Source organism: Nyctereutes procyonoides, unplaced genomic scaffold, assembly GCF_905146905.1.
Source record: "Nyctereutes procyonoides isolate TBG_1078 unplaced genomic scaffold, NYPRO_anot_genome, whole genome shotgun sequence".
In the NCBI taxonomy this organism is placed as follows: Eukaryota; Metazoa; Chordata; class Mammalia; order Carnivora; family Canidae; genus Nyctereutes; species Nyctereutes procyonoides.
This window is the reverse complement of record NW_026575125.1, coordinates 108,557,434-108,701,612: the sequence shown is the minus strand read 5'-3', so window position 1 is coordinate 108,701,612 and position 144,179 is coordinate 108,557,434. Positions and strand designations below refer to the sequence as shown.

The 144,179-nt window shown below is 38.3% G+C and overlaps 1 non-coding gene across 1 annotated transcript; it reads left to right on the top strand.

Moving 5' to 3' along the window:
• The first annotated feature begins 127,128 nt into the window (after positions 1-127,128).
• Positions 127,129-127,235, top strand: LOC129519030 (U6 spliceosomal RNA). Its single transcript, XR_008666327.1, has one exon. It is a non-coding gene; the product is annotated as a U6 spliceosomal RNA (small nuclear RNA).
• The last annotated feature ends 16,944 nt before the right edge of the window (positions 127,236-144,179 follow it).

Here is a 144,179-nt window from a genome sequence, read left to right as displayed (position 1 = left end):
TTGTCTACCTCTGCCAGCTTCCAGACACATCTATTTGTCCATTTTTTGAACAACACATTTGTGATTCATTTCCTTATCTCCTATCTAGACCCAATTGTGCCTTTTTTCACAAAAGCTTGCATGAATCATTGAAAAATAAGTTCATGATATAAATGTATTGGGCTGAATTATTGATGAGTCATGCAAAATTATTGTGTCTTGCTGTAATACGGAGCACTTGGATGAACTAGCAAAATTTTAAGAAGTTCAGTTTTCACATATTCTTTTGATGCCTTATATAGCTAACACACAAAACATGGCCCAGCCATCAGCTTATTTAGCTACATATTTCTTTAATATGCAGTGTGCTTCAGCTATATTGAGTTAAAAATAAATGCCACTATTTTGAGTTCTATATAAATTTCTTTTTGATGTTCACATCTTACAGTTTCACCAAATAATTTTGTTTTGGTAATGACAAACCAATACTGTCAGCCATATTCCACCCATTGTTTTAGAAATCTGCTTTACTTGTTCAATTTACTTTTAATCATAGACTGTTTGCTTACCTTATACTTACTACTAAGGTTGAGAGCCTCTCATCATGCCACAGCTTTCTCTTTTTAATAACTCTTATATTTTTAAATGTCAATTAAAATTTAATAAAACACCTTCAATTCACACTGCATTGCAGATGTTAGCAAATGATTGTTTTCAATGTCCCTGATTTGGGATAAAAATATTTTGGGTGGTGTTTTTTTCCTTGATTTCTATCTTGAAGTACCAGAGTATATTGAAAACATTTGTTGTATTGTGAATACCTTGTCATTTCTCCACGTATTACTAGAAATCAGTTTTTATTTGACATTTCTGTTAAATCCTTTTCATATTGCTAGTAAAGATGTGGTTCCATTTCTTAAGTATCATGTACAAGGTACAATGTAACATATAAATCAATATGAAATATGATCCTTACTTTATAATAGCTAGCTTAGTCTAATTGAGATAAAACAGGGGTGCTTGTGTATGTGTAAATACACATGCATGGAATTAAGTGGCAAACCAAAGCATGATAACCAGTAGCAAAATATAGAACTTGAAGTTGGAAGACTTGACACTTGGATCTGCCTCTTGCTGTGTGACTGAGCAAATCACTTAACCTTGTCAAGTTCTGTTGGTTCATCTCAAAGATAGGAGTAATAATGCAAAGTGATAATGTCAAGATTATACTGAATAACGTATATGAAAGTGTACAGAGTCTCATACCCAAATCAATAAAGTCCTTTTGTTTTATGCAAATATAGCACCAGGGCAATGACTACAGCCATTACTTAGATCTCCAGTTCAGATACTCTTTTTTTTAAAAAAGATTTTATTTATTTTTATTAATGAGAGATACAGAGAGAGAGGCAGAGACACAGGCAGAGAGAGAAGCAGAGAGTGAGAAGCAGGCTCCATGCAGGGAGCCTGACATGGGACTCGATCTCGGGTCTCCAGGATCACGCCCTGGGTCGAAGGCAGGTGCCAAACCACTGAACCACCCAGGCGTCCCCAGTTCACATACTCTTATGGTACTAAAAGGCACCCTGCCATTCAGAAAAAGATATGGGCTTTAGAGTCAGACCTGGATTTTGAGTCAGGGTATTATTATCCACTTACTAAGGAATTACTGTGAAGATTAAAATAATAATATTATTATTTAAGTTAACACCTAATGCCCAATAGATAACAGAACATATATTTACTAAAGTGGACCATCCTCTCGGCACTTTACAAGGACCACAGTGGGTTCAGCTGAGAAGTATGAAACCTATACTCTGAAAAAGATTATGAAACATTAATGAGTTTCTCTGTATGTTAGAGTTATGTGCAGATATAGATTGGTCTACGGAAAATCATGAGAACACAAAAGCATAACTAGGATGCCTTAGTGTTATGAACGGGATTGTATATGTTTGGGTATGAGACCCTGTATACTTTCATATACATTACTCAATATAATCTTCACAGTATCACTGTGCATTATTACTCCTGTTTTAAACATGAGACAAAGGGTGCCCTTTTGTTGTCAGTCAACCACCCTACTCATTAGGGAAGAGAGGGTGTGGGTATAGTGGTACTTGTCCCTATCCAGATCTCATCATTCCATCATACTGGCAGCTGCTGTGGCAGATGGACTCATGGGGGAAAGAGCAAGTCACCTGTGAAAAGGAGCCATTTAATGCTCTTTTTTGTCCACTCCCAAATCAAGGTTTTCCCTGTAATCTGTTCTCAAGAATATTTAAAACTCAATGGCTTCTTGTAATTCTGATTCATTACTTTGTCATTTTGAGCTGAGTTCCAGTAACTTGCTACTGTTTTTGATTATATCTTTCCTGCTGCTGTTTACAGATTATAAATATTTCTAAATCTTTCCTGCAAGAAAAAGGACAAAATACCAATGACTAAGGGTGTACTGCATTTGTTATGTAAGCCCTTTGACAGGTACTTGCTAGTGAAAGAGGAAGGCAGAGCCAAGCACTTTATTAGGCTTATTAATGTTAGAGTTTCCATGGTTTTAATTTGATTGCTATTTATTGAGCAGTCAAAATGTGTTAGGCAGCATCAAGAACACATCAAAACCATGATCTGGATATTAAGGACTTTATACCCTAAAAAAGGAAGTCTATTAACTCAACTACAGAATGTATCCATTTCTGTAATCACTTGTGAAATCTTGATTGGGGAACTCATTTAGCTAGCCTTATACTTAGAGGGTATTTTTATGTCTTTCCAGTTAAAAATTGTGTTGCTTCAAATAACACTTTAAGATACTGTAATGTGATAGCACTCACATATATGAAATTGTTCCTCCTCAATTATAAGTTAATTAACAAATGTCTCATCAAGTACAAGAACCTTGGCAGATACAGAAGACCCTGAGCAAACTGACTTCTCAAAGAATAAAGCTGTATTCATTTGGGGCTAGTTCTGGGAAAGTGATCATATAGGGAGAATGGATACCCTCGGAATAACAAAGCAGTTGCTCAGTGGGAAATTGATGGAAGAGAGGAAAATTTGAGGTTGGCAGGACAAAGAGTTTAAAGATATCCTGCAGCTTGATCCATAGAAATGGGACAGACTGGCCACTTCTCACTCTACCATTCCCTAGTTAGCACCTGGGTCCTATGTCCTCTGCATAGTGTCCTAGGTCCTCTGCAAAGAACTGGGGATGTAAGGATGAAGACATGTTGTTTTTGCCTTTTGAGATATTTGCAGTCTAGCTACACAGACAAGGAAACATAATTTCCATTTGTTCAACAAATATTTATTGAGTGCTTTCTTTAGGCCAGACACTAGTCCTGAGGCTGGAGAGACAGACTAAAGGAAAGAGACAAAAGTTTCTGTCCTTGTGACCATATTACAATCGGAATAGACTGATGGCAAATGAGTGTGTGTGTGCACGTGCGTGTTGTTTGTAGATGTGTCTATCTCTATATCTCTATATCTGTATCTATATCTACATCTATACTCAGATAGTGACAGATGTTGTGTGTAGAGCTATAAAGCATGGAAAGGGGGAGGACATGCTAGGTAGGAAAGAAAAGTATGGGAAAACCTCACAAGGTAAGGTGATATTTCAGTAGAGACCTAGTGACATGAAGGAGTAAACCATGTGGATATGGGAATGGTGTGGGACAGCTTTCCAAAGGGAACAGAAAGTTCAAAGACCTAAAAAACATAGGTGTCTAGTGTCGTATGCAGATGTAGGAAAGAGTCAGTGGGTCTGACTGGAGCATTCCGCGGCCTGGTTAATATTTGTAAATGCCAACATTTCTGAATCAATTAACTCCATCCACACTTTACCTTTACTCATTAATCCAGGATCTCAACTTCCTTGGTCTGTGTCCTCCCTATCCTCTTCTGTCACCTCGGCACTTGGTCATATGATTTAGCCTCTCATGACTTGTGGCCTTGACTTTCTTCCAGTCCCACTTGGAATGTCTGCTTTGATTGGCATGTTCCCAGAGGATGTTTGGTGTAATAATCCTTCATGGCCACTAGCCCCTGCCTACCCACCATGAACCATGCTAGAGGGTCCCAGACAGTATTTGCCTCAAATATATTGTAAGACCCAAAGGAGATACTATTTGAGTTAGCACTTTATGAGCTCTTAAGTGTTTTATTCTTGTAATGAAATCTTTCATTCTGAGGCCATGAATTCCCTGACAAAAAGATTGCACCAGCAGTAATGTCATTTTACAATACCAAACATAGTAAAAGCAGGGAACAGGGAAGAGAGCAGCGAGGCAGGAGGTCTATCTCTGTCAAGGGGAAGATGAATCACCAGCAAGAAATAGAGTGGCCTTTGGAAGAGTCAGGGCAGCTGGGTTGGGTCCTCCCCATCAGTCTGGGAAAGAGTGCTACATAACTCGTCTTCCTCTCTGCCCCTCTATTTCAAACAATCTGTGGATTCTTCTTCATTTTTTGTCATGCCAGCTGTCTTTCTTCTTCATTTTTCCCCATGCTAGATCTTTTTCCCCCAGTGTTTGTTTGCTCAGGACTTTGTATCTTCCCGTTTCTCCCCTGTATCACTGTCCTGCTTCCTCTGCCTTAGTATTGTTTTCCAGTCCTTGCTCCTTAACCAGGACTGGATTTCACAATGGTCCCTGGGAAAGTTGCTCCAGAAGCTTGCAGGACAGATGTCAGGAGTCCACATGACCATGTGGCCTGCTCTGAGAAGACGATGGCTCTGGTAAAGTGACCCCTTGGGAGAGGAGAACATGTTGACAATGGTGAACAGAGTGATGCATGAGGAGTCAGCTAAGCCTGGGTCAAATCTGGCACATCTCTACCCTCATGTAGGTCTCAGTTTCCCCAATATATACAATAAAGTTGCTAAACTAGATAAATCTAAAAGTTCTGATATGCTAGATTCTGAAAAGACTATGTCAGGAAACACAAAAAGAATTGCTGTTTGGTTTTGGCAATAGAGAACAGGACTGGAGCTGGTGACGGCACCACTGGAATCATAGCTCTCTTATTTCCTAGCACATTGCATCATGTGACAAGCCTCGGGGTCTCTAATAAATGCCTGAAAATATAGACTGGAGACCTTGCTTTCCTAGAAAACTTTCCACAGAGCTCTGCATATAGCATCTGCTCACTGAAAATAACTGAATATATTATGGGCTGACAAACTCCGAATAAACCCTCTTTGTTTCTAAAAGATGGTATTGGCAGATCGCCTAGGATGTAATGAAAGGGGGTAAAGCAACATTGGAGGAAGCCCCTAGAAAGAGTTCTTACAGAAGGGAAGTGATGAAGTCAATAAAGCTTTCAGGTTGCTAAGCTAAATGGCCTAAAAGCTCTACAGTCCACTAAGCCCTAGATTGGTCAGAATCAAACAACATCGATCCCACCTTCAACTTCACCAAGAATCAAGGGACAAATGCTTCTGAAGCAAACAATTTGTTAGCCACCAGGCTAAAAATAAAATCTAGAAAATTTGGAATTGCTTTTGTGAAATTAGAAGAATCCTCTTTCTGACTTAATTTCCCTAATACCCACTGGGATTAACCCACATTTGGAAATCTATGAGGAATAAACTATCTAGGAGTATAATTCAACAGTGATAGGATTCACAACTGAATTATAACCATGAAGTCTGGGTACAGGGAATGTTTGGATTTGTAGAACTGATCGCAAGTATCCTCCATAATCCTAAATCCATTTTCTTGGTGCAGCTAAATTCAGAAAGTTCAACATCTTTCCAAACCTAAACTCCCAGCCTCCCTGCATCTGCATCCACACTCCTTTACTTTCCTTATGCTACTGTGGAAGCAGCACCTCAATTGCTATCTGAGCCCAACCCCACAACTGTGCTTCTGGTGTCATCCCCTCACCTTCTTGAGGTCATCACTCCAGCAATGGATGTTCCCTTCTCTTCCTAGTGAAGCATTACTCTTTCTACTATGTCATTCCCATCAAATGGAAAGACCAAAAAATAAGGAAGGGGATTGAGAGGTACCAACTTCCAATTGTAAAATAGATAAGTCACGGGGATGAAAGGTACAGCATAGGTCATATAGTCAGTAATATTGTTAATAACTTTGTATGGCGACAGATGGTAACTACACTTTTTGTGGTGAGCATTTCGTAATTATAGAATTGATAAATCCCTATGTTGTGCACCTGAAACTAACGTGATGTTGTATGCCAACTATGCTTCAATTCGGAGTAGAAATAAAATTTTAAGCCCTTAGTGTTTCTTATGTCAGAGGCAAGAATAAACATTTTTTCTTTAGCTACAGCCCCATTTCTCAGTTCCTTTTCTCAAAGAGCAATACTCTTTGGAAGAGATATCTTTTCATTCTCAAATCCCTCAGCACCTCTTAGAAGGCTCATTTAATTCTTCTTAAAACATTTTTCCTTTCTCTTGGCTTCCAAGATGCCACATTCTCCTATTTATTTCCTATATTACTGGGTGCTCTGTCTCAGTCTCCTTTGATTGTCTGCTTGCTTCTTCTCTGCATTAGCTGAATCCTGGAGTACAGGTCTCCTCCACTATCCAAAAGTAGAGCGTCCCTAGGAAACCTGTCATTGGCCAAAAAATGGTGTGAAGTGAAGAAGCAATTACCATGAATTTATATGGAAAATTTTCTGAGTGTTCCTGGACCCCAAAAGATAGCCTCTCTTAGGCTTTTCTGATCCCTTATGACACATCTCGCTAACAGATGCACAAAATAATTCAGAATAAAGCACAGATAGATGCTCTCAGATACAGTTCAGGGAATGGCACTGTGATGCTGAGATGCCGAGTTAGTTCCTGGGTAAGAGGCTGGGTGATGCCACTGTCACAACTCCAGGTTATATGCTGCCTGTGTAAAACAGCTCACAGCAAAACACACTGCACACTCTTCTCACCTGCCACCTTTTTTTCAAAAAAGCGAAAATCCTCTTTGGATTTCTTTCAGTTATCCAAAATAGGTACTAATGTAAGTCTTTCAGAGAAGTTAAGAGGCATACCCTGAACTTTCAAAAAGCAGGAAATTCCTGTATCTGCAAGCTTGCCACTGGTCCTCTACCCACCTACATTCTCCCTGGAGAATTATATTTTAGTTTTCTAATAATAGATAATAAGATATAATATAGATATAGTTATAATATATAATAATTATATATAATATATAATTATTAATATGCTATAATAATTATATCTTAGTTTTCTATCTTGTAATTATCTTAGAAAGGAATTATATACGATAATTAAGAACATGGTAAAGATCATACTATTTGTAGAAATAATTTCCCTGCATTACACACTTAGATTGGCTTTTATTCAACAGAAATGCTATAATATAATTGATGTTTTGTTTGATCCTTGATTCCTTAAGTTAAAATGAAAAAACTATATCAAATAAGGAAGTAAATAGAATAAGGAAGTTATGTATCCATGACTTTTGGAAAATTTTATTGTATAAAACTTTTTGCCAAATATTTCTGGGTTAGAATTGATAATCAGGAAAACTGATTTGATTGCTTCACAAAACCCCATTTACCAAGAATGACCTCTTTTGTTCTTTCTCTGTTTCTTTTCTTTCTTCCCTTCTTTCTTTCTCTCTGCTATTAGAATTGATTAAGTCAAACACATTCATTTGGGATGGCTCTGTTAGGCAAGGAATGAACCCATTTGTGTGACTAAATTGGGACCACCACAATCAATACATTCAGTGACCTTTTTTAATTCTTTTACTCTGAATAATTGCCTCAATAGAATTACAGCAGGAACTTAAAATCCCAAGATCAATTGTTTTTAAAGTACCCTTTACAAAAGCTCCAACATCAGTTGACATTGGGTCCTCTGGTATTACCCAGTGATAACCAGTCAGATATCTTAAGATGAGTTTACACAAGGAACTTTGGGGAACTATATTTAGAATCTGAAATAAAAGTTGACTCGTAAGCATATGGGTCATACATTATTGATTTTTGTTTAGAAAAAATCAACAAAAAAAAGAAAAAAATCAACAGTTGTAATGCCAGTTTATTCCATTATTCTAAATATAATTTCCCTTTTTTTTTTGAAAGAAGGGAAATTTCCCAAAGCACTTATACACCTCTTGTCCTTTATAAATGCATTTCACATACTAAGGCAAACCATCTGTTACCCTGCTAATTTTGCCATGATGAAAATGGCTATTATAACGAGACTAGCTTTTTTAAGCATATATGTTTATGTATATGAATACAAATGTGCACAGCAAGATAAACTTTTAGAATTTTTTCTAGCTTTTGAGGTTGGAGTGGGTATTCTGAAACACAGACCTTTTTCTACTCATTGCCATCAAGGTGTAAGGTTGGTAGGTGGAGGTCCTGGTAACTACTGGGTTTAAGGCAGCATTATCATCGAAACAAAACAAAAAGCTGAACTTTGCACTGTGAAGCCTAGGTTGGAATGGAAAGAACACAACACCTCAGGAAGCTACATACACTTTTTTCATCCAAACAACTCTTGTAACCAGAACTTATGAAGTGAGGCCAGTCTTGAGAAAGCAAAAATAGAACAAAAATAAGTCAAATAGAGTGTGAGTTTAAAGAAAGACTGAAACTATACCATGCTGTCTCAAATGCAAAAAAAAAAAAGAAAAAGAAAAAGTAATGAGAATAAGGAAAATATTCTTGAAAGTGCAGTTATCTCCTAACAATATTTTAAAACTGAATCTCCATTTTCATTAAAAGTTTCTCTGAGCAATGTGATCATTTGGGCAAGGAAGAAGTCTGAGACATATTTATTTTTGTAAATCACACAGGGAAGAAACAAGAAACTAGGTGCACCAAAAATAGCTGTATTTGATTAAAACTTTAAAAACTTTTTACTATTACTTTTTCTTTTTTCTTGTCCACCCTCTAGCAGTCCTTGAACCTACCCCCTTTTATTTAAGAATACCATGAAAATAACAATGTCGGGTCTGCTTCCCCTTGGTTCTGTTTTCAGTTATGTTAGCACCTACAGGACTGAGAGGTACTATGGTAGGTACTTAGAGAGCCAGTGTGAAATCGAAATCAAATCTAGGTTCAGATCCCATCTTTATAGCACTGGGCATCGTACCTAATTTCTTTGAGTCCCCATTTTTCTCATCAATGGAAAGGGGGCAGTAAATTCTACTTCCCAGAACTGTTGACGGTTGAATGAGAAAAATGCATGGGAGGTGCTTACTTCATAGTGAGCAATTAACAGATGGTCCTTCCCTCACATTTGTATGCTGAACAGTGAAATAGTCATAATCAGTGTGTAGTTCTGTTGGGCACTCTGTGCATGAGACCTCCTATCAACGCACTGCTTTTTATGCCCCAAACCACACCTTGCCGCAAATATTTATATAGAACTGACAAATAACTAATTTAATAATCACATCATTCCTGTTTCCAATTGCCTTAACTATCCTAGTCTTCTTAAACATATTTTTAATGTTTTTATTTTGATGTTGCTGGGTGGGTAAGCTAAATTCTAATTAGTCTTTTGAATATATTAGGTTTTTTTTTTTTTTCCTAAGCAATAGGATGCACAGGCCTGGAAGAGGTAATGTACTGTTATCAGAAGAAGTTTCTAAAAGGGAGAACATGGGGATCCCTGGGTGGCTCAGCGGTTTAGAGCCTGCCTTTGGCCTAGGGCGTGATCTTGGAGACCGGGGATCGAGTCCCACATTGGGCTCCCTGCATGGAGCCTGCTTCTCCCTCTGCCTGTGTCTCTGCCTCCCTCTCTCTCTCTCTCTCTGTGACTATCATAAGTAAATAAAAATTTAAAAAAAATTTTTTTAAAGATTTTTAAAAAAGGGCAGCCCCGGTGGCGCAGCGGTCTAGCGCCGCCTGCAGCCTGCGATGTGATCCTGGAGACCCAGGATCGAGTCCCACATCGGGCTCCCTGCATGGAGCCTGCTTCTCCCTCCGCCTGTGTCTCTGCCTCTCCCTTCGCTCTCTCTGAATAAATGTACAAATAAATCTTAAAAAAATATTAAAAAAAAAATAAAAGGGAGAACATATATTTGGAATGTGCCACTTCTATACCAAAGCAGTCCTTCCCCAGCAAGCCAGTTCTTTAGGGTGAGGGCCGAGCAGTGTGATCATTTTGACTGGCATGTTAATTTGATGACTTCTTGATGAGAACACCTGCTGTCCAACTTCTGATTATTCTGCTTACTCCAGCTTTTAGGGATATTAAATAACATGAATGGTAGAGTTTTTAAAAAGTATTTCTTTTTAAATTATGATCATATTCAAATTTAATAACTCTTTAGGTTAAAACTTTTTTTTCTTTCCTAGATGATACAGAGATCAACCATATACTCATTTTTTAAATTTTTTATATGTATTCAGTAAAACTTACTCTTTCTGCTGTAGAGTTCTCTGAATTTTGACAAATGCAGAGTCATGTGAAAATCATCATAATTAAGATACAGAGTTCTGTTGTCCTAAAATATTCCCTTGTGCTGCCCTGTTGGAATAAAACCTCTTTCCTAAACTCTAGTAATCATTAATCTGTTCTCCATCTATATAATTTCCTTTTTCCAGAATGTCATATAAGTGGGATTATACGGTATGCAACCTTTTGTTTTTTTTTTAACAATAAATTTATTTTTTATTGGTGTTCAATTTGCCAACATATAGCATAACACCCAGTGCTCATCCCATCAAGTGCCCCCCTCAGTGCCCATCACCCTTTCACTCCCACCCCCTGCCCTCCTCCCCTTCCACCACCCCTAGTTCGTTTCCCAGAGTTAGGAGTCTTTATGTTCTGTCTCCCTTTCTGATATTTCCCACTCATTTTTGCCCCTTTCCCCTTTATTCCTTTTCACTATTTTTTATATTCCCCAAATGAATGAGACCATATAATGTTTGTTCTTCTCCGATTGACTTATTCCACTCAGCATAATACCCTCCAGTTCCATCCACGATGATGCAAATGGTGGGTATTTGTCGTTTCTAATGGCTGAGGAATATTCCATTGTATACATAAACCACATCTTCTTTATCCATTCATCTTTCGATGGACACCGAGGCTCCTTCCACAGTTTGGCTATTGTGGACATGGCTGCTAGAAACATCGGGGTGCAGGTGTCCCGGCGTTTCATTGCATCTGAATCTTTGGGGTAAATCCCCAGCAGTGCAATTGCTGGGTCGTAGGGCAGGTCTATTTTTAACTCTTTGAGGAACCTCCACACAGTTTTCCAGAGTGGCTGCACCAGGTCACATTCCCACCAACAGTGTAAGAGGGTTCCCTTTTCTCCGTATCCTCTCCAACATTTGTGGTTTCCTGCCTTGTTAATTTTGAATTTGGCATATTTCACTTTGCATACTCCTTTGGGGTTTCCTTCATGTTGTCCCATATATCAGTAGTTCATGCCTTTTTCCTGCTGAATGGTAGTCAATAGTATGGATGTAGCACACGTTGTTCTTTCATCAGTTAATGGATATTTAGATTGTTTCCACTTTCTGGCTATTGTGAATAGTGCTGCCATAAATATTCATACACAAGGTTTTTTTCCATGGACATATGTTTTTGGTTATCTAGGGTAAATACTTCAGAATAGGATTGCTAGGTTACATGGTAACTCTATGTTTAGCATTACCAAATCCTTTTCCAGAATGGCCATCCCATTTTGCATTCCCATCAGAATTGTATGACAGTTCCAGTTCCTCCACATCCTTGACAATATTTGAATAATTTTACACACACATGTATGTATATACGTATAGAATTCTATATGTGTGTGTATGTGTGTATATATATTCTAATTCATCTGTTTACTTTTTGATTGTATCTCTTTTGTTTAGCGTTTGTTCAAGAGGTTTCAACAATGTATGTCTAACCACTCACAGTCAAGTTAGAGTCAACATTTTACCCCCTCAGGTGCAATGCAGAAGTCTTACAGCCACACAGGTCTATTTACATGATCCCCTCTGTGTTATAGTTATCATATGTGTCACACCTACATACATTGAAAATGCCACCAGATAATGTATTTTTTGCTTTCAACAGTGATAAATATTTTAAAGAACTTAGGAGAAAAATAGTCTTATTATATTTATGCAGACATTGGCCAATTCTTTTGTTCTTCCTTCATTCCTTCATTCCAGAAGTTCCTTCTGTTATCATTTTCCTCAAATCTATACAACTTTTTAACATTTCCTTTAGAGAAAATCTGCTGGCAATGAATTCTCTTAGTTTTTCTTCATCTATAAATGTCTATTTTGCTTTCATTTTGAAAGGATATTTTCTTTGGATATAGAATTCTAGTTTGTTTTCTTCTTTTTTTTTTCCGTATAGCATTTAAAGATGTTTAATGTCTACTGGCCATCATGGATTCTGATGAAGAATGTTCAGTCATTTGAATTGTTCTTACTTGAGTATTGTGTCATTTTTATTTGGCTGCTTTCAAGATTTTTTTGAAAATTACCATTCGTATTCAGCACCTTAATGATGCTGGATCTGTTTTTGGTTTTCGTTGAATTTATTTTATTTTTATTTTGCTGAGTTTCTTGAATGTAAATTTATGTCTCCAAACAAATTTGATAAATTATTAGCCATTTTCTTCAAAATTTAGAGGTATCAATATCTTTCTCAATCAGTATCTTTTTGAGACTCTAATGACATGAACATATACCTTATGTTTTTATCTTACAGATCCCTGAAGGTCTTTTCAGTCTTTCATTCCTTTTTTCTCTGTTCTTCAAATTGGATGATTCTTAGTGATCGTTCTTCAAGCTATCTGAATCTTTCCTCTGCCGTTTTAATTCTATTAAGCACATCCAATGAGGTTTTTGTAATTTCAGATATTTTATATTTCAGTTCTAAAATTTCCACTGGGTTTCTTTTTTATAATTTCTTTCTCTTCTGAGGACTTTTATCTTTCCACTAATTTCAAGGGTTCGCCTTCATCTTACATAACATGTATTTAATAATTGCTTTAAAACCGTTGATAATTTCAACATCTGTGCCTTCTCAGTGTTGGCATCTGTTGATTATCATTTTCTTTTAAAATTGGCCCGATTTTCCTAGTTCTTTATATTTTGAATAATTTTGGATTGTATTCTGAACATTGTGAATACTATGTTGAAGACTCTGGGATAGTAGAATGTAGACTTTTGTTTATTTGCTTTAGGAGGCAATCACCTAGGCTCAAATCACAAGTTCCACCTCACCTTCTGTGGGCAGTGGTTACAAGGTCAATTCAGGTTTCAAAACCTTTACTGTGGTATTTGGGTCTGCCTCATGTATATGCCACTCAGGAGTTAGTCTGAAACTCATGTAGTGGTTTATATCATAGTTCAATTCTAAAACTATGCCTCTTTTCTTCTGCTTTATGTGTGTTGCTCAGGGGCAAGTCTAAGACATGTATTACTTCATACGCAGAATTAGGAGAAACCTTTCTCTAGCACTCGTACCTCCAGGATTTCCCTCGACACTTTATAGCTCTCAGGGGCCCCTTTTTTCTATTTTCTTTGGTCAGAATGTTGGGTTTCTCTTAGAGTCATAGTCCCCTTCAAGCTCTCTTGCAGTTCCATATCACCAGGTCTTCCCTCAAGGCAAGAAAGTGAGAAAAAATAGTTTCTCTCAGAATTTTTCCTATTCATTCTCACTGTGTACCTCTGCAACATGTCCTACCCTTGGGTTAAAACCTATTATAAAGGAAGAAAATAAAACCAAGCAGTTCACTACCATTGTAGTTATTCTTCAACATTTTCTTTTATATATATATATATATATATATATATATATATATATATATAAAAGAAGAAAATAAAACCAAGTACTTCACTACCATTTTAGTCATTCTTCAAGTTTTGACTTTTCTATCTAGTCTTCCTGCTATTATTTACTTTACTTTTAGAGTACTCAGGCAATTCTTGTTTTTTCTCTTCACAATTTTTAGCCACAATTAATGGGAGAAACAGGATATAGTGAGCTTACTCCATTGTGGCCAGCATCAGAAGTTCTATCCATTTTCCAGAAGCATTTCAACTTTTGATTATCTGAATCACTGAATTTATGGCTATACCTCTGTCCTTTATATACATAGCCTGTACTGGGTATTTTCCTGAGGATGGATAAGGGAGCATCATTCAGGTGTCAGAATAATTTCTGCCATAAGCAACTGCAAATAAATCATAATAGTCATACAGCTACTTTCTGTCTTTTCATAAAAAGGAGTTCTGCCCACAGGATGGTCTCTTGTGACAAAGATTCACTGTAACTATCCATCATGGTCATTGGCACTGACCAGTCTGTGACAGTTACATGTTATCAATATAGTGTATGTTAGGTGCCAGCTTAAGTAGCATAAGAAGCACAACCTTTCCTTGAAAGGACAAATAATTTATAAGGCTACTCCACTAAAGGTATGGGTTAGCACTAACCATCATTTCTCCTACCACTATTACATTTTGGTTGGAGTTGGAAATAGACTTTATGGCTATCCATCTAGACATATGTATGCATGTGGCTATATGTACATCTATTGATTGGCCTTCATAAAGTTTTTTGTTCAACACAGTTTTCTGCAAAGTTTCTGACTTTGATAGTTTTTTTGTTATGGTTTCTTTATACTTACTTGACTGAGGAAAACAAATAAGTACTGTGTGGGATACTAAAGGCAAAGTTATTCATTCAACAAATATTTCTTGAATTCTTATTATGTTTACAAATTGTTTTAGATACATACTGGGTATGGAGTTCAGTACAAAACAATCAAGATCTTTTTAGCAAAGCATACATTCTGGTAAGTACAACAGATAGGAATCACACAAACAAACAAATATAGTCAAGTAGATTATCAACTAGTATTAAGTACTACATAGAGAATTTAAATTTGGTGGCGTGAGAGTAAGTGTAGATGATTACTTTAGAATGAGTGGTCATGGAAGGCCTCTCTGAACAATGATAAGAAAGAGTCAGCCATGAAAACATCAGGAGTAAGACCATTGCAGGCAGAGAGATAAAATAAATGCAAATAACCTAATATGAAACTGAATTTGGCATGCATGAATAACAGAAAGAAGGATAGTATAGTTAGGTAAAAGGCAAAAGGTTAGAAATGAAGTCAAAGAGAGGGACATGGGGGGATCCCTGGGTGGCGCAGCGGTTTGGCGCCTGCCTTTGGCCCAGGGCGCGATCCTGGAGACCCGGGATCGAATCCCACATCGGGCTCCCGGTGCATGGAGCCTGCTTCTCCCTCTGCCTATGTCTCTGCCTCTCTCTCTATCTCTCTGTGACTATCATAAATAAATAAAAATTTAAAAAAAAAAAGAGAGGGACATGGGCTAGATCACATAGGGCCTTTATAGGCCATTGGATGAGTTTGGATTTCCCTGCAGATGTGATATGAAGTCTTGGGAGAGTATGATTAGGAGGCAGATTTGTTATTATTTCCATATTAAAATCTTCCTTATAGTTCTGTGAGGAAGCAGGGTGACTGGAAACTGTTGCAAGATCAGCGATTTTGGTGACTTAAACAAGGTGTGTAGCAGAGAAAACAGTGAGAAATAGTTGAATTTTATAAGTTTTGGAGATAGAGCTGGCTATATTTGCTGATGGCTTGGATGTAGAGAGTAAGAGAAATAGAGAAAATGAAGTCTGGATTCTAGGTGCCTGACCTAAGCAATTGGATGAATGGTAGTTTAATTTATTAAAATGGAGAACACCACAGGAGGAGCAAATTAAGCTGAGAGCATGGATTTAAAGATATATTTTTGTCTTGCTAAGTTTGAGATGCCAATTAGATACTTAAGTGGAGATGTTGAGAATGCTGTTGAATACTTGAGACTGAAGTTAAGGAGAGATCTATTTTGTAGACATAAATAGTCATCAGGTACTTAAAGACATGAGATTAAATGGCATCCTCTATGAATATTGAAGAGGCCTAAGGACTGAACCCTAGGCACTCTACCATTTAGAAGTGAAGTAGAAGAGGGGCAGCCAAGCAAAGGAAACTGAAAAGGAGTGGCCTGTAACATAGAAGGAAAATCAGAAAACTGGGATTTAGTGAAAGGTAAAAATTTTATACACACACACACACACACACACACACACACACATATACGTATATATGTACATATGAAGCACAATGACTTAATGTTTTGTATCCTTACACAAATTTCTTATTGCAAACAATGCATCATAAGAAGAAAGAGAAAACTCTTCTGGGTAGAGGGGTATTAACAGGAAAGCCCTAACAGTGGTAGAAGTATTTTGGCTGAGCTCTGAAAGATTAACAGAATTTTGATAGCAACAAGAAATGGAATAATTTCCCACACTAAGGAAACAGAAGATCAAAAGTAATGAGTTATCAGAATTTGATAGGAACAGGAATGGAATAATTTCCCACACTAAGGAAACAAAAGATCAAAAGTAATGAGTTATCAGAATTTGCTAACATTTATGTTTAGTGTTTGTCAGATTCTGAGGAAAGTACTTTTTGATCCTAAAAACATATCTACAATGTAGGTACAGTTTTTATTCCCATTTTTTAAGATAAAGAATTGATGCTTATAGTAGTTAAGTGACTTACCTTCTAACTAATTAAACACTAGAAAGTGGTTGGAGTCTCGATGTGAACCTTTGAGATGATTTTAGAGTCTGTGCTCCAGACGGCTATGCTAAGAAAATAACATAAGGAATGTACCTAAATAATGGAAGCTCCAAGTGAAGGCCTCATGCTGTAAAATCAAGTGTGGAAACCTGAAAAAGCATAGGCTTTGTACTAAGGGTCATGGTTGTATTTTCCAAAGTCTTGTAGAAAATTCATAGAAATCCATCAAATCAATAGATTTGTAAGATCCTTAGAGACTATTCAGAATATTCTTTTCTTCTTATTTGGTGAATATATTAGTATAACAGCTAACAAAAAAGAGTTCCTCAAATACATTGAAATGATACAGAAATTTTTCTTTTTCATGCAACAGGATGAATAGCCTAAGGTGGTAGAGCAGTTCTACTACACAAGGTCATTCAGGGATACAGGAACTTTCTACCTCATTATATTACCAGGTGTTGTCTGCATGGTTAAAGTAGGTAGGGGAGGTAGGTGGAGGGATGAGTGAAATAGGTGATGGGAATTAAAGAGTACACTGATCATAATAAGCACTAAAAAATATATATGCATATATATTTTATACATTTGTTGAATTATATATATAATGATATGCATATATATATTTGTTGAATTACTATATTTTATGTCTGAAACTAATATAACGCTGTATATTAGCTATACTAGAGTTAAAAAAATAGAATTACTATATGATCCAATAATTCTACCACTGGGTATTTACCCAAAGAAGAAAAAACATTAACTTAAGATAATATATGCACCCCTGTGTTTATTTCAGCATTTTTTAAAATAGCCAAATTATGGAAGCAGTCCAAGTGTCCATAGATAGATGAATGGATAAAGAAGATGTACACACACACACACACACACGCTGAAATATTACTCAGCCATGTAAAAGAATGAAATCTTGCCATTTGCATCATGGATCTAGAGAATATTATGCTAAGTAAGTCAGTCAGAGAAAGACAAATACCACAGGATTTCACTCATATGTGGAATTGAAGAAACAAAACAAATGAACAAAAAGAAAAAACAAATTTGTACTTGTGTTCTCCTCTAGGATTTTGATGGTTACCTGTCTCACATTTAGGCCTTTCATCCGTTTTGAATTTATTTTTTTTGCATTTGGTGTAAGACAGTGGTCCAAGTTCATTCTTCTGCATATTGTTCTCTAGTTTTCCCAACACCATGTGTTGAAGAGAGTGTCTTTTTTCTATTGGATGTGCTTTCCTGTTTTGTTGAAGATTAGTTTACCATAATGTTGAGGGTCCATTTCTGGGTTCTCTAATCTGATCCACTGATCTATATGTCTGTTTTTGTGCCAATGCCATACTGTCTTGATGACTACAGCTTTGGAATATAGTTTGAAATCAAAAGTTGTGATGCTTCCAGTTTTGAAACAACAGGTGTTGGTGGTGATGAAGAGAAAGAAGAATTCTGCACTGTTGCTAGGAATGCAAACTGGTGCAGCCACTCTGGAGAACAGTTTGGAGGTTCCTCAGGAAGTTAAAAATAGAACTACCCTACAATCCAACAATTTTACTACTAGGTATTTACCCAAAGGATACACGGATTCAAAGGGGTACATGTACTCTGTTGTTTATAGCAGCATTATCAACAATAGCCAAACTATGGAGAGAGCCCAAATGTCCATGGACTGATGAATGGATATATATATATATATATATATATATATATATATATATCAAAAAGAATGAAATCCTGACATTTGCAACAACGTGGATGGAGCTAGAGTGTATTATGCTAGGCAATATAAGTCAATCAGAGAAAGACAAATACCATGTGACCTCACTCATATGTGGAATTTAAAAAAGAAAACAGATGAACATATGGGAAAGGGGAAAAGAAAAAAAGCAGAGAGGGAAACAAGCCATCAGTAACACTTAATGATAGAGAACAATCTGAGGGTTGATGGAGGGAGGTGGGTGGGGGATGGGCAACATGGGGGATGAGGTATTAAAGAGGACACTTGTTGTGATGAGCACTAGATGTTGTATGTAAGTTATGAATCACAGAATTCTACTCCAGAAACCAATATTATACTGTATGTTAACTAAAATTTAAATTAAAAAATGAATAAGGCACTAGAATCAATGAGTACAGAGTGTTATATACAACTTATGAATCACTAAACTCTACCTCTGAAACTAATAATACACTATATGTTAATTAATTGAATTTGAATTTTAAAAAAACAGGCAAAAATGATCATTTCAACAGATATAAAAAAGCACTTGACAAAAGTTAACAATCATCCATGTTAAAAACTCACAGCAACCTGGAAATGGAATGGAAAGGAAAGAAAATATCATAACCTGACAAAGAACACCTAGTGAATCTTACAGCTAATAGTATACTCAAAAAGATTGAATGCTTTCCCCCTAAAATAGTGCATTAAGGCAAAAAAATGGCACACAGATTGGTAAGAAGATATAAAACTGTCTTCATTCATAGATAACATGATCACACGTGTAGAAAATTGTAAGGAATCTATCACAAAAAAGCTTCCAGAACAAATAAACAAGTATAGCAAGGTTGGAAAATACAAGGTCCATATATTGTATTTCTAAATGGTAAATATAAAATTAGAAATTGAAATGTAAATATTAGTTAGAAATGCATCAAAAAATATGAACTGCTTTTAAATAAATTTAACAATATATGTTCAAAACCTGTATACTAAATCCCACAAAACACAGCTAAGACAAATTAAAGATCTAACTAAAAGAAGTTGTATAACAGGTTCATGATTTGGAAGACTAAATGTTAGGATGTCCATTCTTTCCTAATTGATCTATAGATTCAATAAATCTCAGTTGAAATTCCAGAAGGCATTTTGAAGAAATTAACAAACTATTTATGTAATTCATATGAAAAATGAAAGGACCTGCAGTAGCTAAAAGTTTTTTTTAAAAAAAGTTTTAAACAGAACAAAGTTGGAGCATTTACACTGATTATAAGGCTGGTCATCAGTATAGAGAAGCATTTGTGCAACTATAGATCTGATTTTTTTTTTAGATCTGAATTATTATATAGATAAGTGAAACAAAATGAAAGAGGTAGTCTTTTCAATAAACGGTGCTGGAAAATGGACTATAAGCAAAAATAAAAAAGAATCTAGAGCCACTCTTAATCATTTCCACTAGTGTAATCTATCATCTATTTGAGTTAATTTTTATATACCATCATCTATGTAAAGCTAGCACCTAAGTCATTAATGGTGAAAAATTGAACACTTTCTCTTTAAGACTGGAAACAAAGTATATCTTCTCTCACTACTTCTAATCATAAATGTACTGGCCATTCTAGCTAATAAATAATGTAGGGGGGAAAAGTCATTCAAATAGGCAAGGAATGAGTAGAACTCTACTTGAAAATTGCATGACCATATACAAAGAAAATTCCAGAAGAATACTAGAAGTAATAATCAAATTTAGCAAGGTTGCAGTATCCAAGGACAATATAAAAACTTTTTTAAAAAGACTTGATTTAGGGACGCCTGGGTGGCTTATTGGTTGGGTGCCTGCCTTTGGCTCAGGTGGTGATCCCGGGATCCAGGATCGAGTCCTGCTTCTCCTCTGCCTGTGTCTCTGCCTCTCTCTCTCTCTCTGTGTCTCTCACATTTATTTTATTTATAAATAAATAAAATCTTTTAAAAAACATGTTTAAATATAACATTTTTAAAATATATTTTATATATAATCTTTAAAAAAAGACTATTTATTTATGAGAGACACAGAGAAAGAGGCAGGGAGCCTGATTTGTACATACTAGCAATGGAAAACTAGAAAAGGAAATTCAGGCTTACTATTTATAATAGCTTTACAAATAGGAAATATTTAGAAATAAATTTACAAACATGGATGTAGGAACTATGCACTGGCAAATATAATACACGCCTGAGAGAAATAAGATAGACCTAAATAAACGGAGAAATATGTCATGCTCATAGATTATTAGTTTGAATACTGTTAAGATGTGCATTTCCCCAAACTGATCTATAGATTCAATGCAATTCTAAGATGGCAGAAGCCTTGTTTTGTAGAAATTGACAAGTTGATCCTAAAATTTTTATTGGAAATCCAAAGGACTTGGTAGAGTCAAAAATTATGAAAGGGAAGAGCAGAGTGTGAGGACTTACAATATTTGACTTCAAGAGACAGTGTGATATTCTAGGGGAGACATATAAATAAATTGAAATGAATAGAGTCAGAAAATGGACCCACACATATATGGTAGCTAATTTTTGACAAAAGTCCCATGGTGAGTCAATGGAAGGAAAGGATAGTCTTTTTCACAAATGCTGCTGAAATAACTTGGTTTGAATATGGAAAAAATATCATCTTCAACTCTTCCTTCACACTACACGTAAAATTTAACTCAAAATATATCATATACCTGAATGTATAAGTTAAGGTTCTAAAACTTCTAGAAGATCTTGGGATACCAAAATTTTTATTTGAGTTAAACAAAGAATGACTCCTACAGAAAGTTCATAAGTTGGGTTTCACCAAACTAAAATAAATTGCTCTCGAAACATATACTGTTAAGAATATGAAAATGCAAGCTACAGACAGAAAGAAAATTTCTTTCTAATCTCTGCAAAAGAATTTATGTCCAGGGGATCCCTGGGTGGCTCAGCGGTTTAGCTCCTGCCTTTGGTCCAGGGAGTGATCTTGGAGTCCTGGGATCGAGTCCCACGTCAGACTCCCTGCATGGAGCCTGCTTCTCCCTCTGCCTGTGTCTCCTCTACCTCTCTCTCTCTCTCTCTCTCTCTTTCTGTCTTTCATGAATAAATAAATAAAATCTTAAAAGAAAGAATTTATGTCCAGAATGTATAAAGAACTCTTACAACACAATAAAAAGACAAACAACCCAATAAAAATATGCAAACGATTTGGACACTTTACAAAGGCTGACATGTGAATGGCTGGTAAGTACATGAACATACGGTAAAATAATTAGTCATCAGTAAGAATAAAATAAAACCATAATGAGATACCACTATACACCTACTAGAATGGATAAATTTAAAAATAAAGACTAATACCAACTGTTGGCTGGGTTGTTCAGCAATGGGAACACTCATCGTTGTTTGTGGGAATGTAAATGTAAAACTACTTTGGAAAACAATTTAATAATCTCTTGTAAAGTAGACTTGAACTTACACTCTAAGCCAGCAAGTTTACTCTTAGATATTTACCCAATAAGAAATAAAAAATATATGTCCTCACAAAGGACTGGCACACAAACATCAATAGCAGCTGTATGCATAGAAGCCCCAAAGTGAAAACAATGCAAATATTCACCAGCTGATGAATAAACGAATTGAAGTATATTCATACAATGGAAGACTAGCAGCAATAAAAATGAATAAACCCGATACATGCAAAAATAGGGATGAATCTCAAAAACAAAAACCATTATACTGAGCAATAGAACCCAGAAACAAAAGAACACTCCTGTGTGATCCTGTTTATATGAAATTCTTGAACAACAACCAAAAAAACTAGTCAGTTTTGTCAGACAGTAGAACAGTGATTGCCTCCATCTATATGGGGTGGTGGTAGTGACTGACTTCAAAGTGGAGTAGGGGAGCCTTGAGGGGGTGATGGAGCTGTTCTTTATTTTTTTTAAGATTTTATTTATTTACTCATGAGAGACAGAGACAGAGAGAGAGAGAGGCAGAGGGAGAAGCAGGCTCCCCGCAGGGAGCCCGATGTGCGACTCGATACCAGGACCCCAAGGTCATGCCTGGGCCAAAGGCAGGTACTAAACTATTGTGCCACCCGGGGATCCCCAGAGCTGTTCTTTAATTGTGGTGTTAGTTCATCAGTGTATGTATTTTTCAAATCACATCAAACTGGTCACTTAAAAATGAATATATTGTATCATATGCAAATTATATTTCTTTAACGTTAAATATTTTTAAAAGATTTTTATTTATTTATTTATTCATAGAGACACAGAGAGACAGAGAGACAGGCAGAGGGAGAAGCAGGCTCCATGCAAGGAGCCCGAAGTGGGACTCGATCCCGGGTCTCCAGGATCACACCCCGGGCTGCAGGCGGCGCTAAACCACAGGGCCACTGGGGCTGCCCCAAAGTTAAATATTTTTTTTATATTTTTATATAATATTTTAAATATTTCTTTAAATATTTCCACTCATATGTGGAATTTGAGACACAAAACAAAACAGATGAACATAGGGAAAGGGAAGGAAAAATAAAATTAGAAGTAAAAAGAGAGGGAAGCAAATCATAAGAGACTCTCATCTCTAGAAAACACTGAGGGTTGCTGGAGGGGAGGTAGCTGGGGGGATGGGGTAATTGGGTGATGGGTATTAAGGAGGGCACGAGATGTGATGAGCACTAAGTGTTACATGCAACTGATGGATCACTAAATTCTACCCCTGAAACTAATAATACAGTACTCGGGGATCCCTGGGTGGCGCAGCAGTTTGGCGCCTGCCTTTGGCCCAGGGCGCGATCCTGGAGACCCAGAATCGAATCCCACGTCGGGCTCCCGGCATGGAGCCTGCTTCTCCCTCTGCCTGTGTCTCTGCCTCTCTCTCTCTCTCTCTCTCTATCATAAATAAAAAAATAAAAATAAATAAATTTAATAATACAGTACTCTTAATCCCATTCACTTTTCACTCACCACCCCACCAACCTCCCCTCTGGTTGTCACGCATTTCAAGATTATTTTTCTATTCAAGTTCCTCTGTTTATCCAAATAAATTTTAGAATGAGTTTGTCAATCTCTATTTTAAAAACCCTACCACGATTTTGATTGGATTTACATTTAACCTATAGATAATTCAGGGGAGATTTCAACTTCTAGCAATTAGTCTTCCAGTCCATGGATATGTTTCACTAATTTAGATTTGTTCTCTGTAACTAAGTCTTATTTCTGTGGGGTTTTTTTTTTAACATTTTTTACAGTTCAATTTCTTTTTTTTTTACTTATATTCAGCTTGCCAACATAAAGTACATACTTCATTTCAGATGTAGTGTTCAATGATGTATTAGTTGTGCATCACATTACACGCCCTCCTTAATCCCCCACCCAACTCCCCTCCAGCAACTCTCAGTTTCTTTCCTATAGTTAAGAGTCTTTTATGGTTTGTCTCCCTCTTTCTTTTTTTTAAGATTTTATTTATTTATTCATGAGAGAGAGACAGAGACAGAGACACAGGCAGAGGGAGAAGCAGGCTCCACGCAGGGAGCCTGATGCAGGACTTGATCCCGGGCCTCCAGGACCATGCCCTGGATGGAAGGCAGGCGCTAAACCTCTGAGCCACCCAGGGATCCCCTCTTTATTTTCATCTTATTTTATTTTTCCTTCCCTTCCCCTGTGATCCTCTGTTTTGTTTCTTAAATTCCACATGTGAGTGAAATCATGTAATAATTGTCTTTCTCTCATTGACTTATTTTGCTTAGCGTAACATCCTCTAGTTCCATCTATGTCTTTACAAATGGCAAGATCTTGCTTTCTGATGGCTGGGTAATAATCCAGTGTGTGTGTGTGTGTGTGTGTGTGTGTGTGTGTGTGACATATTCTTTATCCATTCATCTATGGTATTTTGCCTGTTAACATGGAAAATTACATCACTTAATTTTCAAATAAAAAACAATATTAGGGCATCTGGGTGGCTCAGTCGGTTGAACATCTGCCTTTGGCTCGGGTCATGATCCCAGAGTCCGGGGATCGAGTCCTGCATTGGGCTCCTTGCGGGACTCGAGGGAGTCTGCTTCTCCCTTTCCCTCTACCACTGCCCCCTGCTTATGCTATCTATCTTGCTTGCCTGCATGCATGTGTGCACTTTCTCTCTCCCAAATAAATAAAATCTTAAAAAGTAAATAATAAAAATACTTTTTAAAAAACCTTTAAATTCTTGAAATAAATCCCATTTGATCATGATGTGATTTTTTTTAATATTGTGGAATTACCTTTGCTAAAATTTTGTTAAGGTGTTAGTGTCTATGTTCATGAGGGATATGTGTCTAGTTTTCTATGGCTGTCATGCCTTTGTATGGTTTTCATATTCTGGTAATGTTGCCCTCATAGATTCAGAGATTGGTTCCTCCTCTCTTATTTTCTGTAATAACATATGTTTAATTGGCATGGTTTCTTCCTTAAATATTTGGAGGAATTCACCAGCATAGCCATATAAGCCTACAGTTTTCTTTGTGGCCAGATTTAATTTCCAAATATTTGGGAGATTTTCTAGATATCTTTTTCTTATTGATTTTTATGCAGTCCTGTGTGGTCGCACAGCATATGGTTCATGATATTATTCTTTAAAATATGCTGAGTCTTGTTTATGGTCTATCTAGTTTAATGTTGCAATGTGTCTTTGAAATGAATCCATGTTCTTTCTTGGCGGTGGAATGTTCTATATATGTCAATTAGGTCAAGTTGGTTGATAGTGCTTTTCCAGTCTTCTATATCTTTACTGATTCTGTGTCTTTCTCTTCTATCAATTAGTAAAGTACGAGTGGTGACATCTGCAACTATTATTGTGGTTTTGTCTGTTTCTTTTTTCAGTTCTGTCAGTTTTTGCTTAGTCTATTTTGAGGTGCATAAACATTTTGAATTTTATGTCATTTCAATAAATCAGTATCATCAAGAACACTTTTTTTTAAGTTTTTATTCAAATTCCAGTTAGCTAACATACAGTGTAATATTAGTTTCAGGTGTATAATATGGTGATTCCAGTCTTCCACATAACACTCTGGTACTCATCACAAGCGCACTCCTTAATCCCATCACCTATTTCACCCACCCCCCCACCCATCTCCCCTCTGGTAACTATCAGTTTGTTCTCTATAGTTAGAGTCTGTTTCTTGGTTTGCTTCCTCTCTTTTATATCCTCACGCCAATTTGTTTTGTTTCTTAGATTCTACATATGAGTGAAATCGTATGGTATTTGTCTTTCTCTGACTTTTTTCACTTAGCATAATACTCTCTAGCTCCATCTATTAAGTATAAAGATATAAATATGTTAAAACTGAAAGAATAGAAATATATATCATACAGAAACAAATCATAAGAAAACTAAAATGCCTATATTAATAACAGAGAAATAGACTTCAGAATAATAAATGCTATTACAGATAAAAAAGATAGTTCTTCGCATTGCCTCTCATGATTAATTTTTGTATGATATATATATTGCTATTCTTTCAGTTTTAACATACTTTTATCTTTATATTTAATGTCTGAATTTTAGTTCATGTCCTCTGAGAATGAGATGCCAAGGCAGGATTAGACATGCAGAAAAATGTATTAGGTGAAACACCTGTGAGGGAAAATTTTAAGACCGTGGTGCAGATCTGATCCTTGTACTCAGAAAGTCAAATGGAGGAAAAACAATAACACTTCTTATTTTTTAAACATTTATTTGAGAGACAGAGAGAGATAGAGAGAAAGAGATACAAAATGTGCATGAGCAGGGGGAGGGGTACAGGGAGAGGGGAAACAGACCACCCACTGAGCAGGGAGCCTGGCACCAGGCTCCATCCCAGGACCTCAAGATCATGACCTGAGCTGAAGTAGGGTACATAACCTACTGAGCCTCCCAGGCATGGCCTCCCACAATAATATTTTTTTTAATTACGACTTCAGTTATATTTATAATCTTCCCATTATCCATAAATATTATATTTATTTAGTAATTCTCTTTATAATCCCTCTCCCCCTTTTTATGGATTTTTAAAAAGATTTTATCTACCCATTTGAGAGTGTGAGAGAGAAATCATGAGCAGGGGAGGGGAGAGGCTGAAGGAGAAGCAGGCTCGCTACTGACCAGGGAGCCCTATGCAGGGCTTGATCCCAGAACCCTGAGACCATGACTTGAGCCAAAGGCAGATGCTTAACTGACTGAGCCACCCAGGTACCCCTAATCTCCCCCCTTTAAAATGTATTTTAAAAAGAAACATATCAAACATAGGCAAAAGTGCTTGCCCTAGTTGTTTCCCAAGACAATTTTATCCATAACTACATTTAAGCGGGCTGAATGCTAGGGCTCCTGAGAACACAGGAACGGGCAGCAGGAACTGTCCATCTTGGAAGACATATGGGCCTACTCACCGATCTACTCATCAGCACTTACTAGTCCCTCTGTCTACCTGTTTCTTCCTTCCTTCCTCCTTTCCTATGCCAAGCCCAAGGGCTATGGATGCCCCTGTCCCAGGTTTAAACCCTGGCACTGGCCAAGAACTAACTGCCCCTGGATTGTGCTGCCTGGCCTGTTTGGGTAAGGAAGGATTATGTTCATAATACTGAAATAATTTCACATATGACAAATAATAATTTTTCCACACTCGTGTCACCTCTCTCATTTTTCTTTTTCATGAATGCTCTCCTGGTAAGTAGTACAAAACATCATGCATGAAGGGAAGACCTTTTCATCATTGGATTCTAATCTTGATTCTCACCCAACCTAAACCATCTTCACCACATTATTTTTATAAACTTGTGTTTACCCTGTCCATCATCTATGCTTGCCATGTTGGCATATACACATCTGAAGCCCTAAATCCCTTCAGGATTTTTTTCTTATGTTAATCTCTAATATCCCTCATATTATTTTTTTTAAATGCTGCCTTGCATTCCCTTTAGTAACTGGTTTCAGAAGTTTATCAGGCCATATTTTCTACTCTTGCATCATGTTCAATATAAGCAAATGTATTTACCCCTATACTGAGATGCCTTCTAACTTGAACAAAGAACACAATTCATCTGATATCTAAAGCTACGGTTTAGAAATTCATACCCTATTTCCTCAATAGGCAAACATCATTGACTATCCACTAAGCTTTCCAGGTACTCTTCTGGGCCCTGAGGACACAGTGGTAAATAGGACATGTGATGTCCTTGATCTCACAAAGCTTACATTCTACATGGAAGAGGGCAACATATAAACAAATAAATGTCACAAAGTAATAAATGCCAGACACAGAGTGAAACAGATGATATTGTAGTCTGACAGGGCTATTTTGTTTCTGGTCAAGAAAATGATCTCTGAGAAGGTGACACTGGAGCTGGACCTAAATAATAAGGAGCTGGTCACATGAAGTTCTGAGAGAAGAGCCTTCCACAGAGAGTGACCATCTAGTGCAAATGCCCTCAGGTGGGAATGAGCTTGAACTTGCTTGAGAAACAGGAAGGACAGTGAAGCAGGAGCAGAGTGGGCAATGGGAGAAAGACAGAAGACGAGTTTCAAGAGGTCAACAGTACACAGAGCAGAAGCGAGCCATAGCAATCATTGGTAAAGACTATATATTTCATGAGAAGGCATTGGAGAATTTTAAGTAGAAGTTTGATGTGATCTGATTAAGATTTTACAAAGGTCGATTCCCTTGGGATCCCTTTACCAACCAGAGCTGCCTTTCTCCCCCCAGGCCTCAAACAGCAGGAGGGAGGGAAGAAAATACTACCTGGGTTACCAACTCTTTCAGTTTCTTGTCTAAGTCATATGTCACCTTGGTCTTTGCTGACAATCATTGGACGCCATGGGAATAAGCAGAAGAGAACATTGGGCAGAGTGTTTGGCAAAGCACCCTGTGCCCTTCATCTAGGATATCTGCTCCCAAATGATCTCACGGCTTTCTGCAAGAAGGCAGATCTATCTTGGTTCTTTTTTTAAATTTTATTTATTTATTCATGAGAGAGAGAGAGAGGCAGAGACACAGGCAGAGGGAGAAGCAGGCTCCATGCAGGGAGCCTGATGCGGGACTTGATCCCAGGACTCCAGGATCACGCCCTGGGCTGAAGGCAGGTGCTAAACCTCTGAGCCACCCAGGGATCCCCTCTATCTTGGTTCTGATCTGAAGAGGTGTGTTCTGAGAAATGCTAGGCAGATTTGCAGCAGAACAACGCCTGGGTGGCTCAGCGGTTTAGTGCCTGCCTTTGGCCCATGGCATGATCCTGGAGACCCAGGATCAAGTCCTACATCAGGCTGCCTGCGTGGAGCCTGCTTCTCCCTCTTCCTGTGTCTCTGCCCCGCCCCCTCTTTCTCTCATGAATAAATAAATAAAATCTTTAAAAAAATTAAAAAGGAGAATTATTAACCGCAGGGTCTAAAAAAAAAAAACAACTGAGTACAGAGTTACAGAGATTTAGTGGGGGAAGATGGTTTATTCAAGAAAAGAGAATTAAAATGTAGATCTAAATGTCACCTCCAATTTGTTTGGCAGCTGTGTCACCAACTGCTGTTGTTTTCTGCTATTTCTCTTTGGTTCTGAAGTTTGTGTTTCTAAAATGGCGACCCGAGTTTCACACAACCTGTAATTTAGAAATGTTCTATGCTGTAAATTGTACTTTGCTTTCAGTAAAAGCATTTACGTGTCAAGTGGCAAAACAAGAATGTCATGAAAGAAGGTGAAGTTCTCCATTGAAGAAAGAGAAATTGGGTAAAGACCTGCTAATATATACCACAGAAAAATCAAAGAGATGGTGATATGAACATGCCGATCAATTTAGCTTTATAATACAGTGATTTTCAAATGTTAGAGGAGCATTGGTGAGCCTGTGTTGTCATAGTGGCATAGTGCCAGAGGATGCTGTTTTCAGAAGGTCAGAGTTCCACAGCTGCTCAATCAGTATGTTGAGAATTGGTCTTTAATCTTCTGGCTTCTTTGTAGTTCTGACATCATGTCCTTTCTGTTTTTGCTATTATGGAAACATGCCTGCAGCTAATACTGTTACTTGTTGTACTGTGACATTTAGTCTCTCTTCTTCAGAACAACAACAGCGACAATAAGAACGATAATAATATCAGGAGCTACTATTTAGAGAGCGCTAGGCACTTCGCATCATGATTTTACTGAATTTTCAAGAGGCCTGGATGGCAGGTGTTGAACCCAATTTCCAGATGAAGAAAACAGGGCTACTTCTGTGGAACTGACAGTAGGGCCGTATTCAGGGAGAGGTCAGGAGATGGGAGCCTTAAGGACAGTACCATTGCCCCTTTTTCAGCACCATAGAGCCCGCCCGGTGAGTACAGCTTGGCAGCTTCCACAAGAGCTTTGCTAGTATTAAACAGAAAATTCAATTCTCGCCATCATTTGAAGTAGGGACCTTTAAACTTTCTGATCCTGTTTAGCTTGCCAGAGACTGCCTGTCTAATAAGAAATAGACTTCCAAGTTTCAAATAGTCCGTATATAAAAGCGGCTCTATGAACAGAAGATGTATAACACCTAATTATTGCCCAACAACTATAATTTGCATAGGGTAATATAGTATATTAAGTTCTTCTCTGTTGCCTTCCAACTAGATTAAATTCCGCTCGAAAGTTGCACTTCTGGTAAAAATTACAGCTTTTCTTTCAGTGAAAATGCTTGGTGCCCAAGCACTTATTAAAACTAGAATTCCTAAGAGGCAAATTTGAAAAGAGGGAAGTGCAGTTGTTGGCACTAATGGGGAGGAAGCTGTGCTTTCATCTCCACATTCTTTTCATTTGAAAAAAGGACTGAGAGGATGGGAAGGGTACAAGGCTTTTTTTAATTTCTGTGACATTAGAAGATGCGAGAAACACCATGACTGGCTCTCTGAACCCAGTTGCGATTGCATCCCGTTACGGATGCATGTGACTACGTCAAAAATACCAATACCTTCCTCTCAAGATAAGATCACATTACTTTCAATTTAATCCTGACTATTTAATCTAAGGAGGCTTCAAAAAATCAATTTATCTCTATTCTGTGCGAGAAAAAAAAATGTGCATGCTAGCAGCGGGAGTTCTGATTATACTATTTATTTGAAAACCACCAGCCTTAGCACAGCCTCTGCTGTCAGTGGAACCCGTTTCTTCATCCTTGTTGACACAAAATATTCCCTTTGATCTCACTAGATCACAGCTGTTTATTACAATGTCTGCATCTTGTCTACGTGTCTTACTGTTTACATACTATTTTTTGCAAAGCAACTATGGAGCTTTATAGTTCTGTTCCAAACTCTGCCTCCGGTCCGGGAGTGTTCAGCAACATTACAGCGTGGAATGAATAGTATTCATTATGAGACACTCCTCAGGATTCATTCATCTGATAGACATTACAGTCATTACATAGAACTAATTTGACACTATATCCCAAAAAAGAAACGTGTTAAGACTCTTTGATCCTGAAAATTGCATTTGCAGAACTGATTGTTGAAAGTCGCCGCATTGCTCCCAGATGATGCAGTGTCCACTTCTCAAAGGACATGCAGTGCAACACCTCAGGGTCATTACTCAGGCCTCCCTGCCCATGGCTTATTTCTGCCTCAAAGACAGCAAGTCCAGGCTCCTGGGCTCCCGGCTTCTATCTGCTCCACTCAGTAACTTCCTGGCTTTCTATTGGTTCCCTGAGGTATCAGGATGGGCTGGTGGCTAAGAGTCTAAGCAGAAAGCACCCAGTAGATTATACAGCCAGGTGTCTGCTGGGGAGCAATGGTAGGCTTATCTGATGGGGAGCCATATGGTATTATGGAGAGGACATGTGCTTTATTAACAGGCCAGGGTTCAAATCTCAGCTCTGCCACATATTGATTGGATTTATCTGTTAACTTACCTGCCCCTCAATGTCCCATTTATTACAAGCAGATAATTACACATGCCTGTGGAGTTGTACGAATTAAATGCTATAACGTGTGAAAACACTTCACACAAGTGCTTCACACAAGTGGAATATAATAGGCACTTAATATATGCTCATCTATTCTTCCCACCCAAGAATTAGAAAGAATACAATTTTCCCTGCTTATCTCAAACCAAACAACACAATGGCTTTTAAACTTTTGTTTGGAGTAGAGCCCTTTATCTTTCCCAAGAGGAGAACTTACATGGAACCTCACACAATAAAACAAATTAAAGTAGGGCTCTGGAGCCCACCCAGTTGGTCTTTCACTCATTGCCCTCAGCGGCCTCTGAGACATTTCCAGGTAACCCAGTTGGAAACTCACTGAGGTAGTGTATTACTGTGAAATGAGTGTGTTATGAGTCTCCCCACCCCAACCTCCAAAATCAAACATTGACACCCTAATCCCTGAAGAGATGGTGTTCGGAGGTATTTGACCTGGGAAGTAATTGGGTTTGAACAGGGTCTTAGGGGAGAGCACCCATAATGGGATTGTGCCTCTGTAAGGTGATGAAGAGAACAGAAATCTGTCTCCCTTGGGAGGATACATCAAGTAGGCAGTCATCTGCAAGCCAAGAAGAGGGCTCTCGACAGAATATAGCCGTGCTGGCACTCAGCCTCTAGTATTGGTTACAGGTGCTTAAACTGTGGAATATGGGAAAGTGCTATTATGTCAAGTACAAAGTGACACAAACGTGTCAGTAACTTTTACTAGAGGTTAATGTGAGTTTGGGAAGGGAGTTGGAAGAGTGGTGGAGTAGGGAGGTGCTCTGAGGGAAAACCTGCCCTGATCTGAGCCAGCAAGGCCCACTTTGCTGGTACTTACGTCATCGCACAGGGCATGGCACTTAGAAGGGTCCTTCATTCTGCTCCATGTTGCTGTTACCATCTTGAAATTTTAGTAATATGTGAACAAGGTGCCCTGCATTTCACTTAGGACTGGCCCCACAAATTCTGTAGCTGGGCCCCATCTATGGGGACATAAGTTTTATAGAATTCTGACTACTTGTTCTTGTTTCGCTCTCTGATGGGAGTAAGACATTATATGGTAGCTAGATCGTACCTCGAGTTCACTCCCTTTCTTCCCTATTGAAACAGATGGCCTTTGTGAGCCCTGACTTCCTCCTGCCATTTGTCCTACTTGTGCTCATTCTGGACCTAAGCCTAAGCTTCACCAAAATCATTTTATTGCTAAATATGAACAGAATTAGTAGTACTTGGGGACATTAGAATAGACACACTGATTGTATTCATCAGCATTTTCCTCTGTGCAATCAGGCAAGTTTTCTCTAATCTAGGGCACAGGACCATCAGGCGACAATGTGATATCTCTAAGATTGTTCATGCTTCTGTTATAGCCATGAAATTGCAAAAATGCCTCCTTCAGGTTTGAGAAAGGTCTTTTATTTCCTGTATCTTGATCATTGGGAGTGATCATCCAAGTAATCATCTGAGCCAGGTCACTTTTAAGATTGAAAAGAGGTGCCATTATTATTAATAATTATGTAATTTTCCACAGTTGTAAACCTGGACTGTCCTGGGCAGTCTAAGATTATGATCACTCCACCAATATCTTCAATTGTCATTTTTTCTCTCCAGGTTCTCTCAGAGAGAAAATGATGTGGTTAGTTTAAAAATGTCCTTATGAATCTGGACTTGACCATCAAAGCAAAAAAGAGTAGCAGTCATTTAAGGAGAGGTAGATGGTGAACACAGCCTAAAACCTATTCACTTCCTTACCGCTTTTCTTACAGTACTCTAGGTAGGACATGTGGCACAGTTTTTTCCTAGAGACATTGATACACATGGGCCCCAATGAATCAGTGCTCCCATCTGTCAGGAATAGTGACTTTACATGTGACAACAGGCGTTGATCCGTATGACCCCTCTTCTACAATATGGATCATATAGTGTGGCGCTGTTTTACTATAATGCTGTTTCTTTCAATGCTGTCAGCTATGAGTACGACAAGTGTGAAGATTTCTTTCATCCTCTGCACCCTGCCCTGCCTCAGTATCTGCTGCCATGTGGGGCAGGCTCTCTTCATGCCTTGCCTGAAATCCTGCAGTCCTGGCTGGCTTTCTCTGCACTCCCGCTTCTCTCCATCCACCCCATCCATCTGAAACTGTGGCCTTTGGGACGTTTGTGGAACAAAACCACATTGAGTCTTAGCTATTAATCCTTCATCGATGTTCCATTGTCCTTAGGGTGAAGCCTAAGCTTCTTAGCCTGGCTGGTAAGGATGTTTCTGATCAGACAGGAATCCAGGCCCACTATAGATGTATCAGGGTGGACAGAGATGAGGGTGATGGAGTGGAAGAGAGAGGAACAGGGTGAGATTTTTCTCTGGATTATGGGTGTTTTTGCAGTGCCCATGTGTCCTCCTCCTCCTTTTGGCAGGGGTCTCTTTTTAGGCTCACTTGCCCTTCCTGCTACCAATTGCACTGTCCTTGAGTTTTCTTTTGAAAACTTGTAAGAGCTGGGCATGTTCAGTAGCCACAGGTAGGTTTTGTTTCTGAATTTACTGTCTGATTTTAAAACAACTCTGAGGCTTTGGTATGAGGGATGGACAGTCCCATCTTCACAATGTGGATCAATGAGATCCATCAGACAACCAAGAAAGAATCACAACCTTATCACAACTATACAGATATTACTTTGAAAGAGATTTCCTAAACAGTAAAAAATATAGAATAAGTTGGATCATGTCACTGGATTTCCCATTTTATTCAGAGAAATAGACTAACGGTTAGTGGTGGCCTACAGTCCCTCCATGACCTGCTTGCTGGCTGTATCTCTGACCTCATTCCTACTCTTTCACTCTTCCCTTCAGTGGTAGGCTGAAAACGTCCTCCCTTAGGGGAAAAAGAAGGAAAAAATGAAATGTCCCCTGATGATACCTTCATCAAATCCCTGGAAGGTACCTGTGAATGGTACCTACTATAGCAAAAGATGTGATTAAATTAAGGGTCTTGAAAGGAGGAGCTTACCCTGCATCATCCCAATGGGTCCAACATAATCACAGGGTTCCTTATAGGGGAGAAGCACAGAGACATATGGAGAAGTCACAAAGAATAGAAGATGTAAAAAAGGGGGCAGAGGTCAGAGTGATGTGGCCACATGGCAAGGAATGCAGTCCCAAGAAGCTCAAAGAGCAAGGAATAATAGATCCTCCTCTGGAGCCTCTGCAGGGAGCATGGCACCACCACCCCCTTGATTTTGGACTTCTAGCCTCCAGAGCTGTGAGAGAGTGAGATTTTTTTTTAAGCCACCTAGTTTGTGGTACTGTGTCACAGTAGTCCTGGCAAAATGATCTACCTTCCTTCTAATAGCCCTGGCTTCCTTGCCATTCCTCACATAGGCCAAGAGAGGGCCACATTAGGATTCCTGTGCTCCCTACTCTTTTGGACTAGGAAGTTCTCCGGCCATATGGCTCCCTACTGACAGCTCCATGGCTTTCTCCTTTGCTTCCTTCAGGTGTCTGCTCAGATATTGCTTTTTCAGTAATGCCATCCATGACCACACTATCTAAAATAGGCCCCTTGGCACTCCTTAACATTCTTGCCCTGACATACTATCTGTTTTACGTATTTACTCTTTTATTATTGTCTGCATCGGGTTGTCTATATACCCAGTAGGACATAAGCTCCACACTGTCAGGGCTCTTTGCCTATATCGTTTATTGCTGAGCTCCCAGCACATAAGACAGTGCCTCAACACCCAGGACAGGGCCCAGTACCTATTAGCATTCAGTGAACATTTGTTAAATGAAGAATCGTGTGACATCAGAGACAGAAAGAGGTAGCAATAGAAGAAGCATTTTATGACTTACCAGTTATGCTCCTCAAACTGTCCTTACCATTAACCATGCAATCTCCCTCCCTGCAAGAAATCACTTAATTTCCTTTTTACAGATTGTGGAGTTTTAGGAAAGACTTGGAGGCACATTTCATGACTGTAGCTATGTTCTCAGTCATATATTTAAGTTTTTAAAAATCAAAGGGCAGTTATCAAGTATTTTCTTCTGTAGCATGCTGAAATCCTCAGCACAGGGCTTCCTAATTAAGCAAATACTCTGCAGATACGAAAAAAAAAAAAAACCATGAGTGTATTTATTTTGAAAAAACTGTACCTTTTTTTCTGTTTCAACAGATGTCGGTACAAAGAAATCCCCCAGGTGCCCCCCATGTGCTTCTAAGCTGCTGAGTACATGGGACACAGGTTAATTTCTGGGCTGTTTACAGTTCAGGTGGATAAAGAGAAAAGATGCAAAGACACAGTATCTACACTGCAGCCGGCAAGTTATGCATGCCAAGGTTAGCCAGAGGCAGATTTCCTGAGTCTGTTGGATGAGGAGTCCAACAGACTCTTTTGTTTCTATCTGAAAGTAAAGCACAGTATTGTTTGAGTTCCTCAGTTCCATTTTGTGGAGGAAATTTGTGCCAGTTACCAAAAGGAGTTGGAGGACATCCGAGAAAGGATTCCAAGATTGTAAACTACACTCCAGCCCAAGCCTGTATTGCTGCCAATACTAAGAATTTCTTGATGAAGATCAGTCACAGTACTTAATGTTGCTATTATACAATGTCAAATGGAAGGGTCAGACAGGCTCTCGATGACTTTGAAGCTTGCTTTGTTGAAATAAAGCCTGTCTTAAACTGAAAAGCTGAATCTACTCAAAAGTGAAAAGGGACGGAATAATATGTGAAAGTCTTGTGTGTGTGTGTTTTTTTTTTAAGTCTTGTGTTTTGATTGTTGCAGAAGTCTACATAAATTTTTGCCTTAAGCATTAGAAGAGTACTTGGAATATTTGGGACCAATTACTATAAATATTTATGAGTACATTAGACTAATTGGGGGAAAGAAAATGGTGGAAATAATTGTTCTAATTATTGAACTATTACTCTATTTTAAGTAAGATTGGTTAATGAAGAAAGTGACATTCATACAGTAAAGAACACAACACATATCATACTTGTGTGACTTGATGATTTTTTCCCACAGTAAATTTATCCTGTAGCTACCACTAGATCAGAAACTAGAACATTACTAGAATAAGTACTGCTGGTGCCCCCACCCCCTGTCACTACCCTCTCTTCCTCCCTAAAGGCATCTTCTTACTTTTTTTTTTTACAACAAAACACTCAACATCGTATTTTATGATTACCACTGAGAGCTCCACAGACGTTGATGTGAGGATTTCAACTTACCCACCATCAAGTTTTATCAGTCTTTCTATTTTGTTTTTCTTTAAAACTGGGGGCTAAGGTTAGGGATCTGTACAATTTGATCTGAGAAAACTTCTGTTTCCCTCATCCCTGCTTCATTTATGTCCTCTAACACATGCTTTCAAAAAAAAATCCTCCTTTTCCTCAAAATAAATATGTGCTAATAGCCAAGTAGCCAAGTGCTACAAAACAAGACAGAGTACACACGCACACCCTAAAAAAACCAAAACAACAGAACATCAAAAAGCACACATTTTAGTTTAGAGTCATGACTTTAGTTTTATGCTTTAAAACAGTAAGTAAAACAATATTTTCTAAAGGACAAAAATACCTGAACTGTGTCCTTTTATTTGTTTATTTTTATTTTTTATTTTATTATTTTTTTTACTGTGTCCTTTTAAAAAAGAGTGAACTTAGATGTCAGGACTGTTGAATTCAAAAGTTCTTGTCCACTTTCCTGTTAGCCACCTTATATTTTTTAAGTAATGAAGAGCATTAAGCATAGGTTCAAGACACCACTGAAATACCATCTACTGTCCATGGGTTTTTTTCAGTTCTGTCCAAAAGACCTCCAAAGAATGAGCCTGGGTACCACCACCTGCAAGGAGTTCCAGCAGGTTCTGGCAGCACTGGCAGAGGGGCTCACTCTGTGGCTGGCAGTTTATCATTGTGAGGACATATCCTAGGTGGCTTTATGAAAGGATGAATGTTCAGCAAGTTCCAGCCCAAAGTTAATCTCAGAAAACCCAATGCTTCCGTAATTTTCATGGCATCTATGATTATCAGCCACTGAGACAGGACCTAAATACATATGCATGAGTGAAAAAAAAAAACACAGAGGTGCCACATCCAGGCTATAATCTCCTCTTTGAATATAGCAAGGTTTCCAACTGATTAAAAAGGTTAATCTTGCAGAGGGATTTACTTAAAAGGCCTTAGAGTCAAGACCTAAGAGACCCAAAATCATTGCCTTTCATCCTTTTCGAATGGCCCTGACTTTCTGTGATAACTACAGAGTGAGTAGTTTCCACATAATGTTTTTATGCCTAAGTACTTGAACATTGAAAAATAAAGTTATCTGAAAGAAATTAAGTAACCACACTCCAAAGATACTCGCCACTGAGCAAGTCTGATGGTTCTTCCACATTCATTCATGCAGTGAAAAAATTCTGGCATCTCCGCAAGGAGAGGTGCTGATATACAGATGAAACTGAACTTTCTCCTTCAGTTTAAACCTCTCTCATTCAATTTCTGAAATATGGATCTTTTTTGATCATCTTTGTCATTTAAGTAAAGCTCAAGTTGTGTATAAAGAAATCTAAGCAAGGATCTCTGAGATATACTTTCTGCATGGCAGTCATTTAATGCAAGGCCACAATCACTCATGTATTTGCCACTAATACATTTTGTTCCTGTGGAAACACTTATCACCTTGGCATCTTTAACATCTGTGCCTGTTGTCATGACAATGCCAGCAAGAACTTTTCAATGTGTGTGAGGGGAGGAGAAATTGTCAGTCAGATCATCAAATTTATCCAGAACAAGCACAACAGCATCTACTAACATTTCTGTTTTCTTCATCTTCTGTATCCAAAGCAAAATACTTCTGAGGATTTCTTGACTGGCGGAGACTATTCCTGTCTTGAATTTTCAGTCTTTATGTTTGCTCTGATCCCAAAGTAAAGCTTCCTTCAGTGACATTAGAACAGAGATAATATCTCAGTAGGAGTAGACGTGAAATAATAACAAGTAGTATGCACTTTGTCAGTGGGTTTTCTTCAAACGCTTCTGAAACATTCCATGCCCAACTTGAAAGACTTCACCTATAGCCACAGCCACGCAATGTTCTTCCAGGACTTAGTCACCACCACAGTCACGGCCACCCCAGCACCTCCTATCTTACCTTTTTGATTAGTTTCATCTGATTTTGAATTTTACATAGAGTTACACAGTATGTTCGCTTTAGTATTTGATTTCTTTCCACTAAATTTATGCTTGTGAGATTCATCCATGTTGCTACTTATGACAGCAATTCATTAATTTTTATTTCTGTGTAATTCATTGTTTTAATAATATACCATCATTTATTCAGTTATTTCAGTATTTATGAACATTCGGGTTGTTTCTAGTGTTCAGATGCTACACATAGTGCTAATATGAACATTCTTGTCCATTTTTTTCAGTAAACATATGTATACATAGATGTTGAGTATATATGATGGAGTGAAATTAAAATTGCTGAGTCATAGGATATTAGTACATTCAGCTTTGATGGATACTGCCAGAGATTTCTAATGTGTTTTACCACTTTACATTCATACTAGCAGTGTATGAGAGTTCTAGTTACTCCACATCTTTGTTAACACTTTGTATTGTGTTTTGTTTTGAGTCATTCTGGTATCCGTATGGTGGTAGTATGGTGGTATCTCATTGTGGTTCTATTTTTATTTCTCTCACAATTAATCATGTTAAGCATTTTTTACATGTACCCATTTTTTATTTGTTTATGTGTTTTATTGACCATTTGGAAATCCTCTTTCTTGAGTGCCTTTTCAACTCTTTTTTAAGAATTTATTTATTTATTCATGAGAGACACACAGAGAGAGAGGCAGAGGCATAGGCAGAGGGAGAAGCAGGCTCCCTGTGGGGACCCTGATGAGGGACTCGATCCCAGGACCCCAGGATCACTACCTGAGCCAAAGGCAGGCACTCAATCACTGAACCACCCAGGTGCCCCTCTTTTCAACTATTTAGCCCATGTCTACCGGACTGTTTATTTATTTAATAAGAGCAGCTACAGTCTGGTTGAATCTTTTGTCATTTGTGTATGTGTGTGAGATATATATGTATGTGTGCATGTATGTGTGTGTGTGTATGTATATAGCTTGAGGTAGAGAAAGAGAGATTGAGAGAAAAAGTCAATCAAGAAGATGCAAGGCTATAGAGCAACCAAAAACATTTATTTGGGGTTTTAGGGATTGGGAGACAGAGTGGACGAAAATCATGGTGTGTACCCAGTTGCAAGCAGGAAAGGCAAAACCACAAGGTTACATAATTTGTTTTGAAAGAATAATGATTGATGCTGACAGAGCTTAAATTGACTATCTATACGTGATTGGTTATTTATCTAACAAGTGTTACATTATCTCTATTTCGGTCCAATGTAGAAAGATGTGTTTCAAGAGGTAGTAGAACTGCAGTTGACAAAAGTCAAAAGTTCATGGTGTTCTGAGAATGGAAACAAGAGACATGCACAGATCCTACTTCTTCAATATCCTCCTGACTCTATTTTGAGTGACCCTTTTAGCAATGCTTACTCCATTTTAGAATCTTCTTCCACATTTCCCCCTTCTGATGGAGATCTTTCTGGCAGGAAAACATCAATGATCAATTTCATGATTATGCAGTCCCGTTTTGTTGACAGAATGGTTGACAGCCTGCTCCAAGTGGTTGATGGTCTGTTCCAGGTCTATTACATCCTTCAAAATGGGGGGTTTCATAGTTGGTTGATATTTGGTAGATTCCACAAGCATGTTAGGTGAGCGTCTTACATTTCAGTAAGAAGGAAGTTTGAGAAAATAAGGACTAGATATCAATTAAGGTCTCATTTATTTTAGTTAAAGGTAGATCTGGTGAATGGTTTTGAGTCTTTGAGCAACTATCACTATGACATTTTGAGCAGTGGTATAACAATGGGAAATAGATAGCATAAGCAATTTGAAAATAGAATATAAGGCATAAGTGAAAATAATATACCTTATAAAAATATCAGAAAACATAAAGTTAAACCATTCTGGGGTAAAACTTGAATGTCCCTTTAAGTATTTGGCCAGTTTGAATAACTTACGAATAACTTAGTGGTTTCTAATTCCACTTGCTGTGAGATGTTTATCCAAGTACAGTAAGAGGTATTAATTATGACATAAGCTCCTCTTTGGGCTGCAAGTAAAAAAAATCTAAAGCAATCCCATTGTCAAAGACTACCTGGGTTAAGGAATCTAAAGGACTTTGTTGGGGTCTGATGGCTCTGGATATGGAAAGAACTGCCCTGTTAACAGTTCTGGTCTAATTTCTTATCCTAACTTCTAAGTCTGTTGTGTCTGCTCCAAGCCATGAGCCTATGATTTTAAAGTGCTAGTTAAACAGATCTCCAGAATATATGGCAGGAAGATCTCAGCTTTGGATGTAGCCACAACTATTGTCTTCATATTTGGAAAGGTCCTCATCGGAGTAGTCATATATTTTTATTAAGGTCCCTTTTTCTCTCAAGTGAGATTCAGGAGTAGTGGCTATAGCTATTTTAACAATAGTGAAAGAGGGGCACCTAGGTGTTTCAGTCGGTTTAGTGTTTGCCTTCTGCTCAAGTCATGATCCCAGGATCCTGGGATTGAGCTCCTTGCAAGCTCCCTGCTCAGTGGGAAGTCTACTTCTCCCTCTCTCGGTCTCCCTCCCCCTACACTCATGCTTTTGCTCGTTCTCTCTCTCTCTCTCTCTCTCTCTCTCTCTCTCTCTCTCTCTCTCAAATAAATAAAATAAATCTTTTAAAAAAGGAATAGTAAAAGGATATCAAATGATCCAAAAACATGAACCACCAAATCCTCTCCAACCATCAAGATATTCAGAAGCCCAAGATTGTTAATCATATTCACAAACCAAAATATATCCCTTAGGTGCATAGAGCAAACCAGACATGTTGAAAGTATTTATAGATTCATTAAGAATGAAGAGGAGGTGAGCTCAAGCTATGGATCAGAAGTTTTGTTAAGTTAGCAAGCCTGAGTTTTATTAAGTTAGCAAGCCAATTTTATTAAGTGGCTAAGAGAATAGGGTTGGATAAGAAAGTCTCACAGAGTGAATTCTTATCAGAAAAAAGATGGGTCCATGCATTTGCATTGCAGATACAAGTAAGAGCCCAGAAACCCACCTTCCAGGAGTCTTATGGTCTTGTACTAGAACAAAAAGTGAATAGATATGGGGTACCAAGGGAAAGTATGGAAAAGGGGTTTGGGGCCTGAAAACTTAGATTTGGTAGGATATAGCAGAAGGTTTCTTATCAAAAATCACAGTAAAGTTGGGAATGTTTGAGATAGGCATAATTACTGGGTCATTATTTTTTGCAAATGATGACAGCTTCCCAGATAAAGCTAGAGATTGAGACGTTTGCACAATAATATTATCTTTCCAAGTACTGGAGGTGATGAGTAGGGAGAAAAACTAATGGGATTAAAAACTTTATAATGCTGGAAAAATGTAAAGGCAAGGAGGAAACAATAATAAGTATATAGAAACCCTTGAGATTTTGGTTACCACCAGTGAAAAAGTCCTGCTGAGTGTAAAACAGCAAAATCTATAAGAATTCCTACACAGAGAAAAAATTGTCCAAAGATCTCCATGACTTTAGAAGTTTCCATTAAAATTTTGGCAGTTATGAAAGCCATTTTATTGACCTGTTCCTGACTCTTGGGAAGCAGTCAACTCAGATGCTGTCTGCTTATTTTTCCAGGATATAGTCAGTTTGAGGTCTCTGGTTAGTTTACTAGTTCAGTTGGATGTTGGGGCCTTTTTTTTTTTTCTTTTTCAAAATGAGAAACATGAATCCATGAGCCCATGACTTCTAATTTAGTGGTGCAAGGATCAGTTAGCAAAAACTGGTCTGGTCCCTTCTAGTGAGGCTGGAGGGAGTCTTTGTGAATGTGTCTTTTCTAATAAACCATGTCTTGGGGTTGAAGGCTGTGATGTTTGATGTCTATGTCTCCTGGGAGCACACTGTAGAAAGACTGTTATACAAAGTATAATTACTCTCTATGGATTTTATTAGGCTTTTGCGAAATTGAAGTATATCCTCTTTTATCAGCTGTGGATCAAAAGAAGCAGGAGATAGGTATATTGGGCATCCTGCTACAAGGAGAACAGTTTGTCATCAGATTTATATCAGAATTTTAGGAATTTGACATAATTTTTGAACACTTCTATTAATATATGTCTGTGTAAATACTATATAAAGAAGATTTAGTTTTGTTTCTTACTTGACAATGCTTCCTGTGTAATTTAACATATCAAATAAACTTAATTAGTTTAATTAATGCTTTGAAATGTTCCAGGGACCCTCTGAAAAGATATCCCAAAGTTTCTTCCAGGTCAAAAGACTTCATTTATAATTTGATTTGGGGAAGTTTGTCAAAAATATCAAAACTTTGGACACTTGGCTAAATAGGACACTTGGCTAAACAATACTTAACTATCTACTTAAAACTAAAGTAACAAAAAAAAAACTAAAGTAACAAAAAGATTTCAAGGACAAATAATAGGAGATTACATAGCTGCAAAAGCCGTAGCTTTTTTTTTTTTTTTTTGAATACAGGAGACTCAGTTTTTCTGTCATCAAAGATGTGATAGACAAAACACAGAATCATTGTTTCCCAGGCAAATTAATTAATGACAAAGAAACTTTGTTTATGATTTCTTATTCATAACAGACTGATAATCTAAGAAAATTTTGTTCTTTTAACATAGAGAAAGCCAGACTCTAGTCTTGTATCAGTACACTATTGAGTTCATTTTTAAAAAACTGTAGATACATCCACTCAATCTTAACCAGTTTTGACCATATAACATAAAATTCCTTTTCCACAAACTTCTACAAACTTCTTTTTATGTCCATTTGACCTTATCCCTTGTTCTTTCCCTTTCCAAAATAACCAGCAAAATCCCTTTTATTTTCCCTCAACAGAATGCATTTCCATTCCTCATACCTTCTTTTACTAAAAACACACATTTCATTTCCTTGTATACTTTTCATACATAGTCCTTTTCTTTCATCCTTATTGTTTTTAGTTGTTTCATTTTTATATGCATATTAATTAGAATTCTTAATACTTAGAATCTTTTTTTTATAAATTAATTTTTATTTGTGTTCAATTTACCAACATATAGAATAACACCCAGTGCTCATCCCGTCAAGTGTACCCCTCAGTGCCCGTCACCCATTCACCCCCACCCCCCACCCTCCTCCCCCTCCACCACCCCTAGTTCATTTCCCAGAGTTAGAAGTCTTTATGTTCTGTCTCCCTTTCTGATATTTCTCACACATTTCTTCTCCCTTCCCTTATATTCCCTTTCGCTATTATTCATATTCCCCAAATGAATGAGAACATACACTGTTTGTCTTTCTCCGGTTACTGTGGCCAAGTTCAAAAAGGGTGTTGCCTGAGTTCTTCTCTGGGATTTTGATGGAATCTTGTCTCACATTTAGATCTTTCATCTATTTTGAGTTTATCTTTGTGTATGGTGCAAGAGAGTGGTCCAGTTTCATTCTTCTGCATGTGGATGTCCAATTTTCCCAGCACCATTTATTGAAGAGACTGTCTTTCTTCCAGTGGATCGTCTTTCCTCCTTTATCGTATATTAGTTGAGCATAAAGTTCAGGGTCCACTTCTGGGTTCTCTGTTCTGTTCCATTGATCTATATGTCTGTTTTTGTGCCAGTACCACACTGTCTTGATGAACACAGCTTTGTAGTACAACCTGAAGTCTGGCATTGTGATGCCCCCAGATATGGTTTTCTTTTTTTAAAATTCCCCTGGCTGTTTGGGGTCTTTTCTGATTCCACACAAATCTTAAAATAATTTGTTCTAAGTCTCTGAAGAAAGTCCATGGTATTTTGATAGGGATTGCATTAAACGTGTAAATTGCCCTGGGTAACATTGACATTTTCACAATATTAATTCTGCCAATCCATGAGCATGGAATATTTTTCCATCTCTTTGTGTCTTCCTCAATTTCTTTCAGAAGTGTTCTGTAGTTTTTAGGGTATATTTTGAGAACCATTTGAATGGTAAATGGTTCTCCAACCTTTTATTTTCAGGTTGTAGGTGTCCTTCTGTCTAAAATGAGTCTCTTGTAGACAGCAAATAGATGGGTCCTGTTTTTTTATCCAGTCTGAAACTCTGCGCCTTTTGATGGGGTCATTAAGCCCATTCACGTTCAGAGTTACTTGAACTTCTTCTTAAAGGGGAGTTTTAAGAGTCCCCCTTAAAATTTCTTGCAGAGCTGGTTTGGAGGTCACATATTCTTTCAGTTCCTGCCTGTCTTGGAAGCTCTTTATCTCTCCTTCCATTTTGAATGAGAGCCTTGCTGGATAAAGTATTCTTGGTTGCATGTTCTTCTCATTTAGGACCCTGAATATATCCTGCCAGCCCTTTCTGGCCTGCCACGTCTCTGTGGAGAGGTCTGCTGTTACCCTAATATTCCTCCCCATGAAAGTCAGGGACTTCTTGTCTCTTGCTGCTTTAAGGATCTTCTCTTTATCTTTGGAATTTGCAAGCTTCACTATTAGATGTCGAGGTGTTGAACGGTTTTTATTGATTTTAGGGGGGGATCTCTCTATTTCCTGGATCTGAATGCCTGTTTCCCTTCCCAGATTGGGAAAGTTTTCAGCTAGGATTTGTTCAAATACATATTCTGGCCCTCTGTCCCTTTGGGCGCCCTCGGGAACCCCAATTAAACGTAGGTTTTTCTTCCTTAGAGTGTCATTTATTTGCCTTAATCTGTCTTCATGGTCCCTTAATTGATTGTCTCTTTTTTCCTCAGTTTCCCTCTTTGCCATTAACTTGTCTTCTATGTCACTCACTCGTTCTTCCACCTCGTTAACCCTCGTCGTTAGGACTTCTAGTTTGGATTGCATCTCATTCAATTGATTTTTAATCTCTGCCTGATTGGATCTAAATTCTGCAGTCATGAAGTCTCGTGAGGCCTTAATGCTTTTTTCTAGAGCCACCAGTAGCTGTATAATGGTGCTTCTGAATTGGCTTTCTGACATTGAAGTGTAATCCAGATTTTGTAACTCTGTGGGAGAGAGGGCTGTTTCTGATTCTTTCTTTTGAGGTGAGTTTTCCTTCTAGTCATTTTGCTCAGTGCAGAGTGGCCAAAAACAAGTTGTATTGGAACACGGGGGAGTATCACTGGTCCGTCCAGCTGGTCTTCTGGGGGAGGGGCTTGTTGCGCTGATTCTCAGGTGTTAGCACTTGGGGGAGCTGCTCTGCCCCTGCCTGCTGCAGGGCTCAGCGGGGGTTGTTTACCCCGCCAGGCCCCAGGAGGAACAGTCGCAGTTGCTATGGCAGCTCTGGAAGCCTGGATTCAGCCTCCGCAGGAACTACGGGGCTCGGGGCTCTCGGTTCTCCGTCCGCAGGGCCTGGAGGCTCCGGGGCGGGGCCGCTGATCTGCTCAGCTCGGGGCAGGAGCGTCCTCGCTGTCCTGGGCCCTCCCGGCCTCTGCCTGTCCCGGGGGAGGCCGAATCCTGGGCTGTGTCCCGGCGCCCTGTGCTCCGGGGCCTGCGCTGTGGGATTCGCGCTCCCGCCCCGCAGCCCCCTCCGCGGAGCCGCCGCCCGAGCCCCTCCGAGCTGCTCCGGTCGGTCCCGCCGTGCGCGCTGCAGCCCTTAGGGAGCTCGGCGCACTCTCCCGGGGCGCAGGTGTCTGTTAGTGTCCCAGGGAGCCCGAGGGCATCCCCGCCCTCCTGGGTCCTGCTCTAACTCCCTGCGAGCCCCTTTCCGCCCGCCCGGGAAGGTTGGTGCAGCTCCTGCTCCTCCGGGACGGGGCTCTCCTGTCCTGGGGACACTCGCCCCGGCCTCAGCCCGGCTCCTCGCGGGCCCCTCCCCCTCGGAGGCCTTTTGTTCCTTTATTTCTTTTTCCCCGTCTTCCTACCTTGATAGAAGCGCGGACTCTTCTCACTGTAGCGTTCCAGCTGGTCTCTCTTTACATCTCAGGCCGAATTCGTAGATTTTCAGGATGGTTTGAAGGTTATCTAGGTAATTTGGTGGGGACAGGTGACTCGGGGACCCTGCTCTTCCGCCATCTTGCCCCTCCCTCTCCAATACTTAGAATCTTTAATTCCCAGTGAAAACTTAGAAGTAAGCTGTTGTGGACCAGCAAATTTATGAATACATTTTATGATTTTTAGAAATATATTTCTTGATATTTCTTTCTTGATGTGGCATAAAACATGTTTACTAATTCATCCAAATATTCTTAGTTCTCTATAATAAAAAGGCAAAAGTGGATAAACCTATGTTTAGTAATTTATGTTGTAGTATTTTATCTTAGTTAGAAAATACAATGTTATTAATTGCTCTAAGATCCTGTACAAATCTCCATCCCTTCCATGTGGCTTGTGGGCAGGAGGATGGGGGGATTACAGGGACTAGTTTAGGGGGCAATTAATTTTTTATTTTTTTCTTTGAATTCAATTAGCCAACATATAGTGCATCATTAGTTTCAGATGTAGTGTTCAATAATTTATTAGTTGGGTATAAGACCCAGTGGTCATCACATCAGGTGCCCTCCTTAATGTCCATCACCCAATTACTCCATCTCCCCACCCCGGCAATTAATTTCTTTGTAAATAGTCTTCAGAGGTGAGTTTGATTCCTTGGATTGTCTCGATGTTTAAAAGATACTATTTGACATTTGGCAAAAGCTTTCTTTCATCAATCCGGATTTTAATGGGTGGTACAAAATCAAAGAGGGGTTCTGGGTTAGGGGGATTTAGAGAAAGAATGGGAGTAGATATTGGGATGTCAAGATTTTCTTGAAGGTTTGGATTTGGAGGTTCAATATTCAAAAATATTTCCCCCTTTGAGAAAAGGGAGTTGTGTGCCCAATGGTCTTTAAGAAAATCTTGACCCAATAAATGAATAGGAGCTCAAGGTACCAGAAGGAACAGAGAGTGTCCCTGAATGGGTCCCAGTTAGAATGAGATGAGGAGGGATTTAAAAACAGTCACTGGGTGATTAGAAACCCCAAACATTTGTACAGTTTGAGTACTCCAACAAACGGGATGGGAAAGACTTTAGACAATTTTTCTAATTCTGACAGCCTCTCAGAAAGGTCGGAGTTAGCTTCCGAAAGCTTGAAGTCAACTGCCTGAAAGGCAACGACTTTTCAGTGTTTCTTTCTGAGGCCTCCAGGTGCCAATTAAAATAAGCTTTCCACTCATTTTGTTTGCTTTCATAACCCCATGTGTAAGAGTAAATGAATTTTGAGACCCCAAAAGGGCTCCATCTTGGCCAATGAAGTTTTAAATCATCCTGGGTAATGTGAGTCCAACAGGACAAAAGCAGGCTACTGCAATAAGGGCCATATTCCTTAAACATAAATCCTGCAGGAGTTCTAGCAGGGGGCTGATTAATCAGGAGTCTCCTTAGAAGAATTCTTTCTCATAATTGAAACCTGAATATTTCACTCAAAACCAGTGAAGATGGAATCCTCCCTTCAGAAATGAACGAGGACAGAAACTGACAACAGAAGACACTCAGATAAAGGGCTGAACCCCAACCAAGGTGGAAGATTCAGAACCAAGACAGCTAAAGAACGAATGTCTCCTTTTATGGTGCCTTTTTAAAAAAAGAAAGAGCCTTCATAAAACTCATACGATTCACCCACCATAAGTATATAGTTGAATGTTTTCCACTAAGTTTACAGAGTTGTGCAACAATACCAAAATTCAGTTGTAGAGCATTTCCATTCCCCCAAAGGATCTCTTATGCTGATTTGCAGTTAATCCCCATTATTACCCCTAGCTTCAGGCAACCCCTGATCTGATCTGATGTTTTCTCCTGAACTTTGCCTTTTCTTTGACGCCAAGAAAATAGAAACACACATTATGTTGGCTTTTGTTTTCTGGCTTTCTTCACTTACCATAGTGACTTTGAGAGTCCTCCTTATTGTTTAATGTATCCTTAGTACCTTCTTTTTTATTGATGAATGATATTCCATTGTATGGATGTACCAAAATGTATTAATCCAACCATCTATTGAGAGGTATTTGGCTTCTTTCCAGTTCTTGGTGATTGGAATAAAGCTACTATAAAATTGTGCATACAGGCTTTGTGTAAATATAGTTTTTCATTTTACTTGGGTAAATACCTTGGAGTGGGCTCATTGAGGGATATAGTAAGTTATATGTCTAACTTTTTAAAAACTTCACAAACTGCTTTTTTTAAGTGGCTGATAACATTTTACAGTTGACCAGCACTTTATTGGAGTTCTTTTCTTTGCCAGCCCTTGGTGCTCTCATATTTTTTCTTATTTTTTAAGTTGTAATACTAGAAGTATAGTGGTATCCCACTGTGGTTTTAATTTGCTAATGACTAATGATGTTGAGCATCTTTTCCTGTGCTTAATTACCATCCGTATATTTTCTTTGTTGAAGTGTTTACTCCAGTATTTGACCATTTTTTAAAATTTTGAGATGTTTATTTTCTCATTGTTGAGTCACGAGATTTCTTAATATATTCTAGCTACAAGCCCTTTATCAGATACGTGATTTGCAAATATTTTCTCTATGTGACTTATCTTTTCATTCTCTTAAGAGTGTCTTTTCAAGGGTGGAAGGCTTAATATTGATGAAGTCAAATGTATCACTTTTCTTTGTAGGTATTCTGTTTTGGTGTGGCATATAAGAAATCTTTGCTTAACCGAGGACCACAAAATATTCTTCTATGTTTTCTTCTAAAAGACTTATTGTTTTAGCTTTTATATTTAGAACCTTGAGCACATTTGAGTTAGTCTCATACATGTGTGAACAGGTTCATTTTCTTCCATATGTATATCCACTTGTTCCAGCACCATTTACTGAAAAGCCTGTCCTTTCTCTGTAGTATTGCCTTTGAAACCTTGCCAAATCAGAGTTGAATATATTTGTGTGAATCTATTTACGGGTTTTCTGCTCTGCTCCACTGATCTATATATCTATCTCTATCTTATTATATCTGTATCTTTTTAGAGATTTTATTTATTTATTAGACAGAGAGAGAGAGAGAACACAGGTAGGCAGAGCATCAGGCAGAGGGAGAAGCAGGCTTTCCACTGAGCAGGGAGCCCAATGCGGGACTTGATCCCAGGACCCTGGAACCATGACCTGAGCCAAAGGTAGATGCTTAACCGACTGAGCCACCCAAGTGCCCCTCATTTTTAGAATACTACACTGTTTTGATATATGTAGCTTTGTAGGAAATTTGGAAATCAAATCACTTGAGCCCTCCAAATTTGTCACTCCTTTCAAGATTATTTTTTCTTTTTTTAAAATTTATTTTTTATTGGTGTTCAATTTGCCAACATATAGAATAACACCCAGGGCTCATCCCATCAAGTGCCCACCTCAGTGCCCATCACCTAGTCACCCCCCCCCCGCCCACCTCCCCTTCCACCACCCCTAGTTCGTTTCCCAGAGTTAGGAGTCTCTCATGTTCTGTCTCCCTTTCTGATATTTCCCACTTATTTTTTCTCCTTTCCCCTTTATTGCCTTTCACTATTTTTTATATTCCCCAAATGAATGAGACCATATAATGTTTGTCCTTCTCCGATTGCCTTATTTCACTCATCATAATACCCTCCAGTTCCATCCACGTCGAAGCAAATGGTGGGTATTTGTCGTTTCTAATGGTTGAGTAATTTTTTCTATTCAAGTTCCTCTGTTTATCCAAATAAATTTTAGAATGAGCTTGTCAATTTCTGTTTAAAAAAACTCTACCAGGATTTTGATTGGAATTGCATTTAACCTATAGATAATGAAGGGGAGATTTCAAATTCTAGCAATTAGTCTTCCAGTCTATGGATATGTTTCACTAATTTAGATTTTCTCTGGCTTTTTTCCATCAGCATTTCTAGTTTTTACTATACTGATCCTGCACAAGTTTTGTAAGATTTATACTATGAATTTAATATTTTCAATGCTACTGACAGTTGTATTGTTCCTTCTGAAATTCAGTTTGCAATTGTTATTGCTAATATATAAACAAAATATTCTTATATAATAAATCTATAAATATATTACAATCCTGCTAAACTGTCATCGATTCTAACAACATTTTTTAATATTCTTTGAGGTTTTCTACATAAACCTGTTTTCTGTGAATAAAGACCTTTCTAGTCCAAATTTACCTTTCCAAAATGCCTTTCAGTCCTTTTTCCTGATTTATTGTGCTGGCAAGATACAATGTTGAATATGGGTGGTGTATGGTGATGGTTCTGGAGGGTGACAACAGACATCCTTTCCTTCTTCCTGATCTTATGGGGGAAGTACTCAGTCTTTCAGTATTAAGTAGGTGAATTGCAGATATTTTAATATTATATTAAAGGTATTCTTTATCAGGTTAAACAATCAGTTCTGTCCTTTTTTGTTTCATGCATTTTGAAACTCTGTTATTAAATGCATGCACATGTAAGGTTGCAATGTCATGTTGAAGAAGTGACCTCTTTATCATTAGTGAGAAAGTAAACTATCTAAACCTGGAATTACATTCTTTTAAATCTTTTGGGGAGAATATTTCTTGTACTTACTGCATTACTTGCAGACAAAACATGTAATTCCAGTTCTAATCTCTTCTTTTTACAATTTATACCAGATTAGTCTTTTAATATGAATTCTATAAACTCTACAATCTATACCAAACCCCACTTTGACCAAATAATTTATGAGTTTTAAAAACAGCCAACAAAATTTTACTCCAACATTACCTATTGTAGTTGATATGTAGTACCCTCTTCTTTGTGACTCTAAATAGCCTAATCTTTCACTACTCATTTATTCTCTATTCAAAATAGATGCACTACTCTTGTACAGAACATGGATCACTTACTTCACAACTCAGCATCCATCTGGAACAAAATTATTTAACTAAATGCCATGAAATTTTTTTTTGTGAAAAAGTGTTCCTTATTCTTAAGAAGATTATAAGCTAAGGTATACAAAAAATACGAAAATAAGCATAGATTAGAAGGTAGAGCCAGGCTATGACATGAACAGAATTGGAGAGGGCAGAGAGGTAGGAGAGCACTCTGTAAATTGTGCAATAGTCTCAATGGAAAAGGACTCCGGGGCATGACTTTTTCAGAATCTAAAGTTATTCTGTAATATGTCAGTTCCAGGATACTAAGTGTCAAGAACAAACAAAAATCCGAAGGCATTTAGTTGCCTATAATTCCAGGAACCACAACATCAAAGGACATAGTAATTGGTTTTGGGGGGATTGATCCTAAATATCTGTTTATAGCAGAATAACTTGCATGTTGGTTGACTGCAGTTTTAGGGATTTTAAATGGCATTTCTACTTAACATTCTAGTTCATAGATAAATTTGGCTTAGATTTCAGTCTGTATTAAAGCAAGACTGAATATTAATTGTCTTAAATTATGTATTTGGAGAATAATTTATTCATATGAAATCTAGACCCAAATATAAAATTCAGCACAATAATTAAGAATAAGAACCCAAAGAACCTCATGCTTCAGGCATTTAGCATCTGATATAATTTTGCATACTTATAAGGTGCACTGGAATGACCCTGAAAACACAGAGAGTGGATGCAATATATCACTCTGTAATTAGAGGGAACAGGTCTATAAAAGTATTATTAAAATAATTTGAAGAAGGAAACTGATTTTTTAAATGCATGTGTATTTTGGACATTTTTAATCTTTTATCTTAACCTTTTCAACAATGATTTGATTGACTTCATAACCCATGAGACTACTTACCTGTCAAATGGGCTGTTTTATAAATTATAGTATAATTAAATCATGGTCTCTAGAGCCCAGTGTCAAACCAAAGGAGGAAGTACAAGATTTCTTTTGATTTCTGGCAAAAGTGATTTTTTTTTCTCTTTCAAGTTTTTATCCTAAAACCCAGTTAGTTAGGGGCGCCTGGGTGGCTCAGTCAGTTTAGTGTGTGACTCTTAATTTCAGCTATGATCTCAGTCGCAGGGTGGTGAGTTCAAGGTCCTCATTGAGTTCTGTGCTGGGTGTGGAGCCTAAAGAGCCTATTCCTTTTAACTGGAATAAAGAAATTCCAGTTAACATGCAATGTGATATTAGTTTCAGGTGTACAATTTAATGATTCATCACTTACATACACCACTCGGTGCTCATCAAAACAAGTACTGCCTTAATCCCCATCCCCATTTAACCCATCTCTCCCAGCTCCCCTCCCCTCCAGTTTGTTCTCTATAGTTAAGAGTGTTTTCTGGTTTACCTCTCTATTTTTCCTTATGCTCATCTGTTTTGTTTCTTAAATTCCATATATTTTTTAATTTTTTTATTTAAATTCAATTTGCCAGCATATAGTATAATACCCAATGCTCACCCCATCAAGTGCCCTCCTTAGTGCCTGTCACCCAGTTACCCCATATCCCTACCCAACTCCCCTTCTGAAACCCTTTGTTTCCCAGGGTTAGGAGTCTCTCATGGTTTGCACTCTCTTTGTTTTTCACCATGACCAAGTAGGATTTATTCCCAGGACTCAAGGCTGGTTCAACACTCGTAAAACAATCAATGTGATTCATCATATCAGCAAGAGAAAAACCAAGAACCATAGGATCCTCTCATTAGATGCAGAGAAAGCATTTGACAAAATACAGCATCCATTCCTGATCAAAACTGTTCAGAGTGTAGGGATAGAGGGAACATTCTTCGACATCTTAAAAGCCATCTACGAAAAGCCCACAGCAAATATCATTCTTAATGGGGAAGCACTGGGAGCCTTTCCCCTAAGATCAGGAGCAAGACAGGGATGTCCACTCTCACCACTGCTATTCAACATAGTACTGGAAGTCCTAGCCTCAGCAATCAGACAACAAAAAGACATTAAAGGCATTCAAACTGGCAAAGAAGAAGTCAAACTCTCCCTCTTCGCCGATGACATGATACTCTACATAGAAAACCCAAAAGCCTCCACCCCAAGATTGCTAGAACTCATACAGCAATTTGGCAGTGTGGCAGGATACAAAATCAATGCCCAGAAATCAGTGGCATTTCTCTACACTAACAATGAGACTGAAGAAAGAGAAATTAAGGAATCAATCCCATTTACAATTGCACCCAAAAGCATAAGATACCTAGGAATAAACCTAACCAAAGAGGTAAAGGATCTATACCCTAAAAACTATACAACACTTCTGAAAGAAATTGAGGAAGACACAAATAGATGTTTTTTTTTTGTTTTTTAATAAATTTATTTTTATTGGTGTTCAATTTGCCAACATATAGAATAACACCCAGTGCTCATCCCGTCAAGTGCCCCCCTCAGTGCCCGTCACCCAGTCACCTCCACCCCCTGCCCATCTCCCCTTCTACCACCCCTAGTTCGTTTCCCAGAGTTAGGAGTCTCTCATGTTCTGTCTCCCTTTTTGATATTTCCCACTCATTTTTCTCCTTTCCCCTTTATTCCCTTTCATTATTTTTTATATTCTCCAAATGAATGAGACCATATAATGTTTGTCCTTCTCTGATTGATTTATTTCACTCAGCATAATACCCTGAAGTTCCATCCACGTCGAAGCAAACGGTGGGTATTTGTCATTTCTAATGGCTGAGGAATATTCCATTGTATACATAGACCACAGCTTCTTTATCCATTCATCTTTCGATGGAGCCAAAATCATATGGTACTTATCTTTCTCTGACGTATTTCACTCAGCATAATACTCTCTGGTTCTATCCACATCATTGCAAATGGTAAGATTTCATTCTTTTTGATGGCTAATATTCCATCATATATGTATACACACACACACACACACACACACACACCACAACTTCTTTATCCATTCATCAGTTGATGGACATTTGGGATCTTTCCGTAATTTGGCTAATGTTGATAATGCTGCTATAAACATCAGGGTGCATAAATCCCTTTAAATCAGTATTTTTGTATCCTTTGGGTAAATACCTAGTAGTGCAATTGTTAGATTGTAGAGTAGTTCTATTTTTAACTTTGTGAGGAACATTCATACTATTTTTCAAAGTGGCTGCAACAGTTTACATTCCCAGCAACAGTGTAAGAGGGTTCCCCTTTCTCTGCATCCTCACCAACATCTGTTATTTCCTGTGTTGTTAATTTTGGCCATTCTGACTGGGATGAGGTGATATCTCATTATAATTTTGATTTGTATTTCCCTGATAATGAGTGATGTTGAGCATCTTTTCATGTGTCTGTTGGCTATCTGAATGTCTTCTTTGGAAAAATGTCTATTCCTATTTTCTGCCCATTTTTAGCTAGATTATTTAGTTTTGGGGTATTGAGTTTTATAAGTTCTCTATAGATTCGGATACTAATCCTTTACTGGATATGTCATTTGCAAATATCTTCTTCCATTCCAAAGGTTGCCTTTTAGTTTTGCCGGTTGTTTCCTTCACTCTGCAGAAGCTTTTCATCTTGATGAAGTCCCAATAGGTTATTTTTGTTTTTGTTTCCCTTGCCTCAGGAGACATATTTAGTAAGAAGTTGCTATGGCCAATGTCAAAGAGGTTACTGCCTGTGTTCTCCTCTAGGATTTTGATGGTTTCCTGTCTCTCATTTAGGTCTTTCATCCATTTTGAATTTATTTTTGTGTATGGAATAAGAAAGTAGTCCAGTTTCATTCTTCTGCATGCTGTTGTCCAATTTCCCCAACACCATTTGTTGAAGTGACTGTCTTTTTCCCAATGTATATTCTTTCCTACTTTGTTACAGATTAGTTGACCATATAGTTATAGGTTCTGGCATAAGTGATTTTTCAAACCACTGGAGTGGTAGTCTATCTATTCATAATAAAAGGGCGTGTGTGTGTGTGTGTGTGTGTGTGTGTATGCACATGTGGTTTTGTTGTTAATTTTGTGTTTGAATTAGGTAACAAAAGACAACTGGAAACTCTACTGGTTATTTATTATTTAAGAGAACCAGCAACTAGTAGACTGTTAGCCTTTGTTGTATACTTTGATTCTTTCCAAATATAAGTTGTTTTCCCTCTTGGAAGCCTTTTTTAAATTAGAAAACTTTATTTTTTAAAGAAGTTTTATATTGACAGCAAAATTGGGCAGAAAGTACATAGTTTCCAGGTGCCCTTTGTTTCCTCCCTTAGGCACAACCTTCCTCATTATGGACAATAGTGATACAGTTGGTATAATTGATGAACCTATATTGATACATCATTATCACTCTAAGTCCACAGCCGGCAATAAAGTTCATTCTTGGTGTTGTACAGTCTGTGAATTTTGATAAGTGTATAATGACTTGTATCCACTATTGTAGTATCATACAAAATAGTTTCACTTCCCTAAAAATTTTCTGTGCCCTGCCTATTCATCTCTCCTATTCTCTCCTCAACCCCTGGCAACAACTAATCATTATACTGCCTCCATAGTTTTGCCTTTTCCACAATGTCATTTAGTTGGAATCAATTGTATATAACCTTTTCAAATTGGTTTCTTTCACTTAGCAATATAAATTTGTTTCCTCCATGTCTTTTGATGGCTTGAGAGTGCATTTCTTTCTAAAACTGAATCATATTTCCTTGTCTGGATGTCTACAGTTTATTTACCCGTGGTCTTAGTGAAGGACATTTTGGTTGTTTCTAAGTTTTGGCAGTTGTGAATAAAGCTGCTGAAAAACATCTGGGTGCAGGTTTTGTATGGACATTAGTTTTCAATACATCAAGGAGCACGATTGCTGGATTGTATGGTAAGAATGTGTTTAGTTTGATAAGAAACTGCCAAACTGTCTTCCAAAGTGGCTGTGCCATTTTGCAATTCCACCAGCAAAAATGAGAGTTCCTATTGTTTCCATATCCTCATTGGCATTTGGTCTTGTAAGTGTTTTGGATGTTAGCCATTCTAATAGATGTGTACTGGTATCTCATTGTTGTCCTAATTTTCAATTCCTTAATGTTATATGATGTTGAATATCTTTTCCTATGCTTACTTGTCATCCATATATCTTCTTTGATGAGGCATTTGTTCAGGGGTTTTTGTCCACTTTTAACTAGGTTGCTCATTCTCTTTTAATTAAGAGTTCTTTGTATATTTTGAATAACAGTCCTTTATCAGATGTATTTTTGCAAATATTTTCTCTTTGTCACTTATTTTTTCATTCTATCAATATTATCTTTCACAGAGCACAAGTTTTTAATTTTAATGAAGTTCAGTTTATTATTTCTTTATTTCACACATCTTGTCTTCTGGTGCTGTATCTAAAAAAGTCATCACCGGGGATGCCTGTATGGCTTAGTGGTTGAGTGTCTGCCTTCAGCTCAGGGGGTGATCTGGGGTCCGGGAATCAAGTCCCACATCGGGCTCCCTGCAGGGAGCCTGCTTCTCCTTCTGCCTGTGTCTCTACTTCTCTCTCTCTCTCTCTCTCTCTCTCTCTCTCTCTCTCTCTCTCATGAATAAATAAATGAATAAGATCTTTTTTTAAAAAAGTCATCATCACACCCAAGATCAATTAGGTTTTCTTCTGTGTTGTCTTCTAGGAGTTTTATAGTTTTATGATTTATGTTTAAGTCTATGGGCTATTTCGAGTTAACTTTTGTAGAGTGTAAAGTCTGTGTCCGGATTCATTTGTCTTGCATGTGGATGTCCAGTTCTAGCACCATTTTCTGTAAAGATAATGTTTACTTATCTCTGTGATCTTTGAGCAGGTTTCTCACTGTCTGAGCCTTATTTCCTCAGGTATAAACGTTATCTAATAATAATATCTATCTCACAGGGCTGTTGAGAGGATTGGCACATGGTAGGTGCTCATAAAACAAGTGTCAGTATCTGAACTATTAAAATTATTATCAGAGTTTCCAGCAAGACTCAGACAGGCCAGATGGAAAGCTGTCCCTGTGGAGTAAGCATATGAGAGAGAGGAGAGAGCGAGCAAGCAAGCACTTGGGGATGGATCAAGCCCGTAGAGTCACAACGTACAGTATGTTATTAAACTACAGTGGAGAGAAGAGTATTACCATGAGGAAAGCCTAGATCATAAGGCAAAGAGAGAACAAAAGGGGTGTAGAGTTGAATGGGCGAGGCAAAAACTCCAGATAAGAACTAGAAGATCAGAGACCAGGAGAAACAGAGAATTGAGTGGAGTATGACTCTTGGTGCAGAGAGGAAATCTAGTCTCTAATGCTGGGCATGTAGTGAGATTGTGCTGTCATACACTTGCCTGATTTGGCCAGAACAAGCCTACCTCCTTCAAGACACTCTGTGGGCTCCACCAGTACCACTGCAAGAACATCACGTATCTGATTTAGTGAACCCCTAAGCACAACAATCCATCTCATCTCCCGTGTATTTAATCCTTCCCAGGACCAACCACATAAAGCAGCGGTTCACTAGGTGCAAGAGGAAAAATTTATCTCCTATTTCCACACATTTATCCTTTTCTTTCTGCTTTGGAATGCAAGAGGCTTGGCCATCATTAAATAGAAATACTATCTCAGATGTGCAATCCAAGGAAATAATTTTTCTCAACCTACTGGACCGAAAAATGTTTAGTCTTCCTAGAGGAAAGAATGGTAGCCCCCATGGTTTAGCTTCTTACATTAATACTCCCCTATGGGTTAATGTGCTATTAATATGGCCAAAAAGAAAGAAACCCCTTTAAATAGCAACTTGTGCTTCTTTTTGATTTCTCTCCTGCAAAAGCTGATTTACTGTGTGTTTCTTCCATCTGGCAGGAAGCTAATCTGAATATGAATCAATCCTTGCAAAAATAACTGCAGGAAATTTTAGACATTCATAACTTTCCACAGTTTTTTTTCTTTAACAATAGCATTTTTGTCATTCTCTCAGTTGAGCAAAGTTTTTCAATTGAAATTATGTATGACTATTTAAAGAATCGTGCCACCTCACCCTCAATGGCTTCTTTACTGTTATCGATTCACGTTGTTCATATTCTAGATATTTGCACATAAATGAGTAATTGCTGTTATCCCCAAAAGTTTTAATCATGAGAGGAAAGCAGATTAATGTGATGTTCACAACTTGATAAACAAAATGATCCAAAAAATCATTCTCAAATATCTGATTCTTCTTCCATTGCAGTATATTTCGTATTAATGCTGGTTTCTTCTAACATTGACTGTACAAACTAATATTTCTGATGCTTTGGGGAACAAAACACCATTGACTCATAAAATAAGTCTTGAATTTTTAGCAAGTAACTCCCGGTTATTTTCAAAGTAAGTGCTTCTCGACCGTTCCCACATCATGGCACACGAAGAAAATTATGCTTACTCTGGCATAAGTAGACAGATCTGCCTGGGCAGAAGGTAACCCAGCCCGGGGACTTCAGCTGCCCCATGCCCCATCAGGTACCCCAAGATGGAGGGGATAAATATCCTGTCACATCCTGTAACTTGTTTTCAGCACATAAACACTGCTCAAGGAAACCCGTTCCCAGATGTAAGAATTAGGGAAAGAAAATGTGCACCATGTGAAAATGGAAGAAACATCATCCAGACTAATGCATGAGTGTCTTTGGCAAAATTTCCAGACAGGAGTTGTGTGGCCAAGTCACCCCATACTTAACAAGTATGATGGACTAACTCAGCATTTTCCATATTATATTTTATAGAATGTTAGCTTTCCATGAGATATTAATAGAACTAAAGTTATTTTTCCCCTGTGGTCAAATAATTTTGAAATCTATTGGGCTAAACAGAGTTCATTACTGTAAGACTTTCTGGGTTCTTTCACATGCTAATGTGTTATTTGTGAATCTCCAGGAAAGAGGTGGAGCTGGTCTGCAACATATCGTTGTGCACACCCTGTACTGCACCGTGCAAGAAGCCACTATTCATATTGCAGTCTATTGAATCTCACTCATTTAAGCAGTGTACAACCTACACATGGCCACACTAGGATACACCATGCAATCTAGTCCCCATAGCTTTGACCTCGGGATATTGTTTGTCCAGAATACCTGTTAATAGCCAGTAGAACATATTTGGTTCTTTATGGACTCCATTGATCCTCTTGTTCCTTATGTTGCATCTCAGGGATACCACGTTGTGAGTAACTCTGCTCCTTCCTTTTCCCAAACAGATTGTGCATTCTCCTGCCTCTGTGAGGAAAGAACAGACTTGGACGTCTGATTGATCTGGGTTCAATATCAGTTCAGACACCTACTTTATCAGCTCTCGGCCTTGATATTATCTCTTATAATGAAAGCAAACAATACCATGGATATTAGAGAGTGATTGTGCAGATTAAGTGAGCAAGCATATGTAAAGCCTTTGCACAGTGCCTGACACACAGTAATAGACCACAAGTATTCCTCTTCCCTCTTGGTGCCTTTGCTCATGTTGTTCCCACTGCCTGAAATGCTTTTCTATGCTCAATCTGCCCTTCAAGGACTACATTTACAAAGCCTGCCCTGATACAAATGTTCCCTCCCTCAAGCCTCCGCAGCACTTTGTGTCTCTTTCAAAGGCACATCTTAACACATTTTTCTGATACTAGGATAATTGTGGCCAATTTCTTATCCTCCCTGCCACCACCCGCCCTCCCTCCCCGCTTGATTGTGAAATCTTCAAGGCTGCAGCATTGTCTTGTTCACCTTGATCCTTGCCAAAATTTAGGCTGTCTTAGGCAATCAATAGATGTTTGTAGAATCTAATGGAATCCAAATGGCAAAGTAGCTGGCAGGTACCCACAGTGTATTTTTCACTGAGGAGGTGATAATATAGCAGCTCTTCTGGACTGACTGCATATACATTATTATCTACAAATATCTGTTTACTGGTATGCAGAGACAGTCACTGCAAGCCTTGGAGATATATATTGCACGGCACAAAGAAAATATTCTGAGGTTTAAGTTGCACAAATTGGTTGCACAATCAACACCTTCTATAAAATAAAGGGCTTTAAACATGGGGATGGTGGTGGCTAGTCTAATCATCAATTATAAACTCAGAGGTAAAGCAAATATTTTAGAACAGTCCTAGACTCAAAGATCAATATGCATAAAATCTCTGTTCCTTAAGTTCTCTTTAAGTGCAGAGCTATACTAAATACTAAGCCAAACCACTTTTTAAATGTTAGTTAAGATGATACATTTGCTTATATTACGGTATATGCTGTTTTAAGTATATTTAGACAGCCTGTTTTTGCATTACTAAGTATGCATGATCTATATCCAGTGCTATATTTTATTCAGGTTCTCATGCTAAAGTATTTTTAAATAAGATGTATATGTGCAAAATAAATTACACATTAGCTTTTCAAATAAGAATTTTGTTATGAAAATTTGACAAATGCAAACAACCTTGTGAAGTAGATCTACATTTATCAACTAGAATTAGATACTTTAGGAAGAAAACCTAGGAATAAGAACCTCTTTCTTTAAAATAATGTTGGAACCAAAGGATTTTCTACATGAACTGCCTGCTTAAGACCCATAGCTCCATTCTTTAATAGGTACTTCAGCCCTTGACACACAATTTACAGAGTGATTTATCCAAGAAGCACAAATAATGTAGTTGAAGGTTTTCATAACTACCATAACAACCGATTAACTTCCATAACTACGTGATACAAATTGCCCCAACATAAAATTGTAATAATAATAATAATCAGTTATAAGGACTTAACTGTTTGTCTCTGCAATTCCAAAGAGTTGGGGCTTTTGAAAATAAAATAGTTATATTTTCAAATACCTAGAGTGTGTGGACATAACCATTAAAGCAAGATAACAACTATTAAAGTAGACTTACTTGGTTAACTAATTTTTGGCAAAGCAGGAAAGAATATCCAATGGAATAAAGACAGTCTTTTCAACAAATGGTATTGGGAAAATTGGATAGCCACATGTGGAAGAATAAAACTGGACCATTTTCTTATACCAGATACAAAGATAAACTCAAGATGAATGGAAGACCCACATGTGAGACAGGAATCCATCAAAATCCTAGAGAAGAACACAGGCAGCAACCCCTTTGACCTCAGCTGCAGCAACTTCTTTCTAGACATGTCTCCAAAGGCAAGGGAAACAAAGGTAAAAATGAACTATTGGGACTTCGTCGGGGCAAAAAGCTTTTGCACAACAAAGGAAACAGTCAACAAAACTGAAAGGCAACCTACGGAATGGGAGAAGATATTTGCAAATGGCATATTAAATAAAGGACTAGTATCCAAGATCTATAGAGAATTTATCAAATGCAACATTCAAAAAACAAATAATCCAGTCAAGAAATGGGCAGAAGACATGAACAAACACTTCTCCAAAGAAGACATACAAATGGCCGACAGACACATGAAAAAATTTTCCATATCACACACCATCAGGGAAGTACAAATCAAAACCACAATGAGATACCACCTCACACCAGTTACAATGGCTAAAATTAACAACTCAGGAAATGACACAAGTTGGCGGGGATGTGGACAAAGGGGAACCATCCTACACTGTTGATGGTAATGCAAGCTGATACAGCTGCTTGGGAAGACAGTATGGAGGTTCCTCAGGAAGTTAAATATAGAACTACCCTACGACCCAGCAATTGTACTACTAGGTATTTACTCCAAAGATACAAATGTAATGCTCCAAAGAGGCACATGCAACCCAATATTTTTATATAGCAGCAATGTCCACAATAGCCAAACCGTGGAAAAAGCTAAGATGTCCATTGATAGATGAATGGCTAAAGAAGATGTAGTACATATATACAATGGAATATTACTCAGCCATCAGAAAGGATGAATACTTATCATTTACATCGACATGAATGGAACTAGAGGGTATTATGCTGAGCAAAATAAGTCAATCAGAGAAAGACGATTATCATATGGTTTCACTCATACGTGGAATTTAAGAAACAAAACAAAGGCTCACAGAGGAAAGGAGAGAAAATGGAATGGAATGAAATCAGAGAAGGAGACAAACCATGAAAGACTGTTAACTGTCAGAAACAGAGGGTTGCTGGAGGGGAGGTGGTTGGGGGGATGGGGTAACTGGGTGACAGGCATTAAGAAGGGCATGTGATGTGATGAGCACTGAGAGATATATGCAAGGGATGAATTACTGAACTCTACCTCTGAAACCAACGATGTAGTATATGTTGGCTAACTGAATTTATTTTTTTATAAATTTATTTTTTATTGGTGTTCAATTTGCCAACATATAGAATAACACCCAGTGCTCATCCTGTCAAGTGTCCACCTCAGTGCCCATCACCCAGTCACCCCCACCCCCCGCCCACCTCCCCTTCCACCACCCCTAGTTCGTTTCCCAGAGTTAGGAGTCTCTCATGTTCTGTCTCCCTTTCTGATATTTCCCAGTCATTTGTTGGCTAATTGAATTTAAATAAAAAAATGAAGTACACTTACTCTCTTCAGAACAAATATCAAAAATTCTGTTGTAATTGTTGCTGTCTTGTTTTTTTTAGCCAACATATTACAGGGTCTCACTATTTGCCTACTACTATGCTAAATACTTTGCACACATTATCTCCACACTTAAAAAACAAACAAATGTTGAGACCCAAGAGGGAGGAAGACATGGGGGAGAGTGAACTAACATTTTAAAAAACAAGATGGAAAGGAGGGGCAAATAAGGGTAATATGGCTATCTGGTGAGAGATATCAAGGTGATTCTGACTAGGGTGAATTTCCTACTGCTCTGGGTCTGACCCTCAGCTTCCAAAATCCAGAAATTTTTACCTGTATATTCCTTTATTGAAAGCATATCTATGTAGGTAGCCAAACTAATCAGGCAGCTACTAGGTGAACTTGGAAGTAGAGCAAAGGAAAAGGAACAGTCTTTAGGGGTGTTTCATCCAGGCCACAGTGAGGCCCAGAAATGAGAATAGGTAAAGCCATAGGACGTGGGAAATAGTATGTGCAAAAGCAAAGAGGAGTCAAAAAGTACAATGTGTTTTTGAGAAATATCTCATAAGTGAAGACCTTGGGCTGGCTGGAGCAGGAAACCTGAAGCAGGGTTGTTATGGAAGACAAGACTGTAACAGCAGACAGGGCCAAAATACAAAAGACCGAGGACTTACCTTGATTGCAGTAAACTGTTTTAAAGCAAAGGATTACTCATGAGACTCTTCTGGAGTCTGAAGAAAAACAATAGCGAGTGCAAGGAAAACAGAAGACTGTTGTAAGTGGCCCAGGTGAAATGTTATACAAATCTAAATTAAGATATAATTGAGGGATGAAATACCTTCATAATACTGCTTCCCTGAGAAAATGTGTTCTGAGTTGAAAACTACTGACTTCATTACACATTACATTTGATATTCAATACTTGGTACTCAATGCATTTGAAAGTTGACATCAGCCCATATTTAAAAACAAACTCTGTAGTGCAGTTGTTATTATTATATAAAATGTTTAGCGTTAGCGCAAGTCAGAAACCAAATGAGAAAAAAATTGAAACCTTAAATGATCAAAATGATTTTTATAAACTCCAGTAACAAGCACGGGTGACATCCCCTAAGAGTAAAAAAATCAGTGTTGCATTCATTAAAAAGTTATCCTAGAAGTCTACTAAGCTCTTTCCCACTTTTTTATTCTATATTTCCATGGATACTACTAGCTGATTCATCTTACTTCTTTTGTAAGCCTTTTAACACATTCAGTTTTTAGTTGTATTGAGAGATCACTGATTAATTTCTAACAACTAATGAAGGCAGACCAAACTTCCCAATTTTTATTTAATTGCCAAATAAAAATGTTTGCGCAGTTACCGTATTAATCAAAATTTTAAAATTATCATGATCAAATAGTTTTCAATACAAAAACCCTAAAATTAATACTTTAAGAATTAATCCCACATAGTGCATGCTGTGTATGATTATATGAGAATGACTATTAGAAATATTAAAAGAAAATATGGAGAAAGTTACCAGTGTATATGTCTGTCAATGCATGTTGTGTATATATCTTGTAACAGGAGAAATAGACAAACAAATAAGAAGTAATAAGAGATTGAGGCAATGTCTACACATACACATCAGTTTGTGAGGGGAACATTGATTCAGCCAATCACCAATGTCTGTTTTCCACTGCTTTCCCCTAGCCTGATTGGTAAACATAGATAAAATTTCTGTTCTTTAAATTTTAGAATAGGTATAATGCTCCCTGTGTTAGAATGCAAGTCCCTTTATTCTTACTCACATATAAGATGTGAGAAAACACACACACACACACACACACACACAGATTTGACCTTGTCCTTAAAATCCAGACAAGTTAATTTTTTAATTTTTTATTTAAATTCAATTACCAACATATGGTACATCATTAGTTTCAGAGGTAGTGTTCAATAATTTAACACATATAACACCCAGTGCTCATCACAACCAGACAAATTATTTAAGAATGTGCATAACACTTTATTCACAATAGTCCAAATTGAGAAGAGCCCAGGTGTTCATTAATAAAAGCATGAATAAACAAACTATGACATAGCTATACAATGGAATGCTATTCATTATTTAAAAGGGATGACCTTAAAAAAATAAAAAAAATAAAAGGAATGACCTATTGATATTGACCAAAGATAATGATAGATCTCAAAACCATTATACTGAGGAAAAGAACCCAGAAGAGTGCATTCTCTATGATTTTATCTCTACGGAGTTCTAGAAAGAGGAAAACTAATGTATGGTGCAAAAAACAAAAACACGAAACATTGGTGTCTGGGAACAGGGGAAGAGGATTGACTGGGAAAGGGGAATGAAAAAACTTTCTGGGAACAATGGAAATAGTTTATATCTTAATAGGGGTTAGGGCTACACAGATATATGAATTTTTCAAAAATCAATGAATTTGTGTATGTAATTTAATTTCACATTTGTTTATTTTAAAATTTTATGATTTTTAAAATAGAAAAAACTCAAGTATCAAATTCTAGTTAATGCTATACATAATGAACTATGTAGGTAGAGTATACTGATGCCTGCAACCTACAGCTTACTTTCTCTAATATATCTAAACTATGATGAATTGATGAATGAATAAAAGGATGGGCCAGTTGGTAGATATGTGATAAAACAAGTATAAGAAAATGTTAATAGTAGGATCCAGGAAATGGGTGTCCATCCCAACCCTTCTTGGCCTCATTTTGTGACTCTGCAACTCACTCTGTCCTTTGCTAGCTAGTTTGCCATCTTGCTCTGCCCATAGTGGGTATGAGAGGGTAACAAGCTTGGAGGTGGAAAAAAAGTACTGCACTAATGCGAGAGGGGATGATACCAATACTCAATCAGCTTTTACCCAGTTAATGGTTTTTCATGTTTAATTTTCCTATTCAAAATTCTGAAGTAGTTTCTCTCTTTTGACTGGGCATTGACTGATCAAGTGAGTATAAGAGTGCTCATTGTAAAATTCTTCCATCTTTGCTGTATGTTTGAAATTTTTAAAAATAAAATGATGCAAAAAATCTGAAAACAAGTATTGTGTTCTACTTCCAGTTTAGTCAGGGGAATGAAGGAAAATTATTTTATGCAATGAAAACAGGCAGCAGTATTTTTAAACCATAAAAATGGGAAGGGTGATAACTTTACCAGCAGCAAATTACCATAAGGCTATAACCTCATAGCAGACACTTCCAAAAAGTCATGGCCAATGGGAAAAAAAAAAGAAGATCCTGGTATTCTAGGGTGATATATCAAAGAATTTGACCCAACCACAACCTGCAGAAATAGTCCTAAGGGAAAAAGTAGTTAATAAAAACTTGAAAATTCTTTCTGGTCAGAATCAGACTGATGACATGGATAGAGAGCCCAGAGAAAAGTCAAGACTGAACTCTTGAAAGTAAAAGCCATTACTTACTGCTTTTAGGAATTTTTCAGTCAACATGAAGGGATCTTGAGAAAAGAGAACCCTTATAAAAATGACTTGGTGGGATCCCTGGGTGGCGCAGCGGTTTGGCACCCGCCTTTGGCCCAGGGCGCGATCCTGGAGACCCGGGATCGAATCCTACATCGGGCTCCCAGTGCATGGAGCCTGCTTCTCCCTCTGCCTATGTCTCTGCCTCTCTCTCTCTCTCTCTCTCTCTCTCTCTCTCTCTCTCTCTATCTATCTATCTCTCTCTCTGTGTGTGACTATCATAAATAAATAAAAATAAATAAATAAATAAAAATGACTTGGTGATGAAATCTAGCCAAACAAAAGATGAATGGAGAAGTCATGATAAAGAGAAGCCCAGCACTCAGGGCAAGAAGACAGCAGGGCCATTTCTGCAATCCTGGGAGTGGGCAGGAGTGGGGTAGGATCCATGGCATATAGTTTTATAACCAATCAAGATGCCCTTTGTGTATAAAGATAAAAGGCTTCTTCAAACATGCACACATTCAAGAGCCACCGTGAACCCTACCTGAAAAAAAGGGTTGATGATGCAACCAGTCACCTAAAAGATTGATCCAAATATAGAATTTAGGGCTGGAGAGATTGTGGCAAAAAAAACAACTAATAAAACTAAAGTTATAGGAATTGGGATTTTTGAAGTCAATTTAAATGCTGATAGCCTTGAGAAAATAAAAATAAATAACAAGTATTCTCTAAAAATCTCCCATGGAACTTAAAAATAACTTTTAAAATAATACTTGAATTTTTTTTGCTTAGCCTTGACAATTTTGTTCAGTTTTACTCTGATTTCTTTTTCTTCTACTAAAGTCAAATTAACTTCAGTGTCCTCCTTTTGAATTTAAAATTAATACAGTATAATCCTATTTTTATAGAACTATTTCATGAATCTATCATCTAGTCACTTGTATATTTGCATAGAGAGATGGAATGATGAAAAGTTCACTAATGTATTTCTGGATAATGGGCTTTGAGGTGACTTCCTCCTTTTTTTGTATTTTTATATTGTTTGATTTTTTAAAAATAAACAAGCATTTACTGGGGCAGCTGGGTGGCTCAGTCAGTTAAGCGACTGCCTTAGGCTCAGGTCATGATCTCAGGGCCCTGGGATCTAGCCCAGTTCTGGTTCTGTGCTCAGCGAGGTGTCTGCTTCTCCCTCTCCCTCTGGCCCTCCCCGTCCCTGCTCCTGCTCTTGCATGCTCTCTCTTCTCTCTAGGAAATAAAACCATTTTTAAAAATAAACAAATAAGGGATCCCTGGGTGGCGCAGCGGTTTGGCGCCTGCCTTTGGCCCGGGGCGTGATCCTGGAGACCCGGGATCGACTCCCACGTCGGGCTCCCTGCATGGAGCCTGCTTCTCCCTCTGCCTGTGTCTCTGCCTCTCTGTCTCTCTCTGTGTGACTATCACGAATAAATAAAATCTTAAAAAAAAAAGAAAAAAAACAAACCTTTAAAAAAATATAAAAAATAAACAAATAAGCATTTACTGATAAAGCCATATGATAAAAAGGAAAATAAAACACAAAGAGATAGGATTGCTAAACCAATAACCTATCAATAAACACACATGAGAAGGGATGTTCAAACCCTATCAGAGAAACTGCTGTAGTTAAGCATCAATTTAGAAATAATTCTGGCATTATTTATAGATCATTCTCATCGATTTGCAGAAAATACTGGACTCTACAGGACAAGACAATAGTTAATTGGCCAATGTAACAACTATGTGTATGAAAAAAGTAAAGAAACTCTGTTTAAAAAAAAACTATCTTAGGGCAGCCTGGGTGGCTCAGCAGTTTAGCGCCACCTTCAGCCCAGGGTGTGATCCTGGAGACCCGGGATCGAGTCCCACATCAGGCTCCCTGCATGGAGCCTGCTTCTCCCTCTGCCTGTGTCTCTGCCTCTCTGTGTCTCTCATGAATAAATAAATAAATCTTTAAAAAAAATAAAAATAAAAAACTATCTTATAAATTGGAGTTTTAGCAAATTTAAAACTCCCCTCATCCAAATTGGTGAAAGTTTACTTCATTGCTATATTTATTTTTAAAATGCCATTAATCAACATGAAATTTATAACTGTTATCAGTTTCCAATCAAAATATCAAATGGATTATTGGGCCTTAATATCTCTTACGTTTCTTTGCAATAGAGTTTTACATTCTATCGAGCAAATATTAGCTTACTTCCTATCCATTTGTCAAAAATCTCATTTTAAACCATTTAAAGATCTGTGGCCTTCAGTATTGATGCCATGCATTTCCATCAACTGCACGGAGATTTTATCTATGTGTTTTTATTCATTCATTTGATAAATAATTTATGTGGAGTCATCTAAATGTGGGCAAATCGGAAAAGTTCAGTTCAGGGTGCAATTATGCCCAATTTCATTAAATTACTTTTGGCAAACGGTGCTGGCTCTTTATAATAGTTTTCAAACATCTAATAAGGAATTGCTTGTAATTGTGCCATTGTCTGATAGTGAAATGAAAGAACAGACACTGCAGTGCTGCTGAACCCCTCCCTTTGTGTTATCCTGCCACGCTTTCTGGCCACAGGATTCCTCCTGACTGTCATGCTGTGGAAATTGCAGGGGGTAGCTGCATAGGCTTTTGACTTACAAAGAAGAGCCAAGAGGAAAATGGAATGGAATTACATAAATTAGCCCTGGCAGCCAAAGTCTGTTTCTCTTCTTACCTGACACGACAGCTCCTGGCCACCACAGAAGGGCCCAGTGCCTTCTTTGGAATCTTCGTTGTTTAGCAGCCTTCATTTCAGTCCCTTAAATTGGCACACTGCAAGAAGATTCTCTCACCGCTAGAGGTGACTGCTCGGCCCAAAGGCCATTTGCCTTCCTGATCCTTTTCAGGAAAAGGAAGTTTAAAAAAAAAAAAAAAACTAACCAGCTGCTATTTCAAGCTACGTACTGGATAATTCATTTGTTCATTCGTTGATCAAGTATTTATTGAGTTCCTACTGCATACAAGGCACTGGTCTGGTCACTAGGATTACAGAGGTAGGTAAGATAAACAAGGGTCTTCTTTTCTTTTTATTATTATTTTTATTGGAGTTCAATTTGCCGACATTTAGCATAACACCCAGTGCTCATCCCGCCAAGTACCCCCCTCAGTGCCCATCACCAGTCACCCCACCCCCCCCGCCCACCCCCACTTCCACTACCCCTTGTTCATTTCCCAGAGTTAGGTGTCTCTCATGCTTTGTCACCCGCACTGATATTTTCGTTCATCCTCTCTCCTTTCCCCTTTATTCCCTTTCACTAATTTTTATATTCCCCAAATTAATTAGACCATATAATGTTTGTCCTTTTCTGATTGACTTACTCCACTCAGCATAATAAATACCCTCCAGGTCCATCCACGTCGAAGCAAATGGTGGGTATTCATCGCTTCTAATGGCTGAGGAATATTCCATTGTATACATAGACCACAGCTTCTTTATCAAGGGTCTTATTTTCAAATAGCTTACATTTTGCTAGGAGAAGATAAATAACTAAGTACATAATATGCCAGACTGGGTGTAGTATTATGAAAAATAAGGCAGGATAAGGAGGCCAGAGAGGGACTGTTGTGGGGACAGAGGTGTTCAGAGATATGACAGCTATTGAATGGACACAAAAATAATTTATTGCAACCTATTTAAAAATATTTCCTAATGCACACTGGAAATTGTCCTCTATATTAGACAACAGGAAACAAATGATATTCCTTCCATATTCTCTTCTTTCAAAGTGTTCTCTCTCCTCAGAGTCGGCATGGTCATCCACTTAAAATCCTTGCCTGATGCTTTGTAAAACAGTTATTTCGGTACAGCTAATCTCCCCTACTAAATAAAAATCACTTTGACATCAAGGACTGTGTTTTATTCAGCTTAGCATCTATTATGGGTTGAGTTGTATCCCCCAAAAAGGATATGTCGAAGTTCTAACCCCTACTACCTCAGAATGCAGCTTTATTTGGAAACAGAATCTTCAGAGAGGTGCCCAAAATGAGATCACTAGAGTGATCTCTAATCTGATATGACTGGTGTTCTTACACAAAGGAGAATTTTGGACACAGAAATAGATACACATATAGGGAAGGCCCTGTGAAGACACACAGCAAGAAAAACATATGACGATGTGGGATTGCAGTGATGTATCTACAAGCCAAGGAATGGCAAAGATTATCAGCCAAACACCGGAAACTAGGAAAAAGAAAAAAAGGATCCTCCTCTAGCACCTTTGAACAAATTGTGGTTCTATTGACACCTTGATTTTGGACTTCTAGCCTCTAGAACTGTGAGGGAATAAATTTCTGTTGTTCTAAACCACATAGTTTGTGGTATGGTCCTTTGTTACAGCAGACCAAACATGCTAAAATAGGGTCACTCTAAGCGTTTATGAATGAACAGTAAATATTGATGCATAAATAAATGAATAATTTTGTAGTCACTTTTCAAGTGAAGAAACTAAAGCATAAATATAATTGAACTCTTTATGTGACACAAGATATGGATTTGGTTGACCTCAGGGTCACATGCTGAGCTGAAGGCAGATGCTCAACCACTGAGCCACCCAGGCATCCCTGTTCAGACTATTTATGATTCAGTTTTGGTAGGTTATATATATTTCTAGTAATTTATTCATTTCTTCTAGGTTATCCCATTTTATAGTAGTCTTTTTATTTCGAAGATTTTATTTATTTATTTTATAAAAATATAGAGAGCAAGAGCAGGTGGAGGGAGAGAGGGAGAGAGAACCCTAAGCAGACTCCATGCCAAGTGCAGAGCCTGCCACGGGGCTCAATCCCAGGACCCCAAGATCATGACCTGAACCAAAATCAAGAGTTGGAGGCTCAACAGACTAAGTCACCCAGGTGCCCCATAATAGTCTTTTATAATCCTTTCTTTTTCTATGGCATTAGATGTAATGTTTCCTCCCTTATTTATAGTTTTATCTCTTTAAGTCATGTCTTCTTTTTTCCTTAGTCTGCATAAAACATTGTCAATTTTGTTGATCTTTTCAAAAGAAAAAAAAACAGCTCTTAGTTTCATTGATAGTTTTCTATATTCTTTCCAGTCTTTACTTCATTTATTTCCACTGTAAACATCTTTTTTTTTTTCTTTCAATCTTTGGGCTTAGTTTGTTCTTTCTTTTTTCTTTTTTCTTTTTTCTTTTCTTTTTAGTTCCTTGAGGTATAAAGTTAGGTTGTTTATTTAAGATCTTCCTTTTTTCTTTAAAGATTTATTTTTATTTATTTATGATAGACATAGAGAGAGAGAGAGAGAGAGAGAGAGAGAGAGAGAGAGAGAGAGACACAGTCAGAGGGAGAAGCAGGCTCCATGCCGTTAGCCCGACGCGGACCTCGATCCCGGTACTCCAGGATCGCACCCTGGGCCAAAGGCAGGCACGAAACCGTTGAGCCACCCAGGGATCCCCCTTCCTTCTTTCTTAATATGGGTACATGTTGCTATAAAACATCCCTCTTTAGTATATTGTGTTTCCATTTTATGTTTCGAGATTTTTTTTATTCCTCTTTTGATTTCTTTGATCCACTGAATGTTCACAAATGTGTTTTATAATTTCCACATATCTGTGAATTTTCTGATTTTTCTCCCATTATTGATTTCTAGTTTCATACCACTGTGGTTAGAAAAGATTCTTGATATGATTTATCTTCTTAAATTTGTTAAGACTTATCCTGTGGCCTTATATATGACCTCTCCCAGATAATATTCCATATGCCTTTAAGAAGACTGAGTATGCTGCTAAGGTTGAATGCAGTATTCTGTATATGTCCATTAGGTTCATTTTGTCAATAGTGTTGTTCAACTCCAGTGTTTCCTTTTTGTTTTCCTGTCTGAACAGTCTATCCATTGTTGGAGGTGAGGTATTGAAGACCCCTACTATTATTATACTGTTGTTATTTCTCCCCTCATATATTTTACTATTTGCTTTATATGTTTAGGTGCTCAAATATTGGGTACATACATATCTATAATTGTTATATCATCTTGACGATTTGATCCCTTTATCATTATATAATATCCCTGTCTCATGTTACAGTGTTTTACTTAATGTCTATTTGTCTGATAAAGGAATAGCTGCTTTAGTTCTCTTTTGGTGGCTATTTGCATGGAATATCTTCATCCAACCCTTCACTTTCAGTCTGTGTGTGTCCTTAAAGTTAACTGAGTGTAGGAAGTGTATGGATGGGTCTTCTTTTTTTAATCTATTCACACACATTATGTCTTTTGTTTGAGGAAATTAGTCTGTTTACATTTAAAGTAATTACTGATGGGTTAAGACGTTGCCATTTTGTTCATTGTTGTCTAGCTGTTTTGTAATTCCTTTGTTGCTTTCTTTACCTCTTACTGTCTTCATTTGTAACTTGATAATTTTTTTGTTCTTGTTCTGATTCCTTTCTTTATTTTGTAGATCTATTACAGATTCTTTGTGTTTACCATGAGGCTTAAATAAAACACTTATACAGTTATAATTATACACTATACAATTGTACAATGCATTATGCAATTATATATTATAGTATTTAAGCTGATAACAAAAACTTCAAATACATATTAAAATTCTATATTTACTCCCCCCACACACATTTTATGTTACAGATGTCACCATTTGCATTTTTTATATTGTGTATCCATTAACAAATTATTATAGTCATGGTTATTTTTATACTTTTTTCAACTTTTATACTAGAGTTGAGAGTGACTTATGCACTATCATTACATTATTAAAGTATTCTGAATTTCACTGTGTACTTACCTTTACTGGTAAGTTTTATTATTCCATATGTATCCATGCTACTAATTATTCTTTCATATGTTTTCATACTACTCTGCAACTTTATTATTTCATATAAAGGGACTTTTGAGATTTGCAGTCTTTCCATGTCGGTTTATTTCTAACTTAACAAGTACATGTAATCTCAGGAAGATTTTTATATTTTCATACAAACAATTGGCTAGGAAGTATCTCTTCCAACTATACTCTGAGGTAGTTGTTTCCTATATTCCAGGGAACTGATTTCAGGAAATGAAGAGCAAATTCTCATTGATAGAATGCTTTTCATAGGCAAAGCACAGTGATGTGTAATTCAGGTAGGTCTTGTCAAGGATCAGATCTCCCTCAGGCAAGGAGAGCAGGCTCCCAATATCTAAAACTGTGCCATAAGTAAGTACTTGGTCTCTAGGAAGAGTACCAGCAAGGGCAAGTATTGTCCATATAATAAAAGTCATAATATGGTTGAATAGAAAAGAACCTTTAGAGGCTGCAAAAAGAACGTGGCAAGGAAAATGTTTCATGTTTCATAGGAAATGCTATGGTGTACATATATCTCCACCTTCAGTTTGCACCGTAATCAAAAAGGATGTTACTTTTCCCACTCAAAGGAGCTAAAAATATTTCTCCCATCACTGCAGTGCAGCAGAAAATCTAAATAAAAGAATTAGCACTTGGCAAGATTCAGGATACTGAATGTCAGATTGGAGAGAGACAGATGAAGATTACAAACTGACACAGGAGAAAAGCCATTTCCTAGTAGGCAGTAATGCAGACTGCATTTTTTAAAAGGACATTACTCAGTGCTCATCATTGTATGTGAACTCTTAATCTTCTTTATCTATTTCACCCCTCCCCCTCCCCATCTCCCCCTGGCAACCACCAATTTGTTCTCTGTATTTAAGAGTCTGTTTTTCTGTTTGTCTCCTTCTTGTTTGTTATGCTTCTAAAATTCCACATATGAGTGAAATCATATGGTATGTGTCTTTCTCTGATTTATTTTACTTAGCATTATACTCTCTAGGTCCATCCAAGGTGTTGCCAATGGCAAGATTCCATTCTTTTTTATGGCTGAGTAATATTCCTCTGTGTGTGTGTGTGTGTGTGTGTGCGTGCACATATCTTTCCAAGTTAATATTTTTGTTTTCTTAGGGTAAATACCCAGTAGTGGATCATATGGTAGTTCTATTTTAAATTTTTTGAGAAACCTCCATACTGTTTTCCACAGTGACTACATCAATTTGCATTCCCACCAATAGAGCACAAGTGTTCCTCTTTCTCTATACCCTGACCAACACTTGTTATTTCTTGTCTTTTTTATTCAAGTCATTTGGATGGGTGTGAGGTGATATCTCATTGTGGTTTTGATTTGCATTTCCTTGATGCTTAGTGATAATGAGCATCTTTTCATGTCTGTTGGCCATCTGTATATCTTTTTTGGAAAAATGTCTATTCATGTCCTCTGCTCATTTATTGATCAGATTACTTGTGGGGAGTTTTTTTGGTGTTCAGTTATATAAGTTATTTATATATTTTGGATATTAGTCCCTTATCAGATATATCCTTTGCAATCTCTTTTTCTATTCAATATGTTGCCATGTCATATTGCAGTTGGTTTCCTCCACTGTGCAAAAGCTTTTTATTTTGATGTAATCTCAACAGTTTATTTTTGCTTTTGTTTCCTTTGCCTGAGGAGACATATCTAGAAAAATGTTCTTATGACCAATGACAAATTACTAGCTATGTTTTCTTCTAGTAATTTTATGGTTTCAGGTCTCACATACAGGATATTAATCCATTTTGAGTTTGTTTTTGTGTATGGTGTAAGAAAGTGGTCTGGTTTCCTTCTTTTGCATGTAGCTTTTGAGTTTGATGTCTGTATTATGGAGGGGTTGGGGGAGCTGCCTTAACAATGCAGTGACATTCTGTATCCAAAGTGAACTTTGATCAAGATAAAAATGTAAGAATTCTCTGCAAAAAATAACATGGACCCTGAGTTAAAATAATATCTTAACAGAGACATATGTAGAAATTCATTCAATAAATATTTGTTGAGTGAATGAGCGAGGAAGAACTGGGAATATTAAGTGCAATCCATTGAGGGGGGGTTGAGAAGAGTAGAAACAAGGGAAATGAGGTGAAAGGAGACAAGTAGGGTTCTCTTCTGAAGTACCTAAGAAGAGCTATTTTAAAAAATTTATTTACATGATGGCTGTGGGGCTTGATTCTCCCTTAAAAAACCATACCCTGTGCGGGGTTTATAGATTATCTGGTTAACAGCATTCCATATGCCCTTTTCACTCAAGTTCCCTAGCAGTATTAAAGGCATGCTTCAGCTTCAAGGTCAACTCCATTAGCCCAGATGGAAAGAATCTTGAATAAACAAAGCAAATGAGCAAACTTTCTACACAACATCAGTCAAATCCTACTGACTATCAAGAAAGACCAATTAACCTGTTTTCTCCATTTTTACTAGGACTAAGAGTGGGACTGGTCATCTATCATGAGAAAGCCAATTTTAACAAGATAGCCAGCCAGATTATAAATGGCTTACAATGTACTAGATGGCCTGTTTCTTAAGAGATTTTTTTTCCTAAAACTGTGTGTGAATATAGTCTTTGAGTAAGAGAATTTGTCTTTAGAAAAGACAAATTGGCAAATATATGAAAAGATATATACAAGGCTATTCATTGCAGCTTTATTTACAATACCAAAGGCAGGGCACAACCCAAATGTCCATCAATGGGGTACTGTTTGAATAAATTATATTATTTCATGTAAGGTGGAAAGAGTGCATACTGCTATAGTTAGCTAAGAAAGGTGGGGAGGTTGTATCTTATACACAGAATCAAAGATGTCAAAGACTACTGAGGTTGTACCCAAAAAACCCAGGCACCAACTTAAAGAGGTTTCTACTGACCAAAGATAAACAAATGTGGGCATCAATCAGAATAATAATTTTGATGGATTCAAACTCATAAAGTATGTTTAAATCCATGGCTTCATAGTGGTATTTTTAAACAATCGTTATTCACCTTTGGAGGACGCTAGGGAACTAACTCATATGTATTGGCTTGTATTTCAAAACTGAAAGCATGAACCAAAACCTCAAAAAAATGTTCGAGGAAGAAAGGAATGGGATACAGACATTTGTGGTGTAACTATCAAGTGATGTAAAAATATAATTAATATGAAATTCAGAATAGTAGCCCAGGGTGGGTGTTGGACGCAAATGAGATTGGGAACAGACATGCAAGAGGCTTCAAATGCACTGGTAATTGTTTATTTCTTAACTTAGATGGTGGGCATATCTGTTTTCATTGTATTATTATTGGTTACATAGTGTTTATATATACTGTATGTTGTATGTGCATGCATGCATGCGTGAGTCTATATATAGGCCTACACAAAAGTGGTTTATATAATAGCTAGAATATCATGTAGAACAAACATTTGAAAAAGAAAAGAAATTGACTATAAATAATTAAGTAAGGCACACAAAAGTAAATAATTAAATGGAGTGATTATGCTGCATTGGAAATGCAATCGTTCAGCTTTGAAACACTGTAAGAGCAATTAAGTCATCAAATGTTTTTTAAGTCCCTGTGATGGGCATGCACTGACAAACCAAACACACACAATTCCCATTCTGTGGTGGGGGAGAGAAACATTGAACAAGTCAATGACCCATAAATGTGTACGTATGCCCTGCAATAAGGGCATTAGTCTAACAACCAACATTTACCGAGCAGGCTTGTGCCAGAAACTGCTGTAAAAGATAGATCACCATTTTTGCACAGGGAAAACTTAGTATACATCTATGTTAAGCAACTCGTTGGAGGTCAGATAGCTTATAAATGGAGCAACTGTGAATCAAACCGAGGCAGTTGGACTCCTATGCTATGCTGAGTCAGAAAACACTTGAATTATTGGGAGAACAGAGGGGCTTAATTCTGTTTTTATTGGTCAGAGAAGGCCTCTTTGAGGACCTGACATTTATGCTTAGAAATACAGCATTAGGAAAAGCTAACTTGACCCCTTGTATGTATTAAATGATCATCTAAGTGGTAGGAAGCCTAGAAGGCAGGTGTAGGCAAAAGGATACTACTGAAGGAGGTCAATGAGAAGTCTTTCTCCTTCAGCCCTTTACTCATTCCCTCAGACCTCAAGGGAGCATGCGACAAAAGGGACTGTGGTGAAATATTTGGCCAGGGCCTGGCACCAGGGGGCAAAGGACCAAGAAAGGAGTGTCAGTTACCACCTTAATATAAGCAAGTCTCTCTAATTTGGCTTCCCCTCGGGCCACTCTGGGGTTCCAGATGAGCTCCAGGGCCTTGGGCAGCTGCTTCTTAATGCTTTTCTCTAATGTTCCTTTGCCTCCTCCCTGAGGCCTACCCCACACTCTTCTCAAGACCAGGCCTCTGTTCAGTGCCTCAACTCAGGCTACTACTGCAACGTTCTACACTCTGAACAAATGGCAAGCTTCTACACTGAGCCAAAAAAAACCCATCAACTATGGGAAGATGATTGCAATCCACTTCAAAAAATCTCTCCAGACATTGCCCATTAAACAGCATTCCAGGAGTGAGGTGTCATTTGGCATGACAGCCAGAAAGACTTGTCCATAGCAGTGCAATTACTATTTGACATGGAGACAACAGGTTTTACAAATGCCCAGCAAAACAGAGTACAGATTACTAAAAGACCATTGTAAGAAAAGGCTAGATGATTTTTTAAATTAGGACAAATTTTTAAATCAGAGTTGAAATCACACATTATTTGAAGAAAATGAATGGTGGTTCTATTATTGTTTTCATAAGAAAAGACATTCAAAATTACTTTGACTTTAGAGGAAAACACTCTATTGCTCTTAAACCTCACTCAGAAGCAAAATTTTCAGGTGTCTTTGAGGCATATTTTAAAGAGAATACAGAATCCAAGGATACTTTGCTTCCTGATAAGGCTGTAGTCTTAACCTGAAGAACTAGACAGATAAGGAAATAGATTTGGTTAACCTGAAGCAAACTCTAAACTATGACTGGAAATGCAGAGAAAAGAACTTTTAAAAGAGAAAGAAATTTAAGTACATGTTAATATGATACATCCAGAATTCCTTTTCACATAAATATTACAAATTCTATACCATTGCAGAGTCAAGGAAATAATCTACTTAATGGTTCACAAATGTGTTCTTTCACTGTGAGGATGATGCTGTCAAAAATAAGAAAGAGGATGGTAATGATTTAAGAGTTGGGGTTACTAACAATAGAGTTCCCCAACATTTGTCAGGCTAAATGTATTTTTAAAAGCTTTGCTATTTTAAAATCCAGTGAATGGGGTTAAATATATTGGGAACAGAAGAAGCCTAATCTGAAGAAAAGTAGCCCTAGCAATAGCCACTCTACCACTCTCTTGGAGCTGTCAGCCATCCTAAGGCATGCTTTTGATTACAGAGCCTTTGTAGATGTTGGGTGTTGTGAATGGAGAACGTGTCACTTTTAAATCACTTTTGAGATTATAACACAGACAGGAGGAGCGTATGACATGATAATTGTGAGAGAAGCTCTGCTGAGTTTAATGACAGGCGAGGAACTTGGGAGAGTATGGTGAATGAAGAAGCCATTTGCTATGAAACCTGTGAGTCCACTTTGAAATGGAAGAAGAAACAAGAAAATCATCAGGGGGCAAGTTTAATCCTTTTTGGGGACATTTGAAGCTTTTTCTGAAACTTCGGTAGGAAGAGCTGTTTGGAAATTGTTTTTGTTTTTGTTTCTTTCCCTTAACATTGCATGTGGCCATTGCTCATTCCATGCCACATACTCTTGTCAGAGCTTCCCTGAAGGGTTGGCGAAAAGTATCAGAAGAAACCACAAAGAAGACTTCAGAATTCAAAGCTAAAAGGCTGAAACAGAGACCAGGAACTTCTTATGAAATGGAAGATTACATCTTAAAACTTGATTACGCTTCTGTTTAAAACATATAAGATACAACGTTTCATGCATCTTTCAATAAACTTTGGGTTCATCTTACATTTCTTTTGACATTTTATTAATGATATTTTTTAAATAGGCTTCTATATCCTTTAAAAATTGTATTTTATGGGCAGCCCAGGTGGTTCAGGGGTTTAGCGCCACCTTCAGCCCAGGGCGTGATCCCGGAGACCCAGGATCGAGTCCCACATCGGGCTCCCTGCACAGATCCTGGTTCTCCCTCTGCCTGTGTCTCTGCCTCTCTGTCTCTCATTAATAAATAAATAGAATCTTTTTTAAAAATTGTATTTTATAAAGTATTTTGGATATATCAACACTCGGGATACTGCTCATATCCATTGGGGGGGGTGAATGTATTTCAAATACAATTTTGTTTCAGTTGTGATGTTCCATTTATTGTATGGACTATTTTAAAGAAACTCTTAAAATGCCAAATAATTCAATAACTATATTCCGTTATTTACTTCAGAATTTCTGAAGTTAATTTTTATGCACTCTTATTGTTTTTGTATCTAAGTGACTGTTACAAGATTCAAGTTTCTTTTTCCTTTATAGTAATCTCTCATAGTGCATTCATCTCTAAGGAAAAAAGATAGCTATGCTCTCTGCAAAAGGAATATATATATATATAAATTATGACTTGCTATAAATACATATATGCATATGCAAAGATGTTTTTCCTTTTACCTATAATAGCAAGGAAGAGCAGATATGATACGCAGGAGGAGGTGGAGGAGAAGGAAAAGAACTAGGGGGAAGAAGATAAGGAAGGAGAGGGGAAGTAGGAGGAGGAAAGGAGGAGAAAAGAGGGGCAGAAAAAAAAAGAGGGGCAGAAAAGACTTTATTAATCAAAAGGGAGCTGCCAAGTATATTGTATGCCATTTATTCCATGAAATGCTTACAGTTGTTAAGTATATCTAGCAATTTGCCAAAATGTTTAAAACATAATACGTAGTATAAAAAGCGAATACACAGCTGTATGCACACAATGCTTACAACTATCTAAAAAGATATATGCTTGTGGGCATCGCTTGGAGGAGAATATGCAAAAAAAAGTGGATAATGGGATTGAGAGTGGGTTTTTTTTTCCTTTTCAAAATGTGTTAGCACTGCTATATTGTTTTTGCAATAAAATAAAAATAAGTGAGAAAATGAATCACTGCAGTTAATTAATCAACACGGCCATGATAAAGAACCAAAGATTTATCTGAGAATGATATTTCAGCTAAAAAAATAAATCCCCCATTATTTATCATTTTAAGCATGGGTCTTCTCACCCACACACACAATTTAATGGTGAGGTAAGGAGCATAAGAGAAAGAAAAGCAGTCATAAATATGGGCAAACTGTACTGAGGTAGAGAAGCTGCCAAAAGAGGCTTAAGTGTGCATCTTAGGAGTACCAGACCATGCAGCTGGGAAAACAACATCCGCTTCCAAGTCCCATGAAAATGCAATCAGAATCAGAAGCTAAAGGTGTGCGGAATATAAAATGAAATAAGTAAGCGTCTTCCTTAAAGTGCCTAGACTTTCCTTTCTGTGTGCGAGTTATAAATGCATGGATCCCCCAAAATGATTAAACACCTAAAATTAGCGTTCTCTATTTTTCAGCCAACTTCCTGAACAAAGATTAGGAATGCAGCATAGGGTGGAATGTTGCACCTGGGTCAGAGGGTGTATTCTTGACCAGATGCTACCCATTGGTCATACCTGAAAAAGGCTTCAACGGCCCTTTCTTTTTTGGGTACTACTATTCTTAGCATAATTCCTCTGGCCTCCCTGGAGAGAAATGCCTCCAGAAGGAGAAAAAGGGCTGAGATTTAGAGGCCAATGATTTTTCACAGGAATACACTACAGGGTTGGGGAGAACAGGCTAATTATCTTTAGTGATGAAATTCTGTTTCGAGAAGGCCAGGGATGGGGCGGGCCACATGAAGGAATAAATAGGTCAGTCAGTTCATTGTTTTCAGCTTCCCTGAGTCAGCAGCTCTTTGGCTGCTCTAACACAGGGGAATGGGAGCCCTGACAACTCATAGGTCAGCAGAGCATATGTTGTTTAAATAAAATCTATCAATGCATTGGGATATGGCTGGTCCTCAAAAACTTCTTTTCCTACAAAAAATATCAACATCTCAGCTTGCACCCCTTGGCTGTTCTCTATCTCAGTGCCTGCCTTTCCCTGACTAACCACTTCTTTGCAGAGCAGGTATACAGAACCTGTAATCCTTCAGAAAATTGCACATCACCCCGAGCTACAAATATTTTTCAAGCACCAATTGAAAGTAGGGAATAAAAACTGTTAAAATTGCAAGCTTCCCACTGAGCTCCAGCCACTGATCTGGACTGGAACAAGGTCTGATGACTTGGGAAGGGTTGAGTGAATCTCCAGCAAGCTTATTAACGTGCAGAATAAAGCAGACTGGCAGCGTTGCTCAGCTCATCCACTGGCCTTTTACCTGTGGAAGCCGTTGTCTTTAGAGAAAGTCTTCAATCATTTCTGGTCTGATTACCACACTCCAGCCCCAGCTCCAGAAATCAATCTACGTCATCCACAGCCTGAGATTCCCTATCAAGAGGAACTTCACACTCCCTTCTAGGAGCACTGGATCCCATGCCCAGCCTCTTCTCCCTGCCCTTCACACACACACACACTGTCTGGACCCCGACCACTGATGTGAAAAATCACAGCTTCCAACACATTTCTAAATCTACCACAGGTCAAAGCTGTGTCTGAGTTACTGACCCATTCCATCAGAACATGAACTGGGTTGTAAATCACTCTTGGAACAAAAGGAAGGGGAAGGGGAATGGACATCATGCTAAGTGAAATAGGCCAGATTCATGAAGACAAATACCACATGATCTCACTTGCATGTGAAATCGAAAAATATCAAACTCATAGAAGCAGAGTGGAATGGTAGTTGCCAGGGCTTAGAGAAGGGGAATGAGAGAGACATCGGTCAAAAGGTACAACATTTCAGTTATGACGTAGATGAGTTCTGGAGATCTAATATATTATAACTACGGTTAATAATATTGTATCGTATACTTGAAATGCTGTAGGTTTTTAAAAAATATTTTATTTATTTATTCATGAGAGACACAGAGAGAGACAGAGACGCAGGCAGAGGGAGAAGCAGGCTGCATGCAAGGAGCCTGATGTGGGACTTGAACCTGGGAATCTGGGATCACGCCCTGACCCAAATGCAGGCATTCAAACGCTGAGCCACCCAGGCATCCCGAAATTTTGTGGGTTTTTTTTTTAACAACTATCTTTTTTCACATGTTGGAAACACTTCTTACAGGCAACACAGAATGGGCAGCACATCCATTCACTAATATCACACTATTTTTTTTAATATCACACTATTAAGAGAGCTGAACTTAGGTGTTCTCACTACAAAAAAAATCATTAACTATGTGAGGTGATGGATATGTTCATCAGCTTGATTATGGTAATTATTTTGCAGTATATACACATATCAAAACATCACCCTGGTACCCCTTAAATATAAACAATTTTATTTGTTAATTATACCTCAATAAAAGCTCGAAACTCTAGTAAATTAGGATGAGGGCAGGATAAAAGTAGATGCTTTTCCAGTGCCGTCTTGAGAAAGAGAAAGAGAAAGAGAAAGGGAAAAAAGAGAAAGACTTCGAATGGCACGCATGGATCTGTTGGTGGAGACGCATCCAATGCCTGATGGAGATGGTGGGAAGGGTTCATGAGTGGAACCAATGCTCACTCTCTGGAGGAATGAAGAGGAAGATAAAAGACAACCAATAGGCAAACATAAGGGGTTTTTCAGGAAAGTGTCCACCAAGAATATTAAGTCAAGCTTTCTCAAGTGCTCTCATCTAACAACTAACATTTACTGAATACACTGTTTCAGACACTGCTTCAACTGTTTCTTCAACTGCCCCAATAATTTAATTATCACAACGCCCTATGGAATAAGGAAGATTATATCCGTATTGAAAGATGAAAAAACTGAAGCACAAACGCATGCTTTTTACTACTCCACTATACTCTGCATCAGGAATCTGCAACCTTTTTCTGCAAATCCAAATAATAAATATCTTTGGCACTGCGAGCCACATACCATCATCTCTGTCTCAACTACTAAACTCTACCATTGTGGTGTAAAAGCAGAAATAGACAATATACTACGTTCCATGTTCCGATAAAACTGCCTTTACCTATAAAGTGAATAAAAGCTGCAGGGCAGATATGGCCTTAGGGCCATATTTTGTGGCTCTCTGATCTGTATTTCTGGAGCCACAGCTGAAGTTGGTCGGAGACACATAGCATCAGAACACAAAACTGTTGCTTGTAGATAATGGGATTTTTCACTCTCTGTCAGGCTTGTCAGCCTTGTGGGTCTGCATCACTGGGACAGTTTGCTTTAGGTGTGCAACACGTCCAAGGAACATAACTGCAATTTATGAGAGCCAACAAGACTCTTTGCCTCCAGAAGGAGCCATTAAGAGGTGATCTCAGACATAACCCATATTTGGATACAGAAAGAAGTAACAGCCCTGGCATCTTTAGACATGTTCTGAGACTCCTTCCTGCAAATTATAAAGGCAGAGTCCATCGGAATCACTCATCCTAAAACAAGTGTCATTTTGGTGGATATTCGAGGCAAGGGAAGAGAGAAAAACATTTCTATATTGTTTGTAATTTGATTTTAGAAATTTCAGCATAGACCATGTGTAAATTAACTTTCTCTTACCTCCTAGGTTCTATAGTTACCATCGGAAGTGACCTAATCAGGAATTCATACTCAGGGACCTTAGTTCAGAGGTTCTCATGCCACGGGGAGCTACTACCAACCTTACGGAATACAGATATCTAAATCTGTACCAAAGGCTTGATAAGTTGGCATGAGGATATGTGGTTGTCTAGAAAGTGTTTACCTCAAGCTTTTCCTGAAGGAGATTGAGCAATCTGTCAAAGCCAGCAGCTTTACACATTCACAGTGACACCCTAGATCTAGATAGACCTCTAAATGAGGAATTATGTCACCTGAGCCTACAAACATAGGAACAGACTCTGCCTTCATAATATCCTGTCTTTGCCTCAGAGAGAACCTTTCATGTGGAGAACGTTGACTAAGTGCCTAGGGGCCCTAATGGGACAGAGAGTCCTCTCCTGGGAGATTAGAGAGTCTCTGGGACAGAGAGTAAGAACTGCCTACAGAAATAGGTTGTGCAACTGTGTTTGGGCCTGCTCATTAATAAACGTTTGCACATGTGCCAGAATGTGGTCTGAGACTTGCTTTCATCGTAACACACCACCTGGTAGCGAGGTTAGAGGGGAGGAGATATATAGCTCCCATGCACCTTTAATTTTCTGAAGCTACTCAGATCTACCAAGAAACCCTGACAACTGCTTGACCAACAGATTGACTTAGGTCAGGTTACCCAGACGCATCCATTTGTTATCTAAAAAGATCTTTTGTGCAAATTGTTTTCTTCAGTGCCGGGTGGGTGCCAAAGACACAGAAAACATGGACCCTATTCTCCAGGCAAGCACAGTTTGGTAGTAGGTAAAAGAAAATGTAGTGAATGTATTTTAATATTTTCTAAGGATTGCTATTTTCCGATTTTGCATTAGCTTTTAACTCAATTTATAAAGCATTTATCAGCCACATTGATATACATGCATTTTCACCAATCTCGTTTTACAGCCGAGGAAACTGGAAAATGAAAAATTACAAATACAGCTCAACAAAAATCTGATATTTCCCTAAAGCCTTCAAGTACTTATTAGTAAGAATGATTAAAGAGGTAAGTGGGAGGGCATACAGAGGATTGCAAGCAAGTGGTAGTTGAATAGCAGAATAGAGAATTAATTCAAAGAGCAAGATTCTTATCCAAATTGAACTTGAATTCCCTACTACATAACCAATCATAAACAAAAATGCATTCAAATGCACTGAGTCTATTCTCTCCAAAGAAAATCCACTCAAGTACAGAGTGCAAGCTGTAAACATTTGAGCTGCCACGATACATCAGTCTCCTGAGATCTTTGCACAAGTGTACACATCTGGCTTTCGTGTGGCACATATTGAAACCAGAAACTGACGACTAGATAATCATGTTTGTAATTATGCTCCTGAAATCAAATAATGTAATTCAGGGGGGTTTTAATTCTGAGCCCAGTCTTGCATTTTAATCCAATCTTGTGTTATGCGAAAGGACCACAGTGGCCACCAGTAATGGAGTCATAGACGCGAAGACCAGAGATCACAGAAAAAGACATCTAGTCCTTGTTTTCTTTTATATAAGCCAGAATATAGAACGTTACCATTTTTTTAAAGATTTTACTTATTTATTCATGAGAGACACACACACACACAGAGAGAGGCAGGGATACAGGCAGAGGGAGAAGCAGGCTCCATACAGGGAGCCTGACATGGGACTCGATCCCAGGACTCCAGGATCATACCCTGGGCTGAAGGTGGCGCTAAACTGCTAAGCTACCCCGGGCTGCCCAGAACATGTTACCATTAAGCAGTATTCCCAGAATCCTCTGTCACTTCTTAAAATATAGCTGGGAAAGATAGTGGCATTGATTACACAGTGACAATAATCTTGCAATTCTCCAGATCCCTTGAAACAGTGAGGACAGTACCGTTGCCTGGCTTGACACAGCCCTCCTATCTTAATGAAAATCAAAAGTAAGCAGCTCTGCCCTGATGGCTATTATGTTCAGGAAGAATTTTCATGATAACCTACTCAGACTCTTCCCAAGTCTCAAAAAAGAAAGTTGATTCTCCAGCTTCACACACACACACACACACACACACACACACACACACACACAATTTCTAGCTACTGAGTCACACTTTGGAGTCACATGATGACTTCCAGGGCACATGGTAAACAGAATCACAGACTTGTGTCTGGGAGGCAGGATGTCCAGCTACCAGAACGCCGGTAGATCTCAAAGTCTCATTGGCAGCTCCCCAAACCAGTACTGCCACCAACCACGTCTCCACACTTGGGTTTTCAAGAATCCCTAGCAGTTGGAGAGCAACTGCACCAGCATCCCCTCCCTGACTCCACTCTGGGACTGGAGTCAGCTGTCTCTCCACCTGTCCCCTAATTGTCTCCTGCATCCAGATTCCTAATACACACTCCCTACCCCGCCCTTCCTCTATTTCCACATCCCAGCACACACAGGCATACTCTCTTGTGATCGAATAGCTTCTGAGAAAAGTCATTCCTTCCTACACAGCTATTTGGGAGGCCCCTAGGAAAGAATACAGAAAGATTACGGAGAAGCTATAGACACACACTTTCATGGATCAACATAGAATATGTGCACTGACAGATTCAATACGATTCTAAAGATAATTGCCAATTGAAATTCTTCAAATAATTTGGATATTAATTTTATTTAACAGTGAATGATGAGGCTGCCAGGGGGTGAGAGGGCAGGAGCTCAATTATATTAAATACACACCTACACTCTCTCGCTTAAACCATCAAACAAGCTGAAGGGAAATGAAGATGAAGTCGTAGAAAACACCAGAATAAAAAGTAAGAAATAGTAAGTATTGAGCTGACAGCTTATTCAAGTAGCAGATGGGGAGTTATGGGTTCAAATAATGAACCATAAAGAGAAAACAAAGTAATCTATTAGAAAGATAGACTTCTAGCTAATAATTTTGGTGAAAGAATATAAAAAAGCCTCCATATAGGAATTCTACTCACCAACTGATAAATTGACTTTATATTTTTCACTCTGAGGTGATCACACAAGATTCTTCATTTTGCAAAGAAGCAATATGCCATAGTCGAATGCACATGGTCTTAGAATGATGTTCTGGGTTCCTTTATTATAAAGCAAGAGTTTTCAACTTCGTTGCATATTGTCATCACCTAAGAGGTTCCAAAGCTCCAGATGCCTGGGCCCCGTTGCTAGATATTCTGATTCATTGGGAGGAGCCTGAGCATCTAGATCTTTTTAAAACTCCCTGATTCTAATGAACAGTCATATTCAAAAACCACCATCTTAGAGCAGTATTTTTAAAGTGTGGTCCCTCTCCCAACAGCATCAGCATCATCTGGGAACTTGTTAGAAATGCTAATTCTCCAGCTCCACTCCAGATTCACTGATTCAGAAACTCTGGAGGTGGAGCCCAGCAAAAGTTAAGCTGCCATAGAACAATGGTTCTCAAATTTTGATTTGCATAAAAATAACCTGGCGATCTTGTTAAAATGCATATCTGATTCAGTAATTCTGAGGTGGAGCCTGAGATTCTGCATTTCCAACATCCTATCAGTTACTACCTAAAAATTTTGAGTAGCAAGGCTTTATAGAAGGGTTTGTTCTCTGATTTTGATGTCCACAAGAATAAGCAGGATGCTGTATATAATGCAGATTTTCTGCCCCATAAATGTTGGAATTAGTATATGGAAGGTGAGGCCTTGGATTTTTTTTTTCTTCATCATGATAAGTGTCCTCTTTAATCCCCATCCCTTATTTTTCTCATCCCCCCACCCACCTCCCCTCTGGTAACCATCAGTTGGTTCTCTATAGCTAAGAGTCTGTTTCTTGGTTTGTCTCTCTCTTTTTCTTTGCTCATTTATTTTGTTTCTTACATTCCACATATGAGTGAGATCATATGCTATTTGTCTTTCTCTGACTGACTTATTTTGCTTAGCACTGTACTCTCTAGCTCTATCCACGTTGTTACAGATGGCAAGATTCCATTTCATTTTAAAGAAGAGATGGTATATATATACCACCTTTATCCATTCATCTATCAATGGACACTTGGGCTGCTCCCATAGTTTAGCTTTTGTAAATAATGATGCAATAAACAAAGGGGTGCATGTATCTCTGAACTAGTGCTTTTGTATTTTGGGGTAAATACCCAGTAGTGGGATTCCTGAGTCGTAGGATAGTTCTATTTTTAATTTTTTGAGGAACCTCCACGTTGTTTTCCACAGTTGCAGCAACAGTTTACATTCCCACCAACAGTGCATGAGTGTTCCCTTTTTCTCCACATCCTCTCCAACACCTATTTTTTCTTGTGTGGTGACTTTACCCATTCTGACAGGTGTCAGGTAATAACTCATCATAGTTTTGATTTACATTTCCCTGATGATAAATGATGTTGAGCATCTTTTCATGCATCTATTGGCCATCTGGATGTCTTATTTGGAAAAATGTCTGTTCATGTCTTCTGCACATTTTTTAGTTGGGTTACTTGTTTTGGGGGTATTGAGTTGTATCAGCCTAACAAGAAGCTGTTGGGGAAAACAAATTTTTCTTTACCCTTTAAGTTTCTAGCTGGCCCAAGGAATTAAATTGACATGAGATAGACTAACAGGAGGAAACAAGTTTACTTATATGCACACAGAGGCCCAATAATGAAATTGAGACCCAAAGAAATGACTAAGGCAGGCAGTATTTGTACTTTTTAAACAAAGAGATAATAAATCTTTGAAGAATTGATAGAATAAAGAACACATGTTCAGGAGCTCCAAATAGTAAAGAATTCTAAACAGAAAATGTAATAAGGGTTGTTTATACAGCCTTCTTGACTCTTAATTTCCTACCTCTGGCAATAAAGATGTCTCTTTACTTCCTGGTATGGGGAGGGTAACTTTCACATGGGATATTTGTTTCCTGATGTTTGGAAACAAAAAGGAGAGGGGTAGTCAGAATGTTGTTCTTGCACTGGGTGTTTCTTCAGTAACTTTTAATTTAAAATAATCAATATGCCAAAGTGGCACATTTTGGGGTGGCCTACCATTGGCTCCTAAAAAGCTGAGGCAATTCACACACAGATGTTCTAAACCACACTTTGAAACATTGACTTAAAAGCAAACTTTGAGCCTTAACCTGGGCAAATCATTTAGCTACTCAGTCCTTATTCCTGCACCTGCAGAATAAGGGTAATAATTCTTACCCTAACTATCCCATAGAATTGTTGCCAAAAATCAATGGAGATAATACAGATAAATTAGCCAAGGAACACATTCCAAAGATCAAAGACAAAATCAGAGTTTGGGACTCAGCTACCAGAGTTGTGAAAATGTAAGAGAGGATATGAAGTAGGAATCCCAGTATCCAATTCCTTGTGGGATGGCCCCTCAAGATTAAGAATAATGTTCTCAAGCTCCTTGTGCCATAGCCTATTATCTAAACTACATCAAAAACTCAGAATCACGCAGAAAGCTGTCATCTTGACTTCCAGATGGAAGGAAAAACTCCTCTTAAAAATGCAGACCACAGACAAACACACACAGACACACAGACACACACACACACACACACACACATTGATGTGTTATGCTGGTTACTTTGGTGGATGCTGTGGTGCTCCACCAAGGTCTTTTAGAGTCTTTACAGTTGCCAGAGGGAAGGGGGCTGGAGGGATGGGTAAAATGGGCAAAGGGGAGTGGGAGATACAGGCTTCCAGTTGTAGAATTAATAAGTCATGAGAATAAAGGGCACAGCATAGGAAATATGGTCAGTGATATTATAATAATATTATATGGTGACAGATGGTAGCTACACTTGTGGTAGCATAGCATAATGTATAGAGAAGTTGAATCACTATTTTTTACACCTGAAATTAATTTTGCAACATTGTGTGTCAACGATACTCAATTTTAAAAAATTTTGAAGAGTTCTTTTGAGTATCCTACAGCTACTGAGAACATCAATTGCAGATGGTTGACAACTACATCACTCATTGCCTATTGTCCCACATCACCGCAACACACCTGCCAAATAGTAAATCAAAAACAACTCTTCATCTTGCGTGAGAAATGGTAGAGATTGGTGCCATCCTCAAAGACATAAAGAATGCAGGGGTGGTCATCTCCATCATACCTTCATTCAATTCACCAGTACAGCTCCTATAAAAACTGGATGGATCATGATGAATGACAATGGACTACACAAACTTAGCCAAGTGGTAGCCCTAAATGTAGTTGTTGTGCCATAGGATACATCTATGTTAGTGCAGACTAACTTTGATCTGGAATTTTTTCCCTTCGGAAACACTAATGATACCATGGTCAACACAGCAGCTATAATCTAGATTACTAGATTTGAATTTGCAGTGACCTTCAGTCATTGTCCAGGATCTATGTGGTTTTTATGGTCCAAACTGCCAAATTAAATGGAGGTATAACAGGTACCACCATTCCTGTGTCTTTTAAAAAAAAAAGATTTATTTGAGAGAGAGAGAGAGAGAGAGCACCAGATAGAGGGAAAGGGAAAGGGAATCTCAAGCAGACTCCCTGTTGAGTATGGATCCTGATGCAGGACTCAACCTCACAACCCTGAGATCATGACCTGAGTCAAAACCAAGAGTCAGACGCTTAACCAACTGCACCACCCAGGCACTCCACTCCTGTGTCTTCTAGATCTTTAAGTGTGGCACTAATCTTTACTAGCCCTTACCATGGGATGTAATATTATTTTTTATTGACTACATTGGATGAGAGCAAAGCAGCTTCAGAGGCTTACATTTGGCCTTGGACACTATATCTTTTACCCCATAGACCAACTCCAATACTAAGTATTGCAATACTAGGTATATCTTTGGGGAATGCAGAAATAACCATTGGGTGGGTCTGTGGGCCTCCTGGATCCATTGTAAGCCAGACTTTGAACAGTACTCTACTTATCACCTGGCTTCATGCACCCCCCCTTTAATAGGGGGTCATGATGAAGTTTTGAGTCTCTGGGTATCAATGTCAAATCAAAGCCTGTGCCCAGTATTCCTTCAAGTGCCTGGTTATTACCCCTTTCCCAGTATACAATCACCAGAGTAAATGACCAGAAGTCCCTTTAAGAAAGAACCAGAGAAAATATCACAGTACATGCTTGCTATAGTATTGCAAGTTTCTTCTTGCCAGACACCTTGCCATCTCTGCAGTCAATGGGTTATGGGTCTGAAATCTGGCTCTGGATCAATAACTGTACAACGTGCCATGACTTTTTATTGAGGTGATATTCTTAGCCTCATGCTAATCAATTCTGGCTGTTTTTATTACATGTATTAAATAGTGCTCACACTGGTGGCCCATCTATTCTGTCCCGAGGAATAGTATGTTCTATTAATCATTTCCATAACTCTCTGGGAATCAAGTCCCCTTGGTTGCCTCTCTGACCTGGCTGGTCATTATAATAATTGTGACTCCCTGGCTTCTGGCCATTAAGCCTCACATTAAGCCTCATTTAAACACTATTGCTTCATGTCTCCATCTTCCCCATCACTATCAACAAGCTCGCAGACAGCCTCTCCCACCATCGGCCACAGCCTGCAGAGGAAAACTACTACTGAACTTCTGAGACATGCTGTTACTCCTCTTACCAGCATATTCCTGATAGCCTTGCTGTGGAATATAATCCTCTGGTATGTCTGGCCCCATTTTATCCACTCCTGCGTTCCCACTTTCTTAAGCCTATTAATTTTTGTCCACTGCTTACCATGACACTTCAACACTATTCAGAATGGGTCATTACTTTCTCCTAGTTTGGGGATGCATCCTAGCAGTAAGTTGTACCATTTCCTGGAGTTCTTGATGCAATATTAAATCCAATATTCTCGAAGAGTGCTCCCAAGTCAGTAACTCTTCCTTATCTCATCTTATGATCCAGTCTTCTTTGTCAGGCATCTTCAAAATCCCGTTACCCAGGTACATATTCCCTCAGCTCCTACAAATACATAATGGCTAATTCTTATAGCTCTGTTGAGGTATAATATCATGCTCAGTATGTCTCCAGATAGATTATTCTGTAACATGACCCTACTTATCCTCTTGGTCACCAGGAGAAAAAAATGTGGCAAATTTTGATGGGCTCTCTGTTGCTCTGTGTAGAAAGGTTTCTGCAGTGTCTTCTGGAACAGATGGTTGGGGCAGAAAATGCTAGCTCTTAGTATAGAATGAAGGGTCACCTCTGCTGTTTATGAAGGTTCAGTGAAGTCTGGGGATCTAAAATATCTGGAACATACAACCATTTGTACCCATCTCATATGTCAGAGTCCCAGGGTTCCTTAATTTCCTAATTAAGTCCCTGGGCTTGGCATAACAGATATACCTAGACTGAGCATTGAATTATCTTTGAAAGCTCAGTGACTCTAGCTCAGCAGTTCTTAGCAGGAGGAAATCTCACCCTTTCCCTATAGGGTATATTTGACAATCTCTGGAGTCAATGTTTATTGTCATGATGGGGTAGGGATGCTGCTGGTATCTAGTGGGTAAACACTAGGGTGCCAGTCAACGTTCTACAATATTTAGGACAACAAGGAACTATTCAGATCAAAATGTCAGTAGCGTTAAGGAGAAGCCCTGCTGCTATTATGTCTTCAGCTCCTTGTCTTCCATTGTAAATTATAATGGCCTCTTTGTAAGCTACCAAAGAGTTCCTCTGGCCTTCATACTTAGTTCCCCGCTATTTGTTAACTGCTTTTATCTTTTTATTATCCCTCTCAAGGGCATCAATGCATCTTAACAGCAAATGTCCTTGTCCTTGTATACATTTTTGCTTCAAACATTTTAAATACCTGGATCATTGCAACTGCCATGGCATTTCATTCCACTAAATACTTCTCTCAAGTCACCACTGGTGAGTTTTAGCAGTTGGTCCCCATCTAGTGGCAGCGATTACCCTCCAACACATCCCAGGCTGGTGCCCTCACTGCAAGCCATACATTGATTCAGTCCCCAAACCACATCTCACTGCCTGCTTTCTTAAACCACTTCTGTTACCACTGTGTCAGTTGTGTTAATTGGGTCCTCCAGGCAGCTGGTGCCAAAATAGAGTTAAGGGTACCAAAGCTGTACTGGGGAGTAACACTTGCAGAAGGAAAAAGGAAGAAGTAGGATTGGGTAGAGGGAACCATCAGACGATGATACAGACCTGACACAATGCTGTCAGCACGGTGGGTTGCTCCAGAGCAAAGTTTGACCTTTAGAAGAGTCGTACTTTGGGGAGAAATAGCTAGACTCTTATGCCACAGTCTTGTCCTGTCATTGGCTGGGGCCACTATAGAAGCAGATGATTTCTACCCAAAAGCCTAACAAGTCTTAATGGAAACAGAAATAGAACAGAAATTGTTGGCTTACCACATTCCTCAAGTCTGGGCAATGTGTCCTTTATTGAAGCAGGATATGAGTGGCAAATCTCCACATCTCCCAACATGATAACCAGGGGCCCAGAGATGAGAATCTGTATCACTTCACCTGGCAAGATAATTAGGCCAACAAAGGTGTTAGCTGAGGGTGAGAGGAATATGCAACATGTGGTTGAGGAAAAGGATTATACGCATCATCTGTAGTCTCAAGATGAAATGCAGCAAGCATCAGGGCTGTTGTTTGTCCTTTTAACTCTGCTCCTGAAAAGTTCTCCAGGAAATAAAACTAATGAGACCAACCAAACAGACTTCTGTACAAACTATTCCTTTTTTTAGGATTTTTATTTATTTATTTATTCATGATAGACACAGAGAGAGAGAGAGAAAGGCAAAGACACAGGCGGAGGGAGAAGCAGGCTCCATGCAGGGAGCCCAATTCAGGACTGATCCAAGCATTCCGGGATCACACCCTGAGCCAAAGGCAGACACTCAACCGCTGAGCCTCCCAGGCATCCCTGTACAAACTATTCCAAATGAGGTGAACTTACTATAAGGAACAAGTAGTTCTGAGTGGTGTAGACAATGGATAGTGTTGTACTCCACCCTAATCTTGGCTGATACAAGGGAGAAGGAAGTGGATTTATCAGATGCTAATGGCTGATAGCTGAATCCCTCACTGGACATTCTCCTTGACTGAAAGGAATTGCCTCAACCTAAGCTCATGTCCCCTCCCAGGGGTTGTGCTATGACTAATGACTGGCTCAGAAAGAGATGCAAAGTTCCAGCCCTTTTACTTCAGTTTGAGACAACTCTGAAGGACCATCTTTACTCCAAAACTCCTCATAACGTTGTGTGAGGTCTCAGTTATAACTTTATGTCAGGGGACGCCTGGGTGGCTCAGCGGTTGAGGGTCTGCCTTTGGCTCAAGGCGCATGATCTCAGGCCTGGGATCAAGTCCCACATCAGGCTCCCTGGGAGGAGCCTGCCTCTCCCTCTGTCTATCTCTCTGCCTCTCTCTGTGTGTGTGTCTCATGAATAAATTAAATAAATTTAAAAAAAAAACTTTAAAAAAATAACTTTATGTCAGCTTCTCCCTTTGATCAACCTTGCCTTCCTCACTTCCTTGCAAGTAAATCTCCCAAGGGTACTCAACAAGAAACCTGCACCTAACTCCCCATCTCAGATTGTTGCCAGAGAACACAATCTATAACATTTACTTATGTGGATGTCAGCCGCTGATAAACTATTTATATGAAATGTGTAGGCAATCAAAATAATGCTGGCCTTCTTTTCTCCATTCTTGGGCCACAGTGCTATGGGGTAATATGAAGAGGCCAAGTATGTTATAAAGCATCCAGGTAGGAGAGGCCAAGATGGCAGAAGAGTGGCCTGGTCCCAGGAATTCAGCTAAATAGCTATCAAATCATCCTGAGCACCTGCAAACTCAACCGGAGAGCTAAGGAAGGGATAGTTGCAACTCTACAAATAGAAAAACTACCACTTTCTGCAAGGTAGGAGGTGCAGAGAAGTAAATCCAAGGTGATATATGGGAAGATAAACCTCAGGGGGAGGGAGCTTCTGGCAGCCAGCTACCAGAAAGTGATACAGCAACAGAGAGCAAAATCAGAACTTTTAGAAGGGTGCCCAGGTGGCAAAGCAGGGGTGCATCTCAGGTGGGACAGTATGGTATCGGGATCCCTGGGGTCAGAGGAAGATGGGGGTGCCTGAGTGCAGCAGGGTTCCCCGACATCGCAGTGGGGAAGGCGGCTTCAGTCAGCAAGCCCAGGAGCGGGCTCTTAGCTCAGGGTGGCCACACATGGCTAACAGGGGCACCACCCCTGTGTCTTCTCTCTGAGCAGGAGCCCAGCAAGCAGTGGAGCCCAGGAAACCCCCCTTCCTCCCCTGGGAGGAGGTGCACTGCAGAAATCTGCAGGGTTTGGGGACTCAAAAGGGGGGTCATATGCCTGAGACAGAAATGCTCAGTCACAGGCTGGGTGAGCAGAGTGCACCGGGGACCTGGGAGTTAGGAGTGATTGGCTGCTTTTCCTTAAGGGCGTACTGAGGAGTGGGGGCCTGAGCTTTCCATTCTGGGGCTGGAGATTGGGAGCCCACCATGTTCATTCTCATCCTCTAGAGCCCCACGGAAAGCCTTCAGGGAACAAGAACCACGTAGAGGAATCCAGAGCAGATTACATAGCCTGCCCTCCTGCCCCAAGGATGGTGCAATTCCCCCCACCAAAGACACCTGACAATCAGTGCAACAGTCCCCACCCCGCACCCCAAGGTCAGCAAGAACATCCAGCCAAGACCAAGTTCACTAATCATCAAGAACTGCAAAACTCCAGGGCTAGGGGAATATAGCATATAGAATTCATGGGAGTTTTTTCCCATGGTTCTTTAGTCTTACAATTCTATTTTTTTCCTCTTTCCTTTTTCAACCAATCTCTTATTTTATCAACTCTTTTTAAAACATCTTTTTTAATGTTCATTTTTACAGTCACATTCTATTCTTTCATTGTACTTAATTTTATTTTTGTATGTATGTAAGTTTTTCTTTCTTTACAATTTTAGTATATAGTTTCTTCTAACAGACCAAAATATACCCAGAATCTAGTGTATGGCTCTGTTCTTTTCACCTCTCTGATCATATTCGTGTTTTTTTAAATTCTTTTCTTTTTGTTTTTTTCTGTTTTGTTAAAGTCTTTTTAAATTTTCATCTTTATGGTTACATTCTATCCTTTCAATGTATTTAAATTTTGTGTACATATATAAGTTTTTCTTTTGTTACAATTTTGGGATCTAGTTTTCTAACAAATGGACCAAAATACACACAGGATACAGTGTATTGCTCTGTTCTGTTCACCTGTCTGATTATAATCTCTTTATCTTTTTTTTGTTTGTTTCAGGTCTCTTCTAATTTGTTAAGTCTATATTTCTTTGGGGTTGTTGTTGACATCTCAGTATTCTGTTCTCTCATTCATCTATTCTTCTCTGGACAGAATGACAAGACGGAAAAACTCACCTCATAAAAGAGAACCAGAGGCAGTACTGACTGCCAGGGACCTAATCAGTATAGATATAAGTAAGATGTTGGTACTAGAGTTCAGAATAATGATTATAAAGATACTAGCTGGGCTTGAAAAAGGCATAGAAGACACTAGAGAATCCCTTTCTGGAAAAATAAAAGAACTAAAGTCTAATCAAGATGAAATAAAAAAGGCTATTAATAAGATGCAATAAAAATGGAGGCTCTAACTGCTAGGATAAATGAGGCAGAAGAAAGAAATTGTAATATAGAAGACAAAACGATGAAGAATAAAGCAGAGAAAAGGGGAGATAGACAACTACTGGATCACAAGGGGAGAATTCAAGAGATAAGTGATACCATAAAGTGAAACAATATGAGAGTAATTGGGATCCCAGAAGAAGAGGAAAGAGAAAGGGAGGGTGGTTAGAGGGTATAATGGAGCAAATTATAGCAGAGAACATCCCTATTCTGGGGAAGGAAACAGGCATCCAAGTCCAGGAGGCACAGAGAATCCCCTCAAAATCAACAAAAATACATCAACACCCGGACATATAGTAGCAAAACTAGCAAATCTCAGAGACAAAGAGAAAATCCTGAAAGCATCTTGAGACAAGAAGTCTGTAAACAATAAGGGTAGAAACAGTAGACTGGCAGCAGACCTATCCACAGAGACTTGGCAGGCCAGAAAGTACAGGCATGATACATTCAGGGTGCTAAAAGAGAAAAATACACAGCCAAGAATACTTTATCCAGCTAGGATGTCATTCAAATTGAAGGAGACATAAAAAGCTTCTAGGACAAACAGAAAGAAAAAAAAATTTGCGTGTGGGGTTTGTATATTTTTTTATTGGCGTTCAATTTGCCAACATATAGCATAACACCCAGTGCTCATCCCATCAAGTGCTTCCCTCAGTGCCCATCACCCAGTCACCCCCACCCCCCACCCACCTCCCTTTCCACCACCCCTTGTTCGTTTCCCAGAGTTAGGAGTCTCTCCTGGTTTGTCACTCTTCCTGATTTTTCCCACTCATTTCCTCTCCTTTCCCCTATTACTTCTTTCACTAGTTCTTACATTCTCTGTATGAGTGAAACCATATGATGATTGTCCTTCTCCAATTGACTTACTTCACTCAGCATAATACCCTCCAGTTCCATCCACGTCGAAGCAAATGGTGGGTTTTCGTCATTTCTAATGGTTGAGTAATATTCCATTGTATATATAGACCACATCTTCTTTATCGATTCATCTTTCGATGGACACCGAGGCTCCTTCCACAGTTTGGCTATTGTGGACATTGCTGCTAGAAACATTGGGGTGCAGGTGTCCTGCCGTTTCACTGCATCTGTATCTTTGGGGTAAATCCCCAGCAGAAGTATATAACAATACAAGCCTTTCTCAAAAACAAGAAAGGTCTCAAATACACAACCTAAACTTACACCTAAAAGAGCTGGAGAAAGAACATCAAGTAAAGCCTAAACCCAACAGGAGAAAAGAAATAATAAAGATTCGAGCAGAACTCAATGAAATAGAGACCAGAAGAACAGTAGAACAGATCAACAAAACTAAGAGCTGGTTCTATGAAAGAATAAGATAAGCCCCTGGCCAGATTTATCAAAAAGAAAAGACAAAGGCCCCAAATAAATAAAATCATGAATGAAAGATAAGAGATCACAACCAATATCTAAGAACTACAATTATAAGAACATATTATGAGCAACTATATGCCAACAGATTAGGCCTTCTGGAAGAAATGGATGCATTCCTGGACACGTATAAACTATCAAAACTGAAACAGGAAGAGAGAGAAAACCTGAACAGGCCCATAACCAGTAAGGAAATTGAAGCAGGAATCAAAAATCTTCCAACAAACAAAGCTGTATGGCCTCCCAGGGGAATTTTAGCAAACATTTAAAGAAGGGTTAATATCTATTATTCTCAAAGTATTCCAAAAAGTAGAAATGGAAGGAAAACTTCCAAACTCATTCTATGAAGCCAGAATTTTACCTTGATCCCCAAACCAGATAAAGACCCCACTAAAAAAGAGAATTACAGGCCAATATCCCCAATGAACATGGATGCAAAAATTTCACCAAATACTAACCAATAGGATCGTATAGTACAGTAAAAGGATTATTCACCACAAACAAGTAGAATTTATTCCTGGGCTGCAAGGGTGGTTCAACATCCACAAATAAATCAATGTGATACACTACATAATAAAAGAATGGACAAGAATCATATGATCCTTTCAATCGATGCAGGAAAAGCATTTGACAAAATATAGCATCCATTCTTAATAAAAACCCTCAACAAACTAGGGATACATGGAACATACCTCAATATCATAAAAGCCATTTACAAAAAGACCACAACAAATATCATTCTTAATGGGGGAAAACTGAGAGCTTTTCCCCTTAGGTCAAGAATACAGCAGAGATTTCCACTCTCAGCACTACTGCTCAACATAGTACAGAAGTCCTAGCCTCAGCAATCAGACAACAAAAAGAAATAAAAGGCATCCAAATCGGCAAAGAAGTCAAACTCTCACTTTTTGCAGATGACATGATACTCTATGTGGAAAACTCAAAAGACTGTGCCCTAAAATTGCTAGAAGTCATACAGGAATTCAGCAACGTGGCAGGATATAAAATCAATGCACAGAAATCAGTTGCATTTCTACACACGAACGAGACAGAAGAAAGAGAAATTGTGGAGTCAATCCCATTTGCAATTGCACCCAAAAGCATAATATACCTAGGAATAAACATAACCAAAGAGGCAAAGAATCTGTACTCAGAAGTAGAACACTCATGAAAGAAATTGAGGAAGACACAAAGAAATGGAAAAACATCCCATGCCCATGGATTGGGAGAACAAATATTGTTAAAATGTCTATGCTACCTAGATCAATCTATATTTTCAGTTCAATCCTTATCAAAATACCATTAATTTATTTCGCAGAGTTGAAACAAATAATCCTAAAATTTGTATGGAACCAGAAAAGACCCCTAATAGACAAAGGAGTGTTGAAAAAGAAAACCGAAACTGATGGCATCACAGTTCTGGACTCCAAGCTCTATTACAAAGCTAATCATCAAGACGGTATGGCACTGACACAAAAACAGACACATAAATCAATGGAACAGAATAGAAAACCCAGAAATGGGCCCTCAACTCTATGGTCAACTAATCTTTGACAAAGCAGGAAAGAATATCTAATGAAAAAAAGTCCCTTCAACATATGGTGTTGGGAAAACTGGACAGCCACGTGTAGAAGAATGAAACTGGACCGTTTCCTCACACCATACAGAAAAATAGACTCACAATGGATAAAAGGCCTAAACGTGAGACGGGAATCCATCAAAATCCTAGAAGAGAACACAGGCAGCAGCCTTTGTAACCTCAGCCACAGCAACTTCCTACTAGACACATCTCTGAAGGCAAGGGAAACAAAAGGAAAACTGAACTATTGGGACTTCATCAAGATAAAAGGCTTTTATGTCCACAATAGCCAAACTGTGGAAGGAGCCTCGGTGTCCATCGAAAGATGAATGGATAAAGAAGATGTGGTTTATGTATACAATGGAATATTCCTCAGCCATTAGAAACGACAAATACCCACCATTTGCTTCAACGTGGATGGAACTGGAGGGTATTATGCTGAGTGAAGTAAGTCAATCGGAGAAGGACAAACAGTGTATGTTCTCATTCATTTGGGGAATATGAATAATAGTGAAGGGGAATATACGGGAAGGGAGAAGAAATGTGTGGGAGATATCAGAAAGGGACACAGAACATAAAGACTTCTAACTCTGGGAAATGAACTAGGGGTGGTGGAAGGGGAGGAGGGCGGGGGGTGGGGGTGAATGGGTGACGGGCACGGAGGGGCACACTTGACGGGATGAGCACTGGGTGTTATTCTGTATGTTGGTAAATTGAATACCAATAAAAATTAATTTATAAAAAAAAAGATAAAAGGCTTTTGCACAGCAAAGGAAACAGTCAACAAAACCAACTGATGTTGAATTTCTAGCCTCCAGAATTCTGAGAAATAAATTTGTTATTTTTAAGCCACCCAGTCAGTGGTATTTTGTTGTTTTAGTAGTCCAAATGGACTAAAACAAGACTTAAATGTGATTTTCAATCTATCCTTTCCTTAAGAAGGCAATTTTAATCCTAAGGAGCTTTTCCTTTCTTTACCATAAAAATATGTGTTAGTGGGCATGTTTTAACCGAGATGAGAAGTTCTACAAATGTCTGAAAAATTCATCTAGGCAGAACCTGTCCTCCTAAATACTTAATACATCTTATTTTTTATCTTATCCTTGGAGCATATACTAATTATAGGTGTAAACAAGATGAAGCAGAATATTCATCTGTTTTTATTTTTTGTATTTATTTCATCATGAGAACAGAGAGAGAGAGAGAGAGAGAGAGAGAGAGAGAGGCAGAGACACAGGCAGAGGGAGAAGCAGGCTCCACGCAGGGAGCCCCATGCGGGACTGGATCCTGGGTCTCCAGAATCACCCCCTGGGCTGAAGGTGGCGCTAAACCGCTGAGCCACCCGGGGTGCCCCCATCTGTTTTTATTTAGAAGTGGGATGGACAGTAGGGGTTTCCCAGGTCAACAGAAGAACTGGGAAACTTCATCAATGAGAAGACGATAACAAGGGGAAAGAAAATCTCTACTGCTGCATGGCTTTTCTGTGGTCTATAAGTCACATTAAAGTACTTCAACATAAACAGTGTGACATACGTGTATGATTTAGTTTTAATCTATACCATTAGGAGGAGCTAATATTCTAAGTGTTCTAATCAAGAACGCACACTATCTGTAGTTGCCTTTGAAAGACCCTAATCAGGACCAACTATCATTTTAAAAATTTAAACAAGAGGCTTCTTTTGTTAGCTTAAGAGGCATTAGAAATAGATTTTTGTGATGGTAAATATAGGTGGATTGGCTGGAAATATTATAAAGGCACCTCCATTCTTGCTAACTGGGTATAACTACTGGGAAATATAGCACTAGTATCCTTCCCAATTGTGCTCCATGCCTACCATTCTTTTCCGCCCTACATCCCACCCCTTAATGGAGAAACACTGTCACCAGATCCAAACAAAAGATTGAAGGAATCCTACCCCAGGATCACAACTGCCTGGAGTGAACCACTAATGCAAGGCTCTTGTCAAAATGCATAAAGAACAGAAAGCTGGAACTTCACCAACACTGGATGCACACTTGCTAATAATGTTTGTTCACTGGTAGAATTTGATATGAAATTTACTTTTATTGTAGTATAGAACCAAGAAGAAACATATAGGTTCACTGTATCCAACCATGGTTTTGACAATTTTGTCAAATCTGTGGTTTTATTTCACCACAAATTCCAATTCCTACATGAAGGAGTAAGCATGTAACAAACTGCCCCTTCTGAAGATTATAACTAGGGAAAAAACAAAAGGTCAAAGATATCCATAACTTATATAAGAAAACAAAAATTTGATAAACTGCTGACTTCTGTTCAGAAAGCATGTAGTTCAGGAAACCATATCTTTATAGGAGAACAACATCTTTAATTTCCTGAGAAAAAAATTGAAAAACTGTCAACCCAGAATTCTATATCCAACAAGATATTTTTCAAGTGTGAAAGCAAAATAATGACACTTTTTGTCTTCTTTATATTCTTCTGTATTTTTCCCTTTTTTAAATAATCGTCACTTTTTAAAATTTTTACAATGTTATATTGGTTTCAGGCGTACAATATAGTGATTCAACATTTTCATACATCACCAGATACTCATCATGACAAGTGCACACTTTAATTCCCATCACATATTTCACTAAAAACCCCATCCCCTCCCCTCTGGTAACCATCAGTTTGTTCTCTATAATTGAGTCTCTTTCTTGGTTTCTCTTTCTCTCTTTTTTACTCCTTTGCTCATTTGTTTTGCTTCTTAAATTCCACATATGAGTGAAATCATATGGTATTTGTCTTTCTCTGACTGACTTGTTTCATTTAGCTTTATACTCTTTAGCCCCATCCATGTCATTACAAATGGTAAGATTTCATTCTCTTTTTTTAAAATATTTTATTTATTTACTCATGAGAGTCACAGAGAGGCAGAGACACAGGCAGAGGGAGAAGCAGGCTCCATGCAGGGAGCCCGACGTGGGACTCGATCCCGGGTCTCCAGGATCAGGCCCTGGGCTGAAGGCAACGCTAAACTGCTGAGCCACCAGGGCTGCCCAGATTTCATTCTTTTTTATGGCTGAATAATATTCTGTGTGTGTGTGTGTATTCCATTATATATTCCAATAATATTCCATTATATATGTATATGTATTATATGTTCCCATATATATTCAATATATATCCAATTACATATATTCCAACATATATTCCATTATATGTGTTTGTGTGTGTGTGTTTGTATGTGTGTGTATCTCTTTATCCATTCATCAATTAATGGACACTTGGGCTACTTCCATATCTTGGCTATTGTAAAAAAATGTTCCAATAAACATAGGGGTGCATGTATCCCTTTGAATTAGTGTTTTTGTATTCTTTGGTTAAATGCCTGATGGTATGATTGGTGTATCATAGGGTAGCTCTATTATTAACTTCTTGAGGAACCTCCATACTATTTTCCAGAGTGGCTGCACCAGTTTGCATTCCCACCAACAGTGCATGGGTTTTGCTTTCTTTCTATATCCTCAGCAATACCTGTTGTTTTCTTGTGCTGTTGATCTTAGTCATTCTGACAGGTGTGAGCTGATATCTCATTATAGTTTTGATTTGTTTTTCCCTGATGATGAGTGCTGTTGAACATTATTTCATGTGTCTGTTGGCCATCTGGATGTCTTCTTTGGAAAAATGTCTATTCATGTGTTCCGCCCATTTCTTAATTATTTGAATTATTTGGGTTTTGGGTATCCAGTTTAATAAATTCTGTATACATTTTAGGTACTAACCCTTTACCGGATATGTCATTTGCAAATATCTTCTCCCATTCTGATGATTGTCTTTTAGTTTTATTGACTGTTTCCTTCACTGTAGAGAAGCATTTTATTTTGCTATCGTCCCAATAGTTTGTTTGCTTTTGTTTCCCTTGCCTCAGGATACGTATCTACAAAAGAAGTTCTTATGGGTGCTGTCAAAGAGTTTACTGCCTGTGTTCTCTTCTAGGATTTTTGTGGTTTCAGGTCTCACATGTAGGCCTTTAATCCATTTTGAGTTCATTTTTGTGTACAGTGTAAGAAAGTGGTCTAGTTTCATTCTTTTGCATGTTGCTGTCCATATTTCCCAACACCATTTGTTGAAGAGACTATCTCTCTTCCACTGAATATTCTTTTTCTGCATTGTCAAATATTAACTGACCATATAGTTAGCTGCAGGTTTATTTCAGGGATTTCTATTCTGATCAATTGATCTGTCTGTTTTTGTGCCAGCATCATGCTATTTTGATTACTACCGCTTTGTAATATAACTTGAAGTCCAGAATTGTGATGCCTCCAGCTTTGCTTTTCCTTTTCAAGATTGCTTTGGCTATTCAGGGTCCTTTGAGGTACCATACAGGTTTTAGAATTGTTTGTTCTAGTCCTGTGACAAATGCTGTTGGTATTTTGATAGGAATTGCATTAAATGTGTAGATCGCTTTGGGTAGTATAGACACAATAACAATATTTGTTCTTCTAATCCGTGAACATGGAATGTTATTTCCATTTCTTTGTGTCATCCTCAATTTCTCTCTTCAATATTTTATCGTTTTTAGGGTACAGATCTTTCATCTCTTTGTGTTTATTCCTATGGATCTTATTATTTTTGGTGCAGTTGTAAATTGCATTGTTTTCTTAATTTCTCTTTCTGTTGCTTCATTATTGGTGTGTAGAAATGCAGATTTTGTATCCTGTGACTACTGAATTTGTGCATCAATTCTAGCAGTTTTTTGGTGGAGTCTTTCAGGTTTTGTATATATAGTATCATGTCATCTGCAAATAGTGAAAGTTTTACTTCTTCCTTACCAATTCGGATGCCTTTTATTGCTTTTTGTTGTCTGTTTGCTGTTGGCTAGGACTTCCAGTACTATGTTCAATAGAAGTGGTAAGAGTAGACATCCCAGTCTTCTTCTTGACCTTAGGGGGAAAGCTTTTAGTTTTTCCCCATTGAGAATGATGTTAACTGGGGGGTTTTCATATATGGCCTTTATGATGTTGAGGTATGTTCTCTCTAACCCTACTTGGTTGAGGGTTTTTATCATGAATGGATTTTGTATGTTGTCAAATACTTCTTCTGCATCTATTGAAATGATCATATGGTTCTTATCCTTTCTTTTGTTGATGTGGTATATCATGTTGATTGGTTTGCGAATATTGAACCACCCTTGCAACCCAGGAATATACCCCACTTAATCATGGTGAATAATTTGTTGTTCTTTCTCTAGTTCCTTTAGGCGTAAAGTTAGGTTATAAATTTGAGATTTTTCTTGCTTCTTTATGTAATCTTGTATTGCTCTATTAGCAATAGGACTAGGACTGCTTCTCTTAGGACTGCTTTTGCTGCATCCCAAAGGTTTTAAATTATCATGTTTTCATTATCATTTGTTTCTATGTATTTTTCATTTCTTCTTTAATTTCCTGGTTGACCCATTCATTCTTTAGTAGGATGTTCTTTAACCTCCATATATTTGTGGTCCTTCTAAATACTTTCTTGTGGTTGACTTCAAGTTTCATAGTGTTATCGTCAGAAAATATGCATGGTATGATCTCAATCTTTTTGTACTTGTTGAGGCCTGTTTTGTGACCTAGTACGTGATCTATTCTGAAGAATGTCCCATGTGCGTTGGGAAATAATATGTATTCTGCTGCTTTAGGATGAAATATTCTGAATATATCTGTGAAGTCCATCTGATCCAGTGTGTCATTCAAAGCCATTATTTCTTTGTTGATCATCTGCTTAGATGATCTGTCCATTGATGTAAATGGGGGGTTAAACTTCCCAACTATTATTGTATTATTATCAGTAAGTTCCTTTATGTTTGTTGTTTTATATATTTGGGTGCTCCCAAGTTGGATGCACAAATATTTACACTTCTTACATCCTCTTGTTGGATGATCCCCTTTATTATGATATAGTCTTTGTTTTTTTAAAGATTTTATTTATTTATTTGAAAGAGAGAGAGAGTGAGTGAGTGAGTGAGTGAGTGAGTGAGTGAGTGAAAGAGATCATGAACGGCGGGGGTGGGGGAGCAGAGGGAAAGGCAGAAGCAGACTCCTCTCTGAGCAGGGAACCCGAGGTGGGGCTCAATCCCAGGACTCTGGGACCATGACCTGAACTGAAGGCAGACACTTAACCAATTGAGCCACACAGGTGCCCCAAAGTCTTTGGTTTAAAACGTAGTTTGGTGGGCAGCCCCGGTGGTCCAGCGGTTTAGCGCTGCCTTCCGCCCGGGGTGTTATCCTGGAGACCCTGGATTGAGTCCCACGCCGGGCTTCCCTGCATGGAGCCTGCTTCTCCCTCTGCCTCTCTCTCTCTCTCTCTCTCTCTCTCTCTCTCTCTCTCATGAATAAATAAATAAAATCTTAAAAAAATAAGATAAAATGTAGTTTGGTCTGATGTAAGTATTGCTATTCTGGCTTTTTTTGACAGCCATTAACATGATAAATACTTCTCCATCTCCTCACTGTCAATCTGCAAGTATCTTTAGGTCTAAAGTGAGTCTCTTGTAGGGAGCACATAGATGAGTCTTGTTTCATTTTGTTTTGTTTTTATTCATTTTGACACCCTATGTCTTTTGAGCATTTAGCCCATTTATGTTCAAAGTAATTATTGATAGTGATACCTGGGTGGCGCAGCGGTTAAGCGCCTGCCTTTGGCCCAGGGCGCGATCCTGGAGACCCGGGATCGAATCCCACATCGGGCTCCCGGTGCATGGAGCCTGCTTCTCCCTCTGCCTGTGTCTCTGCCTCTCTCTCTCTCTCTCTCTCTCTGTGTGTGTGTGTGTGACTATCATAAATAAATAAAAATTTAAAAAAAACAAAGTAATTATTGATAGATATGAATTTGGTGCCATTTTATTACTTGTTTTGTCATTGTTCCTAGAGATTTTCTCTGTTCCTTTCTAGTCTTTGTTGCTTTTGGTATTTCTTTCCCACTCAAACAATCCCTCCTAATATTTCTTGCTGGTGTAGTGGTCACAAACTCCTTTAGTATTTGTTTGTCTGGGAAACTCTTTACTTCTCCTTTTCTGAATGACAGCCTTGCTGGGTAAAGTATTCTTGGCTGCATATTTTTGCCATTTCAGCACATTGAATATATCATGCCACTCTCCACTGGCATGCCAAGTTTCTGTGAAGAAATCTTCTACTAACATTATTTGTCTTTCCTTATAAGTTAAGGACTTCTTTTGTAGTACTGCTTTTAGGATTTTTTTCTTTATCACTATATTTTGCAAATTTAACTACAATGTCTTGGTGTTGGCCTGCTTTTGTTGATTTTGATGGGAGTTCTCTGTGCTTCCTGTACTTGGATGTCTGTGTCCTCCCTCAGGTTAGGGAATTTTCATCTAGAATTTCTTCAGATAAACCTTTTGCTCCTCTTTCCCTCTCTTCTTCTTCTGAGATGCCTGTGATATGAATATTATTATGCTTTATGGAGTTACCAAGTTTCTGAAGTCTATATTTGTGACCTAATATACTTCTTTCCCTCTTCTTTTTGGCTTACTTCCCATAATTTTATCTTCTATATCACTTATTCCTTTGCTTCTTCCATCCTTTTGGTCATTATATACAGTCAATTTCTACTCTCAGTTACTACATTTTTCATATTAGCTTGACTAATTTTTAAGTCTTTTATCTCTGTAGTAAGGGACTCCCTGGTGTTTTCTATGCTTTTCTCAAGGCCAGACAGTATTCTTATGATTGTTGCCTTAAACTCTGGATTAGGCATATTACCTATATCTGTTTCAAATAGATCCCTGGCCATGACCTTTTCTTGTTCTTTCTTTGGGAGAAATTCCTTCATCTTGGCATTTTGTCTAGGTGTCTGTCTTCTTCTAAGTGTTAGGAAAGCCTTTATGTTTCCTGCTCCTGAAGGTAAGGCTTTATAAAAAAAAAAAAGAAGAAGAAGAAGAAGAAGCCATGGACTGTCCAGGGCTTTAGGAAGTGTCTCTGGTGTATGCTCCTGTGTGCACTCTGCTGCTGTGTTTTGGCTGCTCTATCCCTCAGGTCAGTCCTCTGAAGAATTTCCCCTTGCCTGCAGTGGGGAGCATTTGGACCTTGGCCAGAGTGTGGCAAGTTCTAACTAGGTGTGCTCTGATCTGCTTGTTAAAAGAGATCTATTGCTCCTTCCACTGTAGCTGAAGCTTTGTAGAATCCTATGGTCAGTAGATGTGGTGTGTGTGTGGGGGGGGGGTGTTGTGCTTGTCTTCTGGGGGAAGGACCCGCTGTTCTAGTTTTCAGGCACACTTGCCAGAAAAGAAGCAACACCTGCAGAGCATGGGACTGGCGGGGGGGAACTCGGTGTAAGCAAATTAGGCAGCCACTGTTGGTGTTGTGCTGCCTACTGAAATTAGTTTATGCTGAGGGTCAGGGGAGAGAAATGGCACCCACCCCTCCCTTCTCCTCTGAGATGGGAGTTCATGCCTGCCTGGGAAGCCCTCCCAGAAGAGTGAACAGTTTCCCCTTGTGTGTCCCAGACATCCCTCAAATCCCTGCTTTCACCCTGTGTTCCAGCTATCTGCTGCTCAGCAGCACAGTGCACACACATTCTATCCCAGGCAGGCCAGCTGAATTGTAAAACTCCGAACCCTAGGGACCTGGTGTGGTGCAGACCCACACTGGTTCTCTGGGGGAGGGTCTTGCCACACTGGGACTGATGCAAGTTTGACCCACAAGGGCAGTTGCACCAAAGCATAGGGGCTTGGAATTTGGAGTAAAGCAAAGAGTTGGTGTCCCGGTTAGCTGCCCTCAGCAAGAGTCTCTGTGTCTATGCTGAGGAGCAGGGGAGGGAAATGACACCTGCTGGCTTTTTGTCCACAGACAGGCAATGTCACCTCTCCCAGAGGTGCTCCAAGAAGGGGGAACCATCTCTCCCAGTGAATCCCAAGGGATCCTCAGATCATGCCATCTGTCCCCAGGCTGTCTGCCCATCTTCTCCACAGGAGCACTGCAGTGCCCTTAGGACTCCACACCAGCCACTCCACAGACCTCGAAAACGCCAGTCTTTCAGACCCACTGGTTGTAAAAACTCTTGAAAATCAGCCCCTGTCATTTTTCCAGTCAATGGCTTTGGGGAGGTGTTTTCCTTGTGCAATCTCTCTCTCTCTCTCTCTCTCTCTCTCTCTCTCTCTCTCCCTCTCTCTCTCTCTCTCTCTGTGTGTGTGTGTGTGTGAGAGAGAGAGAGAGAGAGAGAGAGAGAGAGAGAGACCAGGGTTCCCTCCCCTCCATAGCATCCACGATCTCTTTCTCCCTCAAATCACATCTCCACACCTCCTACCTTCCCTGATGTGGCCGCTTCTCTCCCTCTAGCTGTGCAGTCCTCAGATCAATTTCTTGGGTATTCAGAATGAATTGATATGAACCTAGTGTTCCAGGGATTAGACAAGCTTAGGGCCTCCTACTACTCCACCATCTTAGCCAAAATAATGACACTTTAAGATAAAAGAACACTAAGAGAATTTGTTGCCACCAACCTCCATTAAAAGAAATGATAAAGCAAGTTCATTGTGTTGAAGGGAAATGATAAATAGAGCGAAACTCAGATCTTTAGGAATGCAGGAAGAAAAATGGAAATGGCAAATATATGAAAAAATAAAAATATTATTTTTCTCTTAATATAAAAAATACATAACATTGTCAAAGTAAAAATTATGATACTGTCAACTGGGGTTTATAATATATAGAGATGTAATATATACAAAAACTATAGCATAAAGGTTAGGGAGAGGAGATAAATGTTTCCATATGGTTGCAGGGTTTCTACATTTCATGTGAAGTAGCATGAAGTAGTATTCACTTTGAGCAGACTGAGAAAGTTAAGAATGTATATTGTAATTCCTTAGAGGAACCACTAAAAAAATATAGAGACATAATGAAAAAGCCAATAGATAAATTAAAGTGGAATTCAAAATATATTTAAATAATCCAAAAGAAAGGGGAGAACAGAGGAATAAGAACCAGAAAACAAATAATAAATAAACAAGTAACAAAATGGCAGATGTGAATACAACCATATAAATAATTACATTAAATGTTAATATACTCGCCATTCCAGTTAAAACTTAGAGATTATCAGAATGAATGAAAAAAACAAGACTCAATTATGTGCTATTCATGGGAGACAAACGTTAAACATAAAGGCAAAGATAGGCTGAATATAAATGGATTGAATAAGAAAGATACACTTATGCAAATAGTGTAAGATGGAGTGGTTATATTTATAGATAAAGTAGACTTTAAGAAAAGAGTATTAACAGAGCTAAAGAGTGATATTTCCTCATAACAAAAGGAATAAGGAAGACATAACAATCATAAATCCCTCTATATGTAATAATAGCAGCACAAAATACATGAAAACTCAATTGATAAAAATAAAGGGAGAGTAGACAATCCCAATTATAGTGGGAGATTCTACCAACCCTTTCTCACAAAATGATAGAACTGAACAAAAATGTATTAAAATTATAGTTTACCTGACCAACACTATAAGCCTTCATCTATTTGTAGAACAAAACATGCGATTGCTATTACAGAATATAATTTCTTTTCCAGGACATGTGTTATGTTCAGCACAATAGAACCTATGATGGGCTATAAAATAAGTCTTAAATAAATTCAAAATGATTGAAATCATACAGATTATATTATCTGAACAAATTATAAATCAATAATATGTTGATAATTTGGAAATTATAATATTTCAAAATAATGGGTCAAAGAAGAAATTAAAAAACAAATTGGAACCATTTGAAAATTAATAACAATGCAACATGGTTTGTGTAATCCAGCCAAAGAGGTACTTTGAGAGAAATGCTATCTTTAAATTGTTATATGAGAAAAGAAGAAAGACCTAATGTCAATGAATTAAGGTTTTCATTATGAATCTCTAAAAAGAAGAGCAAAGTAAATCCAAGCAGATAGAAGGAAGGTAAAATAAAGATAATAGCAGGAAGAAACAAAATAGAAAATAGGCAAACACTACAGAAAATTACCAAAGCCAAAAGCTAGTTGTTTGAAGAAATAAAATTGATAAATCCCTTCTAGGGAAAAAAGAAAAAAGTGGATACTAGACAAAAAACAAAACAAAACAAAAAACACATTAGGAATGAAAGGACCTTTAAATACGGAATTTACTGACAATAAAAGATGATAAAAAGCTATTTTAAGTAACTTTATGCCAATGGCATAAAGTAGGAAAATTTCTTGAAAATGTAACTTAATATCTTACTATTATTTAATATCTATTAGATAAATTTGTTTTTATCAAAAATCCTCCCACTTATACATATTTGGTTTCTTTTTTTAATAAATTTATTTTTTATTGGTATTCAATTTACCAACATACAGAATAACACCCAGTGCTCATCCCATCAAGTGCCTCCCTCAGTGCCCGTCACCCATTCACCCCCACCCCCATTCGCCCTCCTCCCCTTCCACCACCCCTAGTTCATTTCCCAGAGTTAGGAGCCTTTATGTTCTGTCTCCCTTTCTGATATTTCCCACACATTTCTTCTCCCTCCCCTTATATTCCCTTTCACTATTATTTATATTCCCCAAATGAATGAGAACATATAATGTTTGTCCTTCTCCGATTGACTTACTTCACTCAGCATAATACCCTCCAGTTCCATCCACGTTGAAGCAAATGGTGGGTATTTGTCTTTTCTAATGGCTGAGGAATATTCCATTGTATACATAAACCACATCTTCTTTATCCATTCATCTTTCGATGGACACCGAGGCTCCTTCCACAGTTTGGCTATTGTGGACATTGCTGCTATAAACATTGGGGTGCAGGTGTCCCGGCGTTTCATTGCATCTGTATCTTTGGGGTAAATCCCTAACAGTGCAATTGCTGGGTCATAGGACAGGTCTATTTTTAACTCTTTGAGGAACCTCCACACAGTTTTCCAGAGTGGCTGCACCAGTTCACATTCCCACCAACAGTGTAAGAGGGTTCCCTTTTCTCCGCATCCTCTCCAACATTTGTGGTTTCCTGCCTTGTTAATTTTCCCCATTCTCACTGGTGTGAGGTGGTATCTCATTGTAGTTTTGATTTGTATTTCCCTGATGGCAAGTGATGCAGAGCATTTTCTCATGTGCATGTTGGCCATGTCTATGTCTTCCTCTGTGAGATTTCTGTTCATGTCTTTTGCCCATTTCATGATTGGATTGTTTGTTTCTTTGCTGTTGAGTTTAATAAGTTCTTTATAGATCTTGGATACTAGCCCTTTATCTGATACATCATTTGCAAATATCCTCTCCCATTCTGTAGGTTGTCTTTTAGTTGTGTTGACTGTATCCTTTGCTGTGCAAAAGCTTCTTATCTTGATGAAGTCCCAATAGTTCATTTTTGCTTTTGTTTCTTTTGCCTTCGTGGATGTATCTTGCAAGAAGTTACTGTGGCCAAGTTCAAAAAGGGTGTTGCCTGTGTTCTCCTCTAGGATTTTGATGGAATCTTGTCTCACATTTTGATCTTTCATCTACGAAAAGCCCACAGCAAATATCATTCTCAATGGGGAAGCACTGGGAGCCTTTCCCCTAAGATCAGGAACACGACAGGGATGTCCACTCTCACCACTGCTATTCAACATAGTACTGGAAGTCCTAGCCTCAGCAATCAGACAACAAAAAGACATTAAAGGCATTCAAATTGGCAAAGAAGTCAAACTCTCCCTCTTCGCCGATGACATGATATTCTACATAGAAAACCCAAAAGACTCCACCCCAAGATTGCTAGAACTCATACAGCAATTTGGCAGTGTGGCAGGATACAAAATCAATGCCCAGAAATCAATGGCATTTCTCTACACTAACAATGAGACTGAAGAAAGAGAAATCAAGGAGTCAATCCTTACAATTGCACCCAAAAGTATAAGGTACCTAGGAATAAACCTAACCAAAGAGGTAAAGGATCTATACCCTAAAAACTATAGAACACTTCTGAAAGAAATTGAGGAAGACACAAAGAGATGGAAAAATATTCCATGCTCATGGATTGGCAGAATTAATATTGTGAAAATGTCAATGTTACCCAGGGCAATTTACACGTTTAACGCAATCCCTATCAAAATACCATGGACTTTCTTCAGAGAGTTAGAACAAATTATTTTAAGATTTGTGTGGAATCAGAAAAGACCCCGAATAGACAGGGGAATTTTAAAAAAGAACACCATATCTGGGGGCATCACAATGCCAGATTTCAGGTTGTACTACAAAGCTGTGGTCATCAAGACAGTGTGGTACTGGCACAAAAACAGACACATAGATCAATGGAACAGAATGGAGAACCCAGAAGTGGACCCTGAATTTTATGGTCAACTAATATTCAATAAGGAAGAAAGACTATCCATTGGAAGAAAGACAGTCTCTTCAATAAATGGTGCTGGGAAAATTGGACATCCACATGCAGATGAATGAAACTAGACCACTCTCTTTCACCATACATAAAGATAAACTCAAAATGGATGAAACATATTTGGTTTCACTGGCAAATTCTACCAAACTTCCAATAAAGAAGTAACAGCAGTCTTATTTAGTTTTTCAGAAAACAAAGGAAAAAGAAACACTCCAACACATCCTGACACCAGTGAAGCCACAAGAAGGCAATGTAATCCTGATATCAAAACCTAACAAGAACATTACTAAAAAAGAGGATGGAGGCAAAAACTTTTAACAAAATAGTGGCAGGTTAATTCTACAATTTATAAAAAGGCTAATGCATATTGACCAGTTAGTATATATCCCAGTAATGCAAAATTGGTTTAACGTTTGAAAATCAAATAATGTAATTCACCATATTTCCAGCCTAAAATAAACAAAACATATGATTAATTAAATAGATGTTGAAAGAGCATCTGGCAAAATTCAATACCCATTCGTGATTAAAGAAAAAAAACTCTCAGCCAAATAGGCATAGAAGGGAACTTCCTCAATATGATAAAGGGCATCTCTGAAGCTCCTTCAGTTACTACCGTAATTGATAAAGTATTGAATACTTTCCCCTAATATGAGGATAAATGCAAGCATGTCTGGTCTCACTACTATTCAACATGGTATTGGAAGTCCAAGCCAGGACACTAAGGCAAGAAGAAAGACTAAAAAGGCATAAGGACTGAAAATAAATTAGTAAAATTGCTTCTGTTTGCAGATGATATGATTATTTACATAGAAAACTTCAATGAATCAACAAAACAGCTATTAGAACTAATAAGAACATTAGAAAAGTTGTGGGGTATAAAATTAATATATAAAAAGTAATTGTAGGGACACCTGGGTGGCTCAGTGGTTGAGCGTCTGCCTTTCGCTCAGGGCGTGATCCCAGGGTCCGGGATCAAGTCCCACATCGGGCTCCTTGCATGGAGCCTGCTTCTCCCTCTGCCTGTGTCTCTGCCTCTCTTTGTGTCTCTCATGAATAAATAAATAAATAATCTTTTTAAAAATTAATTGTATTTCTTATAATAGTGGCAAGCATCTGGAGAACTAATTTTTTAATTCAATTTACAATAACATCAAAAATTATAAAATACTTAGGAATAAGATTAATAAAATATGTGTAAACCTTTCACTGAAAACTGTAACATTACTGAGAAATTTTTTTAAATCTAAATAAATGGGGGGATATACCTTTTTCATGGATTGGAAGACTCAATATTGTTACAATGTCAATGTGTCTGAAATTGATCTACAGATTTTTTTTAAAACCCCAAGCAAGATCTCAGCAAGCTTTTCTGTAGAAATTGACAAGATGTTTCTAAAATTGATATGAAAAAAATAAAAAATAAAATTGATATGAAAATTAAAATCTAAAATATCCAAAGCAATTTTTAAAAACACTGTTGGAGGGGCACCTGGGTTGCTCAGTCAATTAAGTGTCTGCGTTTGGCTCAAGTCATGATCCCAGGGTCCTGAGATCAAGCCCCACATGGGGCTCCCTGCTCCGTGGGGATTCTGCTTCTCCCTCTGCTTCTACCCTGCTCATGATCTCTCTCTCTCTCTCTCTCTCTCTCTCTCTCTCTCAAATAAAGAAATAAAATCTTTTTTAAAAACTGAAAAATAAAACAAATAATAACTAACCTTTATTTAAAAAACACGGAGGATTTACACTATCTGACTTCAAGATTTACTATAAAGCTACAATAAATAAGACAGCATGATTTTAGCAAAAGGATAAACATAAAAATCAATAAAACAGGATAAAGAATCTAGAAATAGACTCCAAAAAAATCAATAGATTTTCATCAAAGTTTCCAAGACAATTAAATGGAAAAAGCAGAGTTTTTTCAACATATAGTTGAATAACTGGATATCTGGTTTTTTTTTTAAAGAACATTGTCTCCTATTTAATTAATTTGAAATGGATCATAGACCTACTTGTAAAAGCTCATACTATAAACCTACAAGGAAACACAAGAGAAGATAGATAATTGCAACTGTGTATAAACACTAATTTCTTAGAACATAAAAATTGTGAAACAGTAGAAAAATAATTGATAAATTGAATTTCATCAAAATCAGAACGTTTCACTCTTAGAAAGACAATATTTTAAAAACAAAAAGATGAGCCAGGAAATGGTATAAAATATTCAGGATGCATATAACTGACAAATTATTTGTATCCGTATTTTATAAAGAACTTTTACAAATAATAATAACCAAACAATCCAATCAAAATGAGCAAAGGATTTGTACAGGCACCAAGAAAATACATATGAAAAGATGATGAATGCCATTAGTCATCAGAAGAAATGCAAATTAAAACCATGAGATAAAAAAAATAAAAAATAAAAAAATAAAACCATGAGATACCACTATACATTTATTAGAATGATCACCATAAGACTGATCTTACAAATGTTGGTATGATTTGGAGCAACTAGAACTTTCATACAGTATTGTGGAGATATAACATGATATATAACCCAAGCATTGGAGAGTTTCTTAAAATTTTAGACATGTGCCTGCCATAAAACCCACACTCCTAGGTATTTACTCAAGAGAAATTTAAACATACATTTGCACAAATGTTCATAACAACTTTATTCACAATAGCCAAAACTTAAAAATGATCATAAAGTCCATCAACTGGTAAATAAATAAAACTGGAATACATACAAGAGAATACCAATAAGCAATTTTTAAAAAGGAACTTCTGATACATACAATAACATGGAATCTCAAAATAATTATGCTAGTGAAAGAAGCCATATCGAAGAAAAAGTACATACTGTGTGATTCCATTTACATAAAACTCTGGAAAATGTGAATTAATCTCTAGTGAAAAAATACAGACCATTTATTGTCCAGGGCCACGGGCAGAGGGACGAACAGACTACAAAGGTACATGAGGAATATTTTTCAGGATCCTGGAAGTGTTTATGCCTTGATTGTAGTGGTTGGTTTGATGTGTGTATACAACTACCAAACTCATCAAATTGTACACTTTAAATTGATGCAATTTATTGTACATAAGCTATAGCTGAACAAAGTAGATATTTATCAAAGTCCATTTCAACAGTAGAGCAGAAATAACCCATTTTAGCAAAGTTTGAATGAATAGGTTTGTCTGCTTGCTGTTTAAATGCCTATCCTAACTACTCTGATGTAAACCTGCCCAGGGCTAACTGTGCTTTAAACTAGAACCTGAAGCAAAAGCAATTTGTCTAGATCCCTCAGCCTACAGAGAACCAACTGAGGCCCAATGAGATGGAAGGACTCAGCCAAAGTTACAAATCCAGTCACTAGCAGAGCCAAGCCAATAACTTGGACCCCGTACTATCCAGTGCTTTCTGCCATTTTACAGAAACAGCTCACAAAGTTGTGACTTACCAAATTGCAAAGAGACCAAGAAGGTATAAGCTGGAACAAATGGATGACACTGCGTCCTACCAAGATAAGTCATTGGCAGTCATTCTTATAGTGCAACTTAGAGTTTAGAAACCAATGGTCTTGAGAATAGTCTTTAGAAACGTGGAGCATAACCTGTTCATAAGTAGAATGCCTGCTGTATATTCTATGGGATAGATCATTGTGATTCTTATTTCAGTGCTTTTGACTCCCAAGAGCCATGAGGATAATTAAACCCATCATTCATGCATGTATCAGTGGCACAGGCAAATATCCATAATGGAAATCTTGAAAATCAATTTTTAAAATAAGAAAATTAGTTACTAAGGAAGTATAAGGAATAAACTTCAAGAATTTACCATTAAAACACATTATTCTTCTAATACTGATTTTATCAACACTTGACAGATATCACATCGAACCCAGCCCTTTATAATAGGATTTTGGACAAGAAGAATCGGCCTAGCAGCGTTCCATGCACTCACTCCAGCTCTTGCATTTTCTTTTTGCAATACCTAAATCTAAGCCCTGTTTTCCTTTATTCTGTTAAGGTGTCTAATATTTTTCTGGGCTGAGGTAACTTTAGCAAACAGTGTTAGTAATTTAATCATATATTTCTTATAAAATAAAATTTAAAACATTTCTCATGTAATAATCCTCCCTTAACCCAATTTTTTTTTCTTTCCTGTTCTGTAGCAGTAAACCAAGCAGTGTTTTTCAAGGTGAATAGGTTTCATTTAGGGCAAATGTACTTCCCTCCTCACAAAGCAAACTCAGAGCAATGTCTGACTACTTGTCATTGCTTAGGTGGAAAATCACTCTTGTCTTTGCCACCACACAGCAACTGTTCCCCTTATTTTTTAGTTATACTCCCTCTCCTATCAGAGCTGAAATTGGCTGATGAGAAGCTCTGATAACTGTCTCGGAGCAGACTTGATTAGGAAGCTGTTACTTCTAACCTTGCTCCAAGGAGTTTAGGGCATGGTAAGCCATGACTGCAACATGTGTCTAGCTCTTCTTTCCCTTTTGGGAAAGAGTTAAGCCACAAATGAGAAGAGCACTTCTCCATCTAACAATAATCCATTTCACTTCTTACAAGTCACCCTTAGATTTCTCCCTCTACATTATTCTCTTGCCACAAACACCTGAGAAAATACTCACTGACATCTACTTTTATAAAATATACACTTTAATACTGAAGAAAAAAACTATTGTTATTCCAAGGGTAGAGTGATATCAGCCCATGATTCATGTACATGCTTGGTTGAAGAATTGTGTGTGGGAAAAATATAGTACCAAATCAAATGGCAAACAGTTTCTCAGAAATGTTTTGTGAGGTGCACAATGTTCTTTTCTCAAACATATGCCTATACTCCTTTCCCAAGGGCATTGCTGTTTTTTAACAAAGAAATAATTATGAATATTAAATGTGGCCAAAACATCCAGACAAGTACTGCTGTCTTCAAAATACAAGGCAGAAGAACTTGGCAAGGCAGTACAACTCTTCCTTCTGTAATATATTAATACTGTGTACAAAATTTCTATTTTTTCCAGAAACCACAGAGGGCGTAAAGAAGAAACAAAGAGCAAGTCAGCATGGTTAGGGTCAAGATGCTGACTTCTTGTCTCTGCCGCACCAACTTTCATCATCCCCTACAGAAAATATATAGGAAAAGGACAACCCAAGGTTGAATGCAGGATAACCCTTTGAGAGACGCCTCCATGAAATGAGAATCTCATAATAGACATTTGATGCTGAAGCCAGACTCCTTCTCAGAACATTTCTTGCTTGGAGGAATGAAAGTGGGACCCGCAGAGAGAAGAATCTCACACAGCAGAATTCTTATAGAGTATGTAATAGGCTACCCTATCTCAGTGCCTGGAATAACAGAACTTCTTCACTTTGGCCTCAGCAATGTTATGATATGTGAGCATGGAATTTCTGTAAAGATAAAAGTTCCCTGATATTCATTGTTTGTAAAAAAAAAAATCTATGCTTAGAGGTTTCTAGGACAGCTGTGTCAAGCAGCATTGTCTCTTGGGTGTAGAAAAGCAACTATAACAACAGCAAGGAATTGGGTCATATGTAGATTATAAGAAGCTTCTAGAAAAAAAAAGACATGAGTTCTAGCCCTGACTGCCACTTACCTATTGCATCTTGAACCCCAACTTCTTGAGCTATAAAACCTGGCCTACATGTATAGGCCTCAGGGTAGCTGTAAGATCAAATGAGATGATCTATATAAAGATATTTTTTATAAAGCTCTGGGTAAATGTCGTGAAAAGCTAGAAATGTATGTTCTCATAATGTTTGTACTATTATACTTATGGCATTAGTTCCTCTACTTAACTTCTTTCTAATTCTCAAGTAGCTGCTATCAATGGTGTGCAGGACCTAGGTGACTTGTTCCTGAAGTGTGCATTGATTAGGCTGCAGTGTTCACCAGCATTTATATTATACTTTGTATTTCTGTCTTTCATTTTCAACCAGAAAGAGCCCTTCCAAAAATATTCCTAGACCTCTGACATACTTAAGGAATTATCTTTGGGGTTCAGGTAAGCAGTCAATGCTAAAGACACAGTTCTTCAGTAAAGACCAGTGGCTTTTAACTGATGGGCCTCTCTCTCAAGACAGCCAGTGAGTCCCAGGAATCTGTATATTTAACAGGAAACCAGCACCATGCCTTTTTGATGCAGGCAGTTCCTTACCAATCTTTAGCATATTTATTTCCTGATAAGAATTATTCAGAGTGCTTAATAAATATATGGATACCAGGCCTTTTCTTGGAAAATCTGACTCAGTAGGTTTGAGTTAGGACCCAGGAATTTATGTTTTGAACAGGCACCCCAAGTGATTGTTACTGTGGACACAATTCTTTATACCATCTTTACATCTTGTGCAACACTGGTAGAGGGAAACTACTGTTCATTCCAAAAGTAGGGGCACAATTTTTTTTAAGATTTTATTTATTTATTCATAGAGACAGAGAGAGGCAGAGAAAGAAGCAGGCTCCATGCAGGGAGCCCGATGCGGGACTCGATCCCGGGTGGGGGGCACAGTTTTGGACCCTTTTCAGTATTAACCTTCACTAAACAGAGCCAGTAAAATTAATTATCATTCTTACATTAGTGGTTCAAGAAGAAATAATTTTCCATGAAATGCTTCTTGCCCCACTGAAAGACACTGTATACTTAAAGGTAGACAATATAAAAACTAGGATTAGATACTGTCCTCAACTTTAGGCAGCTCTGTCTTATACCAGCATTTTACCTGATGTTATCTTTCCAATTGCGGGTGGACTCGTCCTAATTTTGTATTTATCCCATCACCAAAATCTCACAAGATCTGCCCTGATTAGCAATCATCGCCTCACAAGGACGGTCACATTTGACTTTGACTTAAATTAAAGACGTGGTGCCATTTTGGGGTTCATGGTGGCTTATTTGAATGAATCAGGTATGAAGAAAAGGATCAAGAGATAAGAATCTCTTTTAAATGATGCGAGCTAGGTGATAAAGAAAGCTATAAAAGAAGTTCTCTGCCGGAAGGTGGAACTGTTGAAAGGAACTGTAACTCTGAGTCACAGGATGGCTAAATATATTTTGTGCTACAGGAGAAGGAAATGTCTTTCAGAATGGTATGAAAGGCTCTGATTGGTATAAAAAGACAGTGTATGCTGTAGGTGCGTGGCTCCAACAACTGTTTGAAAGCCCATGAGAATAAAAGTATTCTATGAAAGTCTCTAAACAGTTGTTTCATGGGTGTTTAAAAACCATCATTTCCTTATGTATTTTTTGGCTTTTAGCAAACCCTCCCATACCTCTGTGGGATCAAGAAGCTATCCCGATTAATAGGTAGGCTCTGCACCCGAGAGGTAGCCAAATCAGATAGGAAAAGTCACAGCCGGAAGAAAAATTGAGAAGCTTCAGCTGGCACTATACGTCTTATTCTTATCTCCAGAGATAATACCGATTTCTAAAGAACTGGAGGTTGTAAATGGGTCAGCTGACAGATAACAGCCGATAGGCTAGCTCCTGCAGAATAGCAAATCCTGGCACAACCCAACATTTTAACCCTTGTAGTTCCTGAGTGTATATTTTATATTGTTTTTTCCTATTATAAGAGTAACATGTAAGTATTGTAAGAAATTTGGAAAACTAGGAGCAAAATGACACCACTGTGATCATTTATTGTAGACAAACAGCTAAAAACAACTGTGTTCAGTGAACTGACAGGGGAAAGATCACCCCATTCTGCGAGTTGGAGGAAGGAGGCGAGATGGAGAGGTAGTCTGAAGGGGTAAAGAAATTGTGTTCTTTTTTTTTTTTAAGAAATTGTGTTCTTAATGTCTCCCCGTCCCTATATTTTACTTTTCAACTTCTCTGCTCACTCAACCCTTCCCACCTCTGTTCCCACCCCAAAGCCATCCGCTATGTCCTTCTTTCAGAATTCCTAGTCCACATATAGCAAGCCCCTCTAAATCCTAAACCAGTGCTACACCAGCATTAATGTGCACTCGAATCACTAGGAGATCTTGTTAAAATGCAAATTCTGATGCAGTAGGAGGGATGCAATCTCCCCTCCTCCTTCAGCTCTCAGAATGTGGTGGATCTTTCCCATGTCGCTTCACTGAACACAGTTGTTTTTAGCATTTGTCTGAGATTCTACGCTTCTAACAAGCTCCCAGATAATAATGCTGGTCATTGGGACAGATTTTGAGTATAAACTCCTAAACCTTTTGTCAAGTGATCACTTCATCACCTAAACTTCACTTGAATCTTCAGCTGTCCCCTCTGAGGACACTGTCTTCCTTTCAGTCCACTCAAGTGGGGGCTATTTTGTCTTTCACACCCCACATGCCTCAAGTGCCATTTTCAGACAATTATTTTCATTTACTTCTCTAGTGGAAAAAACAAAAAACAAAATCTGGCTGCTTTGGGGCTTATGTCTTCCAGTTATGCCAGCCCCCTCCTCCTCAAGGCAATTGTCACCAACTTCGTGTCACTCTTCCTCACAGTAGACACTGGCACACAGCACGAGGTACAATATGGAAAGATACAATGAGGAATTTTATAAGAATGGCTGAGAATTACAGGAGAAATTCACAAAATCTGCCTATCAAATGTATGTCATTATAAATTCCTTGTCACTAAAGGGGTGCCTGGGTAGCTCAGTCAGTTGAGCATCCAACTCTTGGTTTCAGTTCAGGTCATGATCTCAGGTTTGTTAGATCAAGCCCCACATGAAGCCCATGTCAGGCCCCCTGCTCAGCTGGGAGTCTGCATGAGATTCTGTCTCTGGCCCTCTCCCCACTCATGTGTGTGCATGTGCATTCTCTCTCTCTCTCTCTCTCAAATAAATAAATCTTTAAAAATAAATAAATAAATAAGTTCCTGGTCACTTATGTAAAAGCCTGAGTGTTGTGAGGAGCTGGCACGGCATCACAGCAAGATCTTGATGTTCTCCTGTTGAACATGAACAAGTTCACAGAACATCAACATCAAACAAGGCTACTCTGTGATCATGATAGGTCAAGACAAAAATATGATCGCTCCATAATCACATGTAAGCATGGACAAGATGTGAACACTAGGCAACCACAAAAATGACCAAACATCCTTCAACTTGGCTAACATGAGTGACTGCAGCTTCTATGGCAATTATAGCTTTAGTCTGTGTTTGTTTTTACTTCCCTAGATATGATTTACTAAAATACCCAATCATAAAATTACCCCTGCTTCCTGACGGCACCCAATCCAGAGCAAAGCCTTGCTTTCTTCAATGGTCTCTCAAATCACCTAACTCAATCCCAAAACCTACAATAAGCCGTACCTAACGCTGTCTTCCTGAGAGGCCCCATGGTTCCCCATGACGTGTGTTCTCCCCTCCTGAATGAATGAATATATAGACCCAACTTGTTCAAACTACAGTTGTGTTCCTGGTGGCCTTTGCCATTGGCAAACTGTATCCTAGAAGATGCTGCCCTTATTAGATAAATGTGACTGTGTGGTTAGTTCTTGCCAGAATCACATTCACTCAGAATGTCAGTGGAGACAATATATGCCACTTCTGGGTTGAAGATTTTAAAGAAACAATATGTCAACTCCATGCTGTTTCTGCTTTCCTTGGCTGGGTGAAAATAAACATGGGGAATGGCAAAGTCACACGTGGAAGAGAGGCCATGTGCAGAGGAGCTGCCCATTAAATTGAAACACCCGACATGAGCAAGAAGTATGGTCTTTCAGTTGTTATGTAGTTGAGGGTCTATCATAACAATAGCGGCTTAACCTACACTAATGAATATAATCACCAAACCCAAATGGATTTCCAAGACTTCCTAACCATCTATTATATTTCTCCATAAACCCTATTCAAGAAGGCTGTAGAATAATGAGGTTATACCTTCTTTACTCTAGTCAGGCTTCCCACAGATGCTCCTCTTCACTATCTCTACTGCCATGTTATCTCATGGCTCATATTCCATATCCAAAATAGAAACCTTCAAAATGTGGTGCCCTCATTTCCTCACCAGCAAACTCACCAGCTTACCTATAATCCTCAACGATCCACTCTGTCTTCACTCCAATAAAAACTAAGGAAGTATTCCTCCCAGTATCCAAAACCAGTCCTTCTACATGTGCTCCATCTCTTTCTGCCTTCCCATTCTTTCTTCTCAGCCACTGTCTCTGTTCCTTATATTACCTCACATCTCTCATGCTTCTTTATTCTATATCTTTCAACTGCATCCTTCCCATAAGTAATTAAATATACTCCAGCACCTCTCATTTTTAAAAAACCCTCCCTCTGCTACCATTCTATTTCTCAGCCTCACTTCATGGGAAAAGTTTCTGATTTGATTTATCTTTTCATGGGAAAAGTTTCTGATTTGATTTAAACTTTTCATGGGAAAAGTTTCTGATTTGATTTATCTCTTATTGCTGTCATTTTCTCCCAGTTCACTTTCAAACTCTCTTCACTTAGACTTGTGCCTCTACCACTCCATTTCAACATCTTTTTTTTTTTTTTGCATGTCACCAACTACTTTATTTTGGCCAAATCTGTTCTCACTGTAGTTGACTTCTTAGGAGCATTCCATGTGGCTTTGAGTCCCTTAGTTCTGAAATACTTTCTTCCTTTGGCTTTCCTGATTCCACACTTTCCTTGTCCTCTTACATGACTGGCCACTCCTCAGTCTCCTTTGAGATTTATTGAAAAGACTGTTCTTTCTCCCATTGAATGGGCTGGGGGTTTTCCTATATTTAGAGTTGGGAAGAAAATGAAGAACAAGCAAAGAAGAAAATATATGCTGTACTCATAAAATAGTCAATATCAAAATGATGTCAAATCCCTGCAAATTAAGCTATATATCAATGCAATTTCAATCGAAATCCCAAAAGAATGTTTTTCTGTGGAATGTGCCAAACTAGCTCTAACATTTATGTGGAAGAATAAAGAGGAAACTCAGAAGGAAAGAATAAAGTGAATGAAGTTCCCTCCTAGACTTTAAGACTTACTATTAAACTATACAAAATAAGGGCAGCCCAGATGACTCAGCGGTTTAGCACCGCCTTCAGCCCAGGACGTGATCCTGGAGTCCCAGGATCGAGTCCCACGTCGGGCTCCCTGCATGGGGCCTGCTTCTCCCTCTGCCTGTGTCTCTGCCTCTCTCTCTCTCTCTCTCTCTCTCCTCTCTGTGTATTCTCATGAATAAATAAATAGATAAATCTTAAAAAAAAAACTATGCAAAATAAGAAAATTTGCTACCAATAAAGAGTAGACAAATTAGTAGAGAAACCATAAACAGTGCTCTCCACATATACACACATCTAAAAACTTAGCTGATATGATAGAAATGGCCCTGAAGATCTTTGGGAAAAAGAATGAAATGTTTGCCAATGATGCTGGAGCAATTTCCTTTCCATTTGAAAAAATATGTGTTTCTAGCTCACATCTTATAAAAGAAATCAATTCCAGACAGTAAAGAATTAAATGTAGAAGGTAAAGCTTTAAAATATATAGAAGATAGTAGAGTAAGAGGTAAGAGGTTCCCCACTCATATCTTCCCTAAGCAATAACAGTTTGGCAGCCATCCACATATGAAAATGCCTTTGTGGGATGTCTGGGTGGCTCAGCAGTTTAGCCTCTGCCTTCAGCTCAGGGCCTGATCCCAGGTCCAAGCATCGAGTCCCACATCGGAGTCCCTGCAAGGAGCCTGCTTCTCCCTCTATGCTTCTGCCTCTCTCTCCATGTCTCTTGTGAATAAATAAATAAATTTACAAAAAGAAAAAAATACTTTTGTGAAAGCTTTGAGATCCAGGTAGGAGCTTGTGATATCCTGGTGGAGCCTAAGACCAAAGAAGGCTGTTTTGAGAAGGCATTCCCATGCCCAGGTGTCAGGCTTGCCAACTGTGGTCCCATCTAGGAGACCCAAAAACCACATCATACCTCTATAGAATCAACTATAGTCTTGTTTACCTTGGTCTTGCCACTAGCACCACCTACCAAGGGTCCTGGTTGGAGTCATGCCCTCCTATAACTTGAGTAACAGGCCACCAAACTCTATCTCAGCTGCAGAACCTATGGTGGTTCCACCGAGGGACCTGCCAGGAGATATGCACATCCATGCTCCCAGAGGGAGGCCTGCCAACCTCAGTCCATCTGTAGATCCAGAAGTAGCCATATAAATTGGCCCCAGCCTCTCAGCCAGCCTGGGAGTGATCCTACCCATCCAAGAACCTAGAGGGAGACATACCTATCGATGCCCCACAGGCAAGCCTGTGATTTTGTTTCAACCCCACTTAGGTGCACTCTGGGGCCAGTCTTGCCTGCCCAGAGACACATCCAATGAACCAGCAGAAGACTTCCTAAGGATTCCAGTGGGAGTGCATACTCATCCATGCACCTGGAAACAGGCCCACTGTCTGCAGACCTTGAAATGGATCTTTGTCCCAGCACCAGCCCCATAGACCAGTTCTATATGTAGTCCTGATCCACACCTGCATTAGCCTCTAGTAACAAGACCACCAACCATGGACCCCACTGCATATCCAGCAGTAGTCATGTAAATTAACTCCCAACATGACTCAACTGCAATCCATAAGACAGTATTATCAGCCCAAGGATGCAACAGAAGGTCTTTATCTGACAAAACCAGTCTGTAAAGACTAGAAAAAGGCCTTTCTCCTTCAAATGTACAGAATCATTGCAAGACTACACAGATTGCAAAGAATCAGACATGACACCACCAAAAGAAACTGATAAACTTCCAGTAACCAACTGCGAAGAAAGGAGATGTATGAACTGCCTGAAAAGGATTCAAAATAATAATTTTCTAAAAGCTCAGTGAGATGCAGGAGAACACATATAGACAACTAAATAAAATCAGGGTGGAAATAATGAGTGGAAATATCAGAAAGGGAGACAGAACATGAAAGACTCCTAACTCTGGGAAACGAACTAGGGGTGGTGGAAGGGGAGGTGGGCGGGGGTGGGGGTGACTGGATGATGGACACTGAGGTGGGCACTTGCCGGGATGAGCACTGGGTGTTATTCTATATGTTGGCAAATTGAACACCAATAAAAAATAAACTTATACAAAAATAAATTAAATAAAATAAAATGGAAAAAAATCAGGGTAGAAAAAAAGTGTGAGCAAAATGGGAAGTTTACTCAAGAGATAGAAACCATAAAATCAAACAAACGGCAATTCTGAGCTGAAGAATACAATGACAGAACTGAAAAATTCAATAGAGAAGTTAGTAGTAGACCCAATCTTTTAGAAGGAAGAATCAGCAAACTCAAAAACAGGTCATTTTTGAAATTAGACAGAGGAACAAAAAGAAAAAGGGACTGAAAGGGAGCAAAGAAAACACATGGGATACCATTAAAAAAAAGAATGTACACATTATGAGAGTCTCGGGAGAAGAGAGAGAGAGAAAAGGGCAGAAAGCTTATTTAAAGAAATAATGACTGAAAACTTTCCAAATCTTGGGAGGGACTTGGACCTACAGATTCATGAGGCTCAAAGGACCCCAGGCAGATCCACCAAAAAAAACTGTTGGAATGAATAATCAAATTCAGATAAGTTTCAGGACACAAAATCAGCATACAAAAATTAGTTGCATTTCAATACACTAACAATAAACTATCTGAAAAAGAAATTAATCAGATTTACAATAGCATAAAAAACAAATAGAATGTGGGGAATAAATTTAACCAAGGAAACAGAAGATCTGTACCCTAAATCTATAGCATATTGATAAAAGAAATTTTAAAAGACACAAATAAATGAAAAACTATCCCATGCTCATGAATTGAAAGAATCAATATTATTAAGATGTCCACACTATCCAAAGCCATCTATAGATTCAATGCAACCCTATAAAAATTCCAATGACATTTTCATGGAAATATTAAAAACAATCCTAAAATTCATATGGAAACACAAGAGACCCTGAATAGCCAAAGAATCTTGAGAAAGAAAACAAAACTGGAGGCACTGTATTTCCTGAATTCAAGCTATATTACAGAGCTATAGTAATCAAAACAGAGTGGTAGTAGGATAAAAATAGACATATAGACCAATAGAATAGCATACAGAAGCCAGTAATAAACTCATGCATATATGGTAAACTAATCTTGGACAATGGTACCAAGAATACACAATGAGGAAAGGATAGTTTCTTCAATAAATGGTGCTGGGAGAATGAGATATCCACATGCAAAAAGATAAAATTGGACACTTACACTGCAACAAAAAAATCAAAATTAATTAAATATTTAAATGTAAGACCTAAAACTACTGTCCTAGAAGAAAACATACGGAGAATCTTCCTGACAGTGATCTTAGCGATGATGTCTTGACATGACACCAGAAGTACAAGCAACAAAACCAAAAATAGAGAAATGGGATTGCATCAAACTAAAAAGTTGCGTAAAGGAAGTAATCGAAAGAGTAAAAAGTCAACCTACAGAATGGGAGAAAGTATCTGCAAAACATACATCTGATAAGTTAATATCCAAAATATAAAAGGAACTCATATAACTCAATAGCAAAACAAGTAAAAATAACACAGTTTTAAAATGGGCAAAACAGTGCTCGCTTCGGCAGTACATATACTAAAATTGGAACGATACAGAGAAGATTAGCATGGCCCCTGCGCAAGGATGATATGCAAATTCGTGAAGCGTTCCATATTTTTAAATAAATAAATAAATAAATAAATAAATAAATAAATAAATAAAATGGGCAAAACACTTGAATAGACATTTCTCCAAAGGAGACACACAAATGGCCAATGAGAAGGTGTGCAGACACCCTAATCATCAGGGAAATTCAAATCAAAACCACAATGAGATATTGCCCTATACCTGTTAAAACAGCTATTATCAAAAAGATAACTAGTGTTGGTTAGGATGTGGAGAAAAGGAAATCCTCGCACATTGTTGGTGGGAAAGTAAATTGGTATAGACACTATGGAAAACATAATGGAGGTTCCTTGAAAAAATTTAAGTGGAACTACGATACGATCCAGCAATCTCACTTCTGCATATATATCCTAAGGAAATGAAATCAGTATCTTGAAGAGATATCTGCACTGCCGTGTTTATTTAGCAATATTTACAAGACCCAAGATATGGAAACCACCTAAGTGTCTGTTTGTGATAACATGTTTGAACCTGGAGGTCATTATGCTAAGTGTAACAAGCCAGACACAGCAAGACAATTACTGTTATGATCTCACTTATACATGGAGTCTGAAAAAAATCAAACTCACAGAAGCAGAAAGTAGAATAGTAGTTGCCAGGGGATAGGAGTGGGGAGAATGGAGAAATACTGGTCAAAAGGTACAAACTTTCCATTATAAGATGAGTAAATTCTGGGGATCTCATGCACAACATGATAACTAAAGTTAATACTGCATTTTATACTTGAAATTTTCTAAGAAGATGGATCTTATGTGTTTTCACTGTACACACAAAAAATCGGTAACTATGTAAGGTGATTGATGTGTTAATTAGTTTGAATGTGGTAATTATTTTGAAAAGTATACATACATCAGATCATCACATTGTACATTTTAAATATATGCAATTTTTGTTTGACAATTATACCTTTATAAAGCTCGACAAATAAAAATAATAAAACTTATAAAAGGAAAATAAGAGACTGTTTTTGTGGCCCTGGGGAGAGAAAGGATTTGTTGAAATCACACACACACACACACACACACACACACACACACCATATAATAGAACGTTGAAAAACTCAACTACCTAATGTTGATTATTTTTGGTCATCAAAATAGCCATGATATAGAAAGTGAAAAAGTGAGACATAAACTAAGAAGTAGTATCCAAAATATATTTAAAAACTAAAAAATCAATGACATAAATAAAAATAAGTAACATTTTTAAAATGAGTACAAACCAAAGAGATACTACACAAAAGAGAGAGTGAGCATGGCCAATAATCATGAAATCTACTGAGCCTCATTAATAATTATGAAAATGCAAATTAAGCTTAAGATGAGGTAACATTTTACTCCACAATATGGGCAAAGATTAAAAAGCCTGACAATCCTAATCGTGGGTAAAAGTCTGATGCAAGAGGAACTAGTTGAATGCTTGTGGAAGTGTTATGTGGAAAACAATATGGCATTGTTTTGTAAAGCTAAACATGCTCACAGAGCACGACGTAGCAACTCAGTTTCTAAGCATACACCCTAGAAAAACTCTTGACTATGCTAACCTTGAGACATGTATAAGAGGGTTCATAAACAACAAAAAAAGTTAAATAACTCAAATTTCCATCAACAGTACAATGGATAAATTGTGAAATATTCACACAACAAAATATTATACCATAGTTGAAATGTATGACTGCAGCCAAATCATCAGCAGATATGTATCCTACAAACGTTATGTTGAGGTTTTTAATGACTTGTATAATGACTATACATATAATGTTTTTTGTGAAGTTCAAAAACAAAACTATATATGGTTTAGAGATTGTGCATATATGATAGGGCTACTGTAAAAAAGAAAGAATAAAGGAATGTTAAAAACAACCTTTATCTGATATGTTATTTGCAAATATCTTCTCCCATTTGAAATCTCACAGAGGAAGACATAGACATGGCCAACATGCACATGAGAAAATGCTCTGCATCACTTGCCATCAGGGAAATACAAATCAAAACCACAATGAGATACCACCTCACACCAGTGAGAATGGGGAAAATTAATAAGGCAGGAAACAACAAATGTTGGAGAGGATGCGGAGAAAAGGGAACCCTCTTACACTGTTGGTGGGAATGTGAACTGGTGCAGCCACTCTGGAAAACTGTGTGGAGGTTCCTCAAAGAATTAAAAATAGACCTGCCCTACGACCCAGCAATTGCACTGTTAGGGATTTACCCCGAAGATTCAGATGCAATGAAACGCTGGGACACCTGCACCCCGATGTTTCTAGCAGCCATGTCCACAATAGCCAAACTGTGGAAGGAGCCTCGGTGCCCATCGAAAGATGAATGGATAAAGAAGATGTGGTTTATGTATACAATGGAATATTCCTCAGCCATTAGAAACAACAAATACCCACCATTTGCTTCAACGTGGATGGAACTGGAGGGTATTATGCTGAGTGAAGTAAGTCAATCGGAGAAGGACAAACAGTGTATGTTCTCACTCATTTGGGGAATATGAATAATAGTGAAGGGGAATATAAGGGAAGGGAGAAGAAATGTGTGGGAGATATCAGAAAGGGACACAGAACATAAAGACTTCTAACTCTGGGAAATGAACTAGGGGTGGTGGAAGGGGAGGAGGGCCGGGGGTGGGGGTGAATGGGTGACGGGCACGGAGGGGGACACTTGACGGGATGAGCACTGGGTGTTATTCTGTATGTTGGTAAATTGAACACCAATAAAAATTAATTTATAAAAAAAAACAACCTTTAGAATAGTAATGTGGGGATATGATAGGGGAAGGGCATTGGGGAAGAATTCACAGGTACTGTCAAAACTAAAGGAGACTGGTCATCTTCTAATTTTTAAATTGGGTAGTAGGTTCAGAGGTATTCATTTTTCATTTTATTATTATTATTCGTAACTTATAAGTAAGTTGCATATATTAATGACATGCAATACATAAACGAAATTAAAATCTTAAAGTAAATGTGCATAATATGTATATATACATATATACAAATTCAGATCATGTCATTCTTCTACTTGAAACCTTTCAATGGCTCCCCATTTTGGACTACGTAGCCCCGAATTATCTAGCTGTCTATCCCCCTCCTGCATTTCCAGCTTTATTTCATTTTCCCTCCCTTTTCACTACACACTAACCATCCTGGCTTTCTTTTGTGACTTCAAAGAGGCAAGCCGTTTCCTGCCTCAGGAGCCTTCGTGCTTACTATTCCCTCTGCATAGAAGGGGAATTCTTTGCCATCCACCCACATCACTTTTTGGTTTCAGCTTAAACTTATCTTTTCTTAAAGAAGTCCTACCTAACCAGTCCCCTCCATCCTCTCTCTTGGATTTATATTAAGTCTGTTGTTACATTGAACTTCTATATTTATGCAATGATTTCTTTAATATTTGCCTGCTCCACTCTAAGCTCCATAAGGAGAGCAATCATGGTAATTTTTGTTCATCACTGTGTTCACCAGCATGTAAAACGACATTCTGTCTAGAGTAGGCATTCAAAAAATATCTGTTGCATAAAATAAGTAAATGAATGGAAAATGAACGAATGTGAATAAATAGCATGAATACTCATTTGCAAGATGGGAGAAAGAATCATGAAGCTGGTGTGTTTGTGTGTATGTGCACATGCGTGCACGCTCAAATATATGTGGCATCACTAAAGCAACTACTAAAAGATGAACTTAAAGTATAAGGAAAACGATTACAGAAGAAGATCTGAAGTGTGAGAAGATAGAGTGGGCTTATGTTAAACATGAGATCAATCTAAACACACATTATATAAAATATTAATGATGATTACATTAATAGTGCAAAAAAGAGGGTGGAACAGAAATACAAAATACTGGTAAACAGTGGCATAAAAGTTTAGATGTACAAATTAAAGGGGGAAGTATGAGCCTGATTGTATCAACCTATTTAAGTCAATCTTTTTGAGCTTTAGTTTGTTTATCTATAGGCACTCAATAAATATTGAAAAAAACTTAACCTACAAAATGGGAGACGCCTCCTTTCCAGGTAGAATGTTTTATGCCTTCTTAAATGAAGATGAATAGTTAGAAACACTTACCAGTCAGCCTCAAGAGTTTCAAATCACTTTTATAGCAAAAATTATTCCAGTATTCTCTCCACGTGCTTATAAAAGCATAGGAAAGACCCTGTAAGGGGAAAAATGTAGAGAAATATTGGCATGGATAAAGCATCACATCTTTCAAAATTAAAGTCTGTTCAGATTTGAAAAGTATTTTTCCCATCTTTAAGGAATCACCAAACTTTTCCTTTAATGAAGTGTGGTGATCCTACATGTTAACCCTTGCTACATTGCCACTTGCAAGCAACCATTTCTCTCCCATTTTATTTTCTATGGCGGGACACTAAGTAAGCATATCTCCAGGATGAAAGCTTCAGAAATACTTAGTGAGCTCACACGCCCTACTCTGAGTCAAGCGTACTTACTACCACCAAGCCATGGCCATCTTTCATAATTACCATCCCTTCTGACCAACCTGTCAGGAGCACCATTGTTTACTCCCAAGGCAGCTCTGGCCTCAGCAGAAGTACACAACTTTGTGTTTTGCATATTCTACTTTCTATTTTCTGTGGTTAAGGACTATTATACTATTATTGTGTCTGACAAATATAACCCAGCAGGTATCATGACACCACTTGGAGAGGAACATTTTTGAAGGATTTATGTCATAAGAAAACACACTAACAAATATAGCTGAACAGATGGATCCTGATCACAGATTCAGAGAGGTTGAACACAGCAAGTAGTGAAGATTGATACCTACCTACAAAGCAGCAATCTGGGCTCAGAGAACAGCAGGCTGCCACAGATATTTGGCATATTTATTGAAGCATTAAAAGAGTTTCACAGTCCTCCTAATTATTATACCTACCTCTGGTTACATAGAGCTAGTCTATAGTGAGTTCTCCACTGATTTATTTAACTCTTAAATACCATAAACTTCTAAGCAATACCTATGTTCATGCAGAGGCAATAAATTTTCTGCCGTGCTATTAAACATTGTTTGCACTTTCGAAATGTCAGTGATATTTGCAGTTCTAAACACTGTGTTTTATGCCATTTTAAAGGTGCAGTTGTTAGAGCCAAAAATATTCATGTTTTAAAAACCTTTCTCATATAAATGGTTCAGGGTCAAAAGACATGAAAAATCTCTGTTTCATCTTAAGTCTGCTCAAATGTGTTATATAAAAGAATGTCAAGAAGAAAATAAATCCTGGAAGATTTGCCTGCTTTGCAAAATGAAAAGAAGCTTTATATTCACCTCAATTCCCATTTACAGCTTGGAAAAGTGTTTCTCGACTAACAGGTTTCAACACATAACTAAAATCACTCCATTCACTCTATTTAGCTAAACACTGAAGATAACATTGTGGTTTTGATTAATGGCAAGAGGAGAACGTCCTCTTCCTTGGCAACTGAAGATGCTATTTTATGTATGCTAAAACTTGCCCTCACCTTCTGAATTTATGCCTTCCACTTAAATCCTACAACCTTTAAAGAAATCGTGAAAATCAAAGCTGTTCAGCAAGTCCGAGAATCCAATGTGGTGACCAGAAGCCCCACTACCCAAGCTCATGCCTTCAAGGGATGCCAAGTCGCTGGAGCCTAACTTCTTGTTAATGTTTACTGTATTTCCCTAACCAAAATAATGAAAAATCATTATTCATTCATCCAATATTTTTTGAGCAGATACTCAGTATCAAACATAACCTTAAAAAAATAAAATAAAAATAAAAACATAACCTTAGGCACTGAGGAGAGAGCTATGAGGAAGAGGGGCAAGGCCCCAGCACCCACAAAGCTCACAGCCTACTGGTAAGACAAACATTAAACAAAAATGTTAAGTGAGATTCATGCAAAGAAACAGATCAAGATTATTTTGAGAGTACATTATAGGGAAGCCTTGCCTGGCCTGAGGGGTCAGAGAAGGCCTCCTCAAGGCAGTGGCATTTATTTTTATTTTTTTAATTTAAATTCAATTTGCCAGCATATAATATAACATCCAGTGCTGTGGCATTTAAATGGAGAGCTCATGGAGGAACAGGAGTCAGCCACATTCAGAGAAGCCACTGGCCTTGGTTCCGATAAATCTGCAAGCTACTGTCCCCCTAGATGATAACATCCCCCCTTTCTAGCTGTTTCAACCATAAAACCACAGTCTTATTTAGAAGAGAGGGTAACAAATTCTTCTATCTGCCAGTTAAGATACTATGGCTTGCCAAATAATGATTGGTATCTTTAACTGACAAGTCCTTTTCTTCTCCCCTGTGACCTAGCTTATTTCTGCTGTGATAAATGGAGCTAAATCTAACCCAGGAGGAAGGTGACATATTGGTCCAGGGAAACAAAGTAGCCAAAATGTCTAGCCTCTAAGTTCAAAAGCCAGGGGTTCAAGTGTAATGCAGCAAGATGCAGACACACTCTGGGACAACCCATTCTCTTCAACCCTTCACGCTCCCCAGAAAAACCCTTTTGAGAACTATCACGCTGTTGACAAAATACCAAGGAAGTCATGCCCTTGGGTGACGTAGGCAAAAAGAGGGTTTAAGAGCATTCCCGCAATGTCTTTATCTCCAAAATTTCTGCAGGTGCCCAATGGGGGCATAGAAGTTGGCAGAGACAGACAGAGGGTCTGCCCACTGTCCCAGGGCTCTGAGGCAAGAACAGGCAAAAAGGGATATAGTGACAAGCACAGCTCTGCCCACCCCACCTCCCAGGACCCATTCTCTGGAAACAGAAGATATAGTTGCGTAATAGTTGTGTGCCACGGTGAGAACAGTCATTAGCAGTTTAAACCATGGAGACAACTGCATAAGAGATATGCAGAGTCCACTCAGATGTCATTACACTGTAAGAATTGTGGCTCAGCGGGGGTCCCTGGGTGGCTCAGCCGTTGGGTGCCTGCCTTGGGCCCAGGGCGTGATCCCGGAGTCCCAGGATCGAGTCCCACATCGGGCTCTCTGCATGGAGCCTGCTTCTCCCTCTGCCTGTGTCTCTGCCTCTCTCTCTCGCTCTGTCTGTGTCTCTCATGAATAAATAAATAAAATCCTTTTTAAAAAAAGAATTGTGGCTCAGGTGGGAACATATGAAAAGAATCCTGAATTCACTCAGGCAGTAGGCATTCATTCAAGGAAGTTAGCTAAGAACTTGGGTGAGGGAGGGGGCAGTTTGAAGACTCCCATTATTCACATTAGTAATGATGATGGAAAACTGATTCAAGGGTGTAGCTTGAATTTGTAAGAACAACCCCAGCTGAAGGATATGGACCTAGAGTTCCCCGTGGCCATAGGGATATAGAAAGGATCCCAGTTTACACAACTGCACAATAGAATACCCATGGGATGTCGTTTCTCCTGATACTGCATCCCACTCCCACATCTCTGACTCATAAGTGATCTCTGCTCACTTGTAATGGCAAGCACAGCTTACTTGGCCGGAGGTGATGCACTACTCCCCTTAGGACTAGGTCTCTATCAAATCTTAGGGAGATTTGGAATAAAATACAGAGATAATGAAGTGAACCACACCCATTGTATTAATACCAGTATGTGAAGTTCAGAATAATGTGTGTGCATTTGGTATTTAGTGTGCTATGTGGAAGAGAATGTGGCATCTTTTAGAATGACAGTTTAAACAGAACAGATTCCAGTTTTAAAATTTCATGATTTTGTGATTTTTCTTGAAGTACGTAAGTTATGTTTATTATATTTGTTTTTAATGTACTAGAATGATTAAAAGAACTTGATCTTCCTTATATTAAGTTTGACTTATAAAATATATAAAAGTTATTCAAGCAAAAGATTTTGCTTTGGGGGAATCATAAATTCACCTGGCCAAGTATTTTAAGTGCTTGAAAAGAAAATCAGGTATATTCAACTTAAATATGCACTTAGAAAGGTTGAAGAGAATTGAGGCACCTAAGTTCACAAACTATTATTCACGTAATTAAGCAGAATTTAGCCTGTTCCGCCTGAATTGATCTAACATTAATTGAAGGCTTCTTGCAAGTGATTGAAAAAATAAGTTAGATTTATGGAATTGACTAATATTTTTTAAATTGACTTTAAAGACCAGGAGAAGATTAGTTTTTAATTTGTAATTTTAACAAATTAATATAAAACCAAGTAATCGCAAATAGTGTTTCCCACATACAAAAGGTCCCCCTTCAAAAGCAAAAAAATTCAGTGTTGGAACCTAGTCACTCTCCCACAGACCATCTCAGTCATGATCTCAGGGAGCACTGTGTATTTCCTGTATCAAGAACCAGACTGGGGGATCCCTGGGTGGCTCAGCAGTTTAGTACCTGCCTTCAGCCCAGGGTGTGATCCTGAAGACCCGGGATTGAGTCCCTCATCGGGCTCCCTGGATGGAACCTGCTTCTCCCTCTGCCTGTCTCTCTGTCTCTGTCTCTCTCTGTCTCTCTGTGTATCTCATGAATAAATAAATAAAATCTTAAAAAAAAAAAAAAACAGAACCAGACTGGTAGTGGTAGAAACTGACGGCTGGCCACTCAAGATGCTATTCTGAACTCCATCTCCCTTGCTTGTCTTCCATGACAGAAGTGGAAACCCTGAAAGTCACTTTCCCTTCCTTCTTCATAGCAAGTGGTACCCTTGATTCATTTCTGCTCAGAGCAAGTTTTTGAGGACCTCCTGCTCTCCTGATTAAAGAGATATAAACAAGTTTCTTCTACTGATTAAGGATGATTCTTTCCTGATAAAAGAAGTATAAACAAGTTGCATCTCCTGATCAATGATGTTTTTTTCTGCCTTGGAAAGCATATATGATGTCAGGATGTGCAGTGGCCATTTTGTGACCATGAGGTAAGACGCACAAAATTGAAAAGCTAACATGCAAAGAAATGGCAGAGCAGAGAGACAGCAAAAGCCAGGATCACTGAACTGTCAGAACAACTTTGAGGCCACTTGCATCTGGATGTTCTTATTACTAAATAATAAATAGCCTTGGGTTTTAAGGCACTGTTAGTTGATTTTCTGTTACTTTTGGGCAGAAACCTTCCTAATGGTTATACCAGAGATCAGCTGGAGTAGGAGGATTTCATAGGATCAAGACAGAAGAGGTTAAAGAAGAGAGCCTTTCGAGACTCCTTCCTCAAAAATGCCATGGAACAGCTGCATAAAGCCAAGTCCCCGCAAACATCACCATGCATAGAAGCTTAAAAGAAACTGCAAGGAAAAAAGAAAAAAGAAAGAAACTGCAAGGAAATGGAGGCAAGACAGAAAAAGTGAGATGTTTTAAATCTGAATGTGGCTGAATTATTAACTTGTGTTAACTACGCCATAACAAATTTGGACTGAGTTTACCTGGCAGCAACTTAAGATTAAGGTAATTATTGCTATTGTTATGGTTGTGGTTGTTGGTGCTACTTCCTACTAGTATAAGATAGACTAGGAATTGGAAAAAGAAAATGAATTCACTAACAGAAAAATGAAGTAAGCTATGTTTCTTGCGTATTTAAGTCTGTGGCTATGAAATCCACACATTGCTATCTCCCCTCTAGCTGCTCAGATCTTAGGGAGCTACCTGGCATCAAACAGGAGAGATGAACCAACAAATGAAACTGCTTACAAAATATATCTACCATACTACATCAAATTAACACATAAATTGAGTCCTTACTATATGTCCGGCTCTGCTCAAGTTTGCTTTTGCTAATTTAAGTACCTTCTAATATGTAAACAGTTGACTTTGCAAACTTCGGTGATACAAACCACAAAAGATACATCTGAACTAGAGGCCTCCCAATGCTCTCAGGAGGCTGAAAGCTCTGAAAAGAAGTCAAGCGCTGGTCCAAAAAGAAGATGAAAAATGGATGTTCTCCTTTCTCTCTTTTCCACTATTAGAAAGGTCAGGATTTTACCTCTTTTCATATTGATCTCACCTATGATTCCTTAAATGCCTGAAAAGAAGATTAAATGTTGAAATGTCTTTTTTCATGATCCAGCTGAACCCAATGAACTTTTCTGACTATGTTCTGTGATACATACTTGGAATATAAGAAAGCACTATGTATGGAAAAGGTTATTTCAGATGTTATGGAAGTAGGAAGCATGAGAAGCCAACTCAACCAACTCTGATTTACTAAAAGGGAGAAGAAGATAGAAGCCCACAAAGTCTAGCCCAATGAGGCCTTATTGTTTTTAAATTTGACTAAAAGAAAACTATCTGATTTAATCATCCTCATCAGTATCATCAACTAAGAGGGGAAGCATGAAAGTGGATCTATTGATTTTGCTCTGGCTTTTAAGGAAACCGGACACTGTTGTTTATCTAAGCATTTACAAAACTACGGAGTAAGCAAAATGGAATATAAACCATTTTACATTTGGATTCAGTTCATTCATTAACTTTGATAAGGGTATATTGTATTTTGGCTTTTGCAAGAAATTCATTCAAGAGCAGATCAATAAATAGAGCATACAGAGCTATGAATGGCTGCAGATTATTTTTTTAAAGATTTTATTTATTTATTCATGAGAGAGAGAGGCAGAGACACAGGCAGAGGGAGAAGCAGGCTCCACGCAGGGAGCCTGATGTGGGACTTGATTCTGGGTCTCCAGGATTAGAACCCGGGCTGAAGGCAGGTGCTAAACCACTGAGCCACCCAGGCGTCCCTGCAGATTATTGTAAAAAGAAAGGAATGGCTACTTCCAATTTTTGCCAGGCATTTTATATAGCCTGATGTGGGTTAAGTCACATTTTAATCATTAATTTAACCCTTAGTTGAGGGTCTCCTTACCAGACATCACTTCTGGCCCATCTTTGCAGGTGCTCACTCCACTCCATCCATGCTTCCTACCTATTCCTCCATCAGCAACGGATGGTGTACTTTCTCTTCTGTAGGAATAGAGGTTGCCTCACCTCCCACTGCACAGCCTGCATCAAACTAATTTTCAGTCAGTCCACATCAACAACTCCTCGAGGTGACTGTCAGTATCTGTAAGCCCTCAGCAGAGAGATGTGCCCTCCAGGGAAAAAGTCTTTTTAATAAACAGCATCTTTCAACTACCTTAAAATAATTTTCTCTACATTGTGTTCATCTTTCAACTCACTCTTTAGCATTTTAAAGTACATATACAAAGGCAAAACTTACCTTTACTCTATCCTAGGGAATAAAAGGGCTAATGTGGTGGGGGGGCCTGCTGACATTAAATGTATGTTTAGTATATAGATGGAAATATACAGATATAGATGTATTTTACATAATATATATGTACCTAGATACATATATATAGATGGAAAAATTAACAACTAACATATACATCTACTATACTTTATATCTTAAAAATATCTTTCACATGTATTATTCATGCATTCATTTATTCAAAGTATATATTAATAACCTACTGTGTCAGGCACTGTTATTGATAAGTGAGATAAATAAATAGACAACAAAACATCCAAAGACCCCTATCCTTGTAAAGCCAAGCAAAGGGAGACATATTTTTTAAATCATCATGAATTACTCAGTCCCAGTTTATACCTGCTATCCTGGTCAACTTTAATGGCACTCACTTCCACTCTCATAAGTTTTCCAGTTGGTACAGAACTCATAGCCACTATATGAACAAGTATGTATTACAGTAAACAATGAATAGTGCTATGGAAAAGAAATAATCCAGCAGAGTAAGGGGAGCTGAAATGTAAGAAAGATAGTTGCCATTTTAAACAAGATGGGCACAGTAGGCTCCATTAAAAAAGCAGCATTTGAGCAGAGATTTGAAGGAAATGTGAGCATTAGCCATGTAGCTCTCTACCCAAATAGCGTTCCTGAAAGAGGCAAAAACAAGCAAAAGCCTCTGAGTTGAGATTGTACCTAGTGTGATTGAGGAATACCAAGAAAACCAGTGTGGCTGGAGCAGCATGAATGAGAGCACTAGAGAAGAGGTCAGCATGGTGATGTAAGTGGGCAGACCACAGAGGGATGTGTAGACCAATATTAGGACTTCTGCTTTAATTCCAAGTGAATTACTGAACCACTGGAGGATTTGGAACAGAACAGTGAGTCCCACTGAGATCGAATTTGCTTTTTAGTGGGATCACCCTTGCTCCATTCAGAATGGAGTTGGCAGGTGGGGTGGCAAGGGTGGAGCAGGAAGGCCAGTTGGTCTGCTATTACAATAATCCAGGAAAGAAATATTGGTGGTTGGACCAGAATGGTAGCAGTGACAGTAGTGAGACATAGTTGGATTCAAGGTATATTTTGAAGGTAGAGATATTTTCATTAGATATTCACAATAACTCTGAGTTGTAAACAAGAAAGATAGTATTATTCCCATTGTACAGATGAAGAAACTGGACTCAGGTTGTAGCTTACCTAAGTGACACAACTAATTGAATGGAAGAAAGAGCATAGAAACTAGTCCCCTATTAGTCACAGACCTTGTGTGTGTTACACAGTGGTTTCCAAACATACCGCAGACTCTGCAGTAAGCATGCATTTTCCTCATAACAGGTCCCAAAGGAGTATTCTCCAACACAAAAGGGTGAAAATGCCTTTATCAGCATCAGCTTGGGGTTCTATCTGGACACATGTTAGGGATGATTATGTCCCTTCTCAGATGTGACAACTTTGAAATGATTAATGACTTGTGCATATGTGGACATAGCTTAATACCCTCTAAAAGAGCAGTTTCATATAATGGGAAGAAGAAAGGAATAAGTAGATTTGGGTTTAAATCTTACCTGCACATGTATAAGCTATGAATTTAGCACAAGTTACCCAGTATATGCCTCCCAAGATTGTTGAAAACATTAAATTTTAAAAAGTCTAAAAAACACACCAAATATATTCTCATAGGCTGATCTCACTGCCTGGAATCCTCCTCCTCCGGGTATTTATCTATCTCCTATTTGCTCATATGGTACCTCGTCGGAGAGCCCTTCCCTGACCACCCAGTTTCATCTTCTTAAGAACACATCACTACACATCACTATAGGAAATTAAATTAATATTGAGTTGTGCATTTATAGTCTCTCTTACCAACTAGAAAGTAGTTACATAAGGGCAGCAATTTTTTTCCATTATCATATCCCCAATACCTAGAACAGTGCTTTGTACAATGGGCCCCAGAATATTTGATGAAGAAATGAGTCTTGTGCCCCTTTCCTGCTCATTCCTTCAGTCATTGGAAGACATTAGTCTTCTTTCAGTGCTCTGGGCTCTTTCTCATTTCAAGGGCTTTGTGTCTAGAGTTGTCTACCTGGCACACTCTTCCTCCCACTCTGTGTCTATTGAACCTCTACTCATTTTTCCATTCTTGGCCTAAATGGACATTTCCTTAGCGTGGGCTTCCCTGATCCTGGACTAGGTCAGTTCTCCCTATTAGAAGCTCCAAGAGCACAGTGTGCTTTTCCTTCATAGTGCTTACCATAGTTCTTAATTATTTATTTCCTTGGGTGATTATTTAAGATCTGTCCCCACCATTGGAAGATAAGCTTTATGAGTTCATTGCTGTTTATATCTAGCACCTAACACATGGTAGACAATAAGTATATACAAAATGGATAAAGGAAGAAAGGCATGCATGTGCAGGAAACTCAGAAATCCTATAGAACTTTTATTTGTTTATTAAAACCCCAAAAGATTGGTTCCAAAAAAGGATCCATTTCAGGAAAATTATAAATGTGAGGCTATAAATTGGGGCCATGCTTCCCCTTGCACAAGCAGGAAGGATTCACTGACAAGAAGGCAAAGGTGTTCCAGTCACATGAATAAGTAACTAATCCAAAGGTCATTTCAAAATATTGTCCAATAGGCACACAAGCAATTTCCCCTGAAATTGTTTTTTTCTGTTGATCCTATTTTCTTTCAAAAAATCAACCAAGAGGGCTTGCACTCTCTATGTAACTTCGTATAAACAAGTATGTGGTTCATTGACTCCAACTCTGAAAACTGTTCCAATTTCATTGTGAGGCTGCAGAGTGAATATAATGGTTAACTAGATAGTGATGGCTCTAGCACAAGAACAAATTCCATAAGAATTGGAATCTTTGAGTCATGGGTCTTCTGTATAGTTTCATCTACACTTCGGTAGGAGAGGATATGAAAGACTACATAGTTCACTTGACATTTATATGTGCACTTGACATTTGTAAGTATACTTGACATTTAAGATTAAAATCTGGTCCTTGGCACTAAATTGACTTAAAAATGAAAGATACTGAGAGAGGGGAGCATTTTTCCAAAGTAAGGAGTGAATCAACACAATCAAACTTTAGAATCAAAATACTTGCTTTCTTTAGAAGCAAAAGAACAGAACTCAGCATTTGCTAGATTCCACTCTCCATGGCCAATGGTGATGGAGGCAACATATATACATTTTGTCTTGGTTAGGTAACTTGCCCTTTGTTAGAGAGTAAAAAATAAAACTATTGGATAATTCATACCTATGTACATAAGTTGTACCAAACCATCCTATCTCCTTCAAGCATCTCAGGCCCCCTAATCTATGACTCACTCACTCCCCAGTTTTTCTCCTATGGCATCCTAGCAGTGGAGAATACCAGGGGAGACAAAAGGAAGACATTAAGAAATCAGGATCATTGAAAATGTAGAGGAGGCAATGATCTGGACAGCTGTTCCCACCTTACAAGGTTGGATGACTGATCTATCTTATCACTCTGATTTTTTACAGCTCATTAACAAATCAAACTAGTCAACTGGGTTTATTTCTTGTCCCCCAGACTAGGGGTGAACAAACTACAACCTACCCATAGGACAAATCTGGCCCTCCAGCTGTTTTTATCAATAAAATTTGTTGGAATATGGCCATACCCATCCATTTATTCAGTGTCTATGGCTGCTTTTATGATAAAATAGTAGTGTTGAGCAGGTTTCCCTCACTATCCAAAAGTAGAGCAAAAAGAAAAGGTTGAGCAAGGTAAAAGGGACTCAAATATGAGAAAGGTGGCTGCCATTTTAAATGGGATGGGCACAATAGGCTCCATTAAGAAAGCGGCATGTGGGGGTGCCTAAGTGGCTCAGTTGGTTGGGAGCTCCCGCATCGAGCTCTCTGCTTGGCAGGGAGCCTGCTTCTCCCTCTCCTCCTCGTTTGTGCTCTCTACTGCTATCTTTGTCTCTCTCTCTCTCAAGTAAATAAATGAAATCTTTTTAAAAAGAGAGAGAGAAGAAGAAGAAAGCGGCATTTGAGCTGAGACTTGAAGGAAATATGGTCATTAGCCACGTAGCTCTGAAAATTTTCCTAAGCAGAGATGGCATAAAGCAAAGAAGCAATTACTATTAATTTACAGGGAAACATTTGTGAGCATTCCCAGACCCCAAACAATAATCTCTCTTGAGCTTTTCTGATACCTTAGGATACATCTTGCTAACAGGCGCACAAAAATAAACCAAGATCAAAGCACAGATGTTCACGGACCCAGTTCAAGGACTCACCCCTTGACGCTGAGATGCTGAGTGTGGTTCCTGGGGAAGGCGCTGGGCGGCGCCACTCGCTGCTCAGGATGCACAACTTCCCAACAGCTCGCTGGCTGCAAAACAAATGCTCAGTGCTCTTTTTGCTTCTGGCTTTTTTCTTTTTTCATAAAAGCCAAAATCCTCTTTGAATTCTTTCAGTTAGTGAATACAGGTACTAATGTAGGTCTTTCCTAAAAGCTAAGCGGCTTAATGGGAACCTTCAAAAAGTGAGGGCTACCTAGAGTTGCAACAGACACCATCTATCTCTCTATCCCAGGATGCCTAAAATATTCACTCTCTTGCTCTTTACAGAAGTTTATTGACCCCTCGCCTTAGACAATGGTTACCTGACAACTGAAAAAGAGTCTGGACAATTTAGGATATTAAACTGTGTTCATAAATGAAATATAGTAATGTCTTCTCTTTGTTGGTCAGCCTTTCAATAACCAAAAGCCTTTAACCTTTAAGCAATAAGTTGTTTTTGTTTTTGCTTCAAATCATTATGAAATTTAACCAGATTGCCCCTGTTCCACTCTAAAATGTATTGCACAATTAAACAGAAGATACTGAGCATAATTTAATAATGCAGTATAACAGAATAAGCCTGGGCTCTGGAGTCCAACCAGAGATTTGACAGGATTTGTGCTAATTCCATTGACAAACAGCCCAATAGGCGTTTAGATAAGGATTTAGGAGCTCCAAGTCCTGTCAGATATTTCCCTTTTGTATCCCTCTATTTTGAACAGCCATATGTTCCCAAGAACTTGTCAGCCATCAGTCCTTTCTGCAAAAGGAAAAATTGAGGTCGCATCCTCCATTTGGTGGCAATTTGCTCACCTAACCTGCTGACTTTTCTCCGTGTTCTCCGTGCTCACCAGCACTGTTTTAATCTAGATCAAACTCCCTAGTGTCTAATAAAAGCCAATCAACATCAAAACCAGATGTATTGCCCTGCTCTGAGCAATGGTAGTCCAGAAACAGAAGTTGTAAGGAATATTACAAAGAACTAAATAGTGATTATAAACTAACAGCAGTGGGGCACCTGGGTGGCTCAGTCAGTTAAGTGTCTGATTCTTGACTTTGGCTCAGGTCATGAGTCAGGGTCAATGAGATCAAGCCCCACGTCGGGCTCCACACTGTGCATGGAGTCTGCTTGAGATTCTCCCTCTCTCTCTGCCCCTCTCTGACCTCTGTCTCCCTCTCTCAAAAAATGAAAATATAAATAAAAAATAAATAAACAAGCAAACAGACTAACTCACAAGAGAGTTTACAAATTTACTTAATCATCTCCAGGAATGATTCTCTTTACAAATATTTAGAGTGTGACTATTTACTGTAGAAATTGGAAGGGTCGGCCATTAGAAACGACAAATACCCACCATTTGCTTCGATGTGGATGGAACTGGAGGGTATTATGCTGAGTGAAATAAGTCAATCGGAGAAGGACAAACATTATATGGTC